Source organism: Hakea prostrata, chromosome 6, assembly GCF_041222555.1.
Source record: "Hakea prostrata isolate BN-2017 chromosome 6, UWA_Hpros_2, whole genome shotgun sequence".
In the NCBI taxonomy this organism is placed as follows: Eukaryota; Viridiplantae; Streptophyta; class Magnoliopsida; order Proteales; family Proteaceae; genus Hakea; species Hakea prostrata.
In genome coordinates, this window is record NC_142605.1 from 37,967,912 (window position 1) to 38,086,148 (window position 118,237).

The 118,237-nt window shown below is 38.4% G+C and overlaps 9 protein-coding genes across 11 annotated transcripts; 4 read left to right on the forward strand and 5 right to left on the reverse strand.

The window, feature by feature from the left end:
* Nucleotides 1-378: 378 nt before the first annotated feature.
* LOC149013927 (putative protein S-acyltransferase 14) lies at nucleotides 379-11,531 on the reverse strand. The gene is given in 8 exon segments (XM_089158673.1): nucleotides 379-1,509; nucleotides 2,432-2,446; nucleotides 2,448-2,498; nucleotides 2,640-2,725; nucleotides 3,460-3,583; nucleotides 9,992-10,083; nucleotides 10,258-10,504; nucleotides 10,777-11,531. Coding segments are annotated over 8 exon segments (951 nt in total). The 5' UTR covers nucleotides 10,987-11,531; the 3' UTR covers nucleotides 379-1,383.
* A 7,431-nt stretch (nucleotides 11,532-18,962) lies between these two features.
* On the forward strand, nucleotides 18,963-21,373 carry LOC149013928 (cyclin-dependent kinase-like protein). The gene is made up of 2 exons (XM_089160134.1): nucleotides 18,963-19,264; nucleotides 19,377-21,373. The coding sequence occupies exons 1-2, from the start codon at nucleotides 19,169-19,171 to the stop codon at nucleotides 20,742-20,744; spliced, it is 1,464 nt and encodes a 487-aa protein (XP_089016260.1). The 5' UTR covers nucleotides 18,963-19,168; the 3' UTR covers nucleotides 20,745-21,373.
* Nucleotides 21,374-24,163: 2,790 nt separating this feature from the next.
* LOC149013929 (SPFH/Band 7/PHB domain-containing membrane-associated protein family) lies at nucleotides 24,164-28,145 on the forward strand. Its single transcript, XM_089158318.1, has 5 exons — nucleotides 24,164-24,440; nucleotides 25,287-25,407; nucleotides 25,497-25,588; nucleotides 26,226-26,322; nucleotides 27,204-28,145. The coding sequence occupies exons 1-5, from the start codon at nucleotides 24,246-24,248 to the stop codon at nucleotides 27,593-27,595; spliced, it is 897 nt and encodes a 298-aa protein (XP_089014444.1). The 5' UTR covers nucleotides 24,164-24,245; the 3' UTR covers nucleotides 27,596-28,145.
* A 98-nt stretch (nucleotides 28,146-28,243) lies between these two features.
* Nucleotides 28,244-34,599, reverse strand: PHR1 (photolyase 1). 2 transcript variants are annotated; one of them, XM_089158316.1, is made up of 9 exons: nucleotides 34,157-34,596; nucleotides 33,734-34,074; nucleotides 33,405-33,645; nucleotides 33,074-33,231; nucleotides 32,796-32,832; nucleotides 32,012-32,070; nucleotides 29,653-29,734; nucleotides 29,493-29,564; nucleotides 28,244-29,406 (listed from the first exon to the last, which is right to left on the reverse strand). In XM_089158316.1, the coding sequence occupies exons 1-9, from the start codon at nucleotides 34,475-34,477 to the stop codon at nucleotides 29,230-29,232; spliced, it is 1,488 nt and encodes a 495-aa protein (XP_089014442.1). In that variant the 5' UTR covers nucleotides 34,478-34,596; the 3' UTR covers nucleotides 28,244-29,229. The 2 variants fall into 2 exon arrangements, with proteins under 2 accessions (XP_089014442.1, XP_089014443.1); XM_089158317.1 differs by lacking the exons at nucleotides 28,244-29,406; nucleotides 29,493-29,564 and having other exon boundaries at nucleotides 29,702-29,789; nucleotides 34,157-34,599.
* A 1,237-nt stretch (nucleotides 34,600-35,836) lies between these two features.
* On the reverse strand, nucleotides 35,837-47,559 carry LOC149013931 (uncharacterized). 2 transcript variants are annotated; one of them, XM_089158214.1, is made up of 11 exons: nucleotides 46,779-47,559; nucleotides 42,597-43,237; nucleotides 42,401-42,490; nucleotides 41,959-42,198; nucleotides 39,632-39,850; nucleotides 39,233-39,557; nucleotides 38,892-39,097; nucleotides 38,733-38,806; nucleotides 38,609-38,658; nucleotides 36,615-36,673; nucleotides 35,837-36,222 (listed from the first exon to the last, which is right to left on the reverse strand). In XM_089158214.1, the coding sequence occupies exons 1-11, from the start codon at nucleotides 47,284-47,286 to the stop codon at nucleotides 36,151-36,153; spliced, it is 2,484 nt and encodes an 827-aa protein (XP_089014340.1). In that variant the 5' UTR covers nucleotides 47,287-47,559; the 3' UTR covers nucleotides 35,837-36,150. The 2 variants fall into 2 exon arrangements, with proteins under 2 accessions (XP_089014340.1, XP_089014339.1); XM_089158213.1 differs by having other exon boundaries at nucleotides 35,837-36,225.
* A 1,052-nt stretch (nucleotides 47,560-48,611) lies between these two features.
* On the reverse strand, nucleotides 48,612-53,209 carry LOC149013932 (putative F-box protein At4g22165). Its single transcript, XM_089158215.1, has 2 exons — nucleotides 51,896-53,209; nucleotides 48,612-49,057 (listed from the first exon to the last, which is right to left on the reverse strand). The coding sequence occupies exons 1-2, from the start codon at nucleotides 53,184-53,186 to the stop codon at nucleotides 48,960-48,962; spliced, it is 1,389 nt and encodes a 462-aa protein (XP_089014341.1). The 5' UTR covers nucleotides 53,187-53,209; the 3' UTR covers nucleotides 48,612-48,959.
* A 2,167-nt stretch (nucleotides 53,210-55,376) lies between these two features.
* Nucleotides 55,377-79,293, forward strand: LOC149013933 (Transducin/WD40 repeat-like superfamily protein). The gene is made up of 10 exons (XM_089157824.1): nucleotides 55,377-55,964; nucleotides 56,060-56,165; nucleotides 57,194-57,254; nucleotides 57,380-57,675; nucleotides 60,895-61,034; nucleotides 62,902-62,976; nucleotides 66,076-66,166; nucleotides 67,775-67,978; nucleotides 76,135-76,179; nucleotides 77,026-79,293. The coding sequence occupies exons 1-10, from the start codon at nucleotides 55,728-55,730 to the stop codon at nucleotides 77,109-77,111; spliced, it is 1,341 nt and encodes a 446-aa protein (XP_089013950.1). The 5' UTR covers nucleotides 55,377-55,727; the 3' UTR covers nucleotides 77,112-79,293.
* Nucleotides 79,294-87,321: 8,028 nt separating this feature from the next.
* LOC149013934 (uncharacterized) lies at nucleotides 87,322-90,930 on the reverse strand. The gene has a single exon (XM_089159901.1). The coding sequence runs from the start codon at nucleotides 90,371-90,373 to the stop codon at nucleotides 88,004-88,006; it is 2,370 nt and encodes a 789-aa protein (XP_089016027.1). The 5' UTR covers nucleotides 90,374-90,930; the 3' UTR covers nucleotides 87,322-88,003.
* A 19,433-nt stretch (nucleotides 90,931-110,363) lies between these two features.
* LOC149013935 (protein RESPONSE TO ABA AND SALT 1-like) lies at nucleotides 110,364-111,092 on the forward strand. The gene has a single exon (XM_089157760.1). The coding sequence runs from the start codon at nucleotides 110,364-110,366 to the stop codon at nucleotides 111,090-111,092; it is 729 nt and encodes a 242-aa protein (XP_089013886.1).
* Nucleotides 111,093-118,237: the final 7,145 nt, after the last annotated feature.

The window sequence follows — 118,237 nt, forward strand, 5'->3', positions numbered from 1 at the left end:
AGTTTGATGAAGAAGATAAAGACGACAATGGAGATGACAAGATCTGTTCTCCCCTTTAATTCCGCATAGACACCCAAGGAGACCTCGACTCGATCATAATGTGCAAATTCTTGGTGAAGAACTAAGTAATTATCTGCTCTATTTTTTGCAAGTTCAGAGTGCAATCTGCTTGAGAGTAGAAACTATAGTTTTCATCAAAGCAACACTTTCACTACAAACACAGAAGGATTCAAGCTCTCAAAAGACCGGGCACAATAAATAAAGACCTTAAAAGATTAACAAATCATGCACTCACTTGTTCAGTTGTTCTTGCTTTTTTTAGCTATTCAGAACCAGGGACAGGGTTTTTATTCTTCTGCTTGCCTATTTTCACTTATTTTCCCCTTTTTTGGGTTTAAATAAAAAAAAATCAAGAAACGTATCGAGCGGGGTTTAGAGTTAAACACGACTACTGCGTATCTTCCACGCACCAAACACAGAGACTGGATGAGAAAGTCTACAGAGTGTTCACCAAAAAAGAGAGTCTACAGAGGAAACAATGAAACATAAACAAAGTTGGGCGGCCATTACGATCCAACCACCCACCACGAAGCATTCAGCAAAACGGTATTGTCAGAAGACTGACTCGCCTGTTTCCCCATCAATGGTGTAAAGTGCACTCTCTCTTCGAAGATTCCCCTCCTCGTTGCTGGATGCTCTGATTCTTATAGAAAACATTCTCTCTGGCTTTATCTAGCACGACGATATACTTATATGAGAAAACATCTTCTCTGTTTCATCATCATTGAAGAACAGTTGAATCTGGTTTTATGTGAAGCTCTTTATATTGTCAAGCAGGAACAAAGTTCTCAATTTCAATGCAAGAGAAACAGAACAGACAATATGAGATCTTAAAAATTGTCAATAAAGTATCCGTCTGGCTTAGGTGATTTACTATATGAACCTCATATACACCGACATTTCCTTCAAGTTAAGTTCCTGATGTGATTTTGGCCTACCATATCTTCCTGATAACAAACACTTGGGTCCACATAAACTGAACCGATCCAGAAAGGGAGTTCAACCCTTCTTTTATGTTTCAACTTTCAACCATCCCCCTTACAAAACATGAAATAAATAATCACAGAAAAACCATCCCCCTCCAGCAAAATTCCGCACTTTGAGCTGTTCATCATAAGACTGTCCGAAGGCCTCTGCACTACTTGTCTTGATGATGCAAGTAGAGATGTCGGTGAAATGATGAAACCAAGTCCAAACTTGCATTATGGCTCATCGCTGTTTCCAGGAAGGAGCAACATGTCTGTGGGGGTTGGGGGAGGAGGGAATCATTGTCAACAACTAAAGAAAGAAGCACAGTATCACAGTTCATGCCGCTCATGACTCTTAGAGCTCCTGGGCATCCAGACCCGGCTTTAATGGATATTCAAGTCCCTGAAGTGCTGGCATCCGTCTTAAATCCTCTTCTGAATATGCAGGGATAAACCAGTATTTCTTGTCTGCTCCAAACACCTGATATGCCCCAAAAAAAGGGGGGGAAAACCCAACCAATCAACTGTATGTCAGTTCATCTGCTTTCTTCCAATAAAAAGGGACTTGCAGTGTCTTGTACCATAAGCTAACTAGGTCAGACAAACTGTAGGTTAACTACCAGTACCAAAGCAAAGGGAAATATATCATAACATAAGAAATTGGATCACATATAAGCATACCACCACAATACAGGATCAATGTGTTCTCAATAACCCCCTTCCCACCAGAAAATGCACGCCTCGTCAACGAATTTCATTTCTTCATGTCCTCACCAACCTCCTTTCTGCATATGATGTGTGGGTTCCCTGGTAATAAATCTTATGCATCACCAAAAGAGCATACATGTTTCATCTCCCAATGGACAAGTTGACAAAACTCCATCCTAAGGTATCTCTTCATCTAATAATCAATGAATATGTATACTTTCGACCCCCAAAAAAAAAAAAAAAGAGTTTGTATACAAAACATTCTGCACTGGTCATTGTTACCATCTTCCTAGGCAGTTTGTTCCGTTTTTCCCTCTACTGCTGCACATAAGCCGGGTTACCCTGGGCGGTTATTACAATCTCATGCTCTAGCAACAATATTTTGTGCTTCTCTCTCATCAAAGTTTTGCATTTTCCATCAAAAGGAATCCACTCAACAAACAATTGTTTAAAAGCTGGCAGTAAGGACTATATGCTTGTCCTGTTTTGAATCTCAGAAAACTAGCTAATTAACCAAGTAATTCAATAATTGTAACAGATACAATCAGTCCCTTGGGAAAAAAATAGAAGCTTAGCTGAACAATTGATCATTCACTTTTGAGACTAAACAGGGATTAGCAAGTTCAACAACCTATCAATTTAAGTTTCTGGCTCCCGAAGCTAAGAGAAAGATATCAATTTGTGACTTCACTAACCTGCTCAAAATTCTTTCCTTCGGCCAAGGTCATACTGCCACTTGGGACTGGTTTTCTTCTCATAAGCCTGAAAACAAGAAAATTAAACAATCAAATACTTTGCCTACCACCTAGCAACCAACAGACTGCCTGTTGAATCCAGCATACATTAATAAGTATAATTAAAAAGAAACGAAGCAACCTGAATTAAGAGCCGTAGGAACTTTACCTCAATAGTAGTCGTATTACCAACAACCAATGATATGTGCATGATCAGAAAGCCCATGACACTCAATGCGAATGCTAAATTCAAAACTGGATGATAGAGCAGGAACAGGTAAAGTATAAGCTAAGGAAGAATGCACTAAGAAAAATAAACTAGAAAAGTAAGTTAGAAAATTTTCTTTTTTTAGTTTTTATTTTTTTAGGGCCTGTTTGGTTACAGGAATCCAGAATTGAATGGGAGATTTATACCCGTTTGGTTGTGAAAATCCATAGATTCATGAAATCTAAAGATTCATCTTTTTACATAAAAACGTGAATCTGTAGATTTATGGGTATAGGGTGAAATCCTCACCCAAACTATAAAAGCACTAAACATTTGCGCATTCACAAAAATCACGTCGACCAAACAATTTTTCATAATGAAATTTCCACAAATTCAGGTTAACCAAACAGTTAGTTTTATGAATGATGAGTCTATAGATTTAAAATCTCTAGATATTTGAAATCTCTAAACTCACGTAACCAAACAGGCCTTAGAAATTTTTATCAAAATTCTGTAGGCTTGAAATAATTTATGATCTTACTTTTCCCCCCTTCTAGTATAACACTTTTCTTTTTGAGTGAGGTTAAAGTCCATCACTTCATATCTATGCTCAAAAAAAAAGGTTCAGAGACTGACAACTTTTGATAGTGACACAATGGTAAAGCACTATCAATTTATTTTGTATCCTTTTAAATCTTTCAGAAATAGGACAAAGGCAACCTAAAGAAGGCTAAAAGCTTGTCATTTAACAGTCCCTTAAAAAGAGCTCCTCAGATCTTACCAAATGTAAGAAATGTTGTTGCAAGTGTTCCTGGAGTTCCAGGTATCTCTCCATCACTAAAAAATGCTATAAAATGCGGTAATAGGGATAAAGTTACCAGAGTCGTTTCAAGAAATGTGTAGAACTGCATGAGATTGAGCAAAGGAAGGACACAGTCAGGATCTTTAGCAATTTCTGACTAGATAATTGTAATATAAGTCCTCCAAATTATTTTACAAATAATTCATAATTATTGTAAATAAAACAGCATAACATGCATCATCCAGAATGATAAATGAACATAAAACATAACTGAGATAGTGTCCAGACTAGCATACTGATGTTGCAGAAACACATCAATGTCCAATCAACCAAAATGCAGTTATCCACATAAATAGCAGAATTGAATTGAAGTTAGCTTATCAAACCATTTAACAAGCCATATGTACAAGAACAACAAGGGGAAGCTGCATATCTAAATTATGCTCTAGAAAGGCAGGTACTACAACAAAACAAATCAAAATTCCATAGAGAGACCAATTAAACAGCAAAAAATTTGTGGATTTCCTTGTTCAGATCATGCAACGTCCATCAGAGACCTTTCAATAAAAAAGTCACACTCAGTGCACAAGGCTCCCTGTTTAGCGGGGTCTAGGGAGACTCAGATGCACGCAGTGTCACCCCTCTTCCAGAAGGAAATAGATTGCTAACAGAATAGATTTCCTAATAGATAGTGTTATCAAATTACTAGAAGCCTCAATCAACACAAAATTCTATATGAACCCTAAAAAGATTCAAAATGAAGAGCCGTGTCCAATTGATTTCAACACCAACAGCATGCCAAATATTGCACAACTTCGAAATTTTGTTTGATGCAGTCTTGTTCCTATAGCAATAATCGACTTCATTTAGCACCACACAGATGCAAGCAGGCAGACTACAGCAGTAGGTCAGCCAAAAACAGATGTTGAACAACTTAGAGGCACCATGAGCAGCTAAGCAATATAACAGTATCAGAACCATAAAGTACCAACTGTCCATCCAAAATGTGGTAAGCAATACATTTCCAAATCATAATGATTTGGTCTTGACGCTCTACCAACACCAGTATCCTGTGTATCATCACCAGGATTTGACTCCTCTCTATAGGGGGTGCATCATTGTCACCAAAATGGTTAAATTAGAAATCACAACCTTCTTTTGATTGTTCCTTGTTGTTTTCCCAGGAGTTACTTAATGTAGCAGTAAAAAAGGATTTTCAGAATAATTTCTAACTAGCCATCATGTCATTAAAACTGCACATTTTGGAGTAGGATCGTATTACGGGATTCATACTCATTTTTAGACTCAGTTTTAGAGCAACATAAGCCATTATGTTGAGCCTGCTCCCCAAGAATATTTGCAGATGAAATATTCTTCTTTTAAAAAAAAGGACCTTAAAAGAATTAAGGATAATTATTGTTGCCCCCTTGTACTTTGATTTTATAACTACTTCATCCCCTGCATTTTTTAAATTATTAACCTTTAACTTTGTCTACAATTACTAATGCCCCCCTACCGTTAAGGCGTTAATCTCCGTTAGTTTACTGATGATGTGGCATCTATATATTTTTTTCAAAATCCCAAAAATTACCCTGCAGTTATCTCTTTACTTATTTACCCCTTTTGTCAAGCTATAATACTACTCTTAATTCACTATGGGGAAAAATTAACCTTAAATCCATTTTCTTCTTTAAAAATAAACCACCGAATAAAGGAAAGATGTGATTAAATAAAACTCAAAATAGAAACTAAATTTGAGAAAATATCAAATTTAATTCAAAGTTGAAAATTGAAAATCACCTAATATAAGCTATAATCATTGTGCATGTTACCAAATTTCCTATCAATTAGCATCTTATATGCTAATTTGTTTGTAAAACTTCCATTATTATGAATGTGAAAATTTTAAGTGGAGCATGAGAGTTTCAAAACAACCATAAGTGTGTGGTCCCACCAATCCCCGAATTAAATTCTCAAAAGAAAATAAAAACAAAAATAACTTCAGGACAATACTTCCATTGAAGAAGAACCTTACCTAAAATCTCTATGACTTATAGTTTTTAGTGTAATAGTAAGCCCCTCATTAACAAGTATCACAATGCAACAAAGATCATTGTTGTTTTGTTATTTTGTGTAAATTCCAAGAATTACAACACACAGAAAGCAATTCATTTCTTTTCTCCCAGATCACTACTCCGGGCTGTTAGAATTTAAATTTATACCGTGAAACAGTTTGTCTTTACCATGATGCACATTTTGATGGGAGTTAGGGACAAAGAAACAAGATCTCAAGAGGTAATTCATTCACAAGCTTTATTGATATGGGTCTTCATCACATTTTAAATGGAGACAATTGGTACTCTTTCAAACCCAAAATTGATTTTAAAATATAAGATTTTAAGGATATAATTGGCATTCAATATAGTCTCCATAAATGAGAGTAATGTCATCTTTTTACTACTTAGTTTTAATGAAGGGCAAAATAGACATTACATATTCAATGTTAACAGCCACTTAACACCGTTAGAAGTGGGGGGGGGGGGAATAGTAATTTCATAAAGAAGGAGGTTTGATTAGTAATAAAACCAAAGTATAGGGGGACAATAGTAATCATCCCAAAGAATTATCATACAAGGCCAGAGAGGTTCTATTTGCTGAATGAAATAGAAGATATCAAGAAATGAGATCCTCAAACTCTTTTAAAATTAAGTGCTTGTCCCTCCAAACAGCCATACTTGTTGAACTATATCACCATTTGTCTTAGCTCTTAATTGGTTCCACGTCAGACAAAATTCTTGTCCATATTCACAAAACTAGCTGAAAACTTGGAAAGGCTGGTGATATCTCCTTGATCTGAAGATTATATTTGTTGAAAATAAGATATTCTGAAAATAATTGATGCAAAATAGTCCAATACAGGTTGAGAAGTGAGAAGTACGTATAATGATTTGGAGTGATTTCCACCTTGGGTTTGAACCACCCTAGAACTTTTTCTAATAGTTGTTAAGGCATCGCATCGCCTGGGCATCCATAGACCTTAATTGCGTTGCAACTTGCAAGTCAACTATGCTCTTTATGGTATTATACTATTAGTATGTGTAAGAAACCTCATCCTTTATTCAATTTCAGTTGAATGAACTCACCTCGTGATAGGTTCTCCATTTTAGTGTTTATAAATGATACGTGTTATATTCCTTGCATGGAACAAATTATCGTTCATCTCGCCGGGTTCGCTAGGTAGCGAACCCGGCGATATGGCGAAATCTCACCGGAGAATCGGCGATAAAATTTTGGAGGTAACCCATATCTTGGCCTCAGGGCTCAGGCATCCCTAGTTTTCTCAACAGTCAGCACCACCTGAGAGAGTGAGAGTAACCCATATTTCATCGCCATTTTCTTCTCCATTTTCTTCTTCATTTGACGAACCCATACGATTTCCAAAAGAGAGTAAGATAAAATTGATAGCTTCGATATGCCGTTCTCTCTGTTAATGGATTCTAAGACCATTAGGGATGAAAGAATAGTTGGTGAGGCGGAGCATTTGAAGGTTTCTCCAAAGAATACCTAGCTACTTGGGTTTCTACTTTTCTTATCAATCGGGTTCGAAGGGCTTCAATAGAATCAATAATAATCGGTGGTTAGCGTTCATGATTTCACCTCGTCTTTCTTTCTTTTCCGGATCCGAAACTATCATCCGGACAGGGTACACTTGGATATTCGATCAGCCACCGTAGATGTAGCCGGAGTTGAGAAGCGGAGCAAATAGAGAGCTCCGATGGGGACGACGGAGGAGATTTGCCGACATTTCCGGAGTTGCGACTTGAAATCCACGCCGGCATCTTTGTTGAAGACTTGAAGTATTTCAGGCAAAGTATTTCAGGCTCGGCATGGATTTTGGCAATTTTCGCCTGAATTTCGTGAGTTCGCCGGAAAATCGGCGATTTTACGGCCAAAATGGCAAATCTCGTTTCACCCCCTGGTATCGTTTCGCCAGGGAGCTAAACCAGCGAATTTCGGCGATATTCGAAATTATGTTCCGTGATTCCTTGTAGATTGCGTTTTATGCTCCAAAAGTGTATCTCAATGCGTATCTTGACTATATGCATGTGTATCTTGGACCCCTCTAGTGGAATTGGTTGTCTCTTAAGATCACCCTTCCAGTTCATCACCCGAAAACCCTTTGTTCACATAGATAAAACACATACACTAAAGCAAATCAAGGAACACAAGAACTAGTGCCAAAGGCTTCTACAAAAGTGGAGTCTAGGAGGACAATTTTACCATTCAGCCTAACCCCAACAGTTTTTGCTGAGAGGATGTTTTGATGCCATGACCTCGATATACATTGTGGTCCACCAACTATGAATTTTGACGATGGAGAAAACCCAAGACAAGGAATACAACTAAAGCAGAGTGGATGCCCAGTCTGGACTCTGGATTGTTGTTGTATGAAGAACCAGGAAGAAACAAACACCCCAGCGAATTCCAAGACACAAAGGATACTACAATTCCCCGGTTCTGCTTCCTAACAAAGTACACTATCTACTCATAATCACAAGACACGTTGACTTCAAGCTATTATGGTACAGATTAGGAGCATGTAAAGGCTTCACAAGGCTAATTCAGACTTCAAACCCTAAGAATACAGAAAAGGGATACATAACACAAACCAAATAGCAACCAAACATGCAAAAAATGGGACAGAAAATATGGGTGATCATATCATGATGCTGCACTGACTGTAACATGAATAACAACACTAGACACATGAATTTCCAGATCCCTCTACCATGTTGGTTGATAGCAAGGTTCAAGAATTCAAATCCAAACCTATGCTTGAAACCAGAGTATAGCAAGCAACACTAGTTATACATTTCTAAAACATTCTGGCATCTTTAGCCTATATATATACACCCAAAATTTGACTTTGCACACTAGGTTAGTGGAGTATGCAGTACCTTGCAGTATATTTTGTCAATTATTGGAACAAATAGAAACTTACACAAAAATCGACAGCACAAATTAGCATCAAATGTTCACATTTGATTGCTTTGTCTTTGTGAAGCAATATTTGAAGGATACAACAAAAATTAGACTTAAGTTGTAAGCAATTCCTCACACCATAGATAGGGGTTTCCTATTTTTGTGATTGTTATGGAAGTTATAAATAAATGAGAGAGGCCACAAATCTCCACTATAAGTTGAGTTTCTGAGGAAGTGGGTTCTTCCATGATACCACATAAGTCCAATGATCCGACCCCCAGCATGGCCACTCTGTTCTGCCCCCAACATGACCATTGACCAATAACATTTGAAGAATATTTGATGGGGTATTGTGGACCCCATTGACAGCTTACATGGATGGTAATCTGTTAATATTACCAGATTGTGGGGGGAGCCATACTGGCGTAGTGGCAGATATCACATGGGGATATTAAAGCCTTTCTGGAGACAACTCTCTGCAAAAGCAGCAGTAAGACTGCACAGATCTTGATCTTTCCTAGATCAGACCTCACAGTGGCAGGACTTTGCACAGCCAGTACCTCTTCTTTATGAGGATAATTTTAAGATCCTGTCAGCCCCATTGGATATATTAAGCTCAGAAAGATTTTATCTTAACACTTTCCTTTTAACAGTTAATTAGTTATTAGCAGTTTCTAATTTTCTTCTTTCTTAACAACCTCCAACACCCCCCCCCAAAAAAAAAAGAAAAAAGAAGTAAGTCCTTTCTATTTCATGTAATAGCAATAGGAAGATTTAGTTTCTGTTCATCCTCATCCCCCCCCCCCCCCCGGAAAAAAAAAAAAAGAGAAAGCTCTGTACCTCTGCATACAATTCATAAACATCAACAAACAAGTTAATAATATGTTTCCAAAGTAAAACTAAATACCCATGTAACACCAATGACTAAATGTTCTCACCACCTGGATTCCCTGTTTCAGGCTTTCAGCCACATACCCTATTTTCCCAGGAGAAGAGAGAAAAAAGGAAAGGGGGGGGAGGGATGAGGAGAATAATTGGTATCATGTCTTCCTGCACTCCTAAACCAAATGGATCTGAAATGTGATGAAAACTAGCAAATCCATAAGCCACCACATTTAACTACAGTGGTCCCAAATTATATGACACTAAAGTATACATAGCTCACGCACTTCAACATCCATACAAATATATTCTCCTTCTGACGGTAGATGATTACATAAAGCATAGATAATAAAACTAACACAAAAACAATTATGGCCACCCCACCCTATCCCCCCCCCCCCCCCCCCAAAAAAAAAAAAAAAAAAAGAAGGAATCAAAATGGCAGCCCCCGTGAGGCAAAAGATATCATGCATGCAAGAAAATGCAACATTTCAGATTTCACAACAATAAAAGATCAGCTAATATCCCCTTGTATGCCGTAATTTTCTCATGCAACAATAGGTTTTGAGCCTTAAATGGATGTGAAACTGAAGGAAAAACAAAAAAAGTAAAAAGACTTCAGACTAGTTCAGTGATGGTCACATACCAAGAAGAGAAGGAAATATTTGTAGTTTAGAGCCCCAACGCAATTGACAACCCAAACACAATGGTGGTCCATTTTCAAAACACACCTCCCACCTGAAACCCCACAAATTAGTCCCAATCAAAATTTTAAACAAGGCTTTTTAAACGGGGGAAAGAAACAAATTCGTACACTGGTATAAAACTCCAAGGCTTTTTACACGGGGGAAAGAACTAAATTCGAACACTGGTTTAATATTCCAAGGAAGATGAACGTAATAAGGAACTTACAAACAGAACAATGATGACAACGAGGTGGTTTAAGCTGGTTGCACTTGCGGCAGTAGCGGACTCTCTGATTCATTTGATCAGCTAACATACTTGACGGCTGCATACCTATGCCTGTGACACCATATTCCGAACTTGTTAATGGATCAGTCTCTCCTCTTTCCTCATCCATAACAGGCCTCCAATTTGGTGGAACAGAACCTGGATCTGTTATAACCACAGAAAAGTAGCTCCATAGAAGCATCGCCAACTGCGGAGCAAAAAGAATTCCTTAAAAACCCGATCAATAAAGAAATTTTTTTACCAACAAAAAACAAAATCAATAGAGAAAAATGATCAGCGATCAATTTTTCAATCTTCGAAGCTAAAAGTTGTAGTTTTACACAATTTCAAGTTCTAATTTAGAAAGAAAATCCTTCACGCAAGTTCTAATGTACTAATTTAGGAAACCCTTCATGATCGGTCAATAATCAAGATTCTGCTAGTATGTAATTGAACGGGGGAAAAACAACTAGAGCTTACCAGAACATGAAACAAGAGCAAGACAGCAAGGGCGTTGAGAGAAGCAAGACCACCATCGTTCAGAGCAGGTCCGTAGTTTGTAAGGACGACAGCATAATAAGTGACGCCAATAATTCCAAGTACCAATAGAATCATTATGGAGCCAAGACCGCGCAGAGCAGTACAGAACTTGAAGACGTTCCAAGCCATTGTAACTCCGGATCTGTGCATACTGAACACGAACGCAAACAATTCTGATCTTCCTTTTGCTTTCCTTTCCCTTTCTTCGTGCCTTTCCTATCTATATCTACACGTCTCCATCAAACCCTAAACACTTTTTTGATCTCGATTGGCCCATCTGCTTTAGTTTTTCGTAATAATATCAAGAATCAAACAAAAAAAAGGAACAAGATTTGTGAAGAAGATGAATTAATAACAAGTTTTTATTGGGAAAATCTTGAAACTAAGGAGGAAAAAAACTCAATTTCGATGAGAAGAAGATACTGGGGAATCTAGAAACTGTGACAAATGGTATAGAGAAGAAACAGAAAGTAGATGGGATCGTGTTATTAAATATCGAGGTTGAAAATTAAATAAAGAAATTGTGTGAAGTATGAACCAGATCACCATTAACAAATGAGAAGTCAGAAAATGTTTCTGTTTCGTTCAAGTTTCTAGAAAGCTTTCTTCTTGTCGGAAGTCTCCGAAGAGAAGAAGAAAGACTCATTCGCAGGAAGGTCGACCTATTGTGGTCTCCCCTGCTACAGTTTCTACCAGAGTCATCCACTCTTACGCTAAGCTTATGAGCTGGGCTGCTAGTATCAAGTTCTGGGCCCAATCTTCTAAAACTAACGTTGAAATTAAAGGTGGACTTGGGCTTTGAACCGGGTCGAGTTATAAGGGTTTCCAATGGGTTTTGGATTGTGGGCCATAATATATGGGCATAAGAACTTTGGACTGCAATCAACTCAAGTACTGGGCTTGCTAATGGGCTCGAAAATGTCCATTTGGTTGATGCCAAGATTACTTTTTTTTTTTTTTGGTAAATATTGCTGCTAAGATTTGATGCTGGTCACATTTTATAACTCGCAACAATATCCGTGTTTGAACCCCCTCGTGGTCTGGGCAAAGTTTATATACGGTGGTTAGATTTTAAAAAAGAGTTACTCAATAAGATATTTTAAAAACAAATTTATTCAAATTGATTCTATTTTGAAATAATTACCAAATACCAAACTTTGTGATAACTTTTTCCCACTCAACTAAATTCTACCATGAAGTACCCTAGTTACCATAAAGTCTTTCATTGCAAGTGATGAAGAATAATGGAATGATTGAGAACTACAAAATACAAGATGTTGTTGGCCCTAGAATTGTCAAAAGATTGAAGAAATTAGTTAGCGCTTCTCACAAGTTTTATATAAAAGACTTGAGGATAATTTGGGTAATTCATTGTAGAATATTAGTTGAGCAGCAAAAATTATGACATAATTTAGGATCTGGTAATTATTTTCAAAAACAATATCTATTTAAGTAAAACTATTTTGAAAATATCTTTTTTTTTTTTGGTAATCAAACTTTTATTAAGAGGCTGGAGCATGATAAAAAAGTGAACGTAACATCAATAACCAATCAAAGAAAATCAAAGAAACATAGCCAATGACTCAAGCCATGAACCGAATAGGCCTTCCGTGCTATAATGATCCCCAACACAATTGGAATTCTTATAAATTTAAATGGGTTTAAAGCCCAAAAACCTACTATTTATAAATTTGATATCTTCAATTAAGGGGTAAGGCTGTCTCAAATAAGTAACTCACTAGAAGCTGAGAGTGAGTTTCTATCTTCACATATTCGAAGCCATTTGCTATAGTTTCTAACATCCCTACTTGCATGGCATCGGCCTCTCCTTCGATCACAGATGATAATGATTTGGGAAGAGATGTTGCGAAAAGGCTTTCTTTTCCAATCTCTAATGATAATCCCCATCCCTCTCTTGTTTTCTGTTGCCAAGTTGCATCGGTGTTCATCTTAACAAAATGATGGTTTGAATGCTTTCAATCCATTATTTACTCCACAATGTTTTTTTTTTTTTTTTGAAAATATATTGTCAAGTAAACCTTTTATAAAATCTAACTATAATTTTTCCTTTTATGTAACAGCTGTCTCCTGAGGGATTTAGTCAAGATGCGCAAACATTAGCCTTGGGCCCTTGGCAATCCTCAATTTCACAAAAACAGAAACTCACCATATTAAATACAATTGAAATTTTTCATCCACCACAAACGGATCATGGTTGACTTATTGGGGCTTCTATGCCAATGTTTTTCTTGTTCATTTTGTTCTTTTGCATTTTTGAAATAGAAACAATCCAAATCACATGTGTATTCTTGTGTTTTTTTTTTTTGCATGGAAATTGGTATACTTTTGAACCCACTTTGTGCAAAAAAAAAAAAAAACCTGTCTTCAAAAGTCGGATGGGTATTCTTATTGATCATTTAGTACTTCATAATTTATAAACACAAAAAACTCAAAGTTTATTCTCCGCTTCATTTTTTTTCTTTCTTCCCTTCCCTCCGCTTACATAAACATCTTTAGTTGTATAATAATGCATGTTTTCAGCATCTAGATCGATGGGAAACAATGAGAATGCACATAAACAATAAAAACGTGTTTCTATGATCCTATGGAACTAGAGAGTATTGTTTACGGGAAAATGAAAAAATGGGAAGTCAATATCATTAGAATTCTATCTAAGATTTTTTTTTTTGGGGGGGGGGGTTATGAGCGTCGCAGTTATGGAAAATATGTATATGTTGTGAATCTCGAGTAATTGCTCAGCTGACAAAAGACCAATGCTACATGTTATGAGGTCAAGAGTTTGCTTCTGATATAGAGGTAAAGCCTTGCCTTATGTTTTTAACTTTTTATGCAGTCAAGGTACGCAGGTAAGCTGGCCTAAGCGAACCACGATTCCAAGAAGAAAATGTACATGTTGCATTTGGCTCCGTACAAGAGAAGAGTATCTTTTCAAATCTTCGAAAATATGCATTAGATTATCCCTTGCATTATTAAAGAAAGTTTTTTTTTTTTTTTTGGTAAAGAGAGCTTTCATTCCAAATAGCAAGAAGGGGATGGACCTCCAACAGGCTGGAGGCCCTTAGTAGAATATGACCACTCAGTCTTCCTTGCCAAAGTGAGGGCCTTCTGGGCTAGGGAATGGGCAATCACATTATCCTCCCTAGAAAAAAACAAGAAAGAGCAAGACTCAAAATTCTTGTACAATACCAAAATATCATCTACAATGGGGGCAACTTCTAACGGAGGCACAAGGGCAAGTTGACTACATAGAAAATGAATTAATTCCTCGCAATCTGAGTAAACAGCAACACTGGATACATGATTCTGAAGGGCACACCAAAGATTCTGGTCAGCCAGAGGTGGCCGAATCCACTATTGAGCCGGAAGGCCCGAAACTACATTGAGCTTGCTTTGCAAGTAACCCAATCCCGCTCTCCGAGGAGATCATGATAGATACAAAGAATCCTCGCCCAAAAGGATTCAATAGATCTAAAAGGAAACAAACCCAGCTTCTACAGGGAGTTCTTGGGTTCGCACCCATGTGGCGGCACTAATATTCCCATTCAAAAAAAAAAATCAACAATATGGATGGAAGCCGCCTCTCAATTATGCATTCACAGTGTTCATTGAGTGTTGCAATTACTGATTTGATTGTTGGAGGCAGCTTCTCGACCGTTTGGTAATGACATTCTTATGCTACCGCACGTGTTCAAATACACCGAGCGGTGAACGGCCGTTTAAAACTTGGGAAGGAGGTGAATTTGCAGGCAAGGATCAGATGCAGGAAGACCATGTCAGTCCTGCAAGAACCAACAAAACCCATCAGCCATGTTTAAGGGTGGACGTTTGCTAGCAGAAGGGTCATGGTGTAAACGATCAGATGACATGTGAACCCGAAAAAAGAGACAACACGAGAATCCTTCTTTTTCTTTCTCTCTCACGCCAGCCATTACAATACTAATACTATTGACTTCACAGTTCACACGTCAATGCAGGGGACCGCACACCTTCTTCTCTCTTCACATTTATTGACTTCACATGTTCGGCGATGACTACCTTCTCTATCTACGAGACTCTATGCAAGCTGTGAAAGCCTCTGAAAGACTGAAACGCTCCCTTCAATTCCTTGTTTCTCAATCAATGTCTTAAATGCCGGTCACTACCCAAGTCATCTGTGAAATAAATGGGGTTGTTGGGACTTCAAAGAAATGGCATTTAAACTCCAAAATTATTTTTGACATCACTCCCCTCCACTAACGGAAATTGTTGGGATGCTGCACATTAAATACGCAGTACAGCACAGCATACGGTCAAAATCGAAATCCAAATTGAGATTTCAAAATTGGTCGTTCATTTCGCAAAAGTGGCTTTCCACATTTAGCAAAACGAGCGGTGAAAATTGAAATATCATCCTTCTTTCAATCTCGACCTTAAACTGCACGGTACTTTGCATTAATCACGCAACACCCAAGCAGGACCCACTTTTAGAGTCTCAGCCAGTATCTACTGAGGCACTTCAGCTAATCAGGGGTCTTGCTTGGGTCATGCGCATTAAATGTGCAAGACCGTCAAGCCACACACTATGTGCCGTCGGATCAAAATTTCAATCTCAACCTTTGAAATTCAACGGTCAATATTCATTTTCGATTGAAATTTCAGACCTGACGGTCCAAAATCTCGGCTTGACGGTCATGCACATTTAGTGCGTATGACCTAAGCAACTTCGCCGAATCAGTCTTGGTAATGACTGTCATTTCTCATTCACATCAGGTGACCTTGACATCATCATAAGAATTTTTGTACCCTAACTAATGAGGAGAAAGTTTGGGGCACATTTTTTTTTCACACTCTTTAGGGAAAGATCTTAGAGTTTCAAGAGGGTCAGGTTGGTCTGGGTTATTACAAATGATGATCCCATGCTGGACACCTTAGCATAACGTTGATTTGGCATACAGTGACAAACAATCCAAAATTTCATGTTATTGCTCTAGAGTTTCATGGGCCAAACTTATACTTTTTTTAATGAAAATTCCATTCAATAATTGAGCAAATTCAGAAACTAAATTTATGACGTCACCCTATACATGATTAATTAAGAACCCGTCGGGGAAAAAAATCTGTTATAGTAGGATATTCATAGTAATTGTAGTAATTGATTCCACATATTCATTAGATTCATGCATGACCAGTGGTCTCACGTTCAAACGACCCTTTAAAAACCCAAGGAAAAGAAATCAAGTGACGGTTTAGGAAGTCATTAATTGGTTGTGTATAAATTTATAGAAAAAGTAATTACTTTTATGAGTATTTTTATGTGTGGGTTTTCTTGACACAGCATAAACTAATTGGAGCCCCTTTAGTGCAATAATAAATTTTAGGTAATTTTCATCTGACCCCTAGATTTGCTCCAAGTCATATTTAGTCTAAAAAAGTGGACACTTTGCATTTGCCTCCTCTGAGGTATTCAATAAGAAAAGTTAAGGACAATTTATGAATTTTTTGATCAAAATACCCTCACATCTATTCTACCGTAAGATTTGAATATTTTTTTCACAATTAAATCCAACGGTGAGAATCAAAATAGTGGGGTGTTTAGTGGATTTGCTCCTATACTGACACGCTCCCATTACATTTAGTTGGCCATTAGATTTTAAACACGTGGATCATCTCAATTAGATGAACATAAATTTATATAAAAAAATACATATTTCTAAGTCCCTAATTCTATCATAAAAATGAAGATTATATTGTTGAGCAACATCATTCTTGAAAATGGAAAGTTTAAATGCTTACTAGAGTTTTTAAGAAATTCGAGAACGTGAATAAAGATTGTATTGAGGAAAAATAAACCAACTTTTTTGTTTTTAATTGCCATTTCTCAACTCTTATTAAATGGCTCAGATGAATGAGAATCAAGAGACCATAATATATGAATTGTTTTTTATTTGGTATGTATTTTGTAGAAATTAATTGGACGCTTGCGTATGCTTTTTATAACGGAAACACCTTGGCTACTTGAGGGGTATTGGGTGTATTTTAGTCATATCATATGCACTAAACAATTTGAGGGGTATTTTGGTCCATCTATACTTGAAATTTGAAAAGATTTAATTGATGTATACGATGTTAGTTTTCTTTCAGACTCGGATGTAATTTATCGCACTAAATGATCAAACATTAGTTTATGCTCTACTAAGAGGACTTATATGTAAAGAACTCAATGTTTAATAAAAAAGACTTTTGACTATCAAACAATTCCCTCTCCCTAAGGGTGTCAATTGTGTATCAAAACCATTTAACCGTACCGAACCGCGCCGAATAAAACTGCACCGTACTGTACTGTTCAAAATGTACCATACCGAAACCGAATTTCTTTGGTATGGTTCCGGTTTTAGATACTCATACCGTCGGCACTTACCAAAACTGTACCGAATTGGTACCGTACCAAATTAAGATATATAAATTGTAATTTTACAATTAAAACACTTAACCTTTTCCTTATCCTTAATTCCCAATTTCAAATTTTCGTTTCGTCATTCATTTCTCTTCTTAGATTTACTTGTTTTGTGTCTATTAGTTAAATTTATTTGCTTTATCTATGTTACTTTCAAATTATATTGATTGGTTGATCACAAATTCATTAGGATCTTAATGAACTAATAACAAAAGTGGTATAAGTTCATTCGTACAAAAATTGTACCGCACTAAATACTGTGTTTAAACTGTTTTCCCATACCGATTTAATACCGAAACTGTAACGAACTTTTTTGTAAATACTTGAAACCGTACCGTTTAAATTCGGTACGGTACGGTTCTGGTTTTCAATATTCAAAGTTGGTACCGCACCGAAATTGTACCGAATTACTGAAACCGTACCGATTGATACCCTTACCTCTCCCAATAACAATTTTATTTGTGAATCTACTTGGTGAATAGGGAGATAATGATTTTTGTTCTGGTAGTTTGATTAATCATTATGATCATAGTGAATAGAAACAATGAACGTAACCCAAGTTAATACTCCATAACAATCGTCACTACAACAATGGCCAGATTCAATGGGTTTGAGTCGACTCAAGAAGGGAAGAAAAGGAATCGATTGAAATTTGGACAAAATTTTTATTATTTGATATACACATAAGAAAAAGAAAGAAAAAAATAATTGAACTTGATAAGTCCATCACCATTTTGTGAAAATAAATGACTTACTCTATGGGTCCAAGGGGCGGAGTTAGGAACTTAGGATTCAACATTGACAGCGCCAAATAACGATATCAAGGATGGAGCCAATATTTTATACCCATTGTGTTTACCTTTAATTTTTTTTCTAAAGATGCTCAAGTGTTGATATTTTACCTTTAATTTTTTTTCTAAAGATGCTCAAGTGTTGATATTTCATACATATATAAAGAGAATCATATAATTCATGTAAAAAAAGAAGAAGAAAAAGCCAAAGAAACCTTTTTGGCAAATTTGTTAAGAATTTTGGGGGTCAACCCCTGCCCTGGGGAAGGTTTTCCCCTACGGGTCCAAAATATTAAACTATAATCCTCGCTGTCAAGTTTTATTAAGAAAAAAAAATCTATAATTATCAGGATGAAAACACTAGAGATTCATATAAAAGAAAATTATGTTGGTTATGATGGGTTGGTCTTATTTTTTTTTGACGTCTCCTACCCAAGGTTTTTTTTTTTTTTTTTCCAATCCGATTTATATAATATGACAGGTCAAAACCTAATATTTAATCATAATATTACTTTAATTAGTTTCTTGACATTCAGAATTTATTTAGCTTTCCTGTTGAGGAAAAAACAAAAAATTTAAGTTATTTAAATAAAAGAATATTTGCCAATTAAGGGTTTGTCATTAACTCATAAACGGTGGAATGTTACCTACCAATCTATCTGGTGAGTCCACACGACCACGACCCAAGCATTCCTCTCATCTTCTCACGTTGGGTTGGGCCCTTTGCACGTCTTCTAGCATTGACTCACAACCAGTATCGCAGAGATGGTAAGCCTTGGCCACCACAACACTCTTCAAATCTTATTTTTTTGCTAATTTATCTGGAGAGAAAGAAAAAAAAAAAAAAAAAGTCATCTCTCTTACCATTTCCTCAATTTAATTCTGGATAGAAGTTAACTCTCTTCCTCTCTCTCATCTTCTCTCCTTGGAGGTTGGGGAGTGAATAATCACCACCATTGCAAGCCGACGAAATCCAACCAAGAAAATTTAATTCATTCCTTCTCAGGCACAGAAAGCGAGAAGGAAAAAGGCACATAAATTAACCAGAGAGCGGCAGAGAAGATCAAAGGGGAAAAGTATAGTCGCCATGGCTGTGCTTTCTTCTTCTTGTTCTTCGTCTTTTTCTTCCAAAGCTTCGTATTCGCCTCCTCCAGCTCCTCCTCACTCTCCTCTCTGTTCTCCTGTAAGTCTACAGCCATTATCATGATATACTTATTATCTTCTGAATTTATATAAATTCTTTTTCCGGCGTTTCCGCTTTCGTTTCTCTTATGTTTTTTGTTTTTCGGTTACAGATTTCAGAAAACGAAAGAGAGAACGAAGACGATGACGAAGAACAACACAACATCAGAAGAACGCCAAATCCAGCAGCCCGTGGTGGTACAAGCAGTGAGTCAAGTCATCACCTCCACCACCGGACGCCTCTCCATGCTTCCTCCGCCGGCATACCGAAATCGTCTTTCGGCAGAAAACGATCAGAGTCTAACAACGACGATGATCGCGGCGTGTCTTGCAATAAGTGCCGACCAACCTCACGCGAGAAGATTTCTGTTGTTCCTCTTGACAGCCATTCTACCGCTAGCCCTAATGGTATATTCAAGTCTCTATTGTCATCCCTTACAAAGAGAAGCCCTAAAACGTCATCGTTATCAGTTCCCTCATCCAACTCTGCTAAGGAAGAACAGTGGAAGCTAGCCATCGCTGAACTCTCTCACAAACTCATCCAAACCACACGAAACAGAGATGAAGCCGTTCTTGAAGCATCCAAGCTCAAACAATCCATGGCAGAATTGGAGAAAAAACTCAACAAGCTTGAGATCTACTGTCACAGCCTGAAATCAGGCCTCGAGGTATGCACAAATTCCCCCCTCAAAACATCCAAAGACATCGGTTTCAGCCCAGGAACAATGGTGGATCTCAAAGGAATCGAACACCAAGACAAGATCGTCGAATCGTTCCTCGACTCAGTCGCGGAAGCACGAACTTCCGTCCGAGTTTTGAGCCGATCCCTGTCACTCCAGCTGAGACAGATGGGCGTCAAGGCCTACGAACGCGTCTCATCGCTCCTCCAGCCATACGATGTGAAGATTTTATTCTCTAAGAACTCAAGAAGCTTGATGTTCTACTTGGAAGCGTTACTGAACCGTACCTTGCACGAAGAATTCGAGTCAATCGGGTTCCAGAAAAGTGGGTCGGATCAGATACTGAATCCGATTCAAAGATGCGAAGCGAATTTCGCTTCTTACCAGCTTCTACGAGGGCTTACCTGGGACGAAGTGCTGAACAAAGGAACGAAGCATTTCAGTGAGGAATTTAGTCGGTTCTGTGATAGGAAGATGAGCGATATAGTGGCAATGTTGGGGTGGAACAGAGCATGGCCTGAACCATTGTTGCAGGCCTTCTTTGGTGCAGCTAAGAGTGTTTGGTTGGTTCACCTGTTAGCTTTCTCTGTTCACCCAAGCTTGCCTATTTTCAGGGTGGATAAAGGGATAAGATTTGATGGGGTTTACATGGAAGACATGGATAAGGCTCAGAGGCTGGTACCTGCTACGGTTAGAATCATGGTGGCACCTGGGTTTTACGTTTATAGTAATGTGATCAAGTGTAAGGTTCTTTGCAGGTATCGAAGTAGTAATAGCAACATCAATAACGGAGGTTCATAATCATCACCGTAGGTAGTATAAATGTTCACTTTTAGGAATCAATCAAGATAGTAATATGTATAAAGAAGGGATATATGTTCATGATCTGGGTTCTGTTTCTGTGTTAGTGTTATTTGTTTTATTAGCTGTTTGTTAATTTGTTTGGTCTCTGAGAAGTTAATGATTCGGAACTTGAAAGTGAGACCATGTTGGTTTGTTGGTGATGATGAATCTGAACTTTTAAGGGTAGAAGATGGGATCGTTCATTTGTTTTTTTTTCCCCTGATAGATTAAAGAGAATCGATTCCATTTGTGGTTGCTTCTTTCTCTACATATCTGATCTGATTAGATCGTTTGTTTTGGATTGTATTGTATATAATGTACAAAAAGATGATCTTCATCACTCCCAACCGTCTGGGCCCCTGCCATATAACATCATCACACCGTGCAATCCAAACCAATCTGAGTTCGCTTGAATTTTTTTTTGGGGTAAAAGTCGGTCGTCAGTTTCGCATAAGTGGGTTTTCATCTTTTTGTAAAATCTGAACCCTGCAGGTGCTGCAATTAGTTATGCAACACCCAAGGCAAACGCCACTTTGATTGGTGCATGCACCCTTCAGTACCGACCATGGACCCCACCTAGAATGGGCCCAAAATTAAAGGGGTTTCAGTCATCTGCAGCCGCTCCTTTGATGGCCGCCAAGTGTCATACAAAAAATCAGTACCGTTGAATTTTTCTGGAGTTTTTCTTCCATTAAACCGACTACAAAGAATTTGGTTCGGATTTGGAGCCTTGGAGGTTCTTGTTTCCTGAAGGACTGATTTAACTGTGAAAATTCCAAAGCTAAGGTGCTTTCTTCTTTCTTTAGATTTAACTTAACTAGTTACCTGTTCATTTATCTGGAAAAATGGAAGAAAAACTCCAAAAAAATTCAACGGTACTGATTTTTTGTATGACACTTGGCGGCCATCTGGAGCGGGCATCCAAGCGGCAGATGGATGGCCGCTCCTTTGATGGCTGCAGAGGACTTAAACCCCATGTCAACTCCATATATATATATGTATATGGAGGATAAGGACTCCCTTGTTTGTATTAGACTACCAAGACTTGATCTGCTTTATCAATTGGGAGATCCACCTTTTACCCTACAGGGCCTGCACCCCAAAAACCTTAAAAAGGTTAGGCCTTACCAATGACATCTGGGACACTGGGACCGAGACCGAGAGGCACACGACTAATGTAGTTACCATATTTCAGGAGTCCGGACAGCCCCCGACGGCGACCCACAAGCAGGGGGCCCACGGGAAAACACTTTTGGAAAACACAAAAAAAAAAAATTTACCCGGGGCCCCACGTTGTGTGGCAGAACCCGCGGGGAGCCTCGGCTACCCCGACGGGGTGAGGATCCAGATTCCATTTCTAGATCGATCAACATTGCTACCGGTCATCAAGCCCGCAAGGCTAGGTCTTTGGGCCAAACTCTACGACATCACTCTTTGGCCCTTGTCTTTTTTTTGAATCCGACGCAGGGCTTAGTCTTTGGCCTAAGGAATTTGAACCTTTTTGTTGATACAAAGAAGACAAAGATTAAAATGCACTGAGGTCATTTAGAGGTCTTTCAATCCAGATCCTATCACTTTGTCTCCCTATGGCTTCTCTGGCAAGTTTTTGTGCCATCTCGAGCAAATAGATTGGCTTTATTTTGATAATCGATATCCCTTTTAGGGATGGTCCTAATATCAATAGATCTTGAACTAACTCTAGTGGCCATGGTTTTGACGTTATAATTATACGCGGCGAGGCAACCTCTCGAGATTGACTTTGGCAACTTCTATTAATTGAATACCTGAATTTGACTAACAATGGGGGCAAGGGCTAAGCTAGAATTGAACATTGGGGGGCTGAATATACCTGGGCCAATGCGCGACCCACCGTGGGTCCCACCTCATAAAATTTTAATATATTTTGACTTGTGGGGCCTACATTAAAATTTAGATAAATTAAGCTGAAATTTGAAGCGAGATTTGAATTTCCATTAATAGGAATGAAATTTTAGAAAAAAGTTTAAGGATTAAAAAAAAAATCAATGATTATGATTAGTTCTGATAAAATCAATGACTGAATTCTAACGATATTCAAATTGCTATTAGTAGAATCAAATTTTAAGAGAAAGAAAGAACAACTAAATAAAAAAATAAAATTATACTTTATGAAATGAATACTAGAAAAATCGTGAGTGTAAAAGAGAGGAATAATTTGAGAAAAAGAGAGTGAATACTAATAATTGTGGAGAAGATTTTGGAAAATCCCAATGTATGTTAATTACTCAAATATTTTGTGAGACGTGTGAGGAAAAAGAGAGAGTAGAAATAGGAATAAAAGAGGAGATTCATGAGAGAATAAATAGGAATGAAAATTTAACCAAAAAAAAAAAATGAATGAAAATATGAGAAAGAATATAAGGAAAAATTCATGAATTGTGAGTTAATTTTTAATTAGAATTTAACCCTTTATACCTTAAAACTAAGAGTTTAATGATAACCATTTGATTATAATTAAGAATAACATTTGTACCATCATCTATAAGACTATATTTTAAATATTTATTTTTAATCCTTTGAGGGGATCAAATAATAATATTTCCCACGTAAAATGAGAAAAATTAGGAAAATATATATGCATTTTTAAATTTCAAAAATCCGTGGACCACCTTATGTGGCTCCACCACTGAATGGGGGGACTTTGCTTCGGTGCGCAGAACGTTAAGTGGAGTATTTTGGGCCGGTATCGAAATCTCGGTTGAAATTTTCATATGGACCACTGAAATCCAATGGTCAAAATTTCGGATGCAACTGACCGAAATCTCGGTTGACTAACGCGATTTCAAACAATGGATTTGTTTCATATTTAAAATATAAAGTCACAGATATTTATGAGGGTGGTGATCCTTTACCGCGTGGAGTAAAGCGGTAACGAAGCGTAGGGCCTTCACGGAGCTAAACCGACATAGTTTGAGTGGTTTTGACGAGTGTTAAAAGACGGTGGCGGGGCCCACTTCTATTGCTCTCGTGTCATATTTTTTTTGGGGTATGATGTCTCGTGTCATAATTTTAGGTCCATAAGCAACCTGGCAATTGACAAAAAAAAAAAAAAAAAAAAAAAGACAATTGACAAGAACAAATGAAAACGTACGATGTGTGGTAATTCCTGAATCATATATCCACCGTCCGATAGAGTTACTTTTCCATTTGATAAAACGTTTGACTATTGACCAATATTGGTATTTCTGACTCTGTCTTTTTCAAAGTAAGTTTTCTTGTTTTTTAATTCTATTCACATTCTATTATCCCAAAAAAAAAAAAAAAAAAATCTATTCGCATTCCATCTAAATTGACTTGCAGCAATTACCCGCGATCGCGAATCAAATGGAAAGGCTGTTGGGTTTGTTATTCACTTATTTGAAGGAAGAACACATATCAGGGAGGGAGGGAGAAAGAGATTGAGAAAAGCAGAAAGCAGAGATGGGAAATACCTTGTTTGGGACGTGTGCATGTATAGACCAAGCAAGCGTAGGAGTTGTGGAAAGATGGGGTAGATTCGCGAAGCTAGCGGAACCTGGATTCCATTTCTTCAACCCTTTAGCCGGTGAATGGCTCGCCGGTGTTCTATCTACCAGAATCAATTCTCTTGATGTTCGCATCGAGACCAAAACGAAGGTTATTTCTTCTTTTCTTACTTTTTCATTTGTGGACTCGGTCGGCGGCTTGCTTACTTTTGATGGTAGAGGAACAATCAAGGAAGATTCTGGTTATCCAGGCACCTAACTTTTCAATCGATTTTCTAGGTTTTACTTTGTTTGTCCCAAATTCATCTGTCGCATGATTATCTGGGAAATCGATATATTGGGTATTTGGATTTAATCTTCCTTTTTATCAAATTTGTATGTAACAGAGAGAATGGCATATGTAGATAAAGAATCCCCATACTAATTGTAGTTTACGCGTTGTGGATAGCATGAGCGGAGATACCATCCCTTTGAACTGTCGCTTTTCAGATTGATCGGAATGGTCATTGCTAATTTACTGTTGGAATCCAATGTCCTCGAACTATGAAGAGCCGCCTGTGTCTCAAATGCCTTTATACTGGAGGAAGATTTATATGTCTTTTAGCCTCCTAGAGGGATAAACTATGAAATGCAGAAAAAAGAGGCTTGAAAGAGAGACCTCTTGAGAGATGGGTTTAACAGTGGCATATAGCATACCTTCGTTAATCTTTAACATATTGATATGTAGTTTAGAATAAATGATTGAGAGGTTCTCAAGTATTGCTGGGAGGGCGGTGGTTCTGAATTAATCCTATCCCCACAATTATGAGTGAAAAGAAATGACACAGCTCACAACGATGGAGTATCACTATAAACCCAGATTATGTATGCTAGGTGTAATTTTTATGAGACCCTATCCGATGAACATCGCTTTAAGGTGAAGCACTTCCATAAGATCCTGGATGGTTGGATCAACTAGTAGCATGAATGCCATAACCTTTTCTGCTGCATTTTATAGGACAATGTCTTTGTGCAACTCCTTTGCTCCATTCAATACCGAGTAATCAAAGCGAATGCTGATGATGCGTTCTATGAATTGCAAAACCCCAAGGAACAGATTCAAGCTTATGTTTTTGATGGTAATTATCCATGTTATAGGAAACATCCTTTCTTATCATGGAATGTCATTTTCTAATTCTTGTTCTAATGTGTCTGTATGTAATCTCAGTGGTGCGAGCTCATGTTCCAAGAATGACATTAGATGATGTCTTTGAACAAAAGGGAGATGTTGCCCAAGCTGTTTTGGAAGAACTGGAAAAGGTAACTTCATTTTTTTCTTTCTTGAGGCTGGTTCTAATTGTTTAATCTGTTCCATGGTTGTTAGGATTTTCCACCTTTAATGTCAGCCTGATTTTGTTATTCAATTATCTCCACATGAATTTCACTCATCAAATTGAGAACAAATTCATTTTCCCTTGTCCTTTAGTTTCAGATTCTTATGCTCTTGCTTCTGTGCAGTTACCTAATTAAGGGAAGTAGTTTAAGATTTGCCTGTTTTTTACATGCAGTCTTATAAGCTTGTGTTGAGTTCAGTCTTGTGTGCGTATGAGCACTCAGGGAGATTCTATTTCCTCATTTAATATGTTTGATATTCATTTTTTCCCCTCTCCTATATTAATCATCAGTATATCATAGAGAGGTCCAAAGCCATTAGTTTTCTCAAACTTAAAATTTTCATTCTATCACGATATTCTAATTTTTCTCTTCAGATTGTGGATTTATTCATTATGCATCTCACGATATGAATGATTAATCTCTAACCAGCGTTGATCCAATAGAGATCTTCCTTATCATTTGAGTTGTATAGTTCATTTCCCACATTGAACACAACAGAGTGAATAGCGCACTTCATATTAGTATTTCTAAATTTTATGTCATATGTTTGAATTATGATCAGGTGATGGGGGCATACGGATATAACATAGAGCACATACTAATGGTTGACGTAATACCTGATCCTTCAGTCCGCAAAGCCATGAATGAGATAAATGCAGGTTAAAGCTTCTCATCCTCAGTTTCATTGTCTTAGTTGATTGTTTTACTACAAGTGACTTCAATTGGTCCAATTCTTGTTTCATGCCTACCCTGGCTTTAAATGTTGATTTAGAAAGTGTGCTGTAACGTATGTATCAAGGGACTGGGTTTCGGGATTTCTGGCCTGGTTATCTTTACTAAAATTGGATGAAACATGCCACCTGCTCAGCTGACACTCAAAACAAAACAACCCAAAACAGAAAAAAAAAAGGGATTGAACAAAGAAGGCCACACTTGGCCTGCCTTCTCTGGATCTCCTGTAGCAGTTCATCAGTTTTACATCATTGGAGAATCAAGCCTTATTCAGGCCTGCATTCAGACACTCAACCAACCCAATTTCGGAAAGAAAAAATTGGCAAGCTGGGAGGTAGACTGTATCTCTTGTAAAAACCAATCTCCTCTGAAGGTAAAACAGCTATGCCTAGTGTTGAAAGGATTGCTATGGAAATTCAGGATAAATCTATTTCTGATGAGTTATTCCCCATGACACATTGTATTGATAGCTGTTTACCAATGCATGGGCAACTGGTTCACCTGGTCAATTATTGTTGTTACTGATATTTGAAGTTGTGATTTATGCATCTATTTATCTGACACTTGCGAATATATGCAGCAGCATCATTCGGTAGCTTATGTATTTTTTTTCCAAATTGTCACGGTAGATTTGCAGTTATTCCTCGGGTACATCTAAAATCAGTAGTGCTGTGCTGATGAAGTGCAATATGGTCATCAGTGTTTAGATAATCATGTCAAGTGGTCATAATTCATATCTGTCGTTTTCTGGTGGGTCCATTTTGTTCTCTTCTGTAGCTTACCATGACACCACTTTTACATGTCGCAGCACAAAGGCTTCAGCTTGCTAGCGTCTACAAAGGAGAAGCAGAGAAGGTGCTCCTAGTGAAGAGAGCTGAAGCAGAGGCAGAGGCCAAGTACCTTGGAGGAGTAGGTGTGGCCAGGCAGCGACAAGCAATCACGGAAGGTCTAAGAGAGAACATCTTGAACTTTTCCCACAAGGTGGAGGGTGCCTCGGCAAAGGAGGTGATGGATCTTATCATGATCACCCAGTACTTTGACACAATCAAGGACCTTGGCAACTCATCGAAGAACACCACAGTGTTTATCCCACATGGCCCAGGTCATGTCAGGGATATTGGTGACCAGATACGGAATGGGATGATGGAGGCTGCCAGTGCTAATGTTGATCAGAGTTCTGTTACTCTCGGTCAGACATGAAAGTTTCTCATATTTATTGTCATCTTCTTGCTCATTGCATACGTAAGTTTGTTCCGAATATGGGCAACCAAAGAAATTAGAGAAAATTTTGGACTACCAAATCTTTCCCTTGGGGTTGATTGCGTTACTGTTGGTTTCAAATTTTCATCTTTTTTCTATTCTATATGTAGTACGTATAAATCCGCAACAATTTCCATATGGCTGTTGCACTATGACTTGTAAATATTCCTAAATTTGGTTGGACGATTTGTTAAAACCTGACTCTTATGACTTCTCTTGTGGATCTTTCATACGATTTTTATGATCTGTAAACCGTTCTGTTTATTGAAGTAGTTCATATTATACGTGGCTGTATTAGTCTATGATTTGAGAGTTCCAACTAGATTTGTTTTCCAACAGATAGTTTTTGTAGTCTATTACTCATCAGAGAGCAATTAGCAGAACATTGTGACAGGGGCCAGGGCACACCGGAGATTCTTGGTTGTTGGCAGTAACCAGTTCACTTCAGTCTGCCGGGCAAATTGCAGGAATTTTAATAAAAAATGCAACTATAGCGGCAGATATGGTAGTTAGACGATAGGGCAAAAAGCTAATTACATCTTGTTTCATAATTTCAACACCAAAGCAAACCAATAAATTCAGGAGTCCTGGGTTCGTGCCAGAGATGATTATTGTATCACCATGCTTCATTTCTGAAAGTAATGAGATCTTCAGGTTCCGAAACCACTTGGTAAGCTCTGAGAAAGATTAGCGCCTGCTGGACAAGCAACTCTGCATGAAACCAGGAAGTAGATGAGACGTTCCTATTCTCTGCTAAACCAACCAAGCTCTGTTCCAGTTCAAATGTCCAGGTGCCTCTGGACTGATTAACGGGCAGTTTCATTATCTCACTTGATAAGGAACCCAAGAATCTTGAGCCTAGGGGTGATCCTTGATATCATTCTCTATACGGAAGGATATTTTGTTCCTTTCCACGGTTCAACTTGTTTACATTTTTTATTGGTGTTCTAATTTATCTTTCTCACAGAGAGTGACAATCAAGCTCTAATAGATATGCTCACAAAATCCACAGCAATACCTAGAAAGGTGTATCATACTAAATGATGTCCGCCACAACATGGCTACTTTCATAGGTATTTGCTTGTCCCATTTCATCCAGAAGCAAACTTTCCAACAGATGGTTACCAAGCATGCAACGTTAACACAGGAGTACTATCTTTCCTACTCTGCTCCAACCTGTTTAGCGTGGCCTCTTCTTTTAGATAAGTTAGGTTGTACGATCTCAAGGGACTTGTTCAAATTAAATATTAATTACCCTCTGTGACGTGTATCTCAGATCATTCAATCAATGGTTAATTCTACATTTAGTCATCAAGGCTAAACCTAATAAATCATACTTCAAACCTGCTCAAATAAGTGCAACGATTGCACTTGGCCAGTGAACAAGCTTTAAGGAAAATGGAAACTGTAAACAACTCAGCCTGTATGTGAATCAACCCCTGTGCTGATTACCTTAGATCTCACACCTCAAAATGGCTGGTTGATCGCTTCTTCTATTGATAGAAGCCTTGTGAACCACTTAATTTTTGGTTAATTTTCTGTAGTTTTGACTCCACTTCAGGACTACTCAACTTTCAACTCCTAAGCTCCTTTGCAGCAGCTGTACTTACCAAACTTTCTGCCTTCCTCTTCTTATTTTCACGAACTAACTTGTTAACATATGCAATGTAGCCATCAACATCAAATTTCCTCTTGCAGCCTGCATAATTCATGTAGCGTATTTTCCCAAATACTGGTCGCTCTTTCCAACCCTGGACACCCAGTGAATGCAACTTGAGTAGATGTAACAAAAGCAAATGCATATGGATATTTGGAAAGATGATGGGAGGAAATGAACCTGATCGTGAACCCCACAAATAGACCACATGCAACCAACATATCCATTTGGGTCCCTTCCATCTATTTCATACTGCAAGGGTTGATTGTATAAGATACAGAGATATTCAAGGGATATACAGTATCATCTCCTACAAATGCACCAGAGTTGAAAATAATACCTTGTCATTTAGATATATTGCCACTGAAAGAGCTTCAGCTGGTCCATTTGTCCATTCAAGAATCTTCTTTGCCCAATACATCCTACTCCAAAACCTCATCTCCATCAGCATTTAACTCATCATAATGGAACAGAATACTGTGTCATGTGCAAAATACAAACCTAAATACACAAGATATAGAAATAATTACAAATAACCTGTTATATAATCACTTGACACTAAACAAAATCAAATAGCATATTCCAGTAAAACATGAAAACTTGTAACTTCATTCTGAAGTGGCAACTCTCCTTCTAATTTAATGGATGAAAGGATTTCTAGCTGGAACCTTACTCTGCTTACCAGAGAAAGGTGGCTAAAAATGACATGGTAGATATATGGATGAACGGAATCTACTTTGGGATCCCAATGTAAGTAAGAGCAATAGCAAACACTGAATTAAGGGCAAAACAATGCTTTCCAAGGTTGAATAGTGGAATTGTACTAACGAAGAAAAGAGGTAACAGTAGACTTATCTTGAATACCAAGCTAATTAGAAATCCAGAAGTCAGGTGTCCCATGTGGAGCAGTAAAGTTGAGGATTACTTTATCTAAATGACCTCTCATTCATTTTCTACTTAAAAAGACCATAAAGAGCACTAGCAATAGTTGAAAAGAAGTAATTTGTGTATTTTAATTAAAAGTTAATTTGGAATCACAATAATGTTTTTGTGATGTCGCAGCTGGACAGCAGGACCATTCAAGCTGAACTCTTGATAACACAAACAATGTCTAAGCTTTTTTTATTTGGTGATACTGATCAGAACTGCTAATTAGACGGACTCACAATGGTTGAGGAGGATTAATTCATGTTTTAACAGTAAATCTAATTTATTTTTCAACCAAAAAAAATCTCATTTATTTGGGGCTGGCTCATGTTCTATTTTGTTTTACATGGTTCCATTATATTCATATGATAACAAAGGTCTTTCATTTCTGCCAGAAGACCAGATAAAGAGTTCACAAAGACTAGAAGAGAAAATATTGCAGAAATTAATTTATTTAATTATATGTTTAGTCCAAATCAGACTGATATATATTACTAAATGATGTGAAATCTACTGTCTGTTTTCCTGTCAGTAACGAAGCATATTTCTTAATCTAGGGTTAGGTAAGGGTGAAGAAGCTCAGCTACATTTTTAGAGTGAACATGGGTAACTAGACACGTTCAGAAGAACCCCCTGTGTAACTACCATTCATTAAGAAATCGAGTATGTTCTGATATGTGATATTGTACCTAAAAAAATTATATCCAATATACATAGTAAACTTATGAAACATCACACTGTTGTATTTTTTTTTTAAATGAATTAGTAAATACAATCCTCACATGAAGATTCCATCATATTGCAAAGATACAAGAACTTGATAGAGATCTGACACATGCCTTAAGAGTCAACAATTTGGGAAAAGTTTCACTACTTCAGTAAATTCACTTAATGCTTTAGTTTTGGCATTTTGACCATTTGTTAGTTGAATTGACAGCACTACCAAACTTTGGAAGAATGACCTCTTTCTCATGTCCCACCAAGCACGGTGGGCTGTGCCTACAATGTGAAAACCTGGACAGAGCTACAAACCAAAGAGGACTATGAAAATAAAGGAAACCTACAGTTATTTACTGATTAAAGGCACAATGAAATTAGCATGGGTGACATTTCAAAGAATTTGGTCACAAGATGTTGCAACATCAGAGTATTGTGCAGTGGAAATCCTAGGTGAAAAGATAGTACAAAACAGTTTGCAGAGACACCATGGAAGAAACTACCACTGCTCCATGCAGAAAAGTCGTTCTATCTAGCCTTGCCCAGAGTAAAATATTTATAAATAAGTGGAGACCACTCAACTGAGCTACTTAGACGAGTTGCTACAGGAAGAAAAACAATTAGGAGCATATAACCCTTCACTTCAAAGAGATGCATCCATGTTTAACTATATCACATCTAAACTCACCTTTCACACTTTCTATGCCTTTTTCCTTTTTCCTTTTTTGGTTGACTCAATTTTTATAGTGTTCATTTCATGATGATCAAAAGTCATTCAGAACATTCCTATAGTTAACATATTCTATTATATTTAGGTAAGCTTGAACATAACAAAAAAGGATATTGCCAAGAGTTGGAAATATAACATGGAACAAGAAAAACAGTACTATCAGTATCAGTGTGGTATTTATTGTTTGTAACAGAATCCTTTCTTGTCACTACATTTAACCTAAACATGTTGACTGATCACTCAAAAGGGAAAGCAGAATATTGACAACCTGGAAGGTGGGGGGAGAAGGTAGAAGTGAAAAAAGGAACCATCCAAAAGGTTATACCTCATGAAACCATGCATCTTTCCATGATGAACCATCTCCAATTGAGAAGCATTCCACAGCTATCAAATGACCCATTTTTTTTTTTTTTGGGTTTAGCAAGTAGAAAGATTAGTAATAAAAATACAGTCAATCATTCCGAAAGACATGCTACAGTTCATTACTTGCAAGGTGCAGTAAGCCACAAATCTCCAAACAATGCAATTTTTCAAATACAGTTTCAAGGGGAAAAAAGATTCTGGAAATATACAGTATCTTAAAACCGAAATGAAAATTCTCAGATTTGATTAAACTCCCATATACACAAATTACTGTTTTAGAACTTGGATTGGACTTGGCCCAAATCAACCTGAGTCCTATTTTATTAACACGAATCCAATGCACTGAGGCTGACCAAATGGTCAAGTAAGAGAGAATTGATTCTGGGATGATTCAGCTCATAAATAAATTGAAATCAATGAAGAACAATCCCATACAAGACTCTAAGGTAAAACCTAGGGCATACACATCGCACAAGGCTTCCACAGCTGCAGGGGCTGCAGAGGATTATAATGTTTGCAGCCACACACACAAAAATACCCACTAGATAAGGCTCCCACCACTCTGGGGCTTGGGAGGATCATAATGCACAAAGCCTTTCCCCTGCTTTTGTGAGAGATGGTTTCCATGTTTAAAGAATGGGTAAACCTTACCTTTCACCAAAGCCCAACACCCCTCCTCCCTCAACCCACCCACCCACGCGGAAAAAAAAAAAAAAATAAAGAAGAAGAAGAAGAAGATATCTCACAGGGTCAGCAGTTTTAGCCTTCTCCAGTTGCTCCCTTCTGCAGATTCCAAAACCATTTCAAAGTTTTCAACAAGATTATTTTGTTAATAACAATCACTGGACAATAAACTTGCAATATTCATTCAAAGTTCACCAAGGAAATTGAAGCAGAGTTGCACAATCACTGGACAATAAACTTGCAATATTCATTCAAAGTTCACCAAGGAAATTGAAGCAAAGTTGCAATATTTAAAAAACAATTCAATGTTCATCAAAGTAACTGAAGTAACCAAGCTCACGTATAAACATTCTCTCTCTCATCACCGGCATGCTCCATCAAAGTGTTACGAGCCCATTGCCATGCACCCTCTAGGGAATCATAATGAGGCTGATAAAAGCAGTAGTTATCAGCAAGTTCCCTTCGCACGATCAACTCCTCCAAAAACGCATCGACCGACTTCAACAATTTCAGGGTTGCGTATGAGATTCAACAATTCAGCCAAACACATATAAATGGAACTCATTTTCCTCCCAAATGACTAGGCTACAAATCAATTAATTGGTCTTGCAGCATAAAACATTCTCAAATCTGCAAAAATAACCGCCAAAAGAAGCAGTTAAATGACAAACCTGAGGATGGGTCTTCCGGAAGGTTCGCGCCTCTAAAGCACACCTTTGTGCTGATATCTGCCCAAAATGCAAGTAAGGTGATAGACCAGAGAGTGCCTTCGGCTTCAAAGGGTTATTCCTATCAGTAGCATAATTCTTCGACCTTGTAGTCAGGAATCCATTTTTGCTTCCAAGAAGCACTTCCAACGCAGCATCTTCTCCTGAAACACACCACTCTAGTTCTGGCACCTCAGCCCCCTTCCTGATTACAATGCACTAGGTTATATAAACTCAATTCATTTCTTCAGAACTATGCAATTAAATTAATTCTTCAGAACAATGGGGCAAACCTTACAACATCGGCTATGAGGTCATCCCAGTCAACTACTTGATTACTAGATAACCATTTTCGAGTTGGAGTCTGAAGTGAGGGGAAATCAACCAGGTACTCTGGAAGCAGTTTATGAATCTTGCTCCTTATAGTCCTGGCACCATACTCCAATTTCTGCGATGCAACCCAAACAGGTACTACATTGTGAGCATCCACTTCGTGCACATCCACCGTATCACCCACTCTCTTGCACATTTCGTCTTTCCATTTTCGAACTTCCCGAAGAGGCGAGAAGTCCGTGACCAAAAGAGACGCTTCACACTCCCGTAAAAAATCGGGAATGGTCTCTACAGCTTCCCCCTAATCAATCAAAGTCGACAGAGCGGAAAACCAGGTGAGTTTAAAATTTTGCAACACGATGTAGATGAGACCATAATAATACCTGGAACAGGAAAAATGGGATTCCAAAGGTTTCGACGAGATTGCGCTGAAGCTGGCGCAATCCCTTTAACATGAACCCAAGTTGTCGAGCTTTAGCACCTAAGAACTGATCAAACAAATTGAAAGCTACGGCGACGGGAACATTGGATTTGTTCGCTTGATCAATGGCGTGAATCAATGCCCAGTTATCTCTCATTCGTTGGTCCCTGAACATCCAGTAGACTACAGGACCCACGTTTCTTCCGGAAAGCTTTGACCCTTCCTTAAGAACTCGAACCCTTCCAGCCACTGATTTGTCGATCGGTGACGACTTTAGAGCCATGGAAGACCAGATGAGAACGACGAGAAGAAACTACAAAATGGTCCAGTACGGTTAGATTCTCACACACATTCAAAATCTGAAGAAGGTCAGAGCGAAGCACCGAATGAGAGAAAGAAAGAAAGGGGGAGGGAAAAAAAAGCGAGGGAACCAGAGGCTGTCAATTCATGGTTTGAATGCTTACACGTCGAATGTCGACGTGTACGAAATTTCAGCCGTGAATTCCGTGACTGTTGACCTTTGCCTTTATGAACCTGATGGTCGACGTTTCGCGACTCGAAGTAAACCAGACGCAATCAGAAAACAAGCCCGGTTCACTTGGGTGAAGTTTGAAGGTTGTGTTTGGTGGCCGACTTCTATCCAAAGGATTAAATGAAATTGTGTTTGGGCGTGCATTTTAGTAACTGTTTGATTTATATGAATCCAGAGATTTCAAATATCTGTATTCATAAATAGAAAATTTATAACCGCTTGGTTGTATGAATTTTTGAATTTATGAAATCTAGGGTTCACATTTTTACACTAAAAACGTGAATTTATAGATTTATGAGTGTGAGGTAAAATCCAGAGATTTCATCCTTACTATAAAAGTGTTAAACATTTGAACCATGACTCTATAGATGTTTTTCTGGATGAATCTACAGATTTCATTCCAAATATTCAAGCTAAGGAAAAAGTTAATTTTATGAACCATGACTCCATAGATTTAAAATTCCCAAACTCAAGTAATCAAACAGGCTTAGAGAATTTCTTTATTTTCTTCTACAGAATTGGTAGCTTTGGGTGTGGAAACTATTATGTATATCATAGGAAGCGTCGAATTCTCAATCTCTACACAACAGTGTCAACCATTATTGATAGAACCACCCTTTTATGTTGAAAATTCTTCATTTTCTTTAAAACAACATGAGAAAAAACACAGGCAAGAGCATAGCCTTTAGAGGGAGAATGCATCCACAGTTAGATTGTATCATTTGGATTCCTCACTCCTTAGGCGCTGAGAGTCCTATCAGGCAGTAGAGTGATTTGCTCCTCGCTGCCACTCATGTATAACGCTGGTGGAACCATGAAATGAATGTAAATCGTCTATATCAAGCCATGACAAATGGAATTTTGAGATAGAAAGATCAACAACCCAATAAAACCAGGACCTCCTCCACTTCACTTTACCATTGCCTGTTGGGGTCTTGGATCCAGACAAGGCAGAAGCATACTGCCGAACAGAGTCCTTTCCTGTAAGGTTAATAGTATAAAGACATGAATATAAAAGCCCTTCAAACTTGGACGGTCGAAAATATGGCAGATACGTACAATGCACAAGTAACACAAGGTTGCACGAAAAAAATGAAAAAAATGTTAGGGTTGCACCAAAATGCTGTGGGATAATTCCATTTTAATTTAATTAGGAATCAAGACAACGCCATTACAGGAATTCCTTGATGGATGTTAGATATCAATAACCAATTCCCCACCCCTGCAAAGAAAACTGTACACCTACCAATTTCTTACACTAATATTCCAACAGTGCGATAACATTCAGACAACAAATTCAGGAAAATTGGCAGGAGCCTTCAACTCTCTTCTCCTTCCGATGGCATAGTAGCCAACAAGTTGAACATACCCTCAACAGAAAGCAGGCATTGCAGAAAGATTATATAGTGGCAGATCTTGCTGTTTCAGTAGTAAGGCCGCTGAGGTGGGTACACTGAACTGCTAGGGTACACGTACCTGCCACTGGTACCACCACCCTGCTTGTAAATTTGTCAGGGGAGAAGAGGAAAAGTTTAGTGCAAGTGACAAAAGAAAAAAAGTAAAATAAAAATTAAATGAATTAGTACAATGCCTAAGAATCCTGCAGGCAGCGCCTATAAGATAGGACAAGGCTTAGTATAGAGGAGGTGGATGGATTAGGATCAAACCATAACTGTGACGCAGTCAAAAGAAATTTAATGAGAGAAGATAACTGTAATGTTACCAAGAAACCAGTTTTTAAGGATCCAAACAAGTAGTCAAGCAAAACTGTCCATTATGACTCACATTATAGTTTCAGGACTAAAACATGGATGCTGATAACATGGGGATTCAATACACATGGGTCATCATGTATATGTTAGAAAGGAAGTATCACATTGAGAGATACCTGGTATCCACCATAGCTTGCATAATTAGAGACATAAGGTGGGACCACAGACGCTGGAGCTGCACAAAACAAGCAAAAAGCTTATCACAAGACGGACTAGTTCTCACCATTTTCAGAAATGAAAAGTTACCCAATCGAAAACAATAGAAAAAATGAAACTGTTGTTAATTCTCCACTAGGGAACTCTTATTCCCCATCTCCTTCTTAAATGTTTCCCTTTGGAGACAGCAACAGTTGAAAAAACAAAAAAGCCATAGCTCATTCACAGAGATGCTGCTGAGCAATAAAGTGAAACAATAATCACCCAGTAATAAGGAATATCAGATGAAACCTTTCACCCAAACCCCCACTGAAAAAGGAGGAAAACTACCTCCAATTTATTAGGTAACAAAAATAATTTAATTAAGCCATAGAAGCTGGTACTAATGCATTGAAGTTCATTTGGGAATTTGAGAGCAGCAAAGAAGCAAGAATTTTATGTATCTGATTGCTTTTTGTAGTTAAGACTGAAGGTATTGTCAGAATGACTCACCTCCAGTTTTCATAGGGATTTATTACTTATAAGATGTCAAGTGCACAGAATCACAATGATAAGAAAACAATCACAATTACTCAATCATATATCCTTAACATGCAATCAGCTCTATTCGTGTCTGGGAAATCTCACTTCTCCTAGTGTCATTTTACGGTTGAGGCATTATTTCCCTAAAACAGACATCCCCACTAATGGTTGATCTTCATTGTCACTCAATTTACCTACCAACTTCCTTCATTCAAGTAATATGATGATTGGAGTAAGAGGATTTGTTGTAAATATTAGCATTACTCAAATCTGGGGTCTTCCTGGAATCAATAAAACTCTTGGAATTCCTTCAATGATTTCAATCCAAATCAGACAATACCTACATATTGGAGCATCCAGGGATTTAGTTAAAGATGGTCATGCCAACTCAGATGACTTAATTGTAGGCTGTTGGGTACCATAAGTCAGAACTACCGCAAAAATCAGATAAAATATTATCATTCCACGCTTTAACCCTCCTCGTTCTGCCACAGTTCAGCTATTGAGGATGAGAATTATGCTGTATTTTCTCTTTTGTAATTTTCCTGGTGTTTCCCTTGGTTTGTTTAGGTTAGATCAAATGGAACGGGAACTTCAATACCAACTTGAAAACTCCCAAAGCTCAGACAAACCAATTCTCTCTTGTTGTTCTCTCCTTCTCGTCTCCTCTATACAACTTAAAACACTTTTCCATCTTGACATTCTCATTTCTACTATACTAAAGCTTCCTCACAACCCAACATCCACACCACACCATAGCTGGTTGAATGACCTTCCAATAAACTTTCTTTAAGTCAAAAGAAATGTGTCAACCAAATAACACTCCAAATGCACCTCTACGTATCATCTATCCCTATTATAGTTCTCCAAGAACCATCATCTTCTATATCACCTTCCTTTATTTATGAGTGAGTCCAGTTACCTAAACACACTTTTTAGATCTCCCTCACATTGCTGTTCACCACCTCATTATCCTTCCTAGTGTAACTAAAAGTCATACACCATATATTTTGTCTCTAATCTACTGATCTTGGGGCCTTTTGATTCCAAAAATTGATCTCCATGATTCCAACTTCATGTCAATCCATGCCCTTGTCTCATCCATCAAAATGATATCATCAACAAAAAAGATACATCAATGAAATACCTCATGAGTGTCCATAGTTGAATCATCTATAATAAGCACAAACAAGTTCTATTTTATGATTAATAAGCACAAACTAGTTAAGGTAGCGTAATTGGGAAATGGGAATACTCTACCTTGCCCACCAAAATTCTAACACTAGTTATCACACTCTACTTGAAATACTTTCCTTCTCTAGTAGTTGCCAGGTAAAAATCTCTAGGGACTCCAGCAGTCACAGTGGAATGAGCCCATGAAAATGCCAACTAGTTACCAGAAAAGACCTGAAATAGCAGGTGCAAACATTACCTCCACCAAAAGCAGCACCACTGCTCCCTTGAAAATCATATCCAGCAGATCTGTTGAATAAGCAAACCACTGAGCACCATTAAAAGGAGAAATTCTGAAACATAAAATTGAGTTGTGAAGCTACCTTCTTGGGCCATAACCATATGCCTCCTGGTTTTGTCTATTAGCAGCAGGTTCAAGGTATCCAGCATGAGGTTCCTGAAGTTTATTATTAAATAGTCGAATCAACACCACCTCAAACCCAGATAGTAGATATCCAAAAACAAACAGAAATTGGATTTACCATATCAGTGTATGGACGCTTAGATCCAGAAGCTGCAGCATACAGGTGGCCCTGGTACCTAGAGGAGGATGCAGGATACCCCTGCGCATAAGTGCTCCCATAAGGGGTAGAAGCTGCACCATAGTATGGCCTTGACTTCCCAGAATGAGGTCTGTTACTTCGACCAGAACTGTTTTTTGGCGGAGGTGGCCTACCATGCATATTGCCTACAGATTTGAAAGTAAAACCTTTTATTGATAGAATATGTTGTCAGAATTATGAAGCAGAATTATGAAGCAGAATATGAAGGATCACAGAGCTAAATAAACATAATAAATAATGGTACAAATCTGAGAACTTACCACGTGATTTCTTTGATGGCCGGTCATTGTAACCAGTGTCCATGTCTCTCATAACACGTTTCTCACCTTTTGGAGGTCGTCGGTTCTTCTGATGACTAGTTCTTTCTGACCTGGATGGGACGATAGCCTGAGTTTTAGATAGTTTAGCTCCTTTCGCTTTTTTCTTCTTCCCCTTCCCTCCACTTCCTTTGGACTTAACATGAACCTTCACTTTTGATGAAGTAGTTTCTTCAGTCTTTTCATCCTCCTCAACCTTGAAACCACCTCGAACACCCCGCTTTGCAAGGCGACCCTTATTTTGAGGCTTAGCTAGGTTTGCTTTGACCTATGATAAGAAGTCAAGTGTTAAAATATACTACTTGGCATTCAACATAAACTTAAGAGTAGAAAATATCATACCTTGACATCACCATCAACAATCTGGGCATTACTGATACCCTCCACACAAGCTACTGCACTTTCTCGAGAAGTGAATGTTACAAAACCAAAGTCCTTTCGTTTTTTACCAAGATTCCGAGACAACTGAATTTTTTCTATTTCACCATACTGTTTGCAGAGCTCCTTCACCTTCTCTTCATCCCAAGAATCAGTCAAACCCTCAATGAATACAGTTTTAACCTGCAAAAGAACATAGGATAACTGTCATTGCTTTGGAGTTGTTTAGAAGAAATTATGCTGCAAAAGGGAGCATCTTGTTTAGTATATGCAAAGAAAATACTGGGCATTGCAAAAAACCCTGCAGTATGTACCTAGCATGTCTTGCATGGTATTCATACAAACTTCCCATCAATTAAAGACAAAGCACCAACGGGGGGGGGGCCGGGGGGGGGGGGGCCGGGGCGGCGGCCCCGGGGGGCCCCCCCCCGCCCCCCCCCCCCCCCCCCCGGGGGGGGCGGCGGGGGCCCCCAAATGACAAATGTCATACCAACAGAATGGCAATTTTTCCATGCACAGCTTTTTCTTAACCATAGCAGTAAACAATACGGTGAACAACTGGATCTGAAATCCCTTGACACCTTCTGGTTGACTGAAAACGTAGCAAAGGTAACTATGAAGGAAATTCCTCAGTTTTCAATAAGCTCTTTGGCTGTGGTCAGTCTGCTTGGTTCTGTCACCCTTCCATGACTTCTAGAAGGCTTTAATCTCCAAGTAAAATGGTAAGCCAACAGCTGTTCCATTCCCCCTCTCTGTCCTATTTTTCTATTTGATCCCAACCCCATTGAAGCCCTTCTCCCTACCCAGAAGCCTTCCATCCATATCTGACCTTGTATCCATTGTCATCCTAGGATGCACAGCAGCACTCTTAACCCAATTCAGCCCCTTTCGCAATCCCTAACCTTATCCCTTGATGCCCTAGATTCCTAAAACCCTAAACATAAGTCCAGAATTAAAAATGACTTATTCCAACAGTCATCCTTCAATAATCCCCCAGATTAGGGGACATAATATAGGCTCCCAACTCAACCAAAGATCCTTGTTCTGACCCAAACAAAATACCTAACACTTCTGGTTGATGTTCTCTAGAAACCCCAATGTTTTCCTAACAGGTTATTCATCTAAGATCTTGGATTGTTGACCCTCATTCAATTGAGGCTACATCATCCATCCCCTCCTCTCTTTTATGCATTCAATTTCAGATGACTATTTTGATCCACTTGTCCCTACTGTGCTCCCAAAGCTCTCTCCCTCCCTTATTTTTAATCCTGCTCGGTCCATAAATTATGTCAATTGCTAGTTTGTCCTAACCTCTAATTAGTAAATTAATAAATCTTATCTCATCCATTTGCTCTTTATCTACTTATGTAACCCTATGGTATTCTGTTTATTAACAAGTCTGCCGTCCCCCCCCCACCAGGTTCAGAATCTTGCTGATTGGTTGGCCGAAGCAATCCAACCAGAGTTCTGAAGATACTGTGCTGTGGGTGGTTGTCAGATCTAAAAATCAGAGCAAGGGAGAATCCAAGGCTATTTGCTTGATGGTCCTTCATTATACCAGTTAGCAAAGGCAAGAACATGACCCCGCAGGGGGGGGGGGTTTGAAAGAAGAGAAAGAAGATCTTGGTCTGAACTGTGGGGGAAGAGGAATGAGGAGAGACTATCCCTTCCAAGCAACAGCCACAATCGATCCCTCAAATCAGTTGCCTTTTAGCCATACACCTGCATCCTTTAAAAATACTAAGATTGACCAAATACCTCAATTGCAAACTCTATGGGAGATTTCCTAAATTGACAAATCCTAATCAATCAAGTATACCATACAAAATGCCTGGAGATCTCTGTAAAACTACAGAGAAGTTCTGAAAACTTGAGAAGCTGGATTCAGAAGCTACCAAAAGGCCCCGCCAAAAATAACAGGACTGCTATTAACATAAAAGCTATTGTACAGAACATGCATTACTAGGACCATTTCTGATCTAAAACCCAAATTGAAGATCGGGAAATTTCAGAAGTGTTGAGACCAAGCCTCTCCATAATCCCTACCTTTCACACTAAATGCAGGTCTAATTGTATTCGTATCATTCCAGGCTTACTGTCCTATAGCTGCGAGCTTATCAACCCCATTTGTAATCCCGACCAGTAGCTTAAATACAATTCTCTCTAAGGTGTATCCTTGTAACAAAATAACATCCCCATAAATTAGGGGAACAAAATGATGTCCCTGCATAAATTAGAGAAGTATGCAAGAATGCAGCTTATGAACATATATCCCAAACTATATTCCTAACCTGTGCGAGAGCTTCCTCGCTGGGATGAATTGAAGACACTGCAAAAGCAACTTTAGCACTTCTATCGCAGCCAAAGACAGCATCTGGCTTCCTAAGCCGCTGAAAAGCTGCCATGGCATCAGAGTGGGTACCAAATTCCAGAAGAGCAAAACCTCTGCTCTTTCCTTCATTTTTGGGATCCTTTGGTAGATAGATGTCCTCAATTTGTTCAATCCCAAAGCTTTTCAGTGTCTCAAGTACCTTATACCCAAAAACAAAAGGAAGCACATTAGATCAAGAACACAAGATGGCAATGGCAACATCACCTGCAGTGGCAATATGGAAACAGATGTAACATGTTTGTGATCTATCATAAAGGCTGCAAATCCACAATTATCTATCTGCATTCCAACAGGTGGCACAAGTAAAAGGATAAAAAGACCAAAACAGATTGGAATTGTACTTGCTCTTTTGTCCATGTCTTGCAAATATTGCCCATGTAAAGTGTATCATTGTCTTGACTCGCAGATATACCAACACGCTTGCCTCTCACCTGACAATAACAATATCGGTAGATGGTCAGAGTTGGATGACACAAAAGCAATGGTGCATACAGAAAGGAGGGCGCGCCAGAGCGCTGAGGTATCAAAATGTACAACCTCAATCCCATCCTTCAATTCGGCAAGGACTTTCTTGGCTTGCTCAACTGTAGCATACGAAATAAATGCAAAACCTTTGCTTTTCTGTGAAGTTTGATGCTTTACTATCCTTGCTGACCGAATTTCCCCAAACTCCCCAAAGATTTTTATTAGATCTTCTTCAACTGCCTCCTTATCCAGTCCTCCAACAAAAATTTCAAACTCCTTTTCCTTTTTCCTGTCTGTGAGAGGAGCTTCCATATATAGAGAAGGGTCTTCTTCTTCATCATTATCTTCCTCATCACTTCCACTTTCATCGGCTTCATCATCCTTACATGCAGTTCCATTGGCATCATCATCATTCGCTCTATCCCCAACTGTTTCAGTATCGTCAACCGGTTCTTCTTCCTCTTCAACTGGTTCTTCTTCCTCTTCAACCAGTTCTTCTTCCTCTTCAACCGGTTCTTCTTCCCCTTCCCTTCTACTCTTATCAGCCTCTTCATCCTTACAAGCAGTTCCATTGGCATCAGTATCATCCTCACTGCGTACTTTGCTATCATCAACTTCCTTGCCTCCCTTGGAAACTTCAACTTCGCTACTTCCTTTGATGCCTTCAACTTCGGCAGCTGCAGTCTCTTCTTTAGTTATATTGTGTTTGGCACCTGAAATGATTAAGACATATTCATAGACCCAGCAGAAATGAAGTCATGATGATGAGGACACATAGCAAGTCAGCAAAGCCTAAGAAGCAAAACAACAAAAAGCATATCTTTATGTTTCACCAGGAGCATGTTTACCTAAGCTTCTCTGCTTGTACTTAGATTCAGAAAAGCCAGCTTCTCATCTTGAGAAACTCAAAAAAAAAAAAAGAGTCCAAATCAATTATGGCAAATTTCCTCTAGAAGCCGAGAGGCCCTAAACAACCCCCCCCCCAACTTCTGCATTTCTGCTACTCTGTCAGAATTGAAATGCAAGTAGCTTAGCCTTGAATCTCATTTTGCAGGAACAGCAGTGGTACTCTCATAGTTTTTCAATTTGGTAAAAAGTCAGTTCTCTTCCTTCTGTTTTTCATCAAGCAATTTGAGCAAGCCTGACACTCGTAAGTCAACAAATGAACAATGGCTATCAAACAGGCTAGAACACCAGGAAATAATTGTTTGGTAGGGGGGCCCCAGCAATGTTATCCTAATAATTAATTTCTTACTGCTAATAGTGTATCAGTGCATGTGTGATTAAGGGAAGATTCTGAGATTCTCTCAGGGTTGTAGAGAGGTAAAAGACTGCACAGGAAAGAAGGGGGGGGGACCCACACGCAGCCCTAGGCTACTCAAAACCACAATTCAATTATTCCATTCAATTCAATCTACCTCTGACAACAGGAAACTGCATTTATTGATTGATTTTTGGGCTCCCAATACCTATGAACTCAAATAAAATATTAAAGACATAACAAATAAATCTGTAAATATTGAAAAGACTAATAACTGTGGTCTACGAATGTATAAAATTACAGAAATGCTCCCTAGGAATCCAAAAAAACCTAGTGCTAAAAACAAAAATAATCAATATTACAGTGCCTTCCAAGCAAGGCAAATAGTTTACACCAAAAAAGGACCACTTGACAGCAATCTTAATGGTGCATTTGGTTACATAAATCTTGGGACAATAGTTTTATTAAGAGCATCATTGGAGAATGATGATCTGTAGATGGTTACTTTCATTCTGTCACATGATTTTGCTTGAAAACTATTTGGTAACCTGGATTCAGCCACCTGATCTTCCTGATTTGTCAACTTCTAATAAATATCATTGAATAATAGAGTATAAAAAGAAAAGTGCCATCTTGAGCAGTCAAGTAGGAATCTTCAAACAATTTACCAATTACCCGTTGATAGCCCCTGGTTTCATGAATATACACTCACGGAGCTAGGCAAGCTGCTGGGTAGTTAAGCCAGCAGCTACTAATAGCTAAATTAAGGTGACAAAGCAGCGCCTAGGCGGCAATAAGGCGACCAAAGCGGTTGGATAAAAAATTTTCAATACAACTATTTTCTATAATAAGCTAAACAAGTATTCAATAGTCACATTCATCCAAAAAAAAAGCATTCAAGAATTATAATTATTCAAAAAAAAAACACAAAAATAAGTTCATCTCATCAAAACATGGTTGTCAAAGCGTCTGCCTAGGCATTTACTGATTCATTGATTCTTGATGTTGAGTATGGCTTATGCTTCACATTCTGTTGCCGACAGGCACAAAGGCCCCAGTGGGGGTGTGGGAGCAGCGCCCCTGGAGCAAAAAATAGGTTCCATGTCACTTTGGGCCTTGGAGTTCTTTGTAGATTTGACGTCAATTAAGCGGTTCAAAACAAAGCGGTTGAAAAACCACCTTGCCACCTAGGCAGATGCTTTGACAGTCATGCTCTATATGATATTAGGTTGTGAGAAAGGGAATAGATAGAGCCGTACCGAGGGGGGGAGTGGACAAAATGTTTTGTATCTTTAAATCCTTCTCACCTCTCAAAAGCACTATTTTTCAATAGAAATCAATGACTCAAACGTAAGCACAAAATGTCATGCATGTGCATCCACTAAATTGTAAGCATAGTATGAAATTTCGGCCGTTAAGTACCGAAAAGAAATAGGCCATGAAATGAAAAGGTTCAATATTTTGGTGAAATCTCGCTGAAATTTTTGGTAATATCAGTGAATTTCAAAATTTTTGCAGAAATCTCAAAAAATTGGGATGCAAATTTGAAAATTCCAAGGGGTTGTATTGTACAAAGCTTATGGTTATGGATATGGATATGGTGGAGCATATGGTGGTTCATCTACTGACTCCAATAGTATGTCTGCGTATGGGTAGGGAGATGGATCAGGTGTATCATTTGTAGACTCTATTTTTGGATATCCATCAAGACCAACAAAACTAGCAATGCTAGTTGCATGACCGGGTTACAGTCTATATGGCCGTACGACACATCCCCTAGGGTAGGATATCTACTTAATGTTGATGATGCTACCTATAGAAGGCCAATGATGGACTATATGGATAACTTAATCCATACCGTGTCATGGCCTATTTATCTCAAGCATTCAAAGTACTCCTCCATGACCCAAGAGGATGGATCTAGCCCTACCCATACTTGTATATTTAATTCTACTTCTAGTATTTATTGTTGCATTTTAATAAAAAAAAACTTAGTGGAAATGCATGTTTCAAACATTGAGTTTCACTTGTATACAGTCAGGCATGTGCTGATCAACAACACTTTGCATTAGGTTTTAGGCAAAAATAACATTTCCATTGTATTTTTTGGCCTTAGATTAGGCTAGACACCGAAAATAAATAACACAAAAAACACACCGAAATATTGAGTCGAAATTTGGAAAAAAATCTGAAATTTAGCCGAGCTATCGGCGAAATTTCAGTATTTCAGTCATCTCGCCAAAAGGATGAGATGGTGAGATGAACTGAAAGTTTGAACCTTGATTGTAAGTCATCCACCAAAAGCAAAGGGGGATATTATTTTGTTACACAAACTTGAAAAAATGGTTGACTTGTAGCTTAAAAGATAGTTCATCATATAGGATCTGTCATGTAATGAATGTTCTTGAGCCAAGCTCAACTATTTCAAATATATTCTACATACACCCACCATACCATTAAAAAAATTAAATAAAATATCCAAAGAGAAAAAAACTACACATCAGCCTACCCAATTTCTATTCTTTCATATTTTTCCTGGGCAAGCCCTTCTGCGTATCTGTACACCATACCATGTACAGAAACCTGCCCCTCTGAAAATGGACCAGTTAATAAGGTGAAGCCCTCCCACGCTACTAGTATTTGTACGATGAAAAGAAAATATGAGGGACGAACTTGAGAAATGAAAAAGGAAAAAAAATTTAGTTGAATTCATAACTGGGATATGGTTTGTAAAACGATAAAATCAGAAGGCAAATTCCTAATAGTTCAGAATCCAGGCGAAATTCAGTTACTCCAAATCTACCCAACGGAAACTCCTTTCATATTATTGAATAACATCTTTGTACTACCAGGGGAAAAAGGAAGAACTCTCCTGTTTGAAGGGTAAATTATAATTTTATCAAGTGGATGGATGCGGACGAGCCCCGGCACTAACTGTGCTAAAAAAGCATGTAAAATTAAATGAAAATAAATTATTTCATCTTCGGACGTACCTTCGTCGCTTTCTTTTCGAGTCTCTTTGTCGAGATCCATATGAACGACAACATTCTGCTCCTCTCCGCCACTCGTCTCTCCCGCGTTGTCCTTGTGTTCCATCGCATTGGAAGAATTCAAAATAAGAGAATCTCCGGATACCACTTCTGAATTGTTATCCTCAACAACTCCACCTATCGCCTTAGGCTCTTCCTCAACCATCGCGGCTGTCAAAGACGTTTCTCCTTCCATAACAACCTTGTCCTCGGTCTTCAAAACCTCATGTCCTTCTTGAACCACCGCCTCCAATGACTTTTTTTCGTGAGGAACTCCCTTCTCTTCTTCTGCAGTATTTTGCACTACTTCTGCAATCTTCGTCTCCTCGACAACCACCACCTGAACCTCCGATTCTGATGCTTTGTTTTCATTAGAAACAATCCCTAGTGGCGACGCTGAGGCCGGCTTCCTCCCCTTTGGTCCCCTTTTTGCAGCCGGTGAACCCTTTTTATTGGATGCCCGAGGAGGCATTATTCCCTCTTAAAACAAGAAAAAAAACTAGGGTTATTGATAAAACCTTGCAAACACTAAGAATTTTGCAGAAAAAATGGAGATAGATTTCGAGAAAGGCAGTCTGTAATAGCGGAGTTGAGAGGAGAGGAGGTTAAGAGTCTTAGACAGAGCCAATTGACACTAGGAAAATAGAGGCTCCGTTTGGTTGGGTTGAAGAGTGGGTGAGAATCGTGGAAGCTCGATTGGGTGAGAATCGTGGGATTTATAATAGAGATAGTTCTTAATCGATGAAGGGAAAGGTTCTCGAGCCCAGTGGGCCGGCGTACGCCATCACGTATTCACGTTTCCCTCTGTCTGTCTTATTGTCTTCCTTTCTGATATGAAATGACGCTTGTACCTCCTTTCTTTGGTTAAAAATCTCTTCGTGTTTCTTTAGGGCCTGTTTGGTTATAAGAATCCGATATTTCAAAATTTTGGATTCATGTATACGAGATTTATACCTGTTTGATTGAAAATCTTTAGATTCATCTTTTTACACTAAAAATATGAATATGTAGATTTATGGGTATAGGGTAAAATCCAGATATTTAATCTCTACTATAAAAATGCTAAAAATTTGCTCATTCACAAAAATCAAGATGAATCCACATAGGTTTGAAATCTCCAAACAGTTAATTTTTTAAATTATGACTCCATAGGTTTGAAATCTCCAAACTCATGTAACCAAACAAGCCCTTAGAGAACCCTCTCTTGATTGTTTTTGGGAATCCACTTAACTAATGCATCACTACCATGAGCAGATGCAATTAAACTTCACAACTTTTTAATGGAGTTGGCAACATGGATTCTTGCTTCCAATTAGTTAAGTTTGAGGCCACGCGCTTTGCATATCCTTCCCTCACCACTTATTTTAAAGTTTTCCTAAGTCTGCCCCTACCTCTTCTAATTCCTTTATGCTGAATTATATCATTACTCCATACAAGGACATTTATAGACTTTCGTTGAATATAGCCCTGCCACCTCAAACAATTTTCTTATAATTTATCACTCATAAAAAATACTTAAAACCAATTATAATATGATCATTTTCTTATCCTCTCTATTTTTGCCACTCAAGAAAAGAAATTGCTGCATGGACCTATAAATCTTGCACCAGCATCAAAAATAAATTTTACTTAAGAAGAACTGTTAATTCTAAACCGTATACAGACATCCATAACAGAGTTCCTCCGAATCCGATAACATCATTTGAATAATTGAATGGAGGTACCAGAGAGACAGACATTGAATCATTTTCTTTGCTTGGATTAAATCTAGTAGATAATTAATGGATTCCAAAGTAAGTTACCATGTAACAAGCATGTGATTTCTAACAGTCAAAAATAAAAATCTTTCATTTGAAGCTTCACCACCTTACATCTCACAACTAAATTCTTCATCTCCCTTCCATGGCAACAGACAATTTACAAGAAATAAATAAGAACACATCTGCATTTTTTTTAATGTGCGAGATTAACTTCTTCTGGCTCCTGGAAGGGTCTTTCCCCCAAAAAATAAAAACCTCATGGATTAAGAGGCTGAAGATACAGTCCAGAATGTCTTAGTTGCTACAAAAATCTTCTCCCTTCCTGTTGATTCTGGTTCTGGTTCATGAATAGTGGTTCTCCATCTTACTGCACATGCAATGCAAATCACCTTCTCAATGACTTCAGGGAAATCTCAAACAAGAAGTGTTCCTTCTGGGTGCAGCATCCGATCCATCTCCACAAATAGATCAACAAGATTACACCTGCAACCAAGAGAATTTGAAAGTAAATCCAAACAATAAATTGCATTTGAAGGAAAGATACATCCAGGCAGAACTCTGATACAAGTGACTTGACTTCACCTGTATATAATACAGTACTGCTGATCAAGAAAAAATTCAATCAATCATGATCCAGGCACCGTCCACTATACCCATGGACAAACCCAGGCACCGTCAACATGTGATACATATTCTTGGAATTAAGGCAAAAATCAACATGGATATCCTTTGTGTAGGCATTCCTGAAAACAAGATTCATGCTACTGGAATATTTCATCAACAAAGAATATGATACTAACTTAGAGATTCTTTCCTGAAAACGTCAATATTGATTCCATAGATTCAAGTCCAGATTACCAAAAATGAAACGATTCTGTATAAATGCTCCACACCAACATCTTCATTTGAGGTATTTGAGCAATCATGATTCATGAATAATACCAACATCTTACAAGTTTGATCCGAGTTAGGAATTTGAGATTTATTTTATTTGATAGATGAGAAGTTAATTTGTTAATTGAATTTTTATTTGGTGTCCTTGAGACAGTAGGACTTAAGTTGTAGTTTCCAGTTGATTAAGTTTCAAGGAATCCTATCTAGAATAGTAGTTGCTTTAAACCTTTGTCAATTAATTAGCTGGTTTTGGTTGGTATTTGGTTTAGTGATCGAGATTTCAAGAACAGATAGATGGTTTGCAGCATTGAGGAAAACAGAACCCCTACCCCCCACCCCCCTTTTATTTGTTTCTCTTCCTTGTGGTTCAGTTTTATATGGTTCACTTTTCTGATTTCGTTGTTATATATTGTACTGTGACTCCTTTTTTCATTTTCAGTGGATGGATATATGAGCATTTTGATAGATTTAGACCCTAGCTCCCTACATAGCTTGCATATGGAGGAGTTTTTCTTATTCATTTCCAGTGTATGGATATATGAGTATTTTGATAGATTTAGACCCTAGCTCCCTACATAGCTTGCATATGGAGGAGTTTTTCTTACTAAGTTTTACTTTTGGTTTTAGAGTTTAGTCAGTTAGGGACTCTTCCCTAACTGTGTTAGAGAAAAAGATAATTAGTTAATTTGTTTTGTGTCGTTTTGTTTATTTATTTAAGCATGGAAGAGGCATCGCCTCCTATATGATTCAATAAATGAAAAGATTGCCAATGCCTTAAGTTCTGTGGTGATTCAGTAGGCAAATTGAAAAACTCACCTCTTAGCAGTTTGGATCATTAAGTAGTTTACATTTAGATTGAGTTTGAGATCAAATGCAGGATTGCAACATGGAGTTTTTATACTATATGCATGCACATTGAGAAGTTACAGGCCCATTTTAGTGATGTTTCTTATATTAGTAATGCCATCTAAAGAAGCCTTCATGATGGTTTGGGTTTTGGTACTATTTTCTAGCAATTTAGTTCGCTGACGGACAATCACTTAATTTAATTGTCATTCTAGCTTCAGCAAGGGCATTTCATAATGCTGATGCTAATCAATTGAAAATAACTTTTTTCATTAGCAGATTATATGGGAGATGTAAAGAACTGAGGGGTGATGACTTGACCTTAAATACATGTGGATACAAAGTTGGAAATGTTGAAACAGTGAGGCAGGGTTTGGCAATAGACAACCCATATGAAGCTCACTTCATGCAAAGACATAGGTCGAATATGCATTGAAGTGGGAAGAAAATGCCAAGAAGGTACAGGACATTGCTACCCAGCCAAATTATGCTCACCCCAATTTGGGATTGCCATGATTTCTTGACAAGAACCATTTGCTTCCTTGATGCTGGTTGCTTCAGATTTGGGGCTCTTGGGTTTGGATGAAAATTTTAGCTTATCACTGACAATGAAATTTTACCATCATTTTTGAGAAGACCTAAAGGTAAACAACTCCACATCTATATGGCATTCTTAGTTTTTCTCCCCTTCTGCCTGCCTAGTTCGTCCTGTTAGGTGTATTTATTAAGAGCCTAAAGCCTACTTTGCATTTGTTGGAAGTCTTGTGATCAGAGAGCAATGATTGCTTATGATCAATTTGATGAGTAGTATCACTTGGTTGCATTAATCTGTGTAGCCTATGTATGTCTGCCTGCATGTAAACTGCTGACTAAAGAGTTTATCTAAAGATGTAAGAGTTTGCCATGGATTATATTCTATTTAGATATATTTGTAATCAGTGTTAAGCTTTGCTGATTGACTTGGAAGTCAGTATAGCAACTGAGGTAAGTGGATTTCCATTATTGAATTTCAGTTAAAGCTACTGAGTTAGGTGGATTTTCATTGTTGAATCATATCATATAATCTTATGTAAAAGTTAACCTGACATTATTAAATCACAGACCATCTTTTTTAACAAAGGCACATTTGGTTGGAGGCTATGCCATTGAACCAACAATGGTAGATGATCATGACAAACAAATGAGTGAGGCCATTCCTGGACTTCATGCAGTCTGAATATAATAATAGTATCCAGCCTAGCATTAATCCAGATCAATCTAACAAACTCAACAAGTAATTGAAGAACAGAGCTTCTTCCAAATGAACATTGTAAAAACTTGGAAGCCAATCAACAACATGTGCATTACTAAGATAAAAATAAAATGGGATATATAAGCACAAAAAGTACAAAGCAAGAACAATAAAGAGAGATCAGCGTCTCCCTAATGATCATTGTAAAAATTTGAAAACCAATCAACAACATGAGAATCACCTTCTTGTCTACCATGAAATTGGTGTAAACCAGATGGGCAGAAATTTGTCTAATTCTAAATGAGTTGTGTAAAAAGGTTTGACACTTTTATCTTCTAACTGAAACACACCTAAATCATGGTGATTATGGCTGAAGTATCCGTCTGTGAAATAGATGCAATTTCCTTTAAATTCAGGCCAGTCAAGTGTCGAAAGGGAGAAGCCAGTGTTTGCACCAACAAATAGCATTTGATCACCTAATTTTTCTACCTCAGCCCAATGCAGTGGATGTTGTTTCTCCAACTTGAACACCTTCAGTGTCAGAGTTTTTTGAATGGCAAGCGTCACCCTAATCCATCTTATAACTATTAGCAACTCCCCACAACATTCCACCAAATTGAGATACCTGATCCTGCTCATGCGGGGAGTAAAATCCAGGTCCGTGTCATCCAATTGTTTATCCAATTGTTCAACTGGAGGAGGAGCAATGTTACAACTTGTTTCTTTTGACTGATCAAGACCTAATTCCACTAATACAAGATCATAGTTGTACTTTATAGCATACAGTTTTCCATCTTGTACAATAAAATCTTCATATCTAAGAAATTTATCTTCCACGTAGTGCTTTGTGAAGGCAGTCCATTCCTTATCCCCTGGTCTACAAAATGCTACGAGATTTCTCCTATAAAGAGCTAAGACCAAACAATCATGGACAGCATTGTTGTTGTTGTTGTTGGTTATGTCGGAATTAGAATTTGTATGGTCAGTAGTAGTAGCAACAACAGCAGGAGGCGACAACAAGATAACCTTGCGAATGTAGCCGGGGCGGTAAACAGAATCATGTAGTGGCATAATAATGGTGGGGCAAGGAAGAGTAGATCTACGTGGAAGTTCAACACGAACCCTAGTAACTGGATTGAGAAGAAACATGCTTCCGAATGGCAGATCCAACATTATCAACCATCCCCAGTTAGACCCACAACACATTGCATGTCGCAACCTAGTCATTCCCAACCTAAAAATTTTTCCATGGAAGGCGCTGAAAAACCCATCATGATCATAAGGTTGAGGAAGAAGATCCTTGTAAGTAGAAACATGATTCGATAAAGCGAAGGAAAGCATCAGCCATGGAAATTGAAATTTAGGGAGGACTTGAGTATGATGCCGTATTTTCTTGGCAGCAGCGGCAACCGAATGCAAGAACCTGCACGCTGCACTGAAGCGATGAAAATCTACCACGTCCAATTTTTTTAGTATCAGAATCAGGATATCCACTGGAAGTAGTAGCGCCGAAGTACTACAAATATTATTCTTGGAGTAGCTGCTGCATGGGATCAAAGCTAGGTTTTTTGTGCAATTGCCTTCCCTTCTCCTTTTGGTGTGAATAGGGTTGCTGCAACTGTCGTCAATGAAGGACGCCATTGCACTGCAAAGAGGCGGCACAAACAGAGAGAAGAAACTATTGAAAGAGAAAAAGAAACAATTCTTATAACCGCGAAAGGGGAAAAGTGAAAAAGAAACAATTCTTATAAGTTCCCAATTCCCACCCTTTTTTATCTCCTTTTTTTATGAAGTCTTAATTTTATGAATTTAGTTTACCAAAAAAAAAAAAAAAAAAAATTTTATGAATTTATTAGATTCAATTATTAATTGAGTCGGAATGTTTTAATTTTAGGAATTTGTAAGATTCAATTCCTAATTGAGTTCTAATTCTTAAGATAATTAGCTATCACATGTCACAATTCTAGATAGAAATTTCAGGGGCCAGAATTGTATAGGATGTGAACCCGTGTCCATCGTATTATTGTGTTTTTCTGTGTATCATATTATTATATATTATATAATTTATCTTCCCTGATGTCAGTAGGTACTCTGGCTATGGATTTAGCCATCACCTTTAGTTGTTCATGTTCATTGGAGGACCATGTTGCCGCTTGCAGAAGAGTGCCCTTTATGTGCAGCAGCTTAGGGAAATCAACCTCAAAACATTGCTTACACTCAAGCAGCTCAAGCGGTATGCCCTAGCATCCACATCAGGATACCTAGTTACTTTTGCAAGGGGAACAGTATCATGGCAAACTAAGCTGCAAAACTATGTGGCTTTGTCATCCATTGAAGTAGAGTACATCGCTGTTGTTGTTGAAACAATTCACTTAATAACTCGATTTGAAGAAGAAAAAAATATGTCGTTCACTGTGACAACCAAAGTGCAAATTATATAAGTAAGAATCCGAGTTTCCATTATAAATCTAAACACATCCGTGTAAGGTATTATTGGATACGAGATGTACTGTAACAGAAACATATTCATACTGACATAAATGAAGCAGATATGATGATACGAGATGACGACTGTAGAAGCATGAGAGACATGAGTTATCCCTCCTTATGAGTCGGATGGGGAGTTTCTTGTAGGTCCTCCTCACAATAAGACACACCAAATGCAACTATTTCACATCCCTCTTTGTTGACAAAATAACAAAACACATGTTAAAGGAAATTAAAGGATAGAGTTTTATTCTCTCATTATCTCTTTATTAATTGTTGAATGACAAATGCAATTAATGAGAGAGATTTGATTTATCTCTTAATCGCTCTCCTCCCCATTTATAAATAGATGGGGGTTTGCCTGAGCAAAAGTCAAGTGAGCAAGAGAACCACGAGATAATTCATTAGTACAAAGTTTTGAGAGCTGAGTGAAGTGTGTCTGCGTTGGAGTAGTGGGTTTGAAACTTTTTAAGGGTTGAGAGTGTGAGTTGACAGAGGTGTCCAGGGATATACAATTTTTAATATAGGATTGTGTTTGTTTATAAACCCAAACACTATATAAGTGTTGAATTTATAATTTCTCATAGTGAAAAAGTCTCATTAAGCCCGTGGTTATAGGCAAAGCCGAACCACGTATATTGTTGTGTCTGTGTTTCTTTTGCGATCAAACACTATTCACCAAGATATATATATATATATATATATATATTTTTTTTGTATTTTTTTTCTCAATATTTTAGATAGGTGGAAAAAATGTAATCCTTTTTTTCGTATTTTTCACAACAATGGGCAGTATACAGTGACACTTTTCCCTCTATCATACTGCCTTCGTTTGTTCAAAGATCTCTTCGCGTTATTCTTGGTGACTTCTGTAAGGCTGCGTTTGTTTGCAAAGGTGGGGTGGGAAAAAAAAACATGTGGGTCCCATGTGTAGTGGGGTGAGGGAGAAGGAAAGGAAAGGAAAGGGTTTTGTGGAAAAGTGATTGGGGTGGGTCCCACTTTTTACTTTTCCCAACTTTCTCACAAAGTCCCACAAAATATGTGGGATTTTAAAATGACATGGGGTGGGAAAGTTGGACTTCCACATCCGCAGACAAGTTTCCTTGAATCAAGGAAACTTGTCTCCCACTTTCCCACCTCATGCAACCAAACAATATACCATATTCGGATTTAAAGGAAAAGTAATAAATTTACACGTTTTTCAAGAATTTTTCCACCCCTTTTTTCCCATCCCATCTTTATTCCAGCAAACAAACGCAGCCTTAAGGTTGGGCCGGGACCCCGAGCCCGAGCCTTGAATTTAAATACCTTCCCGTAAAACTGGGTACCCGAGGTACCCTTATTTGGTCCCGGCTCTCTGGGCCCCAATCGGATGCACAATCCGCAGAGAAGCCCTAAAACAGTTATTGCCTGGCGCCAAGACCGAACCCATTAGGGCAGCCTCGATTTGAACCCAGTTCCATTTAGTATCCTGATTCCCGCGTGGAATTGCGAGGACGGAGAGGCGAGGACCGCCATAATTGCCACCTGTTCGATCTTCTCGATTTCATTTGAGTTTCGATGATAAACCAACGGAGCGGTATTTTCGTAGATGGTAAGAGCCGAAGCTTCTCAAGATCTGCGTGATTCCGTTTGAAGCCTAGTACTCGGCTTAGTCATTACTGTTTGGTTGATTAATCCACAAAGGCGCAAAAGATGGAGCCTCATTCAAATGGTTCTTCGACATTTCAAGGGTTTTCAGTGCTTCCGATCTCGATACTTTCGATTTTTGTCGGAGGTATAATCGTTTTTCTTATGTTTAGTGATTACTTTCGCAAGAAAAGATCCGAAGTTCAAACTATTGCGCAACCTGAAGCTAACACAATCAAGAAGCCTCCGCAGCCAATCTCGAAGAAGTCACAATCGAAATCTCACTCGCACGCATCCGAAAAGGTTAGTTGTTGCCGTCAGGTTATAGAATTCTAGGTTATATTGTATACTGATTTTACTGGTCCTACCTAAAGGTGAAATTCCTGCAACATTTGTAGGATCAAACGAAACGGCACCATCCTTTGGATATAAATACTCTGAAAGGTCATGGGGATGCAGTCACGGCTCTGTGTTTCTCATCCGACGGTCGGAATCTGGCAACAGGTTAGAATTAAATCTTAGTTATCTATATTAATTTTACTTCTGCTTTTTATTTTCTTCGTCTAGGTTTTGTCGTGTTGACGGTGTTATTGAACTTGTAAGCTATGAATATTTATTGCACAGATGAAGACGTTTGCTGTTATAATCTTAATGCATCGTTCGAGTTGAGTTACATTCCGTAGTTGCAACAATGTTGTACTCGCATAGTTAAGGATTTCGCTTTTCCAATAAGTTTATTTCTTAAAATGAAAGTACAAACCACAACCTTACATGGAAAAAAAATGAAATAGCAAAATGAAACAGAATTTCTCTTGAAAACTACGAATCTCTCGTTGCACGAGGCTCCAATCACTGGAAGGATGGATACTTGTATGAACTATCTGCATGTGAAATTCCAGGAATGATTTTGGTGACTACCTCTCCAAACAATACATTGTGGGCTTATTTTCAGCCATCCATTTGTTTAATTCCCCCCCTCCCTTTCTTAGTGGTCATCTAGACCTCTATTTTGGCATATTTCCAAGTCTGTTACAGATCTAACTCGACATATGACTATATGAGCAGCGGACCTTGGGCTTTAACTGTTCACAGAAATTAGTTCCCTCTTTATCTCCCACATGGCATATGTGGCGTATATCATAAACCATTATTGTGTCTTATTTTGTAATGTTGACCCTAAATATATCTTATAGCCCTATAATATCACTGTCTTCGGGAAGGCAAATAAGTGCCTAGAATGGTCAGATGCCGTTTGTCTACCGACTTTAAGTACTTATTGTGGCATCCCAAAAAAGTTGTGTGTTCATATTACAGCACACAAAAAATATTAGTTTCGTTGTAGTGTGGATGTCTGCATCTATTTTAAAATAGTTATGTATTAGGTAGAGGCTATTATGGTGTGTTGCATTTTTTTGCTTCATGCTTCAGCTGACCTCTGTCAGCTTTCGCTCAAGGTTGCTCAAGTATGATCCTGACGTTCATTCAGAGTCTCATATTTTCAAACAGCCTTTGACATTTATTGTCTCTTACAGTTTGTGCAGATGGAGTTCTCCGGGTCTTTAAATTGGATGATGCTTCCAGTAAAAGCTTCAAGTATGGCTACTCTGGACACTCTGTGCTGCCCATTATTCCAATTTAATTACTGATTGCCTGCGCCCACATATTGGCATGTAATATATCTCCTGCTTCATGATTGTGTCCTCTCGACTCCTTTTCAGGTTTTTGAGAATTAACTTGCCTGCTGGAAATCATCCAACAGCAGTTGCCTTTTCTGAAGGGGCATCAGCTATAGTTGTGGCTACGCAGGCTCTTTCTGGTTCTTCTTTATACATGTATGGAGAAGCAAATGCAAGAACTGATAAAGAAAGTAAGCAACAGCCAAAGCTTCCCCTCCCTGAAATCAAATGGGAACACCACAAAGTCCATGACAAAAGGGCGATCCTGACTCTGGCTAGAACAACTGCAACTTATGGCACTGCTGATGGGAGTACAGTAATTGCCTCATGTTCTGAAGGTATGGATTGTTCATCTTTTTGAGTATCGCTTAGCCTTGTTGATGCAGTTCCAGCACCATTGAAGACTTGCTGTTCTTAGGAAACAACCTAGGGTTGGGCCTTCGGTTGTCTGGGTTCCCCTTTAAATCGGTCAACTTAATGGGCCTAAAACGTGAGTACATGAGTTGCAAAATTTCTAATCCACTTAGGGGTAGGGCTAATATTTTTATTTGTTTTAAAGACATTTAGATCTTTTTATTAGGTGGCTGCCACACTCCCCATGTGTAAGTGGATGAGTTGTGCTTTGTTTTGAAGTTCTTTTAAGGTTGTCACTAGGTTTTATGAGTTTGTTTAGGAATAAGTTGGTTTTCGGTTAATAATTCATTTTCAGTGTGGACTTATTTTCCTATTTTATTTTAAAAGTGCAATGTTTCCATTTAATCGCCATCCCAGAAAAGTAAAGGAAGTTAACAGTGAATAAAATTGTGACTGAGAGTTGGAGAGTAAGAGGTTTGGAACCTCTGCTTCCTGTTTGAGACTGCTGAGCAGGTTCTTATCGGCTACCAATCAGGTCTGGGATCTAGGCAGGAGGAGCCTCAACAAGTTCTGTCCATCTTGCCCTAACAGCTGCTGGGCAGTATTTCTTGATTCTCTAAGCTGGTTTGGGACCTTGGCAGTGAGTCACCATTCCAAAGTCAAGGGATCTTTCTGCTACCACTGCTCTCATTAATTTTTTTTCTCAGTTTGAAGGAAAACCTCCACTAAACCTGCACTTCATTTTCCCATGCTGCTGTCCAACTAGAAAGCCTACTTCCCTCCATTAAAAGGTAATGAAACTTTAAGGACAGCTTCCCCTTGACAACACGAAAAATTCAATTGGAATTTCACAGCGTTTTAGCTATGCAATCCCATTAAACCATCACAATCCCTTAAACCTGCAACTGTTTGGTCATTAAGGTTTTAACTATCAGAATTTTTGTCTCCTTTCGAGGAAGCCTTTCCCCTATTAGATCCTTGATCCTAGTTGTAGCCCCTAACCCTCCCTCTAGTCCCTTTGGCTTTGGTTGCTAAATTGTCTCAACTAACCCTAGATTTTAGGAAACATCAGAATTGGGCTTACATCAGTCCTTCACCTAGACCTGCTCGCTATACCCTTAAGGCCCCTTTTCCGCCTGACCTTGTAGACCCTAAATAGCTCCTCCTCTTCTAGGGAACCGAAACCTTGTTTTTGGTTCTGGTTTACCAAGTTCCTATTAGCACTGGCCCTAGGTTGATCCCTTCAATCCAACGCTACATCACTTCTGAGAGCTGTTCAGCTTCCTGATCTCTTCCATGGAATTCTTCATCCTCCCCCAATCTGCCTTACTCGATTCCTTGAAGATCTGTTCAAGTTTTGAAGATTTCTTTCAAATTCAAGGTTCAAGATTCAATCGTTATTCAAGATTACTATAAAAAAGACAGCTGCTAAAGTGAATCCAAATCAAGAAGTGAGTCATTTACGTCCAAAACCTCTAAACAATCAGCCGAATTCATCTCAAACATCTCATGGCATTAACATCAAAATTTCCTAAAACCTTCACATCTAACCAACCATCTCAACCTAGTTTCCCCACTATCAGGGAAACCTTCCTAAGATCCATATCTCCCAAAAATCCAACCAACCAACTAACCAACCATCCAATATCAAGATAGCTTCATTGATAGCCTTCTTTGCACTCACTTGACCTATCTCCACCATCAAACCGAAAATCTTACCAGTCCTAACCCTGGTTAGGGCTAAAAACCCTACTTTGACCTACCCAAGCTAACCAGTTCATTCCAGATTCTAGATGGTCTCCTTGTTGATCTCCTACCAATCTAGGACTACATCAGATGGTGCAATGTAAATTTTCCACACCTACGTATCATGCATTTCGTTGGACCAATGATATTTTGATGAAGGTGGAAATAATCGTTCCTTACTTTGCTGGACAGATGGACCCCAGGTCTATCCTTTAATTGTCTAGATTCTGTAGAGGAATATTTTGAGTGGTACAACTTGTCAAAGGTGCAGAAACTTAGATTTGTTTACTTGCAAGTTAACATTGTCTGGCCATGATAAAGAATTGCAGAAAATCTATGAAGAGAGACTCAGGATTAGAAGACATAAGCCCTAGGACGTGGGAAGAGATGATGCACGAGTGGAAGAACAAGTACCTACCAGAACATATCCAAAGAAAGCTTGCCCTTCAGCATCCATCAATGAAGTTTGGTTTGTAAGTTGCAGGCTATTAGTAGTTTGACATTACTAATGTTAGGTCAAGTTTGCACCATTAGAGGATGAAACATAGGAAATAGTTAAAACAAGAGAAGCCTGCCACTGTTGGTTAGCTGGCAAAGGGAATCTAATTTCTGTAAACAAGTTTGGTTTGGATTGCGAAGATGAAGAGGAAATGTGATGCAGAGTTAAAATCAGGTTGCTTGCGGACTAGAAGATTTTCATTTGCCTCAAGAACTAGATATAGATATGAAGGTAAAATTGAAGATTTCAAAAAACTTGCAATGACAGTGAAGAGACAATACTTGAAATCTTTAAGATGGACTTCCAACTATCCAAGGGTGCTGATGTGGAGAATTGCCTTACAAAGGTTGACACTTGTTTAAAGCAGAATTACCACCAGAGGTCATGAATCAGGAAGAGTTCGAGTATACTCTGCATGAAGCTGTCTCCACCCTAATGCTATTCTTACTGTTGGATAATCTATCAGTTTGTGATTCCACTCTTCACTACTTTGAAGTGAAATTCCAGGGTTGAATTATTAATTCCTAATGTCCTTACTCACTGGAGGGTTGTTTGGGAATGGTCAAAACTGTTACATGTTGTTCCCCTTGTTATTGCAAAACTCAACCATATCTTTAGGTCTTCTTTGGTTTTTTCCTTTTGACATTTCTGCCAGACAGTTTCTTAAATTAGTAAATGAGCATATCCCTGGGACTTACTATTGCCCTCTCCTCCTGTGTCTTCTTTACTGCATGTTTCTTCCATCATCAACTACAACTTCACTAAGGGCCTGACATGGTTTGGGCAGAGAAATTTGGCCATAAATTGAAATTGGGAACACTTGATTTGCAGCCAGAATCTCCCATTAGGCTGGGAATGAATATGTTAATTAAACTGGAGGAATGTGTAGAACTACTAATTGTGGGGCTTTAAATGTCTGTTTCATATGCCCTCGTTTGATCCTTTTGTTATTTTTTAGGTACTGATATAATACTTTGGAATGGGAAAAGTGGGAAGATCTTAGGGAATGTTGACACAAATCAACTCAAAAACCACATGGCTGCTATTTCTCCAAATGGACGTTTTATTGCTGCTGCAGCATTTACTGCTGATGTGAAGGTGAGGCACCCCACAATATTTGTATGAGTAAATACATAATTTCATGTTCCATCATGCAATTTTTTTCTCTCTTTTCTTTGGCACTAGTTGCTTTTTCTATTTAAGTTCAAAGAAAGAGGGGGGGGGGGGGAGCAGGCTATATTGCAAAGAACAACCAAAAAAATCTGTTCCTTGGGTAACCAAAATAGGGGAATGGGGAAACAACTAGAGTCTATAGGAGACATTGTAGATGGCTTTCCAAACCGAGTTGAGAAAACCTGGTGTTGGAGATCCATCTCCTGAGGTTGCACTTCCACCATAAGTGATATAAAACAGCCCCAAGCACCAATTGGCCAGTAAATTTGCAAACAAAGGAACCAAATGAGGTTCTTAAGATACAAACCCAACTCAAGTAAAACCATAGGAATGATAGCAAGGCCAAATGGAACTAACGGCTTTCCTCTAGATGGAGTGGGAGAAGGGGCAAGCAAAAAAGAGGTGGTTTGTAATTTGTATCTTCTAAACCATTGCAGTAGAGGATACAATTAAGGTTACTCGGGATGTGATAGTAAATGAGGAAGGCCTGGATAGGGAGGTAGTAGTTGGCTTGGCAGGGGATATGAGCTTTGAACCACATCAGGGGGTACCAAGGGATAGTAGGACGAGTGGAGCAGGAATGTCTCCAGGCTGAAGAGGAAGAGAGAATGCCTGAAGAAATGGGTAACCAAATGTTCCAATGAGGAGAAGACTAGTGGGCAGAGAAGAGGGGGAAAGGGAGGGCGGACTTTACCTCTGTGAGACCTTTAGAGGTGTGGGGTGGGGGTAACCCATAACCCATTGGAGATGAAATGAAAGCAAGGAGTTTGGCAGACATGGGAATGCAGGAGGCATAGACCAGACAGGGGCCTAGGAGATTGTAGAGGAACCTAGAAGGATGCCAATGGTCAAACTAGAAAGAAGTAGAAGAGTCATCAGAAATGATGGTGGAGGTGGCAGAGAGAGAGATAGTGGAAGGTCTGAGAAGCTTTTAGACCCAAGAAGGATCCAAAGGGAGGGTGGTTGTCCAAATGGAGTCCATTTCTAGGATATGAGAACAATCCAATTCACCCATATGGATCTTGCTCGGAGGAGATTTCCAGATGAGCTTGGCTAGCAACATTGTTGTCCTGAATTCTACAAGTACCTCGAAGACATACCAAAGACCAATTGATTGGACAGAGGAAATGAGATGATTCTTTACCCTTCAAGAGGAAGAGCAAAAGAAGGCTCCCATAGACCTATGGTGGCTTTTGGGAGGGAGAAAATGCCGCACCAATAGAGATAGAAGGGTTGGAGGACTGATTCGATGGGAACGATTCTGCCAGCGATGGCAGCTTGGCCTTTTGGAGTTGAAGTCTCTTGTGGATGAGATCAGTCATAGGGGCACAATGGTGGTTGGTGAGTCTACCAAGGATGCGTGCAAGACCAAGGTAGACCATGGTGAGGGAGCTAAGAGAGAACCCCTGAGCTGGGGAAGTTCTCCTTAACTGAGTGAAAGACAACAGCCAGGGAAATATGGGAGTTTTTCTAAGTTAGATCATCTGAAGGCAAGCTGCGTGGAGGGATGGTTTTCCAGTTTGTTTTAGATATTTATGCCATTGCACATATATTTAAATGGCGAGTTCTTGTGGATACCTTATTTCAATTCTTAATATTGTATATGCCCAGGCAATTGTTGCTGAGCTGATACGTCTGCTGATATTGTTGCTTAATTACATGATCTGGAATATTATATGCAACAAATTTTGAGATTCCCCTCCTGTATTTAACTTTGTGTGTCGATACATTGGAATATGGACCTTGTGCAATATAGTTAAATATACCATTCTTTTGTGGTTCATGTTTGCAGGTGTGGGAGATTGTTTATTCCAAGGATGGTTCTGTGAAAGGACTTTCAAGTGTTATGCAACTCAAAGGGCATAAGGTCAAGTGTTTCATTTATCATTACTTGTATTCACCTTGTATATTTTCTTATGTAACTTCCATTTTTTTATCTCCATAAATGTCTCTAAATTAGGATCTGCATATATTATTTACTGTCTTGAGAATGGTTGCAAACTTTTCATCGTACTGTCTCCCTCTGTTTGTCAGTAACAGCCTCTCTATCTCTAATGTATTATTTACTTGTGCCCTTTCTGGTTGCCATGAGCCCACAAGAATAAAAATGGCAAACCTTGTGCAGAAGGCTTCTGCATAAGCAGAGTCCCCGGGGGGGGGGGGGGGGAGCAAATTTCCCTGCGGAGCCTACAATTTTAGCTGAGAGGCTGTTTAGATGCCTTGACCTCAGGCTACAACTTTGGCACACCGATATTTTGACGCCCACAAGAATAAATAATTCATAGACAGGAGAATCAATGTGATGCAGTTAAGATTCTCCAAATGGGTCAGTTGGGCCTTAGAATACTTTATTGTCCCATGGGTGGATTCTATAGACCTTAGACTTTTTGTTTTTGGGTTTCATTGGTGTAATGGGCCTAAATTATGAGTCCATAAAGTGGGGGCATTGCTAGTAACTTAGTACAAGTGATTAGTTTTAGGAACAATTAGTTCTTGCTCAAGTCTTATTTTGGAGTTATTCCGATAGGAATTCTAAATTTACTGATGACATGAAGTAATCATTGTTCTAATTTAAGTCGCAGCTTGTGTTTTGATCTAAATTTCATGTTAGTCAATGTGGCTATACATGTGCAATTGCTCAGTTGAGCCCATGAATTGATATATTGAATTTTGAGTTTTGTTTATTGCTATTGGTAAAGATGAAATGGCACATCATGGCTGTGTGACCTTCTTCACACCCCTCCCTCCCAAGGTTCTATTTTCTTATGCAATTTCTTGCAAGGTCAAGTGGTCTTCTTGCTTTTATTTTTTGTTTTTGTTTTTGAAAACCCTAATTTACTGAAACCCATCCACGATTAGAATACATCCTAAACCAATCCAAAGCCTCCATATTCTACCCCTTATCTGATCCAGCATACACCTCGTCCTTTCATTCGAGACCATAAGAACAACCCCCCCTTCTTGAATCGTTGACCTCATCAAGAACCCAACCCTTAGAATTCCTTTTCAGCCCCAATTCATCATCAGTTCACCTCTAAACTGCATCCAAAGCAACCTTACACAAACCCCGTACTTGATCCCCTTTCCATCCCCAGATCCTCATACTAAACCTGAGAATTGCTCTCCTCCTGGACATTCAAATCCCTAATATTGCTCAAAGCCCTAGTGTTCAAGAAACATCATTTTGACTGTCAAAACTGACTGAAATTTTGATCAGCGTATCCTTAATCCCTTCCTTATGCTCAATCCTAAACAGCCTGCCCAAACCCTAAAAGAGAGACCTCACATCAAAGCCTTGATCATTTAATCCCACCAAAATTCTGAATATCATCACTTGAAGTGAGACATCCTAACCATTCTAACCCACAGGCAATCTTTAAATGCTTCAGGTTCACTTTTCAAAGGCACAATTTTGATCTACCCATTCCCAATTGTTTTGATCCATAAAAGATCTTGGTTCTTGGCCTTTGATTGAATTTTTTCAACTAAAGCCAAATCAGAGTGGTCAACTGGCTATTTTGTCATTTGGGTAAAGTAATTCAGTGAAAAGATCAAAGTTTAAGAGGGACTTAAAAAGAAAAGGGTTTACTGGTATTTAAATTGGGTAGGGACAAATGTGAATCATAAATAACGGCTTTTGAGTAATATTGGAATATAGTCTTGATCATAAATAAGAAGATTTGTCTTCTTTACCTTACACCATGAACAGTGGTATGTTCTTCATGCTTCAACCTAAGACTTGTGGGGTTAAGTTCTTCATCTCTAGTCCTTCCAAATAGGACAACCATATGGTTGGAGCAAGAAGCAACAGAGGAACTTGAGTGGACTGAACTCAGGTCTGAGCTGTAAGCCTTAAATCAGGTCTGGTTCTTGGTTGGTTTCTCACTGTAGAGATACTTCCATCACCAAATTTACAGGATGCCTTATCGAAGGATTTGTGAACAATGCACCAAATAAACTCACTAATAGTCTAAAAGCACCATCAAAAGTTAAAATTCGATGAAGACATCAGGTTAGACAAGCACACTTGAAACAAAACTCAACTTCATTAGAATTTTTTTTTTGGTATTCCTCAATGGGTTCTCACATATATAGGAAAAAGGAAAACTCCTAATTGAATCCTAAAGCAAAGCCAAATTTGAAAGCGACTTTAAAAATCATTCTCTTAATGCTATTATTGTTATCCACTGTCTATAAAATAATTCAAATTACCTAAGCAAAACCCCAAATTTATACCTAATCTCTTTCTAGGCCAAAACTAGATTTGGAACTGGTTTATCTAATTCTGGACCTCCAAACATGTTTAAGTTGGTCAAATTACTTAAGTTAAACCCCAAATTTTATACCTATCATCCTTTTAGGACAAAACTAGATTTGGAACCTGTTTACCTCATTCCGGACCTCCAAAGAGGTTTATGTTGGTCTAAAAAAGCATTACCACATCTCGCTCATTTCTTTCTATGTCTGGTCAAGGATAATTCTGTTAGCTTGCAGCCTTCAGCACAGACGTGCTGTGCTGTCTATTGAAGTAGTTATTTTGAAATAGTACTGAACTGATGAATCACATTTTGTTTCCAACACTGAGTTAATATGTCAGTGTAAGAATTACATGATAGTCAAGGCCTTGATGCTCAATGTGACCGTTGCCTTATGTATCAAGGTGGCCAGATCTTGAACAATGAATGAATAATGTCTGGAATTTGGGCCTGCATATGTGTAATATAGTGCTTACCTTGGTTGTCTTGCACACCTTGTCTAATTGTGAATATCTATTTTTTTGAGGTGCTTTTTACAGTCATGTTTATGATCTCTGAAGTTATCTAACCCTTTTCTAGGAAACATCTACTTACATCCATCCCTCCTTTTCTTCAAGACAAAAAAAGACCCTTTGAAAGATTTTTGTCATGCTAGTCTTTCGAATCTGAACCTACATGCTGTATTCATTTATTTTTGACTGGATGATCAGAGTGCAGTAACGTGGCTATGCTTTGCTCCAAATTCGGAACAAATCATCACAGCATCTAAGGACGGGTCAATAAGAATATGGAATATCAATGGTATGCTCTATTTTGATATTTTTCATGTTACCTCGTTGTTCATTCTGGTGTTTTTAATCTTGTCTAAGTCTTACCATTATTTACTCTTTCATTTCATTTGTGAAACACGTCCCTCTTATTTGTCACCTTTATTCTATACCTGGCTGTTAAGTGCAGAAATATCAACTTAGATCAATCAATCAATACAGTAAAAGAACAAAACAATGGAGAATCTTTTTTTATCAATTGCTTTTTCTGTATGCATTTGAAAGAAGTACATAAAAAGAAAGGAAAGAAGAAACAGATACAGAAGAGAAGGGGGGGGGGAGATAGTACAAGCTATCTTAGCCATGGTATCTCACTGCTGCCACACTTCACATCTTCATCAGTAGCTCTTTACTCTTCATCACCTGGTTTTATGTGGTCTGCATTAAGTTGCAAGTAATTTTTTGTAAGAGTTTAGTGGGTTTGGATTAGGACTCTGTTTGAAATCTATTTTAGTCTCATAATCAGTTTAAGTTACCTAATAGGCAAGTATTGAACATGGATTTTATGTAAATGGAAGCCTTTTGCTACTCTCTTTGTTTTTCTTGTTCAAGTTTTGCCTTGTATTTGCTAAGGCTGGTGAGATTGGTGTCTGGTTGAATCAAACACCTTGCAGCACAAAGCGCCAACTGGATCATTGGAAGGATTTAGTGTTTGATCTGATTGACAACTTGTGGTGGGAAGCCAAGGTGGGTCCTGGGTTCTCTAAAATTGTTCACCACTAAAAGTTTGATATCAAGTTCTTGGTGCTTTGTTTTCCATGGTCATCATCTTCCAAGTAAGTTTGAAGCTCCAAACCTTAGCCTTTCTTCTTCTAATCCTTTAAGATGCTATACCGGTGCACCCCCTCCATCTCTGATAGATCATTTTAGTCATCAAAACCTGCCCAAATTTGGATTGATTTTAAGAAGATGCCAAACCAGTGCACCCCCTCCATCTCTGATAGATCATTCTAGTCATCAAAACCTGCCCAAATTTGGATTGATTTCCTACATCCTTTGGGAAACTTGATTTTGGTTATAGTCCTATCTGACCATCCTAACCATCCTTCTTCGTTGAGACTGAAAACCCAAACCTTATACCTTCTGCTGATTCTGGGTAGCTATTCTAAATCTATTAAAGCTTCAATTAACCTTCAATGATAGACCCTACAATCAAACCTAAGCTAACCTACCCTCAATCCTAGGTCCTACCAGACCCTAACTCTTAAGTTTCATCTAGCCAAATGTACATAGCAGATCCTGGAGTTTGGCTTTTAGATGGTCTTCTATCAATTTTGAACTCCATTACTTGGTTGCATATAAGCAATTCCACAATTTGCCTGATGGGATGTAATGGGAAAAGAAACTTTGAAATAGAGGTTTGGTTTAAACATGATTCTAAATGTGGCAAGAAACTTTACTCCAATGTTCTTTGCATGTTTTTGTCACTGTGGATTTTCTATTGTGAGGCCGTGAGCAATATTGTTATTGTGCTTGAATGATCATGTAATGTTTCTATAATTACCTCACTTTTATTGTGCTGATTTCTTTTAATCTACTTGCTACTTTTGTTGTGCTCATTTATTTTAATCTACTTGTGAAGTTCGGTATCATCTTGACGAGGACCCAAAGACTTTAAAAGTCCTCCCGATACCACTTCTTGATTCAAAGGGCTCTGCTTTGCACTATGATCGTCTCTGTCTTTCACCCAATGGAAGGATATTGGCAGCCACACATGGTTCAACATTGCAGTGGTTGTGTGCAGAAACTGGGAAGGTGTTGGATACAGCTGATAAAGCACATGAAGGTATGCTTATGTTTTGCTTTGCTCGTCTCATAGTACACTGAAAGGCAGTTATGTTTCTCATCATGTGACCGTATAGTTCTGAATGTTCTCCCACAATATACTAACCCATTTCTGACACCATACATCCACATATAACCGCTTATTCCCTGCTGTTGTTTCTTTTGGGACATAAATAGTTTTTTCCTACAATTGGACCATTAATACCTGGACTTGTGGTAGGATCAGTTTTCTATATTTATGAATGGCAACCACGATCAGGTTTACTTTTTAACAGTTTGTTGGTCTCGTAGACCAGGTGAGCCTCTTATTAGTATCCATACTCAACAAAGTTTCCACATGCTGTAATGTATATTCATGGTGCATTTGCCTGTATTATGATTTTTGTTGCTCTTTCATGGTATTTAATCCTTGTTGTATGTGCTGGCTGTGTCTGTTAGTGTATTCAGGAGATCCCATGTAAACACCCCCACCCCGGCCCCCACCCCCCACCCCCAACAACAACAACAACAACAAAGAAAGAAAAAAACCCTAGTCTTCATGTGGTTTATGTAGCTCGACCAGGCATTTGGAATTCCTGATCCCTTTTTTGCAACTGAAATTTTAAAGATGGAAAATTCAGTATTTGGGGAACACTGATGTAATTTGAAAGGCTGTAACAGTGTTCTTTGAGATGTATTTCAGGTTAAAAGTTATAACATAGTTGAAATGTAATTCTTGATACCTGAAAAAGAAGGGAGAACAACTGATTTGAACAACGATGAAAAGTGTAAATGGCTGAAACAATCCAAATTGTTGGTTTGCTTTTTGGTTATTCTAGGAGTAGAAGCTGGCAGTACACATGATATAGGACTGAGAGGTATTTGCATATAGGGCTTCTAGTGCCCATCAAATCCTTTTCAACAATCTGGCTGGAGCCTCCTTGTGAATCCCTTTGTAACCTCAAAACCAGGATGCTAGAATCTCTTAATCTGAGAATCTTGAGGAACCGGCAGCTTCTGGTTTTATGTAACGAATGACAGATGCTTTACTGGTGGTGGGTAGGTTAGTAGTGGGCAAACCGACGATTCTGTGACAATGTTTGAAAGGGCCCCAGATTGAACTGTTGGTGTCAAACAAGTGGATCAGCTGGCGGTCAAACTTTTGGACCACTAGATTTCTGCACCATAACATGGAGTTGGTTTTAAATCATTTCCTTATTTTTGTGCATTATTAGAGTGAAGGTCTTCCCTCCCTAATATTTATCTGATGCAGATTGACGGTTTGAGGATTTGGGTTGGATCGTTAGGGAAGCCCGATTTTAATAGCCACTGTGGTAATACACCAAAAATAAAAAATAAAAAAAATCAAGTAGCTAGTGGTAACTAAGGAGCAATGAGACTTTGGTTTACTATTTATTGGCCAAGGAAAAATCTTGGGAGTGATTCTAAAATATGGACACCGGAGAATAAATTAGGAAGAAAAGGTTGGTTAATTGAAAACAAAATTGACGCAACAAACAATCATTTCAGAAGGGGAAATAGTGGATTGTGTCAATGTTGAGACACAAAATAGGGCAGTAGGACCAGTTTGGTTCCAGATTACCGATCTTACACAAATAAACTTGGACAGGCTCTGAAATCCAATGGTAACCCTTTGTTACGTAAGCTATTTAATTCATCTTTTAAAGCAGTACATCAGCATTCTTGAGAACGGTGCAGAGATTCAAACAAGGTCTGAGTTTATCAATTGGTGGAAATTCGACTGGACAAAAGACGTAGGATCAAGATCAACTTGAAGAGGGGAGTTGTTCCCTGAAATAATGAGTTAAGCTGAGTTGCACGAGAGTGACTCCAGCACAGTCAAGCAGACCTAAAAGTATCACCAGTATGATGACCTCGAAGAAATATCAGAAATAATTTCGGTTGAAGAAGATGTAAAGAGAGCTGAGGGGTCTAGCGAGAAGAATGGAGAAGGGTCTGTGATACTGGGAGAAGAAGATTAAAAATGAGAGGGTACGGAGAAGGGAGTTTGAGCTTGAGGCAAATGGCTAAAATATCTTCTGCTTTATATAATTATCAATCAAATAAAAAATTATTCTATGTATCAATCCTTACATCTCCCACAACCGGTGGGGTGACAGCAAGTTTTGGTATGTTAGGAGAACCCTCCGCAACTTTTTGGGCACAAACCCAAAAAGAACCCGTCTTTTTGGTCCAACTAGGGTTGGGGATTTGGGGTTAGCTTGTTTATTTATTATTTTATTTATTGATTTCAGTCCTTTTATTTGGCTTGGGTTACCTACTTAGGGGTGGAGTCAGGATTTGAACTGCAAGTTGTTATTTTCAGTTTTGTAGTCTAATTAGGAGTCATGGTACATCTCTTTATATATTTGCTTGTATTTCAACAATAAATAGAGTTGATTGAATGGAATTCCGAATTTTCTCTTTGGGAGTGAGGCCGTAAATAATGTCCAAAATGGTCAATTGGGCTTTGAAATACTTAATTTTGGCCCATGGGTGGGTTCTATATACATTAAGCATCCAATTTTTGGGTTTATTGATGTAATGGGCCTAATTAATAAGCCCATAAAGTGGGGGCAATGCCAATACACGGTATTAGTAGTTAATTCAATATTTCGAGTCGGTGTGTGAGTTAGATTAGGATACTTAATAACTACATAATATTTTATCTTGAGTTTATTTACTTTATTGAGTCGTTTGGAGTGATTGAGAGCCCTTTAACGAGTTAAATTAGGAATTTTAGGGCTTTGATTACTTGAGTCTGGAGATTTAAAAAAATCTAGAGATGTCAAATCTATGGATTTCAAATTTATGGAGTCATGGTTCATAAAATTAACTGTTTGGTTAGCCTGAATCTTTAGAATGAAATCTATAGATTCATCCTGAAAAAACATCTATGGACTATGGAGTCATGGTTCAAATGTTTAGCGCTTTTATAGTAGAGGTGAAATCTTTGAGTTTCACCTCATTCCCATAAATCTATGTATTCATGTTTTTAGTGTAAAAAGGTGAATCCCTAGATTTCATGAATCCAGGGATTCACACTACCGAACGGGTATAAATCTCTCATTTGTGAACTCAAATATTTCAAATCTCTGGATTCATGTAACCAAACAGGCCCTGAAAAGGTTTGTATATATGTAATGCATCCCCCACCAATTAGGTGATGAGTTGCGGCATTGAATTTTGAGTTTTGTTGACTGCTGCTAGTGAGTTACAATACATAGCATCCCCCCCTTTCTCTTTTATGCATCTCTTCTCCTTGTAACTTTAATTTCTTACAAGATCAAATCTTTAACAAATCAACCTATGTGAAGTTGAATCATCCTCATCCTGAAATTCTTCAAATGTTCTAAACCCCCAACCATAAATCCCCCCAACCTCTTCTTTCTATTTTCGTACTTCCCAAGAAACCCTAGTTTCCAACTTACATCTACAGCAATTTGAGCATTGGAATGGTCCCAGACTTTGGAATCATCCCCATATATCGTTGCCTAAGTTGTCTCTAAATTAAATCCCCTTCCAATAGCCTTTCATCCCATATTTTAGGAACCTGCCCCATCCATTTATACACCCCATTAATCTAAACCTTTCCAGAAGTATCCAAACACCATAGCCTGTGTTCTTATGTATCCCAATCAACTACCCCAAAATCTTAAAACCCAAGACCTTTACTTCTTGAGTTGAGATAAGAAGTAGAGATCTTAAAGTTGGCCTCTAGTTCAACCTCTTCAATTTAGGGTTACATTAGAGTGTGGTTGTGTGATATCTTTCCCCGTCTCCCTTGCAAATATCCCTTCCCTTGGCCCACCACTATTCTGTAATTTGAAGTTTTTGTTGGTTTTATCTGGTATAAATAGGAAGGAATTTAGAAGACGAATATTAAAATCTTCATATGGTCTTTTATTGACCTAGAAAAAACTTATGATAGGCTTTAGAGCATTAATTTGGCAGGTACTAGAGAAAGAAATGTTGCACATAAATATGAGGACATAGATAAGGATATGTACGACGGTTCAGTAATAAGTGTAAGAACACCCCGGGGGGGGGGGGGAACAAGGTGGTTAATTCATGATTGCAGGTGGGTTACATTGAGGATCAGCTTTAAGCCCATATTTATTTGCACTTATAATGGATGATTTAACCAAAGACTTTCAAGATGAGGTTCCCAGTTTATACTTTTTGTTGATGATATCGTTTTGAATCTTTTGATAGATAGGGATCAATTCCAAGTTAGAATCATGGACAACAACTTCGGAATCAAAAGGCTTTAAACTAAGTACTACGAAGACGGAATATCTAGTGTGTAACTTTGGTTGTCATTGAAGGAATGATGAGGTGGTGAAACTTGATGAGGAAGAGATACCACAAAGCGATCATTTTTGGTATCTTGGTTCAATCATAAATAAAAAAGGTGATATAGAGGAGGATATTTCCCAAAGAATTAAAATAGGGTGGATGAATTGGAGAGGTGTGGCTGGGGTCTTGTGTGATCGATGTATGCCCTCAAAGCTCAAAGAAAGTTCTATAGGACCATTGTATGACTAGCTATGATGTCTAGGTTCTTGTGTGATCAATGTTGGGCTGTTAAAGAGCATCATATAGATTTGAGTGTGGCACAAATGAGATTATGAGAATGCTAAGATGGATGAGTGGCAAAACTACGAAGGATAAGATAAGGGATGATCATATTGGAGTTGTTTTTGGAGTATCTTTGGTAAATGATGAGTTACGACAAAGTCGATTGAGGTGGCATGACCACGTTCACCGGAGGCCTTTAAATGCCCCTATATGAAGAAGCAATTTAATCCAGATTGAGGTAGAAGAACTAGGGGCAGACTTAAGATAACCTTAAGAGAAGTAGTGAGAAAGGCTTATGGTGCTGGTGTTTTCTAGTATGGCCTCAAACAGAGCTGATTGGAAGGCAAGATGATGTATCCCACACTTTAGGGTTTCTTTATTTGGTTAATTTGCCATAAAACCGGGTTACTCTAGGATCATCTCCTTGTGAACCAACAATCAAGGACCAACAATTGTGGTTGGGGATTAAGTGGGATGGCTTTTGGAAAAGAAAAGGGAAAGCTAAAAGTTGACAACTTGGGAGGGGTTTGTAATTTGGTCATGGGAAGGGTTTAGGGTAAGTTAGGGTTTCAAGAAATCTAGTTGGGAATGGACTTGGTGCCAATTAATGGTTGTGGGATATCCAAGGGTACCCTAGGTAGGTTGTGGGGGAAGGGAAATCGAAATAGGTTATGGCAATGGGAATGGAAAGGTTAGGGTTTTAACAAACCCGAATGGGATGATTAGGGTAGTGGATATGGGACCTATAGGGAAGATGATGGCCTAGCAGTTGGGTATACGGACAATTGGATGAAGGTGTGGGTGGTGCCAACTATTGGTTGTGGGATATCCAAGGGACCCTAGGTAGGTTCTGGGGAAGGGAAATCAAACTAGGATGTTGTGGCAATGGGAATGGAAAGGTTAGGGTTTTAACAAACCTAAATGAGATGATTAGGGTAATGGATATGGGACCTAAAGGGAAGATGAGGGCCTAGCAGTTGGGTATACGGACAATCGGATGGAGGTGTGTGCTGCAGTTAAGGTTCTTGATTGATCTCGCAAGAATCTTGAATCTTTCTTTCTTTTCTTTTTTCTTCCCCTCCCATCCTTTCTTTCTTTCTTTCTTTTTGAATTCTTTTGTTTCTAATGCTGCCGCAAGATCAAGAAAAGTGGAAAGAAAACTGGAGGGAGGAGGGGAGAGGGCTGGGGAAGGACTATGATGATAGGGAAGGGGTTCTAGGAACGCCACAGGTTAGGGGAGGGGTTGGGGAGAGTCTGCGATAGGGGGAGGGCTGCTGTAATTCCAGAATTAGGGCTAGAGAGGATGGGAAGGTCTCGCTGTTGGGGGGGGGGGGGGAAGACTTGCGTGAGCTAGGGAAGGGGGGAGGCGGCTGGTTTTTACTTGGAGGGAGACTTGAGCTGCTGTAGTCAAGGTTTAAAGTATCCCACGATACCATACGATACTAGCCGATACGTATCCATATTTAACCCAACCGATACAATACATCTCGATACGTCTCTCTATTGAATTACACTAAAATACATTAGCCAGAGCGATACAATACTCGATACAAGACGATACATCTCTTAAAATCACATGACCGATACGATACTCGATACCGATACTTTAAACCTTGGCTGTAGTTACTTGAGTTAGGTGGCTGCTGAAGCTTGGAGGAGGAGAAACTTGAAACAAATTGCAGAATTAGATTACACTCAGCTGTGGGATTCCTTCTAGGAACCGACGACTCACTCTTCCTTCGATTCTCCGATTTTATTCATTAACTTAAGACTGATTCATTGCTAACTCAATGGGCTATTTATAGCCGTACAACCTAAGCAATTTGACTAAGACTCAAACTGGGGAACCTTATCCATGAAGCATGCCCCTTACAAAAGGACTCAACTAATTAATAACATAAGGACTCTTAAAAGAAACTCTAATTGGACTCTTACACATTGAGGAGGAGTCCTACTTGAAAATTGGATTCTTAACTTAGAGTCTCACATAGACTGGGACTCACAAATTACTAATCCAAATAGAAAATATATATATTTATATACAAACCTGTTTTGAGCCCCATGAGGGCTGGGGAAGGATCAAAATACCCCTGGGGTATTCAGCCAACTCTGGATTGGGCTTTTTGGATCTTGGGTTTTGGGCTCAATTATAGGGGGGCCTAGCCCTGGTTACGTTACAATAATCCATGTAGCCGACCCATTTAGCTGGGACGAAGGCTTATGGGTGGTGATTGTATATGACAACCTCACTCTAAACTGAAATTGGAATTTCTTACCAACTTGCGTATATCTCGTATATCCTACCCAAATTGTGCACAGTGATCCAAATAAAATAAATAACAGATAATTACTGAAGCCCCCCATATTATTGGTTTAATTACTAATTGAACCTATCTCTTTAGGAAATTACTGTTGCCCCCTTCACTTCTAATGGTGATAACTGATAAGCAACAGTTAAGGTTGGATAGGTGATGTTTATTTTGCCCTTTGTTAGAATTAAGAAGCCAAAAGATGATATTTGCCCCTGTTTAGAAAATTCATACGGGATACCAATTTTGGCCTTGTATTCTTTATCATTTTGGATTTCAGTAGTTATTCTAATAAATAAAAATCCTAAATATTCTATTAGGAGAAAGACCCAAATTGGTCCTCTGCCTGAATAGCCAAATAGGTCTGGATTGTTCCAAGGCAGTGCATCTGCATCGTTTTCCAGTTGCACTGGTAGCATTTACCGACTCAAATCACCTGTGCTTATAAGATAGACATCTTCAGTTCAATGTTGCTATTTGTGCAGATTGTATAGCCTGAAAATCTGTTTAGGTGCAATGAGTTTAGCTATCTTGCATGCACGATATGGTGGAACTTTTTGCTGGCTCTGTAGCATGCCTCTAGAAGAGGGAGCTTTAAAGTTCCTCTAAGGCTTTGCTCCATCAAGGAATCAACTGGTCCAATGAATTTCACCAGTTTAGATATGACTTATCAAACTAAGGCTCACCCAAGGAGAAGAAGACTGTAGCAGCAGCTAGTAATTGTCGAAAATTCTGAAGTTTCCTTGCTTGCCCGTGATGGAGTTTATATATATGGCTGGCTTAAGGCGTAATCCTAATTACAAAAGGAAAGCAATAGAAAGTAAAACATAACACTACATCCCTTCTAAATTTGTGGGGAGGTGTGGGCTTTAGTTATATGCTAAAAACATTTATGTCAGTCACATGCAACTTAAATTGAATTATTGGTTCAACTGATTGGGTTTAAATTGAGCATACACTTAATATTGTAACTAGTCCATTTTCACCCTTGGTACCCTAATTAGGCCCTTAAAAGTAGCCTATTACATTGGAAGCCCATGACATCAAGGGCCAACAGAAACATGGCCCAATCATAAGACTTATTCCTTAGAAAAGAAACCATTTGCTTGATGAATCTGCATCTCATGATCCAATGTTTCACAACTCCATGGAACTCTATGTGCCCAGCCTTATGACACTTGAAATGTCATGCGACGATATGTCTTTTAGTTAATGTATTTTTTCTACTAATTTGTATTAATTCTTTGAATTCTTTTGCTTCATGCAGGTGATATTACAGGCATTGCTTGGGCACCTCGGGATATCCCAATGGGTAATTATGTTCCTTCACCCTTAGAAAAGTCATCTGTAAATTTCTTGAATCTTCCTGATATTTAGATCCATTAGCTGATCCAATTGACTCAGCACGAAAAATTCATTAAGTATGATTTTTATAATTCATCGCTGATAGGATCTAGTTGTAAAGGATGCTAAGCATAGGTTCTGTCCTGGCATGGGCTTATCCTTCCCTAGGCCTATTTACCATATCCATTTGATTAGACTTTGCAAGGTGGGACATCTTTTGAGGTTGACCTGGATTTTGTTGACACTAACAATGTCAACTGATGTATTTCCAATTTTTAGAAGGTCTAAAAAATCTATGAGCTATCTGAAACAAAGTTTCAGAAATTTTGAATTAACTGGGTCCGCTAGAAACTGCAAAAAACTGGAGTATATAGCCTCTAAATCCTTCGTCTTCATCCCACTTTCTAAGTGATGTGGCTGAGTCTACTCAAATTTTCCCAGAAGCGGTTCGGAATCCATGAGTCCAAGCTGCATTTTGAATCCTTGATTGAAGTTAATCGCTGGATGAGTAAAAATTTTTAATTACCTAATTAGCTATAGCTTGCTTCTGACCTTCCTGTAGAATGTAACTTTCTGGGCAATTTAACTTTTCCTTGTGTATCACTGTGCTGCCTTGGAAGGATCACGGTGTCAATATATTAATGTCAAACTATATTGGTCCTTTGGTATGCACTTAGCTGAAATCTGGTGTTAGATCCAAGTGCTCTGTCGATTTGCTATTCGACTGAGAACTGCCACTGAGAACTGCCGTATGCTATTTGATTTCTGTGCCATATCTGATTTGGTGACCTCACACCAGCTTGTTCTTTTACAGGGGGTGAACCTGTCACTGTGTTAGCCTCTGCTGGTGCTGACAAGAAAGTGAAGTTTTGGGTGGCTCCATCTGTCCATCCAGCTTAATATCTATGAGTGGATCACAATGAACGATCGACAAAATGGTAACCGTCAATCAGATTCTCATAGAAGTGCTGATAAATATGCTACGTGGATTTTTGGCTTAATCTCAGCAACAGTGCTAACCAGTATTTCATGCTTAAAATGCTGACTTCATGTGGAAGTAAAATAGAGTTCTGTGGGGGCAAGAAAGATAATGAACAGATTTTCTCAACCATGCAATTTCACTGGAGAGTTTCGATTGATTGAACAGCTGAGATATTGTAGATGGTTCTGCTCCAATACCAAATAAAATTTGGAGATGAAAAAAACTTATATCATTCAGAAAATTAACCTGAATTATGTTATTCACCATCTTGTATTGGTTGCACTAATGCTTGTCTTCTTAATTGAACAATCAGCAGTTTATTTATACTTTTCTTGGAACTCCTACAAATAAAGTAGTTTAAGTACCATGTTACTCTTTTAGTGGATTCAAATGAAAAATGGTGGTTGTAAACCTAGGTGATTCAGCTTTCCAACTTTCTTGACTGCACTGAGTGTGCTTGACTGTGATTTTTGGGGAGCCGCTATTTGCTATCAAGTTTCTCCCTTTCATGGAGGGTGGCTGTTATGTTTCAGGGGCAATGGCTTCAACCAGGACCACACCCTTTTCCAAGGGTGGAGTGGGTCATCCTTTTGATAGCTATGAATTTTTCTTTCGGCAGTGCAGATATACTCGTGAAACCATGTTCACTATTGTATTCCTTTACAGCCCCCGTCAACTGGTTCATTGCTCTATCTATGCTATATTATGTTTAGAAAAGAAAAAAATTATTAGAAGGAAGAAGATACAGATGATGCCTTATGTTGCTTTGGATTTTATTTTTCGTTCTTGATGAAGGATATCTGCTGAGATTTAGTAGTTCTTCCTCCACCTCCATCTTGCTAAGGATATCTTTATGTTCAGCACAAGCACCTGCCGCAAGCGCCAAACATGAGGGCACTCTACTGGGGAGAGAAGCTTCTGATTCCAAACTCAGTGTCAAATTGATTATGCCTCCACTGTTGCATGTAAGACTTTTGACCTTTAGCCTATTTTCTTTGTTGTGCACCATTCTGATTACAAAATAGAGTAACTACTTGCTTGACGCCTCTTGCTGAATGGCACATGCATGAACTCGAGTGAACCAAACTGGGTAATCGTAACCCTCAGGGGTGGCTCTGTTAGCAAAAGGCTAATGCTTTCACATGGGAGGTTAGAGTTTGAATTTCTTTGGAGATAGGGGTGAAGTCGTGCCTGTATTAATTAGATAAACCCCGAAATGTAATGGAGATGCGCGTAAACTGACTCGGATGAACATCATCCAAAAGGTAACAATTACTATGTAGATTGAAGGTCAATCGTCCAGAGAAATCTACACCAAACTCATTGTCAGCTTTCATTAAAATAAAGGGGGAAACCCATATTCAGCGACAAGAGAATGGATGGTTTTCGGTGTTTTTGGTCGACAATACCAAGTGCCTTTTGCCAGTTTCTTTGACTATCTCAGACTGTAACCCAGGTTGGTATAAACCTTGAGAGTTTGCAAGCGTTGAAACCCAGGTTGGTATAGACCTTAGAGCTTGCAAGTGTACAAAATGGCTTCATCTCTTTATGTAAACGTACTGGTTATACCTAAATCTCTGCTGAACCTCCCATCTTATATGATGTTTCATTAACTGCCTTGCCCTATTAGGTAAGTGGGGTGGGCACACATCATTTTAGGCATCCCATGTCTCAAATCGTACCTAGCCTTAGTGGGGGCATTTGATAACCTATTAGGAGAAAATTTAAAGATTAGGTGTTCTTATATGGGAGGAGGTTTTGCCTTTTGACTTTCTGGGCGTTCTAAATGACCGTTCACAGATTCACCAGTAGGAGTCAGTTAAAGTAGTTGGATTGCGGTTGAATACTCTATTAACCTGAAATTTCAAACTTGAAAACCCAACCGCTACTTCTTACCGAAAAGAAAACAGAAAACCCTTCCTCTGTCATCTCAATTCTCAACGTCATTAGAAATTAGAGAACAAAATTTTCATTCATTTCCCTTGCACCCCAACTCTTAGTAAAGTTGACACCAAGTGGCATGCCTCTTTTGCTCGATAAACAAAATTATCATGAGATCTTCAATCATAATGACACGATTGCCCTCTTCTTTACTCCTCTATGTCCACCTTACAAAGTCCTCGCAGAGTGGTGTTTAGGGTCATTTGAGTGAGTTTTGTTTTGATACCCATAAGCAAAGCCATCATATTGGCATAAAAAGAATAAAAATTATACATATTGGGGGTTAAATTGAAGTACAAAACTCACTCAAAATCATTCCTATGTTAGAAGATGACAATTTCATCCTCTCTTAGGTTTTTATACAGTTCTCTCATTCCAAATCACTCTCTACGTGCATGTACCCCGACCACACGTTTTGAATGTCAAACATTTTGCTACACTTTTATTTTCATTCAATATGGAGTTTGAATGGGACTCGAAGATATGGAAGAAATTACAAGTTTTGGGTACTAGTGGGGAGTAATTATGAGATCAATGTGATGGCTAGACAGCACCGTTAATGAGGGAAAACTTTCTCATCCTTCAAATATCATATTTAAAATACTGACCATCAATTCAAGGCATAATTAGAATCAAAGACAGATAAAAGGGAGAAAAAAAATCTAAAAAAGTATTAGATGGTAGGGCTATAACAGGTCTTGTTGAGTCGGATTCTCCAAACCTCTAATCTTATCCTGAATGTTCTTTGCATAGTCCAAACCTTGACCCTAACCTTAAAACAAATATGTGTTATTCATTATTATAAACTACAGATACACTTCAAGACATACGATTAACAAGAAAAAAAATGTGAAATAGAGAAATTTCTTGTATCATTTCTTGGATAATCCCATCCTTGACAAGATCAGGATAAAGATCAGAGTTGCAAACCAAGCTAAATTTTAAGTAAAAAATTAATTAAAATAAAACTTAACACCATTAATCACTTATTAAAATAAAACTTAACACCATTAATCACTTATTTAAAAAAGAGAATCTTGCTTTGAGATTGAACGCATCAAGAATTTAATTATATAGGTTGAAATTTTTTCTCTCAATGGATAGAGTCTAGATAGTTGGACATAAATAATTATTTAACCTTAATATTTACTCAAGCCTAAAATTTTCAGCCCAAACTAGTTTAAGGTCATAATTCTGTGTTGAGGCTGTTTTGGGCTTAGGATGGCTTTTGGCCCCAAAGTTGCATCCGTAATTGATTGCCAAATTGAGCTTTAAAGAGTGAGTTTTCTTTTTTGATGATAAAAGCTTAAAGAGAAAATTGAATGAAGAAAGAAAGAGTAGGTAATCAATCTAATACGAGTGATAATCGGAGATTACTTGCGAAAACCAGAAGAAACCTATCTGCATTTGTTAAATTGACCCAGTTAAGTTAAATGTGGACCTATGCGGTAATGCCGTCATTTAGATACAGTAATTAAGTTTCAGAAAGTTTTATTCTGAATGTCTTCACAAATTAATAATTATAGAAAGCCAGAAAAGTGAGAAAACTATGGTGATGATTAATAGCAAAATAAATAAATGTAATTAGATGGAGTTAGTATGGAAACAATGATTCTGCTTCTTGCCTCTGAAAGCTAAGTCTTAACTGAATTAATCTTGAAGAGAGAATAGGAGGGAAGAAGAAGAAGAAGAAGAAAGAGAGAGAGAGAGAGAGAGAGAGAGAGAGAGAGAGAAAGAGCTCTGGATTTAAGTGTATAAAGCAAAAGTCACTTTTAACCACCCACCCCCACTTTAGGTTATGAGTGTTGTCCAAAGAGATCCCAACTGCTCCCGTGTCTGACGCCCACACGTGCTATCTCACTCACTGTATCACGTGCCTACTCAACCACTTGGCAAATAAAAAATCTAGACACGTGTGACATGATGTCACCTGATGATTTTCTTTTTCACCCCCTCTAAACCACTCGTTCATTCATGATCATTGATCAGATGATGGTTTTCAAGCTACGTCGTGTAATTTCTTTGATCTTGAGCTTTATCAGTTCATGAGATTCACCTAATCAAAGTTTAAAGTATTGGTATTGAGTATCGTATGGGTCAAGTGATTTTAAGAGACGTTATCATTTGTGTCGAGTATTTTATCGCTCTGTCTAACGTATTTTAATATAATTCAATTGAGAGACGTATCAAGACGATTTGCTCCAATATGAATACGTAAAAACTAGTATCGTATAGTATCGTAAAATACTTTAAACCTTGTACATAACTATATAGAATTAAAGCCCGAGTATCTCGAGATTCATCTTCTAGAACCAAGTCATGAGGTGGGCCCTTATTTTCCATGACGATCCAATCGAATTCAACTCGTATCACCTATATAGAATGGTCCCCCTCTTTCCTTTTCTTCCGTTTCCATCCATGGCCCTTATTCCAAATCATAGCTAATGATGGGAGGAAAGAAAAGTTAGCAATTTCAAGGTAATAATGTACTTCGCGGGCTACGGCATTATCATTCTATTGGGAAATGATGTGAGAAAAACCCTGAAATGGTCAAAGTAGATGGGTTAGTCAGCTGATTGGACGGTCAAAAATGTCTTGTCTCTATTGATTTGTGGAGGGGGATTTCATAGGAGACTAGTAGTTGTTGTAAGAAGTAGAACGTAGCCATGTAGGTAAGTAAGAGCTGTTAGAGAGAGAGAGAGAGAGAGAATCCTAGGGTGTGGGGATACGACATATTAGGGTTAGGGTTTAGGGTGTTGAGATCCATAATGTAATACCATTTGGGGTATGGGTCCCACCTTGAGATTTATAATAGCTGATAGGGGTAGTCAAATACATGATTATTATATATAAATGGGGTCTTAAGGTTTGGTTATAAAGTAGAACAAGTAGGTGAGAGTTGTGGGACCCATTTTGGGCACTAACTTGGTAGAGCAATTAGATGGAAACTTACATCAAGTAGGGTCTACAGGGACATTTATCACTACTACTACTTTACTAGTAGACCCCAATAGTCCAAAAATTAATATTAATGAAAAGGAACCTAAGCCACATGTTTAGTTGAGGAAAGTGGAATGTGTTTCACAGCTTACACAGGTAGCGTATGTGTTACAATTAATTAATTCAATTGTAGATTTTGAGGAAAAAGGAAGAATTATGTTGGAAATTGGGACCCAAGTGTTGGGTTTTATTTATTTATTTTTCGCTTTTTTCACATTTTTATATTATAAGAATTAATAATAATCTACAGAGTTTATACAAAATGTTGGTACCATTTGCTGGCGACCAACCAATTTATAGGTTAGAGACAGAGATAATTTGACAAAAGAGATGACTTTTTGGTAAGAGACAGAGGACTTTTTTCAGGCACTTTATACTGGAAAGAAGAAGAAAGAAAGAAAGGTAATGCCTTAATTTGGGGTGGAACCAGGGACCACTCAGTAGTATTTCCAGCACGTGATGAAACAGTGACGTAAAGAGTTATACTAATAGTATTAATAGTAAATGGCATGCATGAAATTAAAAGAAATTGAATGATTGAATTTCAAGCATTCAAATACAAACTATCATTATTTTACCTCGATGCATCTTGTTCGTTAGTTGGTAATGATCGGCACCTCTTGAATCACGAGTTCGATATTTTCTGTAGTATATGTAATAATCTCTGCTAATTCCTATAAAATATGAACTACTGTGAGTTGATCAAGGGTTTGAAAAATGAATAAGAACAAGGTTAGTATAATGGTGCAAGAACCTTTGGATTGGAATCTACAATCTTGGAAGGAAACCCCTGTTTCATATGATATGGTGACCTTTACGTAATTTGAAGTATGAACTGGGTCTTATATAGAGTAAGAAAGGGGAATAGGATTTCGTATCAAGTCAAAATAAAGATTTGTGATATTTGATGTTTCAGCTTCTAACTACAGAAGGAACTGTAAAAGCTATTATCAGTTCCAGTTCAGTTCACACTTGAATTTCTTAGAAAGGGCCCACGTTTTGGTGGTTCTGGCCCACTTAACACCTGACAAATGTTCACTTTTAGCTCTTAAGGTATATGAATACGACATCAGGGCAGCTGTTTTTCCCTTATTTTTTGCCCCCTTCACATTACAGAAACTTGTTCCAAGGCATCTCTCAGATTTAAAAATAGTTTACTTGTTTTCCTATTTTAGTTTCTTGTGTTGCTTCCAAATCTAGTTTCCCTATCAGCTGTCTATGAAGAGGCCACACTGTATTGAGAATAGGATGGATCAGTTTGAAAATTATCAGTTCCTTCCAGCAACAATGAAGAAAAATAGGTACAATAATGAAGAAATAGGTAGACAGATTAGTAACTCAAAAATCAATTCTAGAATTTGATAATGGACACATTAATTGACAAAATGCCAACCCTTGGTACCTAAAATCCCCAAACAAATATACCCTCAACGAACCCCTTTTTTGTTGAACTATTTTTGCGAGAACAGGTCCTATCAAATTTGTTTATTTTGCTAAAATTGCAGTACTAAATTCACAAAACTAATTAGGAGGACCATGCATGTCCAACCTAATTGTATAGTATGTTATTTTGGTTTGTTTGTATATGGACTTATGTTTCAAGTCTCATGTCTTGTATTTTATCACTTGTGCAAGTAGGTCGATATCTTATATTTGAGTATATTTACGATATATATTGGGTTATAATATAATTTCTTAGCTAAATTTGTTTTGTCTATGATTAGTACAAGAGGACCATGAGTAGGGACAGCTATATTCTTCATTGATAGTGATTCAAATTTCTTATCAATCTACATATGCTAATAAAAGCATGGAGAAATTTTCCTCCTCTATCTTAACAGGATTTGGTACTGGATACACCTTGAGAATCCCGGGTTCAACTTTAGTACTATATCTTGATAGGATTTGGTCTTGGGTAAACCCTGAGAATCCTGTGCTGTAAATTCTTTTTCGACCAAGATTTCGATCTCAACCGTTTGTTGCAGGTGCTGTGCCAGCACCCCAGCAAAATCCAAGAATTCAACTGGATTTTACTGCTAGACAGCAAAATAAAAAACAAATTAAAAAGAAAAAAATCTTTAAACAATATCTACTTGCAATGAACATTGCAGTTGAACATAGAAACTAGAAAGAGCTAAAAGGAATGGGGCAAGGCAGGGAAAAATGCCTTCTTTTTCCCCTCTTTTTATCTTTTCAACAATCAATATAGAAGGCCTTCAAATTCAAACAGAATATTGATGGTAAGTTGTGGTGAGTAGAACAGCAAGAGAATTTGAAAAAGAGACATAGATTAGGGAGCGTTGAAAGGGGTGAAGATTCTCGTAGAAAAAGAGTGTCTGTCGTCCTGTACTAATCATTATATCTGCTTACCCTTTTCACTATAACACATGAGTGCGCTTAAGCGTACCATACCATACCAGTGAAAAAGTTTTCACTCCCAACAAAAGAGAGAGAGAACAGAGAGAACAGAGAGAACAGAGAGAGAGAGAGTTCCTCACCACTCACTAATCTCCCTCGTCTCTTCCTCCCAGTTGGTAAGTGGTCAGCATAGCTAAGCCCTTGCCGACAGGAAATTCTGTCTGTCTCTCTAGAAATAAGTCACAAATAAGAGAATATTACAAAGTTAAAATGATAATAATCTACTCTACTCATTGATTGATTCATTGTACCTCGCTACTCACGTTACAGCCTCACATACTCTTCACCAAAAGTGAGAAAGAACTATTCAAATTTTCACTTTTACCCAACACTATCCCTTTCTTCCATTTTTTTTTCACTTTTTACAGTTTCTGCTGTTTCTTGTGAGTGGGTAGGAGGATCTGGAATCCATCAAAACAAAGCACATAAACTTTAAGGGGGGGGAGAGAGAGAGCTTTCAAAAGCTTTTTTTCAGAAAAAAATGGGTAGATTTTCTTGGGTTCCTATCATAAGAGAGGAAATGATGGGGTGTGGTCTCTTGAGAAATCTAATGAGCTTACTGATCAAACATGTAACGGGACAAAGAGTTTCCAGAACTGGATAAAGTTCTTAAAATGGCAAATTGGAAGATGAGGAGCACATATGATATGCTGCCGTTTAGTGTAATTCCCCATCTTTGTAAGTTCTCTCTGTGATATATCATTACATACCCAACTGCCCCTCTTTTAGAATCACCATTTTCCTACTGGATCCAAAAGAAAGACCAGAAGATCAAATTTCCCAATTTGGAAACACAAGTCATGGACTGCTCAAACTTACATATGTACATGTATAAGTTATAATACATGGAATTTACAAGCACAGGCATCCAGTAGTAGCAATATCAGTAGCAGTAGCAGTAGCAGCAGCAGCAGAGTCATGATTTTGAAGTTGTTAACGACCATGAACCTGCGAATCAGTTGAGGTTTGTTGCAGAATCGCTATCGGGCAACTTGCTGTTGTCCAGTACCGGGTGCCGACAGGCTTCGTTGCTCTGGGTCCTCTCAAGACCTTTTAGAAATGATGACCAAACCTAATGGACGACAATACAACCCCAATATTTAATCTCTGAGATCAAAATTCAAAACTTGAGAGGGCCCCCACCATTCCCTAGCCCAAGGTTTAGCTTACGAGCCATTGTATGTTTAAAAGACAAGGCACCCAAAGATGATGGGATAGAATAGAACAACTCCCTGACTGAGTTCCAACTTTTCTTTGACCACGACACCCAAAGCTTGAGAGATGGACTTCCACTGGGTCATGGTGGGGTTCCACTCCTTCGTCTATGTTGATAAGATACCTCTCAGGAGATATGGATGACTCACAACAGTTCTATGTGCTTCTTTAGCCACAAAGATCTGCTCTCTGTTTCCTTCCAAGGTTGACCACAAAGTGACCAAATCGGTTTGCCATCCACCCAACCAGGTCAAGAAACTTCCCTTGAGAAATAGACTCAAAAACTTCCACATTTCTTAATCAAGATGGTTCTACTGTGCCCTTTTGGAACTTCCCCTTTTTCAAGCTTACTCAACAGTTACCATAACCAAACCATGTCTCTCATGTTGGCCTCTCCACTCCTTCCTTATCTTTGTCACTTGATTCTGTCATCAAAAAGCTTCACATATATTAAAAAATTGTATGAAGATATATTTAACAACTCCCTTCAGCAGTATCAAACAAGTAATCATTCTCCAATGCTCTAGAGCAGAAGTTTCCATTAGTATTCCAGTCATAAAAGGAAACCCACAATTTTTTTTTTTTTTGCAAATTCAAGAAATTCTAAAGAAATTTCAAATATGAAACTCCAGAGGAACCAAAACAGGACATTAGACGTGGCTGGAAATTTGTCTGTAGACAGCTGTGAATGGATCTTAGACAAATATGGTAAGATTACTTACCAAAAATAGCAGAAACCTTTCTTGATGACGAAGCTCACTAGATCATGAGGAGATATCGTGGTCCGTGCAAGTACTGGTTTTCCATTAATGTTGAACCTGAGCATGAGAGCTCCATCCCTACTTATTTGAGTTAGAAAACAAGTCTCTCTACCTATTAAGGAATGACAGACAGAAAGTTCATTCCCCGATCAAAAGAATGAATATGGTGGCATTTTGATAATCTCATTCACCATCCTTCACATGATTATGAATTCAACATAAAGTGACCTGAAGTAGTACAGACAGAACCAGTTGTGCTATTACTATTAGACAATGATTTCTTGGGTGTAAGTAGGATGATAATGCAGAGAGTCAGATGACAGTCTCAGTATGGAGCAGAAGAATGTTGTTCACATAATTATAAACCTCTGAAGTACAATCATCGTAGGTGTCTAATTTGAAGATAAAGCTGCAAATTCTTCAAACTAAAGCTGTAACTCTTGTGAGACCAATAGACTTCGAGATTAGATCTCCTCCAATGATCTCAACATTTCATTCCACATTCAAAATCACATCCCTAAGATGTTCCAGGCTTCCAGTATTGCCATGGAAACACCAGAAAAGGAATTGCCTTGGGACAAGAATCCTTCAAGTGTTACATGGAAATATATCAATAATTGCATGACAGGTTTGGACTGAAGGACTAAAGCGAACAGCTAGATTCCTGTTATCCTCAGAAAGTAGGTGGGGGGGGGGGAAGGGGTATATTGAAGCCTCAAAAAGCTCAAGAACAGTGTTTAGGGCTTTCTTAGTGTAATATTTGGTCTTGGCAAGCATATCTCGCTGACTGAGCCAATGTCCGATTTCAAAAGGATTCTTAGCCTATTCAAAAGCTCCTGAGGATCTTGTGAAGAATCTGTAATCACTATAGCTCTCCATACATGCAGCCTTGCAGGTGAATGCCAATCTCTTAAAAAGTTAGCAAAGCTAAAGAACTGCTCTTTACAGTTCAGTTCTATATGAATCAAGTATACCTTCATGCCAAAAATAAACCGCGACTACTCAACGTTGACAAGGTCAATAGACATTCAATAAACCGTGGTTACTAGGCACTGAAACTCAATAAAAATGATAGGCCATAATTTCAGAATTTCAATTAGAAAGAGAGAAAAGCCTCTTCTTTGTAACTATTATTTATCCCAAATTACTCCAGGAACCAAAATGTAACAACATTCTTCCTGTTCTGTTCCTCCACAACTCTTATAAACAAGGAGAGTTATATTTTTTTTTTCTTTTCCTTTTCTGCAAACCCAATAACCATGCTAGGGCAGGAGATAACTGATCCATTTGAATCATGAGGCCTCTGTAAGCAGTGGTAATACATAATTCAATTTCTTCAACCCCTTCCCCAACCTTACTGCCGCAGAATCTTCTATCATAAGTGTAAGTAAACAACAAGGATAAAAGAGAAAAGACTAGTAGAAAGAATTCAATAAATCCTACAATCCAGAATTCTACAAACTAAAACAAAAATGTTACACTGAGGATGGATCAACAAAGACCTCATTGAGCACATCATCCTCACCATTTTCCAAAGCGAACAGCTCTGCATCCTTGTCATCCTCATTGGAAAAATCTCTCCTTTCAAGCTTGGAATGGGCTGCAATGAATATCATCTTCTGGGCCCTCTCCATACCTGCACTTGAGTGACTATGGGAGCACACCCACCTCAAGAACGACCAGTTGCACTTGAAGCCACAAGAGGTTGCATGGAGAAAAATCAGCCTTACTGCAACTTTCCCCAGTGACTTGAATTCACTAAGACATGTCTCCCACACCAATCTACTGCTTTGGGGATTTGCAATTTTCATCTTTCCAGTCATGGGGTCTCGCTGTTTAACCTGGACAGCTTGTGCATACAACGGATCAAGCCCTTCTGACCTCCACTTCATGAGCTCCATCAGAGCAATATGGGCCTCTTCCCTGGATACTAACCTGGTTATGAGCTTGTCCACATCCTTCTCCTGCTCAAGTGTCAAGTACTTGAAGGGTGGGAGGTACTTTCCACTAGTGTCCCTCATCAAGTAAAGCGGGTCAAGTATGAAGGCAGCCGACCAAGCTGGATGATAGTTCTTCTTGAACCTCTTCTCAATAACCTTCTCTACAGGTTCTTCTGCAATGCTAAATTTGGCACACCATTCCTTCACTTTTGTCCTTAATACATCCCAAAGTGGGAGACATTGTCCTACCAACGGCCTCTCTGCCTCAATCTCCTGAGCCATCCCTCTGATGAGCTTAACAAGAGAGTGCACAGCCTCTAAATTAGTCCAAAATCCCATGTCCTCAATCATCTCAGCAACCTCCCTGGCCACTGGGTCTTCCACACAAGCAACCTTATACGATTCATCCAATACAACTCGCTGAAGTGCCCGAGCAGAATTCAAAATGTCTTCCAACATAGGATACACAGAAATGAAGTTCTTCGTGCTCTCAAATTCAGGTGGAGGTACCCGAAGCAAACCAGCGTGTTCAAGCTCCTGCAATTGGTACTTCTGGAAACTGTTCCGAACTTGGGACTCGGAGTTGAAGAAATTTGCAACCTTCAAGCAATTGGCAGTCACAGATTTGAAGAGAGGAAGCTCTCTGCTAAAGTCCTTGATAAGGCTGATAAACCCCTGAAGCTGACAAGAGAGATTAACCATCCAATGGTTCTGCTTCTCCAAATTTCTTAATGCCTTGGCCTTAAACTTGTCAGCAACGATTCCCACACAACGTTGTACTACACTCCCACATATGCCTGTGATCGTCTCCCACAGTATCTCCTCAGCATGCTTTGATGGAACTGGGCCGTTCGAGAGCACAGCTTTCCGATACACGCTTGTTCCATTGGGGAGATTCACCGTCAAATTCACCAAATTTTCTCCACCAAGAAAGCCTGAATGCTTAGTTTGCCAACCATCAGAGGCCACTTGAAAGAACATCGCGTCCCTAATCCTTGCTTCTGACTCAGTCTTGGCTTCTTCGAACTTGGCATCCAACCTGGAACCTACAAGCTCCTTGAGAGAGATTGCAGGAAGACCCACCTGGTTCAAGAATGCTCGAAACTTAGGGTGCTCCAAGCTTGAGAAAGAGACAGCACCACAGGACTCATAGAGCCAGTCAGCTAGGAGGTTCAGGGCGGAGTCAATCTGGTTCTTGCTAAGGGTTGGGCTTGGTGAGGCTTTGGGACTTTTGAGCTTCTTGACGCTGTCTTCAAGCATGGCAAGAGCACCCAAGTCTTCCTTCCCACCTGACAACATCAAATGCTGTTGCTGAGGATGTTGAGATGGAGGCATAACTGCAGCGGCACTGGAAGTAGAAACCACTGCTGTGGAGGAGTAACAGAGGTCGGGGCACAACCGGGAAGGATCGACCATGGCAAGTGGCGGAACATGGTAGGTGGAAGTTGCGCCAACGCCGCCGGTGGCGGGCAAAGACAAGCTGCGTTTGCGGTGGTTGGGTTGGTGGTGGTGGTGGTGAGGCTGAGGATGATGAGACGACGAAGGAGAAGCAAGGGTAGTGATTGGAGGAGGTGAAACTGAGGAGATGGGCTTAGCAGCAGAACTGAAATTAGGACAAGTACCTCTCTTGAGATGCTCAGAAGCCGTGCGAGATGGGTTTGAAGCAGAGAACACAGCATCACAAAGCGAACACCGGAGCTTGACAGCTTTGGCAAGGCCAGTGTCAGAATTATGAACAAGTATAGGCTCCAGGTGTGCCCAGTACCAAGCCCCTTTACCCTTTATGGCTTTAGTCCTTACCGTCACCAACGCCTCATATCGTTTGTGTGCTGCCTTTGCCGTGAGATCGTCTGCAGAAACCGGGTTTGAAGACTCTAGCGGAGAACTACTGGCGGTGGCTGCCATTGCTGATACTTCCCAGCAGAACCCAGTAACAACAAGAGAAACAAATAATAAATAATGAATAGTAGTAGTATAGTACTAGAGGAAGGTTCAGCTGTGGTAAAGGAGACAGAGAAGAAGAAAGAAGGGGAGAACACTTGTGTGGTTGTTATCCTTCTACTTGCATCATCATCATCATCGTCATCATCGTCTGAACTTTGAACACTAACATCAACTGGGTGTAGACGGCTCTTTCCTTGCATTTAGGCGGAAAAAGCCGCCGGTAGTGGGTGATATTCAATTCTGCGCCGGTTTCCCATGCCGGAAACCGGCGATCTGGAGAAAAGCTGAGAACTTTTGGACTCTGCTGCTTGTTTTTATTGCTAGGTCTTTTTGCTGCTTGTGGAGTTGTTTAGCTGCAATTGCTAATTTGCTATAGAGGAGAAGAAGAGGACTGGAAGAGAGAGAATACAAATAAAAGGGAAGTTGAAAAAGAAAGAAAGAAAGACTCGAGAAACTGAGTGAGAGAGAAATGGGAGTCTCATGTTTCTCTTATTTTCTCCCTCTCTCTCCAAAATGCTGTTCACTCTCTCCGTTTAATTTTAATTTATTTTGGGTTTTACTGTTTAATTTTAGTATTAGTTTTTCTCGTCAAGCTGATTTTGCTTTATTTATTTTCCTTTATGCCTTGTTGTTCATGTGGGTTATTCAATATTCACAGAAAGGCCGAAGGGGACTCCACAGAGGGCAACATGGGAATTCAATAGTATAGAAAAGTTTGAACTTTGAAGTTTCTCCATAGTCTTTGGGCAGGGTTGACCAACACAGACACCCAAATGCCCTGAAAAGTTCATCAGATGTAATGCGCAATAAGGTATGGCAGATCACTCCCCCTTGGCTCCTCTCTCTCTCTCTCTCTCTCTGTGTCTTTGCCTGGCCTCTGAGAGGATGCTTGACTCACTATGATCCCACTCCACTCCACCAGTTAAAAACCATGGCTAGGTTCTGTGAACTGAACCTAGTTTTCTTGTTTATAAGTGAAGTAGGATGTACAAGTCATAGCCTGGTCCCCTAAAAAAAGATGGTTTGCAGAGCCAATAAGATATGTTTTTCATTCCATAATGGCTATGAATGGAGCATAATAGTCAATAACCATGTGTCACACCTGTCCTTACCCTTCCCAGATATGTATATTTTCCACCCCCATTAAGAGAAAAAAGCATTTACATCTTCATAGTTTATTGGCTATTTGATATACAAATTCATGTTTAAATGGCACCCATGAGAAACTCCCAATGAGATTTAGGTGTGGTGGTTCTACAGTCTTCAGTAGAGGCTGCAAAGGTTTCCCTTTTAAAAATAGGGAAATTTCTGCCAAAAATCTTCATGAATTCACTTTTTTTTTTTAAAACCTAGGAAACCATTGGGACATTGATTTTGGGTTTTTTCTTTTTTTCAATCTTCATCTACCACACATTTTATTTTAGATGTAGACTAGATGTCTCAATCTAAAAGACAAATTTACCCAGTTTAGGGCAAAAATTGACTAATACTACAACTATTACTAAGTTTGACCAACTTATTATCAATAACCAACAACTAATACCAATTTTATGGTTTGACTAAAGCTTTCCTTTAATTGCCAGATTAGGATGAACAAGATTAAGTTTAAAACTATCATTTTAATCACCTTTATTAGGGTCAGCAAATGGAAGTTTATGGTACTTTCTTTGAATTTTCTGAAATACAGTATCTAATAGGAAGGCATTAGGAAGATAGGAATTCAGGTGCAAAGAATTTATTGTGGGTCCCACCATCAGAAGACTAAAAGAAAAGATGCAAAAGACGAAAGGGCTGAGTTGACTCGTAGCAAAATCATGCCTACGTAGTAGTAGTAGTAGTAGTAGTAGTAGGAGGAGGAGGAGGAGCCTTATGATCCCAAGAATTCAAAAGTAGGAAAAGGGATCCCATTTTAGTGTCCTAGGAGAGGGGGTCCACCCTAGACATATCACATACTTACACGTGTACGGCAGGGATGTAGGCTTAAGAAACCCTCATTTTATATTTATTTATTAAAAAAAAGAAAGAAAAAAAGAAGAAGAATACAACTTAGGAAGGACTACCTAGGATAAGAGATATGATGAGAAATGTAGGATTTCTAGTTTGAAAAGTAAAATAAAGGGAAGAACAGATACATTGGATCCAAGGCGAAGTGCAAGGAAACAAATAGCTAATCTCTCCTAAATTAAAAGAAAATTGTAAATCTTCTCAAATCAGATTATATAAGTTCCGTTATTTATTTCTTATCAGATCTCTTAATCTCTGTAGCTGTATATAAAATTCATACACATTCTGATTGTGTCTTATCTTGTTCTTAAAAGCTCTAGAAATAAAGAGCATATGCATCACAAGAAGCTCTTGTTGTTCATATGCAGCCTTACCCCCATTGTCATTGAAAGATTATTTCTAGAGATCAAAACCTGTGATCATTTGAGTTCCAATGATACATTCAGCCATACACTTGACTTATAATAGATGATCTCTTTCCATAGTCACATCCATCTTGCCCTTTTAATCAAAGAGAGCTTTCTCTCCTCTTCTGCCAATTGAGATGGTCAAGGGATGAAAACAAGTTGATAAACTGGGCAGTTTCCATCTTAGCTTCTTTTCATGTCCAGTATCAGGTGATAAGGTGACAAATTGAAGGACTATCAATCATACATTAGTGGAATCATTTGAGTTTGAATCCAAAAGAGGGAGTAGTTACACTTGAATTTACAAGCACAGGCTTCGTTGCTCTGGGTCCTCTCAATCTTAGAGGGCACGTTGTGCCTACCTTGCCCTATAATAGGGACCAGCTCTCCTCATCATCGCACCAAATTTCGTTGATTTTGTATTCCCTGCTAGATTGACACCTGTTGTGCCTCGATTATGGTTGTCCCTTGTTGTAGCTTCCTACGCTCAAAAATTGGATATTTACTGTCCCAAAACAGTCCCACACTCCATGCAACTTTGATTAGTGTAAGGGAGCATTAAAATGCAAAGTCAATTATTCCTAGGGTTAAAGCACCTGCTACAATCAAATGTTGTCGGTCTACAACTAATCTCAATCATTAAACACATATTAACGACTTTGTTTCATATTGTAGTACTAATTAAATGTAAAATAGTGGAGTCATTTGAGTTTGAATCTTAATACATTTGGTATAACAAGATTTTGCAGCTTTGATCATTGTAAGGGAGCAGTAAAATGCTAAGTCAATTATTCCTAGGATCGAAGCACCTACTACAATCAAACATTGTCAGTCTACAACTAATCTCAATCATTAAACACACACTAACGACTTTAATTCATATTGTACTACTATATGAGCCAAGCTAGCTAAATGAGTTAAATAGAATCATTTCAGCAAAAGTGACTTAGTTAAGTTATCAAATCAACTTCTCCATAAGACCCCACCAATACCAACTTAAATGTCTTCTTCTTCTGCAACCTTCATGAAATTAAATTTTCTGATACTTAAAACTATTAGCTATTTAATTATGCAATTAGCAATTATTATAGAACTGAAACAATTGGATTGTGAATTACCTTCTGAAATCACATCAGGCTTGCTAGCTACAAAAATGTACTAATTGGTAGGTCCCTCTGATTAGAGAAAGAGATGTGAGGAAAAAAAAGAAAAACAAAACCCTAATTAGTACCTTTGTTTGTAATTGAAGTTTTGGTGACATTACCATGTATGTGGCTACAACCATATATATTGTACACTTGAAAGCTAAGGCCTACATAGCATGGCTTTATGGGTGATGCAGACATATATTCTCTATATTAGCTTCTTTGTTGTCTTGTTAATGCTGACCCACATGAAGATGATCAACTTTCATCTATTTACCTTACTTAGCTTTCAAGTTTTAAGTGTTTGTTAGCAGGAACTAGAGTGTTTTCCATTTATATTATCTTCTCTGTTGTCTTGTTTATGCTGACACATACACCCCCCACAATTTACTTGGGCCTTGGAAAGTTACCACTTGAGTTGCAGAATCAGGTTGAAAATTATATGGATTAAAAGGGTTGAGATATTTTGGGTTTGTAAGGGATACATCACCCCACCCCTACCAATCTAACTATCCTTTGATTGGAATATTTTGCCTGAAAAATTAGGTGTTGTTAGAGGGATGAGTGAACTATTAATGATTGAAAAGAAATTTTTGTGAAATGACTGAAAAAATAATAATATAATAGACCAAGAATTTATGATGTACCCATAACCTTTTTATAAAATAATGGGAGGCAATTTCATAGGTAATGGAGCCTCTCTATGTTCAACCTAATGCCAACTAAGTGTAGATCAACTGGTTCTATATTATGTACAATTAGGTTCTAAGGTACTTTCTACCCCCAAATGTGAAGTTTAAACCAATTTAGATTGAGCCCCACATGGTAAAATAAAAGTTGAAACCTAAAAAACATATAGACAAATGAATGATTGAAAATAAAAGAAGGAATTCCAAGCAGGGAGAATTTGAGTGGTTGGTCCACTGGAGATTAGAGAAATCTAGAGAGTCTTAATGAAGCCTTAAGTGGTTGGTCCACCATATTTGGGTTGAACCCTATTATCAAAATGGCTCTCTTTCTTCTTATAAGGAGTGTTAACTGTTAATCCCTCTCATATTTAAAACTTAATATGAGTGAAGTAATGAAAACCAAAATCAGTGGCCCTTAAAATAAGATAAAGAAATAAGCAGGAATGGTGGATACAAACTATTGCTACATGCTCACATAACACCAGTCACAATCCTTGTTATTTTATGTTTCTCCTTTTTAATGGGCGAAAGAAGATTTCTCACATGATGATGTGATTCTTTTTTTCAAAATGAAATGGAGAGTTGTGACCGTTGCTCACCGTTGGAAATCTCAAGGAAAATTCTTTACTCTCTCTCTCTCTCTCTCTCACTTTTTAATTAATTCCTCTTTTAATTAGTAGTTAATAACATACTTTAGTGACATCAAACTTTGACATCAACAGTTCGATTGGCATCCAGAGGTTAGATGTCCTTGTAACATTATAGGGAGTGGATAAAGATATCAACTGGATTCCAATCTGATGGTTGGCAGCTAATCATTATTCTCTTTGTTAATTGATTACATTTTTTTCCATGGTCTTATTTAGTGTTTGTGTGGTTTTGTGGTCCATATTCATATCTGATCATAATTAATATTTCAGGGGGATTAGAGTCAATACGATGTGGGGAGGGCACATTCAGATATGATTTGGTTTAAATATTGAAAGACTTTTCGTCATAGGGTCTCCCACTCTATGTTGAGATGGATACAACATGCATTCAATTAGAGATGAATACAAAATGACATTATATAAAGCTTTTTGGTTTTTATCGCTCTTTCAAATGCTAAATAGTGAAACATTCTACTTCACTAGCCATACTCACTAAAAAGAAATTCTAAAGTATACAACTTTAGAATACTAATAATTTGAAGAAAAGGTTGGTTGGATGGACCACATATGGATTCTTGACTATATCAATTACATTTAAGTGTGTCATGTCGAGACATGATAATTCAATCCAACTTTGTCTACTTAGGTAAATGGACTAGATTGAACATGAGGCACCGCTTTCTTCTCTTGTTCAAAGTATATCTAGGCAAGAGAATATTGCTTAGGCCTCGAGAACTTGCAATTGCATGTAAGCCATGAAGAAGGCAATAAGCACAAGAATAGATCTTGGTAGGCTTTTTTGGCTCTCAATTGGAGAGGGTTTGTGTCTAACAGTCTAAGTACATAGGCATAGTAGTGTTCTTTTTCTCTTACATGTAATACATAATATTTATCATCAGTTACTATAATCACCAAGTTGGAGAAAATTGCTTGTTTAGTTGGCTAGTGTCTTGCAAGTACACTGCAGGCTCCTAAAGGTTCTTGATTTGAAAGAAATTCAAAGTATGTAACTATGAATTTTAAACTGCTAATAATATGAACAAAAGCTTAGTTGGATGGACCACCTATATAGATTATTGACCGCATCACTTACATTTAGTTGTGTCATGTCGAAGGATGACATAGCAGTTCTAATTAACCTTAGCAAATATCTAGAGAAATGCCATTGATTTGACATGAGTCGTGCCTTTCCCTCTCACTCAATCAAAGTATTTTTAGGTAAGAAAACATTGGTTAGGCCTCTTCGAGCCTTTGCAAGTTCCCATTGACCAATAGGAGGACAAGCACAAGGATATATATATTCTGATTGTATTTTTACATTTCCTCCAGGGGGAGTTGAGGCAATTTTCTGTTTATGTACATAAGCTATATTTGCCTCACATGTAGCACTCTTTTCTCCTTCAACCCCCAAAAAAAAAAAAAAGACATTCTTTTTTCCTTGTTGATAATATACAGGTTTTGTCAACTATTAGGACTGCTTCTTCAGTGGTTGATGCCTCACTTATACACAATAGGTTTCTAAAGTTCATGAATATGATTCTTTACCTTATGCTATAAAGCATGGGTTTTCCTTTCACCATCTCCCATCCTTGTCTCATATAGTTGAAATTCCCTAGGTTGATTAGCTAGGATTATTATCATTATTTCTTTTTAAATTAAGAAAAGAGAGAGAATTAGGTTGAGGATGTTGCTTTGCAATGGTGAGGTGTGTGTGGCAATACATTATTGACTATCAAATGGGAGAAAGAAAAATAGTGAGAGTTGAAGAACTGTGGATTTGTCCATTTTAGCTAGACATGTTTTGCTTTTTAAGACATGGGAAGGAATATTAACTCTTCAACCCACCAAGAATAATGCTAATGCAATCCCCCTTAAGCTTAGCTGATATTGTTCTTTCATCTTTAGAATCCAATAATCCATTAAGGAAAGTGACTTTATTAGCACTTTTTGTGTGGAATAACTCAGCACAACCAAGAAATTTCCTAAAATCAAACTCCACTAATATGAGATTAGCACGTCAACTGTTTTGATTACCAGTCAATTAGTCAAAATAGATATAAGATTCCACGATAAACTCATACTAATTCAACTATATTACCTTCTTATCATAGTTGAACTGTTATATAAATCCTAGTTTAATAATCAATTTGGAATATTTCTATTGAATTGTATAATTTTTTTTATTAAAGAAAAAGATTCCCACTCTCTTTTTCTTTCTCTTCCTATCATGGACTGTTACCTGCACTTCTCGTGGTTCTATTTTCTTCTTGAAAGATCGCTTATGTTTCCTTAACCTGAGCATGGTTGAGTCCATGAGAGGTTCTGCCAAAAACTGTCTCTGGTGAAGCGAGTGAATAAGGAGAAGATAGATAATCAGCTGTGAAAAAGGGAGATAGTGATAGGGTTTTGCTACCTGGAAAACAGTTGTGATTTGGTATCCAGTGATCACAACTGATCATTTTGGTGGGTTTGTGGTTTAGGCTACTTGATGATATAGACATCACAGATGATATTCTTTGCTCAAGTGAGGAACAGTTGCAGAATCTGTGTGTGTGTGAGAGAGAGAGAGAGAGAAGAAGATGGTGCAAACCCATTTGGCCAAACAAAAGTTAAGACTTTCGACACACAGAGAAACAAATAAACCCTAAAACCAGTTAAATCTGTGCAAACAAAAGATCCTACCTTCGATGTGAATGAGCAGTACAAAAACCCTAGACATACATATAGAGAAACTCACTGAAGTACAAATTATCATGTGAAACTGTAGAAAAAGAAACCTAAAACAATATTAAATTATAATTATACATCTCAATTCAATTTCCAATCAGAATATATCTGGTTTCTTCCTCTATTTCCACATATCCCAAAATGGAAATCTGAAATACCTCTAGAAAAATATATCTGTAACTAACCCAGTCAAGCTTAATTAATTTACAAGTACTAAACTAAAGTTGATATAACTTTTTAGTTTTTAATTCTAATTTGGGAGCTGAAACCAAAGGCCATTGCATAAGGTCCATTCAGATAGCATTGGGAAAAGTACATTTTTGTACTGTAGCAAAACATATAATATTATGTTGTTTTGTTAAAATAATTTTCTGGGTTAGAAATTTTATATTAAGATCTCTCTCTCTACTGTACTTAAAAATAATCATCTCACCTTAAGCCTTTTAGGTTTTGAAATTAAACAAAGGCTATTGCTAACTACTTCAATTTTAAAAATGCAAAAAGAGGTATCATTGTGATTATACAAATTGGCTAACAAACAAAGGCAAATCATGGAAATATTAAAGAGAATCTCTGATTCATGCTTTCTTTGATTAATATAATGTTAAGATCATTAGATTTTTGTCGCATAGAATGAATGCAATTTCATTAATATTTGATTTTCACTGGCCTCCACATAATTAAGTCACCAATTTTCATTATGATTCATCATTATTCACATTTACATTCACATGTACACACTGAGTCCATCTCTGCTACAATTGGGGTTGTCTCTAATTTATTAGTAATTTGGGTGCCTGAATGAGCTCCAAAGGGAGAGGTTTTCATTATTCTAAAGTCACCCAGAAACCAAATGATGAGATCACTTGTATGATTGACAATTTTGGATTAAACTGGTTCATCATTGGTTGAACCCAGTGGCCCATGTCCACTAACATGGATCTAAAACATTGGTTCATCAAGCACAAAGTCAGATTAACCAATCATCAAGAATATGATAACTTGATTTCATGGTGGACCGGCCGGTTGGGCTGGGTTTAATGAGCCCAGTTTTTTCTGACAATGGCCAAATAATGAACCTCCTACCATCTTTGTATCTTTGTATCTTCTTCTATCTTGTTTGGGTTTGCTTAGAAATTTTCGCCCAAACACATTCATGATTTACTTCTTGCTTAGAATCTGCCCAATGCATTGGCTGAAACATGGCTTATGGGATATGTAATTACTGTATGAAGTTGTCTTAGCATAAGAAATTCCAACCTCAGACAGGTGGGGCCAATAGATATGATATCTAGCAAATTTTATATAAACTTATTTTCAAGGTTTGGAAATTAACAGAACAATAAAACATATATTAAGAAACAAGAGGGGAGAGAGTCATACCATTACCAACCCACATACAATTTAATATTGATTCTTTATACAAGAAGTTACATAAGTTGGTATTCCTACCCCATTGTGTCTTCTGTGTATGCTTAAATCTCTCAAGATTGTGATTGCATCAAAGATAGTGATACACCTCAGATATGTGTGAATGAATCATTAGTCTTTCTTGTAGAGAATAATTCTGCATTCAGAAACTCTGAGATTGTCGATGATTATGAGGCTTCACCACCTGATTAGCTTAAGTTTTTGGATTGAATTGTTCATTAATATCAACAATAATCATCAGACCCCATAAATCTTTTTTCCAGATTTTGATTTAGATTCCCTTAAACTGGGCTTTCCATGGCTTCTTACCTAGTTTTCTTTGAGCTGGAATGGGCTATCAAAGGTTAAAACTGGGCTGTGGCCCAATTCAAAACCAGTTCATTTCAAGTATGTCTTCTCCTTGAAGAAAGAACCCTAGGGAGTTCTAACAAGCATTCTGGAGCTGTTGTGCAGTACAGACATCCTGCCCAGTTTGGTGGATAACCAGTCACCACCTACAAAACAAAACAAAACAAAAGAAATTATTTCTAACCCTTATGCTATACACTTAATTAATATATTCAATTCAAAGTATGTATTTTGATTATGTGATTGTTAATTTGATTAAACTAATTTAGGGGGGGTTCTAATTTTCAACATTATCACCTCAATTTCAAACTAGAGTTGAGTGGGTACAAACATACACATGTTGCATAAGGATTCAGAGGGAATGGTAGTCATACGCTTTTCCTTTTTTCTGGGTTACTTCGTGTACACGTTAATGGAGATAATTTCTTAATCACAACCGACAAGTATAGCTGTTTATCTCTCTTATTTATTTTGTTTATCAGAAGATCATGGTGGCTCTCTCTCTATATCTTCGCCTTGTCGGCTTGTGAATTTTGACTAAAATTAATGAAAAAGGGTCTCTGGTTCTTTTCTTCCAGAGTTCTACGGTCCTATGGGCTTGGGCTTGGGTTTGGGCTTTGGGTCTTTATTTCTGATGGGTCGACTTCTGAATTTGGAGTCACTAAACCCAAGAGGGTAGAGATCAATGGAGGAGTCCGGATCAGCGACTCCGACGCTTCCTGACCGCAAAGATCAGTGGGGCCCACGGTGAAAAACACTTGAAATTTTTTTTAATTTTTTTCCACCAGTGGGACCCACTGGCTTTTGTGTCAGGAAGCCATCGGAGAGACGGGGAGATGATCCGGATTTCGGTTTTATTCTTGACCCCTTACAAGCCCCACCCCCAATGTGGAGAAGGGTGGAAAAGCATTGATTTCTCAATCTTGAAAGTGATAATACCCATCTTGGTTAAGAGCCTGACTTCTCCACTGAATTCAACCCTTACATGGGCATATATAATATCTCTATCCCCAATTCTCCCATATATAAACACCTTTGTACTCCAAAAAATAAAATAATAATAATACCCATCTTAAAGCAAAAAAGAAGGCAAATGTCAACTGGTTGACTTGATAATAAACGCTCAGATGTCCTCGAAGAAAGTCAAACTATTGGATTAGATTACTTTAAATCAAAGACCCAATGGCGAAGGAAAGGAAATGTGAACTGGTTGACTTTGAAACAAACGGGATCCGACTATCAATTGTTCCTCCAGAACGTAAGGAGAGACGTGGTATCCATGAATGTCTCTTTCTGAAACTATATCTCAAGCATCTAAAATTGCAGAACCGTTATAAAAACCCTCTCTTTTACGAGGAGAACATATGGACACAACTCACAAGACGGAGAGAAACACAGAGAGAGAGAGAGAAAAGGATGGCGCTTGGGCTCTACCTTTGGTGGTGGTTCATCTGTATGGCCTGTTGTGTGATGATGTGTTCTGCTCGAAACTCCATTCCCTTATCAGTATCACGATCAGGTTAGCTTTCTTCTTTTCTTTCTTTCATTACTCGTTCATCAATTGATTGATGATTCCCTCTTCTTTGCTCTCTGCATTAATGCGGCTTAATTTGGTATATTTTAGATTGGTTCAGTTTAGTATAAGATAGATTAAAAGCTTGATTCAATCTGTCCCATGAGCTTCGGAGCTTTTGCAGCACTAGTTGACCTGCCCCTTACAGTCGATCGAGGGAAAGGAGTTCATTTTCACTTTTAATTCCTCTCTGAACCAAACGCACTTGATCTTGGACTTGGGATGGAAACCTCGATTCTCAGATCCATATTTTACTGTTCAAATCTATAACCCAAATTGGAATCTGGTAGATGTAGACCAACATTTCTCTGGGCTCAATGAGCTATACTGGGTCGTCACCCAAGCCCACCTGGCTCATGATTATATTTTCACTGAGATAAATTTGGCGAGTTTATTCTTTGTTCCCAGAAAGAAATGATTTTTGATTTCTTGGGAAAATTTCAGATCAGTTTGTGACAAGAGGTTGCCATGAATTGTTTATTGCAGAGTTGGGACATCATGACAAGGAGGTATATCGACGTGTCTTGCCAGTGAAAACAGATGACTATATCTACCCTTCTGCTAACAATGATGATGATCCGACCATCTCCAATTCCCACCACTATCGCAACCAAAGAAAGAGGCCAAAACATCCATGATCCATTTTTTTCAATTTTCCTATTTTTTTGGTTTCTAATGATGAAAGTAGAGAATTGTACATGAATTTGATGCTAACAGATGTAAAGGGGAATGCCACTTAAAAATGTATGGAACCTATCCTAACTTCAGGGTCAACTGACCAAATTCAAAGAAAAAAACGACTTCTTCAAGATCACAATCATTTATTGTGTTGTAAAAACTTGAACCTCAAAGATGACATTTAGATTAATTGATTGGTGTTTGAAGAAAACATGGTGCTTTTTTGGGTTTCTGTCGAGAGATAGATGATGGATGTAGGTAATTCTAATTCTCTAATAGAATGAGAAACTGTTCAATCCATGCAATCTTCAGTGAATTAAGTTTTTCTCCACGAGGTTGCTTTTCACGAATCTAATTTATCTATCTTGACCTGTAGCGGTTTGTGTGCTCTTCACGCTGCTTCATTTCACATTAGGAAGGAATCCATTAAGGAGATCTATCTCAGATTTTCCTTATTAGAAATTCAAACGTCATCTCCCCTCCTAATGTATGGTGGAGAGATTCTATAGAGGAGAGAAATCGAGCCTGTAATAGATATCTAGGCTTTCTCAACTCTATTTAATTTTGATTTTCATTGAGTCTGGATCACTTCTCCCTCAGAGAGCACATATTTTTTCACCATGCACACATATTGTATGGGGTTCATTTTGAACCAACTGAATATCTCACCTCTAAATTATTTTATAATATTCAGACGTGTGACCTCATACAATATCTGTAGTGAAAAAACGTCAGATCCTAAGTCGTTTTAACTCTGCGTTTCAGTCTAATCAAGATCAATTTATGAAACCAAGTAAACACTACATTAAAATAAGTAAAGAACTCAGATCAGATTAGGATTTTACAGCACTGTCCAACCAGGACTCAACTCTCTGTGAGAAGAAGATACAGGGCAACCAGCTCTTGAAGAAAAGAAACATGAGTGGAAGAGAAATTGACTACTTATACAAAGCTAGTCTCCATCATCATCCTCCACATAAGCAGTAATTTTTTTTTGGGGGTAATCCACATAATTAAGCACAGTACTTATAGTGCACTAAGAACAGAACCATGGAAGGTGGAAGGAATGAATCTAGCCAGTAGTGCAACAATGGAGGAAATCAAATTTGACCCCATGAAGGGACAGCCGAAATTCCATGTTGCTCAATGTTTGTGACGATGGATGACGTGGTATCCACTTATGACATTTGTCAACTCTTCCATCTGGATCGTCAATGGTTCTATGCCAAGCGTCGGCACACAGTTTATGCAGCAAAGCTAAGATTTCTATAAATTAAATGGCTGTGTCCCCAACCCACAACTGCAGTTCTTCAGTTGCCTTTAGAGATTATAGAGAGAGAGAGAGAATGCCATGGCTGCCCTTAGGCTTGGGATGTGGTGGTGCTTCTTCCTAGCCATCGTGATAACTAGCTCTGCTCGGAACATTGACATGATTTTCCATGAACCCTTCTCAGTTGGTATGGTTCTCACGATCGCCCAAGTTCTCTGGTTTTGGGGTTACTTGTTTTATTTGGTTAATATTTTAGCATTTGCAGGGAAAGATGAGATGACGAAGCTGGAGATGGTGAGGGGAAGGTTGTTGATAAGCTCAAGAGGAATCAGTTTAGACGATTACCATCCACCATCAGCAAGTGATGCTCATGACCCCAAGAACAGAGGCGGCGGCCACCCATGAACCTACCTTCTGGGTTCGGCCCTTAAGCACATGCATCAACATCTGTATTAATTAGTTTAATGTTAATAGTAATTGTAAGGCTTGAAACTTGAAAGTGCTTGCGTGCATGCATCTATCTTAAAATAAGGGATACAGTTGTGATCTTCTTAATATTGCTATTATAAATACTAAAAAAGGTTAACTCACAGACAGTAGGATTGATTCTCTTGAGGTCGCTTGCTCGCGTACGGACACTTTCTTAAGAATAATCTTTTTGGGGATTCGAATTATTAGTGAGTGTTAGGTGTCAGTTATGTTGGATGTTTAATGTTTTACCTCTAAAGTTGATGGAAAGAGTTTAGTCAAGCTCTTTAATTTATTTCATATTGATCTGGTTCAATCTAATATTCATACATCAAATTAGACCTTATTGAACACATAATAGCCGACATCATGATATACATTGCTTCACCATTAGTTGATTCCTCAATTCAATTGAAGTAGAGATAAATAAAGCAAGCATGGGCCATCTGTTGATTAAAGTGGGTTTTTTGCTGCTGCTGGAAGAAGAAGACGAGGACGAGGAGCTATCCTCATTTTTTCCTGCTGAGAAACCCACAAGCAACAATGAAGAGAACAAGCAAGAGATTCACTGAATCCCAGTTCTTCTTCACCAAACTGGGCATGGGACCCTGAGAAACAAATGAAATGATCAAAAGAATAACAATGAATAAGAGAAGTAATGCAGTAATGCGAGCAACATGATCAACAAAAGAGGATTGGAGAGAGACGATGAGTGACGGTGACGGTGACCATATGGATTTGTGCTGGTTTTTAGCCAAAAGGGTGTCGTTAGATTTTCTTCTTCTTCTTCCATTGTTTATCTATGTTTTCAAAGAATGCTCTGTTTTGACCTTCTCTCTTCTAAGCTTTTGGTGATATGTAGAAAAGGCAAAAACAGAGAATAGAAATGGAGGGCCCAACAAATGAACTTTTTCAGGTCCTTTGCGTCTATTTGTTTGCAGAACTAGAACGAGCCATTCACTTGTCTTCCTCCTCTTCCTCTTCCTCTTCCTCTTCCTCTTCGAGTTCTTCTAGATAGGGTGGTGTCGTCGATGTTGAGAACCTTCGTGCTTATCTTCAAATCATTGAGAAATGGGGGTTTGGGATCGGGTAGATTTAGGGATCTGTTTTGTAAATTTAGAAAATAATAAACCTCTTTTATAGATAAAAATATTTTAAATGTAAATTTTTTTATTTATTTACATCTATATCCAATTTAGTTGATTTAAGACCATTAGATATTTTTTAAATACATGACAAAATCCTGGCCCTCAAGCTGCATGAAGCAGGGCTGCTACAAATAAAATTCCTAATGTAAGATACCACGAGGAGGAAATGGTAATTATCTACGGCCCAATAAGTAAAGGGAGATAGTAATTGTTCTTTTACCCTTTTGCCCTAGACACTCCCTCTCCTCTTGGGTTCTTCAAAAAATGTAGGGTATGAAATTCAAATCCTTGTCGTTCTCCCTGCTGGATACCTCAATGCCATTCCAATTCTCTCGCTTCCTCAAATTTTTTTTTTTTCTCCCTTTTTTAAGTACAAAGATGGGGCTAAACAACCTAGAGGAAAAACAACAAAAAACTTAATTTAAACAAGACTTCTATTCATCATGAGAATTCCTTCTATCCTAGCTAAAAGATTCGGGAATAATGCAGATGGGTTAAGAGGAACAAAGTTGCACTCCTAGACATTCAATCAAAAATTTTATTTGCTTATCTCCCAATGTGAACGGACCTCACCCTTCCATTAACACCTGAAAGGATTTTTTTTTTCTTAACAAGCCGAACAATACTCCATTGTGCATGCTTGCAAGGGTCAAAGAGAGCAACAACCTCCTTAAAATCAGATTCGTCTTGAATCTGACAAAACCCCAAACTCCAAGCCAACCTCCAAAGACCACGAGCTTAAACAAATGATTTGTCACCTCCACATTCCACAAAACCATCATGCTTACCGTTGAAATGCACAACATAATCACCTCAACGTGACTGTTAGGGATCCCAGCAGCTCCACAAAAGAATCTCAAATAAAATCACACCTCAATCTATCGTAGGCCTTCTCCAAGTTTATCTTAATGACTATAAAACCCTGCTTACTACATTTCTTTCTCATAATATGAAACAACTCTTGGGCAATACCTATGTTCTATCAAACTCTCATTTTGTAACACACATCGTGCTTGTCAAGAATAGCACATCCCAACTAGCAACAACAGTAAGTTAATTGCATTCCCGCAATAAGATAAATGAAACCAGCTGGAACCCTCATATGAAAGGGAAAATTAAGTTGCCATGTTTTGTTTATTGAAGGGTCGATCCAGAAATCTCTTGCTGGTGAAAACAGATGACTATATATTTTCCCTTCAACCAACAATGATGACAACCCAACAAGGCAAATAAGGTTTGGAGTTCATCTCCAATTCTCACCGCTATCGCAGCCAAAGAAACAAACCAAAACGTCCATGATCCATTTCAATGAAGTTTTCCTATTATTTGGTGACTAATGATGAAAGTAGAGAAATGGGTACGTGATTTTGATGCGAACAGATGTTAAGGGGAATGCCACTTAAAAAATATGTGGAACCTATCCTAACCCAGGGTCCGGACCAAGTTCAAAGAAAATGAAAAAAAAAAGGACTTCCTCTAGATCACAATCATTTATTGTGTTGAATGTCAAAAAACAGTTAGATTAACTTAGTTGAAGTTCAAAGAAAATATCAAGTTTCTACTGCACACTAGGGGATCCACATTTACTAGAAGAGTCCACCTTTGATTTTTTTTTTTTTTTAATCAAAATTCGGCAGTGGGGTTCCTCCTAATTAATTTGTTATAGAGATGTTTGCATAGAGGAAAGGTAATCTAGTCTATGACAAATATCTAAGGTTGCACAACTATATCTAATCCTAATTTTAATTTAGTGTAGATCACCTCGTTGTGATCAATATCATACATTGTGCTCATCTGACGTTTTTTTAGCATGTATATTGTGTGGAGCTCATGTATGATCCACTAACAATTTCATCTTTGAATTAGTTTACAACACCCAATGTTAACCTTACATAATATGTGTAGTAAAAAAAATTAGATTGAGGCTCATTTTAAGTCCGTCTCTCGGTCCAATCGAAGTCAATCAAATATCAAACCGAAAAAAGAAAAATGTCAATCAAACCAGGTAGAGATTGCCTAAAAATTTAGGATCAAAATAATGGGTAATTTAGAGAGAGATCAATATTAGGATTTTATAGCACTCTCCAACCTCAAATCATGCGAGTAGAAGGTACATAATAACCGATAAAGAAGCATGAAATTTAACGTGGTTTGATAAAATTGTCTACGTCCATCAGGAGAAAAAGAATTTCTATTATTTTAATAAGAACTCACTACTCTTACCCCTTAAAAGGGTTCTGCCATTTGTTTGTTTTGTTTTCTTAAACTATTCTAACATAAACTATTTATTGAAAAATTGTAAATGCAACCCACAATGGAATACAAAATATAGGACACCCCAATCCAACCTAAGGAATATATGCGAGTGGAAGAGAAATTGACTAGTCATACAAGAATGCTCGTCATCATCATCACCCAGATGTGCATGCAACACTAATATTGCACTAAGAATAGATCCATGGAGGGTGGAAGCAGTGAATCTAGTAGTGCATTTGACTTGACCCCATATATGAAGGGACAGAACAGATTCCATGTAGCTCTACGTTTGTGACGATGGATGACGTGGTATATTCATATCCATTTATGACATTTCTCAACTCTTCCTCAGGTTCGTCAACGGTTCTATGCATGCCTAGCGTCTGCACACGGGTTACGAGCTAAGCTAAGATTTTTATATGTATAGTGTCTCTGCCCCCAACCCACAAATGCAGTTCTCCAGTTACGCTTCACACACACACACACACACAGAGAGAGAAACTCCTTCTCAGCTGTTGTGTTTCTCTGCTTCCGATGACTCCTAGTCCTTCTCTGGCCTTGGCGTGCTAATGCATCTAGTTTTATTTGGTTAACATTTTTGCATTTGCAGGGAAAGATGAGATGATGAAGCTGGAGATGGTGAGGGGACGAAGGGTGTTAATGAGCTCATCCAGAGGGATTGGCTTAGACGATTACGGTCTACCATTAGATCCTCATCACCCCAAGAAGAGAGGCGTGACCGGAACAACCCATGAACCTTCCGGCCGGGTCCAGTCCTTAAGAACATGCATCAAAATCTATATTAATTATTTTAATGGTGACTTAATTATAACAGTAAAGGCCAACGTAAAGCTATTCTAATGGTTGAAACCAACACCTCTTAGTGAAGAGGTCGTGGGTTTGACTTTGCTTAGGCATATTAATATCCCTATCCCAACTTAATAAAGCTCATTCGTAAAATAAATAAATAAATAAATTATAACAGTAAAGCTTGAAACTTGAAAATGTTCTCCTACATCTATCTTATGATAAGGGATACAGTCGTAATCTTCTTAATGTTATGCAAATATTATAAATTCCAAAAGGCTTTATGTACGGATAGGTTTGATCCCCTTGAGATTGATGTTGTCTTGCGCTCACTTTAGGTACACTCTTCTGCATAGTCCGAATCCTCGATAAGGTATTAGCTCTAAGAACTTTACTAATTTAATGTTTTAAATGCATACTAAGCTGACTGCTAACTCAATCTAACACTAACCAGAGTACGAAGTCTCAGCAAAATTCCACGGGTTTGCCAGGGTCTAACAATAAAATTTAGAGTTGAAAGATTAATACCCATCAGGCCATCACTTGATCAGATCTATGTGTGCAACTATTAAGATTATTGCAAGGAAGTTGCACAGAGCCTCTAACTATGGAGCAAAGGATTGTCGCCGATGAAGTGAAGAAGACAAGATGCAGAGGTAGGGCGAAGAAGATTTGCAAGTCAAAAGCGCCCCTGGCTAATGTCCGAACCCAGAGAAGATGAGTTGCAGAGATCTTCATGTCATGCTATCACACAATACGGATAGGGTTCATAAGTGTGGGTAAGGGAGAAGACGAATATCGACTTAGCCCTCTTCGAGAATCAAAAAGATCATTTTCGAGTTTGAATTTGTTCATTTGGAATCTGGGTTCTTCTTTTCTTTTATTCTTTCTTTCTAATTTTTTTTGCTCTCTTTTTTTTTTTTTTTTTTACTTTTTATTCCCTTCCATCATTCCTTAAATCCCATTTTGATCTAATCTTGTAGAATCTGGTCTACTTTCTCATCGGGCAAAGGGTACAAAATAAATCCGATTGATTTTTCGATCAAAAATGCTATGTGAAATCTTCGGTTTTTTTTTTTTTTTAAACCCAAGACCTCTCCACTAAGAAGCATGGATCTTTACCACTCAACCAACCCTGGATTGGCTGAAGTTGGAGAGGCTCTAGGTATCAAGCATAGTTTATGGACTGCAATTGGTGAAGGGGCGCACGACATATAGAATCGACGCCTTAATGTGGTAAGACACTTCTACGGCCACATCTTCCGGTACCTATTAACTTGGTGAATGTAGTTGAAGATATACGCGGCTTGCTTGTGCTCCAATCTCATGTATTTCTCTTTGTTCCAAGGAATGCTAACTCCGTAGCTCATTCCTTGGCCGGAAGCCCCGACGCTGAGACGGCGAAATTGGCCTAACTACATCGGGAAGGAGGCTCACCAGCCGCCTCAAACAAGCACCCAAAAAAAAAAAAACCAACGAGGCAAACGACACCACCCAAGGACAGAGAGCACAACAAGACCAGGAAGGCGGAGAGGGGGAGGGGAAGAGGCGAAGCAAAAAAAGGAAAAAAGAGAAAAAGAACAAAAAAGACAAAGAAGAAATAAGAAACACCAAAAAAAAAAAAAAAGAAAAAGAACACAGCAAATCAATAGAAAAAATATATAAAAAACAAAAAAAAAACACCAAAACACACAAAAGAGGAAACGGAAAAATTAAACCAAAAAGAGAAGCCCGCTCCCAAGGTATGAAAAAGAAACAAGGAGTAAATCCAGTTGGTTCTTTCAAGAAATGGATGGACCTGTTGAGAAAGAATTTTAACAATTTTAATTTTTTTAAAAGAAAACTGAGGTTTATCTAGAATCTTGATTCAGGCCAGCTTACAACTCGACTACACCGCCAATAATTCATCCTTTCAAATTTAAATGTTTATATTGGAGTTAGCGAAATTTCGCCCGTTTATATTTTTTTTATTTTTCCTTCCTACCAAAGGAAACTTATTATGTCACCGCCTCATCAGTTCCGTCAACGTCTGTGTGACGGTTGGCGACCAATGGCGAGACTCTAAACTGTATGACGTACACTGTCTGCTTCCACGTTGCAGTAAAAATGGAGGAGTTGAACTTATCTCTAGGACCTACGAAATTAATTCAAAACCAACTCACGAAGTAAGCTCCGAATTTATACCCAAAAAAACAAAAGCTCCGATTACTACAAAAAAAGTAAACGAGAAAGCGAATTTCAATTTGGCGGTTAATTTCCTGTATAAATGTAAGCTGTTGATGGATCCACCATGCTTCTTCCTGGTCTCCCAGCAAATCCCAATTTACGCTAAAAAAAAAAAAAAAAAAAAATGGCTTACAATACTACTAAGGTGATAAGTAGCTTCGAGAGTTTCTACCAAGGGTGGCTGGTGCATCAAGAGCACTACCTTGACGAGCTGCTCGCTGCGCAGAACAGCGAGCAGCAGTGTGATAGTGTAATTCGAGAAGAAGAGCTGAAAGACCTTGTGTCTCGAGTTCTCTATCACTACCAGCACTACTTCGAAGAGAAAACCAAAGTGGGCATCGCTGACGTATTCGTACTCTTCTCGCCCAGTTGGTTGAGCCCTTTAGAGCGAAGCTTGCTCTGGATGGCAGGGTTCAAACCAGGAATGCTGATTCGACTCGCTGAAAACTCGGTTAACGATTTATCAGACGATCAAAAGCAGCGGTTGGATTCGATGAGGAGAGAAACAAAGATGCTCGAGAAGCAACTGTGGGATGAGCTCGCTCGGGTGCAAGAGTCCGTGGCGGCGCCACCAATTTTTGAGGTGATAAGACGGGGAGGCAGGGGTGTGGTGAATGGTGTGTGGAGAGATGCAGAACAAGTGCTTCAAACAGTGACTTCGGAAATGCAGAGTTTGGTGGGGAATGCGGACTTGCTGAGGCTCGCCACTGCGAGAGGACTTGTTGATTTGCTTAAACCACTTCAGTCTGTGAGGGTCTTAGCTGCTCTTGCTCAGCTTCAGCTACGGGTTCGTGCATGGGGTTGGGAGAGAGAAGCTGAAAGGCGGAGGCAAGATCCTCAGAATTACTTCTAATCAGAGAGACAAGAGAGATTGATGGGTTTTCTTCCTTTGTTCTCTTCGGAGAAGACAAGTGTAAGAGACCGTCAACACACGCACAAGTAACGTATGTAGTTATGGTAGATCTCACGGTCAGCAGAATGGAATAAAGCACCGTACGCGTGAAGTTTTCAGCAGAATGGGTTTTCTTCCTTTGTTCTATTCCTTTTATGTTTGTTGTCAAAACAAGTCTCTCTCATTTGTACTGCAAACACCAAATGGTGAATAAGTGTGTATAACACGGATTTTGCTTGGGGGCAGTGCCTACGTGGCACTGCTCCAAGCAGCGAACGGCTGGATGGAAAAGAGTCATGAAATTTTAAATCCTGACCACACAATATCAACATGTGCAATAAAACAATTAAATGAACAACCGATTCACTAACCCAAACGGTCAGGCAACTCAAACCAATTCATTTGAACCAAGACAAGCGACCACGAACATAAACGATCCTTCGTGCTCACCTGTCTCTCGTCTCCACCCTCTTGCCGCCCTCTCTCACGATAGAGAAGACCGGACCCCCAACGCTCCCAAATTCGATGGTATAAATAGGAAATATTTTTCAAAAGAAAATAAATAGGTCGGGGGGGAGGAGAGATAGAGGGATCGATAAAAATCCCATGTTCCAGCCCGGTGGGAATGAGATGTAGCCATAGTACGAGGAACGAGCAGGAACCAGAATGCGACCGCTTGAGAAGACTAAAGCTTTAGAGAATCTTTAATCTTATTAAGAAGAAGGAATTGAATCTCCATAGTACTCAAGGAATTTGTAAGCAAAGGTAAATAACAGACAAAGGTGATCCGAACTCCCACGAAGTGATCTTCAACGAGCAAAGATGGAGAGCGTGCCGAAATAAAACCCTCTCCCAACACCGATGCCCGAACCGCAAGTAGAAGATGAATCGATCCTGAAAATGGGAAATGCCGAACACACGAATCGGTGAACCATACGAGAAAATAGACACGAGACAAAGAAAGGCGGAGCATTGATTTTCCTTTCTCTTGGGTAAAATAGATAAAGGTTTGAACGAAATGAGAAGAAAAAAGCCAAACCATTCGAATTCTAGGATATCGGTGAAACCCACCAAAGAAACACCCATCCCCGACCAAAATGGAGATCTCAAAACCCAACAAACCGGGGCCGCCACGCCCAAACCCCAACCCACCACAGACGGCACACAAACGAACCAAAAGAGAAGAGAGAAGAGGGAGAGAGGGAAAGGCGGGGGCCGGAGAAGGGGCGGAGAGAGGGCCGACCGGGGAGCAGCCAGCGGGGACACAATCCCGCAATCAAAAAAACAAACTGAAGCCCACTGTACGATGATCCTTGGCGAGATGACAGCATAGGAAGAAGCGCGATTTAATTTAATAGGATTTGGTTTTGTAATGGCGGGAATCGACAAACCGAATCGAGTCGTTTCACTTAAAATCATTTATGCACATGAGTAAAGTACGATGATGATTTAATCAAGAGTCAATTTTAATTTGACGTTCGCTTGGAGCGGCCACGTGGCTCGCCCCCAAGCAAAATCCGTATAACACCCGCTGCTTTGATAGATCCGAGAGATGACTAGAATGGAATTTTGTTAGTGATATTTGTGAACGAATAAAATAGAGTCTAATGATTTTTTTTTTAAAATATAAAGATTTTTATTGGTTGTGTAGAGAAGAAAATTGCATTTGTAGCCTCTTCGTTAAGAAATTTTGGGTCTAACCAATCAAGAAAGTTGTCCACCAATCTCACGAGGGTTTTTTTTCTTAACAGCCAAGAAGCAACTGTCGTGTTGAGATTTATGAGGTACACTTTGGTGCTGCGCATTAAATGCACAGTACCGTGAAACGACAGATTTTGATATCGACCGTCAACTTAATGCACGCGCATTGAAGTCACACCGGAGATTTAGTACGCGTACAAAGAATATCTAATCACATATAAATGAAATGTAAGGCCTAAATGTAAATAAAAGTATTTTGATTTACATAATAAGGTTTTTATTATTCAAATTCACATTTACCAACCCTTTCCAAAACCTCTTCGAATCTTCCTTGGACTTGGAGCTTCAAGCTCCGAAGGTTATCAGGAACAGTTGGATCATGAACAAGAACCCTTTGCCGCACCAAACTGATAGGTATGAAAAAGGTTGATATTCCAGAGAGAAGTTTTCAAAATTCACAGCGCATAGGTTGTTGTAACAAGACGGAGAACTAGGGACCCATCTTATGACCCGTTTTAAATAATCCATTGTTGAGATCCGGTTTTAAATATGGTTGTCCATTGTTGAGATCCGGTTCTAAATATGGTTGTCCAAGATTTGTTTCCATTCTTCTCCCATCGTTTCCACATTGTCGACTTCATCTTCTTCCCTCTTATTCTTCCTTGGATTTTGGCCACCCAAATTTTGCTGGTTCTCTTTGTCCTCCGTCCCCGCCACCATTCTTTTTGGTAAACAAAACTAATGGTATTCACCAACTAAACAAATTAGAGTTCTAGAGTTTCAATTAGTCAACTGAACCAATCAGAGTTCTAGAGTTCCTATACTAATTGAATTGATTAGAATTCCAAAAGATTCCAAAATCAAATTTCCACTTTTTTCAATAATAGATGAAAGAATAGAAGTTATGCAGCCCACTTGAATTATTCCTCTGATCCCTAAAACTGAAGCAAATGTAGTGATACAATTCTGTTATTCAACAGGTCGCCCCCTCACAACACACAACATCATTAATGTCTTATTGTCTTAAAACTTCAGACCAAATCCTCTGCACTGGTTACCCAACTCTCTGTATTTTCTCATTTCTCATTTTTCGTTTTGATTATTACCAATAATTTATGCCATGAAGTGATCCAACAGATGCCTATTAGTGTATAAACAATGACTAGAAACTCAAAGATTATAAAATTTTGAGCAAATTGCACTGGCACCCCAAAATGAAGGCTTTAAAGAACTGACACCCCACTTTATGTTTAAAAAACACAAACACCCCAATTCAATAAACACACTAGTCCAATCTATTAGTGAAACTGTTAACCCACTATTAGTTTCTTTTAATTCCAAAAATACCCTTACTAAAATCTGGGAGAAAAAATAACCATCGTTCTTCAACCGATCAAAGTTTGATTCTCGACGGGAGCGAGGAAGATGGAGGGTTTTGCTCTTGTAATGTTGCTGTGATTAAAGAACTCTGGGAGTATTCTTTTGATCTTTGATGTTGTAGGTTTGAAATCAAGAGCAAAGTTTTAGTTTTTGTTGAGGCTTACCTCTAACATCGTGAAGTCGAAGTAGCAGTACCATAAAGCAAATATTCTTCTTGTTTTCAACATTATAAATGAGAAAAGTGAGCAGTTTCGGTTTTCTTGCTGATTAAAGGAGGAATGCTATGCTTTTGTTTTGAAGTTCCAAGATCGGGAAGTTTCGGAAACGCTAAGTGGCAGGGAATCCTCTTCAACAGAGAAAGAAAGGTTGTGTCCAAGAAAAGCAGTTCGAGCTTTTTGGTTTTAATTTGGTAATTGCGGTGCTAGTTAAAGGCTTCGTCTCTAAAATCAAACGGCGGTTTTTGCCCAGGGACGGACGGTATTCACGAGGGGATCTTACGTAAAACATCTGGAAAAAGAGGGTCAAGAGCTTCTACTTCTTGTCTCTTTCTTCTGAATATTGGGTTGGAATTCAGGAAAAAAATGGCCATGGCTATGGTACAAAGACAGGAGAGCAAGATGGTAGCATCAATAAACATCTCGATAACTGAAAATATGTCCGTTATACCGCCGAGCAGGTTGAAGCTCTCGAACGAGTCTACTCCGAATGTCCCAAACCAAGTTCGATGCGACGACAGCTGATCCGCTAGTGCCCCATCCTTTCTAACATCGAACCCAAGCCAAAATCGGTTGAAGAATGAAGCCAGAATTTCTGATCGGTTGAAGAACGATGGATTTTTTTTTCTTTCTCAGATTTTAGTAAGGGTATTTTTGGAATTAAAAGAAAATAATAGTGGGTTAACAGTTTCACTAACAGAATGGACTAGTGTGTTTATTGAATTGGGGTGTTTGTGTTTTTTAAACATAAAGTGGGGTGTCAGTGTTTTAAAGCTTCCATTTTGGGGTGCCAGTGCAATTTGCTCTTATTATTATTCTACAACTTTTTAGGGTGTTCTAATTCATATCTCTCTATGAAAGGAGTGATACGACCCTCCTTCATCGCCTGATCCAAGTGGCGGACAACCTAGACTCTCTTCCCATCAATAGGTGCCGTAAGAGCACTCCATGCACCCATTAAAAGCTTCGTGTTAATCCTGACCAAGGTCCCATTGGCGTCTCCAATATTTCTTTAGAGGTGTTCTCTCATTTATAGGAATTTCTCCTATTTTTATAAAGGCACTTGAGAAAGAAAAAAAGATATTCCACAAGGATGAGTTCTAATGAACTCCGTAAGGCAACAATCACATATAAACCAAAATCACATGGCATCATGATAATATATAAGGAAAATGACATGATATGCAAATATGCAGCTAAGAGGAATAACCGTGCCAGTCTCTAGCTAGGCAGAAATACTTTAAGATAAACACTAGCCCTCCTCTGGGTATGTCTCATCACTCTGATTCCTTACGGACTAGCTACCTCTTTTGGGATCCCGAACAAGGAGTACGGTCCTCATCAACAACCATGATTAGGCTGCATGTCTATACTCTTTCACCACAACCATTGGTCATAGTACTAGTGCATGTTGGGGATTCTAAGCCCAATGCAAGGTTCTATAGTAACACATTACATGTAGTCCAGATACTTTTCCTCATACCTAGTGCCATTTTGATCCAGTATCCTTCTCCACTTAGGAATGTAAATTTTCACAAACTGATTACCTCTGTTGGACAATAGTCACTAACACTATGGTCATCCACATATTGTTGGGCAGAAGCTCTCATGTCCCCTCATGACACCCAAGCCGTCTTTTGGACGCCCATGAGCTCAACCCTAACATATGCAACCCTACTATTGTATGATAAGCAGTGGACCACTGAGTCTCCTCACAGAATGATTACCTCTATTAGACAACACATAGTCACATCACTACCATCACGGGTCACTCGACTTCACTACCCCTTTTGAAAGAGTAGTAGCATGTATGAGTTCCTAACCATGCATCTAGACTTCTTAGTCATGAAAGACAACAACTATGATTGTGTTGGGGGCATCAGAGGACAATGTCCCATACCATAGCCCCTGATATCTTAAGCCAGGAGCACCAAGTCAGGTACTTCCCCAATTCATAGTCACATCACTCAATAACATTCCACAAAAGAAGTAAAGAACAATAATTGCTAATCACATTTCATAATCATTGAGTAACAAACAAGATAATAAATATAACAAGATATAAAGTCGCTAACAAGCTTAGAACAATTTTCAAATCATCATGATAAGCAATTCAGTTACATTGCAATTGTATCCCTTACTTGACTTAGCGAAAAAAGTACTGAAATTTGTGTTAGATCCCTCAAGCAAATATCCCAAAAAATCCTAAAAAACCACTAGATGAAGATTATAAAGTTACATTAGAGTTTGAGATTCAAACTGGGTAAAGACAACTTCAACACAGCCTCAAGAAATCGACCAGTCGATTAAGGCGATTGGTCAAGTTGATCGACCGCCTTAAGTGACCACTCCATTCTCGGGCATAATTCCAAGTCCAAAATTCAGACTTTTGATCACCCATCTTCGATCTCATTTTGGGTTAATCCAAGTCTAAAGTATGTTCTTAGAACTCCAGAGAGGTCACTTAGACAACAAATCTCAGAAGGGAAAAGAAACTAGATTTGCATCATCTTCTTCGATAAGATTTGCCAGTGAATCGGATATAAAAATCAATCCATTCCTCTTGGTGTGATCTAATCGAGATCATCGATGGAAAGAAGTAAACTAATCTCAATCACCACAACAGAACTAAGGGAGGAATAACTACTCTCTAATAGGACAAAATTCAATAGATTAAGAGAGTGGTTAAACTTACATCCACTTAGATCTGAAAAGTCAAAGAGAGTTCGGAATATTCTTCGTGAAAAGAGGTTCTGTTCCACCAACCACGTGTTCTTTGCCTCCACTCAGTCCACAACAGCCTCCAAGAATAAAATAATACGAAATTAGATTGTTGAATGCTTTGAATAGGATGTCGGGAGCAAATTAGGTTTTTCAGTAGAAATTTTCAATCGACCGCTAGATGTGGCGGTTGCTTGGCCAATCAATTACCTTAAATAACCACGCAATATTTTTTTAATACTTGGGTGTTTTACACCTCCAATTGATCCCTAGGTTTGCTATAACCTTAACCAACATGTGGAGGGCTCTTACCTCGCTTATGGCATTAATTTGAGCTACCAAGTGCTCCAGTTGAATGTAGCATACTAGTCCCATCACTCAACACTAAATTATACACAAATGAACCATGAGTCCAACATGTCTTTCTCAAAATATTCATGATTCATCAGAAGTATACAAATCTAGATTGAAATTAAGGAAGAGAATGTATTTTACCTTAGAGAACTTGAGGGATGCATGGTATAATAATAAGCACATGCAACCTCATTCTTTTTATTCCTCACATTTCTTACTTTTTTTCCCCAAGCATCACCACCTCTCCACTCAACATGCATGACAAGGCGGTAAGTGGGATAATTCCACCCATAAATACTAAATCTTCTACCCCTTATCCCCCAAATCCCCTTTCGCAGCCCACCTGCAAGTAAGTAAAGAAATGGTAGAGTTTCAGTCTTGTGCATTAACCATCCTGAGAGACTCAAGACTGTTGATACGAGATTTCGATTTCAACCGTTGATTGTTTAACGAATCTTAATCAAATATTGATCTGATGATCTCTCAAATCTCATGTGCAGAATTGAAGCGAAGGCCGCAAAGAATGAAATCCCCAGAGAATCAAGATTCTTGGAGTTGCACGGTTTTTGATTGATTCAGACCCCTTTTCGATTTTTTAAAATTTTGGTTAGCTTTTACTTTTCCTGTAAATATTAATATTTGACCCCTCATTGAAAACAGTTTTTAACCATAAGGAAAGTATTTCTCTGAAATTGCACTTATCGAAATCTCAGTCACCTTGGTTTACTGTTTACA

Coding starts and splice junctions, on each gene's coding strand:
- LOC149013928 (XM_089160134.1), top strand. CDS start 19,169: ATGGCTGTGCTTTCTTCTTCTTGTTCTTCGTCTTTTTCTTCCAAAGCT. Junction 19,265..19,376: donor ACTCTCCTCTCTGTTCTCCT/GTAAGTCTACAG, acceptor TTTCGGTTACAG/ATTTCAGAAAACGAAAGAGA.
- LOC149013929 (XM_089158318.1), top strand. CDS start 24,246: ATGGGAAATACCTTGTTTGGGACGTGTGCATGTATAGACCAAGCAAGC. Junction 25,408..25,496: donor TCAAGCTTATGTTTTTGATG/GTAATTATCCAT, acceptor ATGTAATCTCAG/TGGTGCGAGCTCATGTTCCA. Junction 26,323..27,203: donor CATGAATGAGATAAATGCAG/GTTAAAGCTTCT, acceptor TACATGTCGCAG/CACAAAGGCTTCAGCTTGCT.
- PHR1 (XM_089158316.1), bottom strand. CDS start 34,477: ATGGCTCTAAAGTCGTCACCGATCGACAAATCAGTGGCTGGAAGGGTT. Junction 32,833..33,073: donor GAGAGAGAGAATGTTTATAC/GTGAGCTTGGTT, acceptor TGGAATCTGCAG/AAGGGAGCAACTGGAGAAGG. Junction 29,407..29,492: donor TTTGTGGGGTTCACGATCAG/GTTCATTTCCTC, acceptor CTGGGTGTCCAG/GGTTGGAAAGAGCGACCAGT.
- LOC149013931 (XM_089158213.1), bottom strand. CDS start 47,286: ATGCCTCCTCGGGCATCCAATAAAAAGGGTTCACCGGCTGCAAAAAGG. Junction 38,807..38,891: donor AGCGTCCATACACTGATATG/GTAAATCCAATT, acceptor AATAAACTTCAG/GAACCTCATGCTGGATACCT. Junction 36,226..36,614: donor CAAGCTATGGTGGATACCAG/GTATCTCTCAAT, acceptor CAAATTTACAAG/CAGGGTGGTGGTACCAGTGG.
- LOC149013932 (XM_089158215.1), bottom strand. CDS start 53,186: ATGGCGTCCTTCATTGACGACAGTTGCAGCAACCCTATTCACACCAAA. Junction 49,058..51,895: donor CCATAATCACCATGATTTAG/GTGTGTTTCAGT, acceptor TCTTGGTTGCAG/GTGTAATCTTGTTGATCTAT.
- LOC149013933 (XM_089157824.1), top strand. CDS start 55,728: ATGGAGCCTCATTCAAATGGTTCTTCGACATTTCAAGGGTTTTCAGTG. Junction 56,166..57,193: donor CGGTCGGAATCTGGCAACAG/GTTAGAATTAAA, acceptor TGTCTCTTACAG/TTTGTGCAGATGGAGTTCTC. Junction 57,255..57,379: donor GCTTCCAGTAAAAGCTTCAA/GTATGGCTACTC, acceptor ACTCCTTTTCAG/GTTTTTGAGAATTAACTTGC.
- LOC149013934 (XM_089159901.1), bottom strand. CDS start 90,373: ATGGCAGCCACCGCCAGTAGTTCTCCGCTAGAGTCTTCAAACCCGGTT.
- LOC149013935 (XM_089157760.1), top strand. CDS start 110,364: ATGGCTTACAATACTACTAAGGTGATAAGTAGCTTCGAGAGTTTCTAC.